Source organism: Phytophthora ramorum (genome assembly GCF_020800215.1).
Source record: "Phytophthora ramorum isolate Pr-102 chromosome Unknown Phyram_PR-102_s0005, whole genome shotgun sequence".
Taxonomy (NCBI): domain Eukaryota; phylum Oomycota; class Peronosporomycetes; order Peronosporales; family Peronosporaceae; genus Phytophthora; species Phytophthora ramorum.
In genome coordinates this window covers 3,384,523-3,523,457 of record NW_027150651.1, presented here as the reverse complement: position 1 = coordinate 3,523,457, position 138,935 = coordinate 3,384,523, and the positions used below count along the sequence as shown (strand labels likewise).

The following is a 138,935-nucleotide window of genomic DNA, read 5'->3' as shown; positions in this document are numbered from 1 at the left end:
CCAGGGAACGAGTCGTCGACGGAAGATGGATCGCCGCCGACGGCGCTGAAAGCGCCAGTATCATCTGATCGTGAGAGTGCTGGGAGGAGCTCTGACGATGTGATGGAGAAATGTTCAGCGATGGACCTAGAAGAAAAGCCTCACCCCCCTCCCCAGGTCCCTTCGGGGACCCCGCGGATCACGATGCGAATCGTGATCCGCCGGACGAAAGTTTGACGGTGAAAACCGAAGGACCTTCATCCAAAACCACTCCTCCAGCCTCGCACGCAACCTCGAAGAAGAAGTCGAAGACCTCACGCAAGAAGCTGAAGGCACCGGAGTCTGAAGCCGAAGACCAGGAGGATCGCAACACGTGGACGGACGAGCAACTGGAGTCTGCCTTCATTTACAAGGACCTGTACAAGTTCCTGCACGAAGATCCTGTAATGAAGATCGTGCGTCCGAAGCCGATTGGGGAACTTCAAGGCCCAGTGAATGCACCGAAGGAAGTTACCAGCCAACTTGAGGCGGTGACTCTTCTGATGCGTATGCTGAAAGATGCGGGAATTGTGCTTGGCTCTTTCGACGCGAACGAGTTGTTCGACGTGGAGTTGCCAGTCATCAGGGAATCAACGCTGAACCTGTTTGCGAAACTGACGCCCCTTGTCGGTAGCGTCGTCCCGGTTCAACGTACAAGACCAACCCCGACTCGCAGCCAAACCGGATCGTCGCAATATGCCTCAGCCACATCTGAAGCAGGATCGGACAGCTCGATCGAGCTGCAGCGGATGACGCTTGGACCGGCTGGAGCAACCATGCTACAATCGCGAAAAGAGCGATCAGAAGCCAAGCCGACGGAGGTCGCGTCGAGCGACCCAGTCCAAGTGCAGCGGGGCTGCCGTAGCTTGCGTCAGAGGAAGACGTAGACTCTCAGAGTCTTAGTTCGGTTGTAAACCTAGGTTCTATACCAGAACCAAGTACAGTCTGTAGATATGCGATCTACAGACTCCTAGAGTTATTAATACCTTAAATAAGGCTAATAGACACTAGACTTCAAAACGTGAACTGATTTTTATTGTTGTTATTCGCGGCAGGGCCGCCCGTGGGGTAAATGTATAGCACTCACTATCTACCATAGTGGAGCCTAGTAATATGCATGACGGGTGGCTGTGAGGCCACCAACCTAAGTCTCGTGTACACACACCAACTTGGGTGTGCACACCATTTGTGTGAAACACACTATTCGTGTACGATACACTAACGGGTACGTGTAACCCCGTTACACCCTCCCTCACCAGACTGTTGACACCACGTGTCGACACTCGTCACTTTCCCTCATCAGAGGTATCGCTGCTTGGTCTTCGGACCTCGCTCAAGAACTTTCCAAGTTCAACAAGCGCACCACGCCCGTGGCTCATCGATGGCTGGCAGCCAGAAAGATTCTTGGTCTGTTGACCGTACTCCACGCTCCGCGCCCTTATCTCCGGGGCACAGCCCACGACAAGCAGCAGCACTGAGTGCCAACCGCAGCCCACGCTCCGCGTCGTCGCCGCCCGGGCACAGCCCGCCTAACCCGTCCGCACGTAGTGCTTCCTAGGCCGCTGGCCACAACGCATCGGCGCCTGTGGCGAGAACCACACTCTCTGTGGCGGAGTATTACTCCAAGCAGCAGCTTAAACAAGCTCGCGTCGCTATGTCGGCCCCGAAAAGCTCGGCAGACGCGCCGAAGCCGCGTATTCGCCGCGCGAATGAAACCCTCTTTGAAGGCCTCGAAGAGGGAGAGGAGGTCGACTACGGCAGTGATACCTGCCTACGGGAAGAGGAGGAGGAGCCTCCACGGGGTCGCACGACCGATAAGCGTGACCTACGCACGCCCAATCCGTTCGTAGAACGTAGCGACGCTGTGTCAGCTCTGACCGCGTTGCGGACAACGTCGTCACTCCCGTCGCGAGACGAGGACGAGCCTATGGAGGCCAACGTTGTCTCCAACAACCTCGACGAAGTCCAAAGCCAGCAACTGGCCGCGATGGAAGAGGCGCCTCGCGCCCAGCGTCCGATAGCACGGCCTCTGCTCCACCCGAGCCGCCGTGACTACGGCTTTGAGCCACGCGACCCCAACGAAGTGGCTCGCCTAGCGGCGTCGCAACTGTTGAATGACTATGTCATCGGACCCGCGGCCCATTCCAACGAAGAGGTCGCTCAGCGAGAAGACCTCCGCCAGAGGTTGCTGACGCCTCAGCTTACCACTCAACGCGAGTACCGTGAGCGCCTGCAGCTCCAAGCCCGGGGGGCGTCCGTGCCGCAAATGCGGACGTATCCAGTGGTCCTTCTGGCTGGCGAACGCCAGGAGCAGGATGTCGCTCAATTCGAGCTCTGGGTGGAAGGGGCTCGTAAGCTCTCTTCCATTGTCGCGCTGCAAGCTAGCTTCAAGAAGGACGACGTCCTGTTAGAGCGTCGGCTCCGGTTCGCGTTCGCGAAGTTAAAGGCGAAACGCCAACTTCCTTCGGGCTTCCAGTCCCGCCCTTCGCGGGCTCCTCAACATGCTCCTCCGAGCTCTGCAGACCTTCCACAAGGTGGATCGTCGGCTGCAGCAGCCCAGGGTCAAAGGTTGAGCTCAGCTGTTGACCCCCTCGCTCCCCGACCTACTGCCGGGAAGCGGGTGGCGACCGACGCGCCGGTCGCGATCCCCCAGGGCGCCGTCGATCGTTTCGATCAAAAGCGTCCACGACGTCAGGGCAGTCTTGCCGGAGGGGTACCTCAAACTCCCATGAGTTCTGCGAGTGGGGGTACCCTCGCCACTTCACCAGATACTGGTATTGATTTTGGCGGCGACGCCGAGCCACAATCCGTTCCACATGGAAGTGGCGATTGCCCTGCTCATCGAGCAACGCCGGTGGCGGACGCTGAGTTGCACTGGGTGCATCGTTCGGAGCTTGATGACGCTTGGAATGCGATGGGATCGCTGCGCCGGGAGGTCGTGCGTCTCCGTGAGACTCTCCATCAGGCCGAGAACGCCTATGATCGCTCATGGCACGAGATTGATCAGCTCCGGGAGCGCGTCGACTGGTTCGAGGCCCCAGCTGCGCTGGCGAACCGGGTCTCCGACCTTGAGCGAGGTCTGGCGAGGCTGGAGGGTCAAGTTGACCTTCTGCTGCGACTTCAGCAGGGTTCTGTGGCTGTGCCACCTGTGCACGTCCCGGTGCCAGCGCCTCCGCGCTCACCCGCGCCGGGTCCCGGTACGGCTTGAGCAAGCCCACATAAAACACCGGATGGGTGCGCATCTTCTTCGGAAGGTTGAGCGTATACGCTAGGCCCTTCTTGGCCACGACTTTGAAAGGTCCGATGAAGCGTGGGCGCAGCTTCGTCTTGAAGACCGCAGAAACTGCATGTGTAGGTAGGTTTTTTGCGTTTAATAAAACCAAGTCTCCGACTGCGTAACTTTCAATGTTACCTCTGCCCCTGGCATCTGCGTTTTCCTTTTGTTGGTCTTGGCTCTCAGCCATAGCGTCACGTACGTGTCGAAGGACATTCAGACGCGTTGACAGAAACTCGTCAACCTGTTTACGAACAGTGAGAGGGCTGACATCAGCAAGCCGACCGGCTATCTCTCCCCCACCAAGCCCGGAACCACGGAGTGGTAGCGTCAACGGGACGCGAGGGTGGGTGAGGCCATTCACGTAGAACGGGGTAAAGCCTGTGGAGGCATGAACAGCATTATTCAATGCGAACTCCACGAGTGGAAGCATGGTGCTCCAACGCTTGGGCGTTTCGGCGCAAACGCTGCGGAGGACGTCCTCCACGACGCGATTAACGCGCTCGGTCTGACCATCGGTCTGTGGATGATCCGTTGTGGACATGTCCAATCGGGTGCCCAGCACCTTGAAGACGGACGACCAGAACTTACCCGTGAAACGGGGGTCTCTATCCGAGACGATCGACTCGGGCAGCCCGTGCTGGCGGAAAACCCGGTCGATAAACAGCTTGGCTGTACCTTTACCATCAATGGTGTCCGGCACCGCCGCTAGATGAGCCATCTTGCTCAAACGGTCGACAAAGACCACGATGCCCGTGTTGCCATCCGAGTCCTTCGGAAGGCCGAACACAAAGTCCATACTCATGGACTCCCAACACCCAGAGGGTACAGGCAAGCTTGCCAGCGGCGCGGCCGCATGCGGTGAGGGCTTCACCCGCTGACACGTCTCACACGTGCGCACATACGTGCTCGTCCACTTGTAAAGCTTGGGCCACCAATAGGAGAGGCTCACAGAGCCATAGGTCTTTTCACGACCAAGGTGGCCACTAAGCGCAGTATCGTGTGCCTCATAGAGGATACGATATTTCAGATCCTCCTCGTGAGGGACCACAATACGTGGAGTATCCTCCGAATCGGTGCTGTAATACAGCAGGCCATCATCGAGCGAATATCGATGCAGCCTCGCGCGTAAGCGCGCCGACAGCTTACAGTCCGAGTCTTCAAACTCCTTGCTCCCAAGAGCACGTAGCAGAGCGACACACATGTCGTCACGCGCATACGCAGCGCGGATCAAGTCCGTCACGGACGACGTCACAGTCGTGACATGAGATAACTCATAGTCGGGTCTGCGGGACAGCGCGTCCGCTAACCCGTTCTGCCTGCCAGGCTTGTACTTCACCTCGAAGTTGTACTCCGCAAAGAAGGAGAGCCAGCGGGCCATCCTCTGCGAGAGGTGAGGCGACTGAGTCGCAGTGCGTAGTGACGCATGATCAGTAAAGATGACAAATGGCTTAGAGCCTAGCAGGTGAACCCTGAATTTGACTAGAGCATACTTCATAGCAAGTAGCTCCTTGTCATGAACTGGATAGTTCTTCTCTGCAGCTTTAAGCTGGCGGGACTCAAACGCAATTACGCGTTCACGCCCTTCGGTGTCTGCTTGCAGCAGTGCACAACCGATGGCAAAGTCCGATGCGTCACAGACGACACTAAACGGACGATCGGGGTCTGGCAACGCCAGGATCGGCGCGTGTAGGAGACTCTCCTTAACCGCCTCGAAGGCAACTTGATGCTCGGTGTCCCAGGCCCACTCCACATCCTTCTTAAGGAGATTGGACAATGGCCGAGCCATATCAGCGTAGTTCTCGCTGTACTTATGCAAATAGTTGGCGAGGCCAAGCCACTTGCGTAAGTCTTTTTGGTTCTTGGGAACCGGCCAGTCAACAATGGCTTTGACCTTAGAGGGATCCGCTCGAAGGCCGCGCTTCCCGATGAAGCACCCTAAGAAGGGGATCTCTTCAGCACCGAAGATGCATTTGGATGCGTTAGCGTACAGCTTATTAGTGCGCATGCACTCGAGCACCGCTCGCAAATGGTCTATGTGGTTGTCCACATCTGACTTCCCGTGCTCGGCACGACTGTGGACGAAAATGTCGTCGAAGTATGTCTGTGCATACGCCCGATGGGGCCGGAAAAGCTGCGTCACTAGACGATTGAACGTCGCGGGCGCGTTCGACAGCCCCTGGGGCATCACCAACCACTCCCAGAGCATCCCGCTCGGGGTGCTGACCGCTGTCAGCGGAATGTCGCTCACACGCATGAGCAACTGGTAATAACCATCGACTAAGTCGAGCGCACTGTATGCTGTGCATCCAACCATGTTGTTCTGGAGAACATCCTTCCTAGGAATAGGCGTCTGCGCCGGGATGGTGGCGGCATTGAGCTTATTGAAAGCGTGGACAATGCGCCACTTGCCGTTTGACTTTCTGACACAGAATGTCGGCGTCGAGTGCGGAGACTTGCTCTCGCGCACCATGCCCGCCTCGTGTTTCGCACGGAAGAACGCGTCAATGACGTCACACTGCTCCCTTGGCAAGGGCCACTGCCTTGTTACGCTGTATTTGGTTCCAGGGACCAGGTCAATCTCATGACGCACGCCTCGATCTGGAGGTAGGCCAGAAGGCGGATCGTTGGAAACGACATCTTGGTATTCCTTAACCAAGGGATAGTGCGGATCTGAAGGATCCTTCAGGATCGCCGATCCACTACGCGCACTAAGCGCCTGCTTCGTGTCCTCCAGGACTGTTTCGTCCATAAGGGACGACGAGTTTAACTCATCTTCAGGTCGTATAATAGCGACCTCGGCTAATTCGCCCGCCTTTAAGGCCTCGCCGAACTCGGCAATTGACATTTCGTCCAGCTCTAGCAGAGCATCTGCGGCGGGAACAGCCTCAAGGCTGACGTCGCCAGCGACCTCGCCGGTCACTCCATTAACGAGTGTATATAGCTGTTCGCTATCCACCACTCCCGACACTTGCTGTGTCATAACAGACGCTTTGCGTCTCGCAGCTGCCACACGGCGTCGCTGCCGTCTCCGCGCGGAGACCATACGCCTCGGGGAGGCCTGCATATTCACACCAAAGGTGTCCTCAGGTGTTTCCACCTCTTGTTGCTTCATCGGAGCGTCGACGTCAAACTCGACATCCGGCGAGGAGCTGCATAGCTCGCAGTCCCCACCCAGTGGGTTATGTGCCACTCCACACGCATCGTTAGGGCTGGGCCCAGGATGCCTCGGCTCATGGCCGACCGCGCCATCGTTGGCACGCAGCGATTCTTCGCCATTGTGGCGCTAACCGCTCAGCGGATAACGTGCCGCTCCACGCGCATCATCAGGGCTTTGCCCACGATGCCTCGGCTTACTGCCGACCATGCCATCAGCGGCCTGCAGCGATGACTCGTTATCACTACGAGTCCCGCTCAGCGGATTACGTGCCGCTCCACGTACAGCCCCTTCGGGACTCTTGTCTACGACATCATGAGTGTCAATCAACTCCGACACGCCGATGTCCAGCACGTTGACCGTCTCGGTCCAGTGCTCGCGCCTATAGCGCTTTTGCTTCCTAGCAGAGGTGGGTTCATGACTCGCCAAAGCTTCACCAGGAGGCAACCACGTAGCGCCTAAGGTCTTAGACCTCCAATCAATCCATGGCTCATGGCGTTCCAGCCATGCCATGCCCAGGATGAGATCATATCTCGAATCCAGGTCAAGGACCAGACAGCGTTCAACGCTATCGAAGTCCAGAAACTTCACGCCAAGGTTCACAGGAACCTTGGGCACCGTAACACGGGTTCCCGTCGCGAGACGGACAGTGATAATATCACTCGTACGCGCTACCAGCGCCTCGGCATACTGCCGACTTCCTTCCATCGTGGAGTGTCGAGCATAATTGCCCGACGCTCCCGAATCGATCAATATCATCCATGGCTTATCAAAGCCCTTCACGGTCGCTTCAACGGCCAGCAAGCCCGGCTTGCATACACGTTCCGTGTTAAAGAGCACGGTGCTCTTCGGGGCTAAGCCCTGCTGACCTCCTTGCTGAGGCTCAACAGAACTTAGTTCTTCCCCAGTAGGCCGCCCCGCGCCTACTGAGCGTTGACGTTTCCCCGCCACGAACCAGGTTTCTGGTAAGAAGCAGGGCTTCGGCTCGCCGGACCCTGGCGCTGCCTACGCAGCGGGCAACCTGGTCGCAGGTGCTGGGTGCTCCCACACACAAAGCACCGGCGGATGCCGATGCGCTGCTCGGCAGCAAGAAGCTCAGCTTCTTCGTCTTCAGCATGGCTGAGATCCATCGGCTCGGGTCCACCCGAGGAGCCGGCGGCTCCGGATGAGTTCGTCTGCGACGTTCCCCACCCGGCTCGGGCCGACTTAAAGTTGAACTCGGCGTTCAACGCCACGCTCACTGCCTCTTCAAAAGAGGTGGGGTGAACTCGGAATACTTCCGTTCTGGCCACGCCAGTGCGGAGGCCTTCCATGAAAATGGTCACCGTGACCGCCTCCGGAAGAGGGTCCGCAGCCATACCGGCAATAAGAGTTCGTAACTCTTGGACGAAGTCCACCAGCTCCTTCTTTCCTTGGCGGGTAGCCAGGAAGCGTGATCGCACGCGATAGGCCTGGTTAGGCGGCGAGAACACTCGCGTCAGCTGAAGCTTCAGCTGCTCCCAGGATGGGAACGCGCTGTCCACCGACGTGCCACACGTTAGGGCCCACTCCCGGGCCCGGCCACCCAGCTTGGACACGGCCAGCGCCACGCGCTGTTGCTCCGTCTGGAGTATGGCGGACGCCATGGCCATCTCGACCTCTCTAATCCAGAGCAGGAGATTCTCTCCTTCCTTGCCCTCAAAGGTCTTCACGCTCACCATGAGCGGCTTAGCTCGTGGAGCTCCATCGGATGCCGGATTGGGCGTCGTAGACGCTGTCACAGCCGTCATCTTCTGTTGTAGATGTTCCAACAGAGCATTCTCATAACTCGAGAACGCCTCCAGACGCGCATTAATCGCGTCGGGGCCTTGCGAAGCAAGATGAGCCACACCTTCCGGGCCCAACAAGGACATCAGCTTTTTAAGCCCGTCCTGTTGGTTCGGGGGTAAGTGGGCAAATTGCTCCATCCTCACAGAGGGACAGTCGTAAGACTCAGGTGTAGGATTGACTACAAGTGCTACCAAGTGCAGCGGGGCTGCCGTAGCTTGCGTCAGAGGAAGACGTAGACTCTCAGAGTCTTAGTTCGGTTGTAAACCTAGGTTCTATACCAGAACCAAGTACAGTCTGTAGATATGCGATCTACAGACTCCTAGAGTTATTAATACCTTAAATAAGGCTAATAGACACTAGACTTCAAAACGTGAACTGATTTTTATTGTTGTTATTCGCGGCAGGGCCGCCCGTGGGGTAAATGTATAGCACTCACTATCTACCATAGTGGAGCCTAGTAATATGCATGACGGGTGGCTGTGAGGCCACCAACCTAAGTCTCGTGTGCACACACCAACTTGGGTGTGCACACCATTTGTGTGAAACACACTATTCGTGTACGATACACTAACGGGTACGTGTAACCCCGTTACACCAAGCGCCGCCCGAACGCATGCAATCTTTTTTTAATGCAGCGATGGAGCGTTTCCTGAAGGAACAGCAAGCGACCGTGACGCCGCCAGCTGCCGTTCGGAACAGTCCAACCGGAGCTCAAGACGTGAACATGGAGTCCGTGGGATCAAACCGCCTAAATCATTCGCATACAAGTGAGTACGATCCGGACGACTTGAACGTCGGAGTTGCTCCCCGTGCCGCAGTTGCTTCTGCTGGAGCCACCGGCGGCGGAACACTCTCTGCCACGCGAATCCGAGTGTCCGCGATCTCGGAACTGAAGGAATTCTCCGGGAAGGACAACGACGAAGATCGTGCCAGAAGCTGGTTCGGCAAACTGAAGTCTGCTTTTATTCGCGATCAAGCTCCAGATGGCGACAAGTGTCTGGTGTTTGGAGATTTGCCCACTGGTCCAGCGCGCAACTGGTACCGACAGCTAAGTCGAACGACGCGTGGCGACTGGAAGAGCCTGTCCAGGAACTTCCAGACTCAGTGCTGCGGGCGTGGTGTGTCGGTCGCGAGACAATACTACCATGCGCGGAAGAGAACGGATGAATTGCCGTTGGAATACCTGCACCGTTTGAACGTCGCTGGACTGCGAGCTCAGCTCTCAATTAAGGATGGATCGATCGAGGTTCGCCGTGAGCATGTCGACCACTTCATCGAAACGCTCGACGACCGCGATCTGGCCAGCCAACTGGCACTGCTCAGAATCCCGGATGCAGACACTCTCGAAGAAACACTGCGATCCCGACTACGCGCGAAGGCGAGGCAGGGAAAAACGGTGTATGGATCCATCAAACCCAAGCAGAAGACGCCAACTGGGATCACCCCATCCGCCAACGCTCACGCGGTTCGTACAGTCCGTACAATGGCCAACTCGAGTGAGTCCGAACCGGAAACCAGCGGATCGGAAGGAGATCTGCGCAAGGTGTACTTCGCGGCAACGCCTGACCAGCCGACTCGATCGCGATCGGATCAAGATCAACGTCGGCTTAGTCGAGACTCCAACGACCGTCGCCTCGATCGTCCCACCGGACTACCCGAAGGAGACATCCCGCGGAAACCATGTTCCCACTGTGGATCGTCGAAGCACACCGATCTTGGTTGCTGGAAGCGTCTGACGTGCGAGAAGTGCGGCAAGAAGGGTCACCCTACTGACCGCTGCCTCTTCGTCTGCAAGGCCTGCGGCGAGATCCACGGAGCTGGAGAGTGCCCGATGGAAGAGTTTTACAACTTGATCCGTCAATGGTATAACCCGAACAAGCACGGTGGAATGCTCCCGCAAGCGGCCGAAAAAATGTTAAACTAGATCGCTCGCCGGGTTTGAATCCGGTACGAGACGAGCGTTCTCAATTCTGCATCTATGCATATGTCGAAAAACAGTCGAAGTCAGAGGTGAGTAAGCTGATTCGGCCGACCGACAATACATGTGAGCTTCATGACAAACGTACCATGGCGATCTCCAGCCTCCATCAAGTCGACGAATACTCGCGGTCGGAGGTGACGATGGCTTTGGATCTCCTGCACCGAGAGTCACAAGGATATTGGAAGTACCATGTGCCGGACAAGAAGTTTCGGCAGGCGAAAGCCGTGGGGAAGATCAACAACGAAAGAGCCACATTGCTGTTTGACAGTGGCGCCGAGGTATCCATTCTGGATGCCGCCTTTGCTCGTAAGGTTGGGTGCTACATAGATAACAGTCAAGAGTTGGAATGTGAAGGAGTTGGTAAGAATCCCTACGTGGCGGATGGACGTACCAGAATCAAGATCACGCTCGCTGGATCACTGGTGTACTACTTCGACGCATGGGTCGGTCCACCCACCGGTGGCCAAGACCTGATCCTGGGGATGGACTTCATGGTGCCAGCTGGCATTCGCCTCGATCTGGCTGACGGTTAGATAAATCTTCCGGACGAGGTGCGGATTCAGATAGCCGGTCGACGTCAGCTCTACGGGGAGAAGGTGTCGCAAGTCAGGCTCGGCGAGCACTGTCAGTTGGAAGTCGGAGCGTCGGTCGAAGTCCGGAATGGTTTCATTCCGTCGAGCCACCGAAAGCTGTGGGTTACCCGAGGAGAACGATGGGTGCCGAGTTTGGTTGCTGGACTAGGGAAGACATGCTACCTGAAAATCACGAACATCAGCGATCGGAAGGTAGTGTTGCAAGATGATGCCCACATAGGCATGTGGCTCGAAGGAGGACGCGTACCTCGCGCTCCTGGTTTCGTACTGATCGGGTCACGCCGGAATGCTGAGTGGCAAACCTAGCGTCTCAAGCCACCACAGATCAGCAACCCGAGGACGAACCAGACACGAGGCCCGTTGGACCGATGGTGGACCGACCCCAGTACGTCACACCGACGAAGATCTGGAGTCGAGACGCCGGGGCGCCGAAGGTAGCTGTCGCTCAAATCACCGAGTCCCGCCATGTTGAGATGAAATCGAGGACAAATACCCCCGGGATCTGTAATGGGTCTGCTTAGACCCACTACTTAAGCTTACACGTGTGCGCACGTGTAGGAGGAAGCGTAGGAGTAATTTACTTAAGTTCAGTATACTTGTATCCACAAGTATACTTAAACCTAGATAAAAGAACCAAACGGAAGCTTTGGTGGTAAATGAGAACTGTATTGATTGTAAATGGGGTTTCCTCCTAAAACTGATATTTCTAATGAGAGGTTCTGCCATTGGATGGCTGGCAGAACCCCTATCTATTGAATGACTCTCATTGGTAGAAAGGTGTTACTTTCTACCAGTCATATGCCTTTTGCTATGAATGTGGACCACCCTGTGGTGGTCACCTGAATGTATGCCTTAGTGCATGTTGCACTAAGGTGGGAGGTGAACCGAATGTGTAGCCCCGCCACACCATCCCCCCGTTAGGATTTGACGTGCCGGTCTCGACACGTCAATCCGTATTTTCTTCGGGAGAACACGTGCTCATTCCCAATGAGCACGCCAACGACGTCTTCGTCTAAGACGCCGGCCGCTTCGGCAACAGCAAGTGCTGTCGTCGCCTCCAAGGCGACGACGGCCGCTGCCTCAGCCACGACCGCTACTGGCATCGCCTCGACGGCGATGCCGACAAGCGCGACAACAGAGAGTCGCCTCTCTGTTGCTGGATACCACTCGAGATGGCATGAGAAACATGCCATCCGAAACAAGACAGGCAAGATCATTGCTGTCGAAACCGGAGTGGTCATCTACTCTCCGGGTGGAGAGGGAGTTCCCCTCGACTACGGAAGCGAAGTCGAGGAGGGGGAACTCGAAGGAGACAAGGACATCTTGTCTCCGGGCCACACTGACCCCAATGTGGGTCTGCGTCGTCCACGCGAGGACGACCCGAACGCTTCGAGCTCGAAGCGTTCGCGCAGCGGCAGTGGAACACCGCTCGCTGCCGCTGGAGCCTTAACGACTCCGCGGGATGGAGACGACTCTGCTCCATCCGCTGTTTATGCGGCCTCGCACACTGAGCCAGTGTGCGAGCCGTGGATGCCGTCTCAATCTGAGATCGGCAGCCGATTCGGTGCGACCGTGCCACCGAATCTGTACGCGCTGTATTCGTGCAACGTCATCGTTGACGATGACGTCGCGAAGCGTTTGCACTTTGATCCGCTGACGAATCAAAGGCGCGACTACTACATCGGGCTCTTCCATGAGCTCCGATGGTTTGCGAGCAAGAAGACTTCTCGCAGAAGCAAAGTGCCCGAGTGGCAGGCACTTTGTCAAAGTTGGAGTGCCTTTGTTGAAAACTTCAACAAGAACCCCGCTGGCTATCGCGACCGGATTAGCCAGGCGCGGGAGCGCTACGAGAAATTCTCGAAGCGTGGTAAACTTGAACGACTGCACCATGGTGCAGTCGGGATTGGACTTCCTTGCGCAGTGCCTTACGACACTGCTTGTGAGTACTGCTACCCCGGAGCAGTACGCATCACTGAACGGGACGTCAACGGGTACACGTCCATGGGTGTACCTGACGACCTCAAGACCCCCTGCGCGCCAGTTTTCAGGCGCAGGCGTCTTCTAGTGCTGCGGATAATCGCAGCACTTATCCGAGTGCTGTAGGCGACTACAGCGCTCGCCCAAGTTTTACGCCCTTCGGCGGAGGTGGCGGCCTTCGTACGCCGTCACCATTTCCGGAATGTCCTCCATCAGGACATTCCGTGATTCCCACGTATCGTGTTGGGGAGGAAATCCTCTCCAACGAATACGAAAATGAACCGGACCTCGGGTCTGGTTCCGATGACCAACAATTCGCTGGACGATCCAGCGAGTTACCCCGCGTGCGTCTCGCAACGGGGGTGGGGGGGGGGGGGCGGGTAGACGCCCCGGGTTTGGTCAACCAAACCTTGAGTCTCGCTTGGAGGCTGTTGAGCGTCTCCAAGCGTCGCAGTTCGCTGCTCTGCGTCAGGAGCTGAGCTTGTTAAAGGCTCAGCTCGCGGAAGTTGCGCAGACGACCTCGAACGTGAAGGTCGAGGTCGGGACGAGGCTCTCTGTCGTCTCGAAGCGCGTCGCCGCGCTCGAGATCGCTTCGGCGAGTCATCAGACGTAGGTGACTCGTGCTGCACGTACGGCTTCAGTCGCCCAACGTAAAACGTTGGGTGCAAGCGCATGCTGGACGGTATGTCCAGTGTGTACGCGTTGCCATGCTTCGCCAACACGGTGAATGGCCCAATGAAGCGCGGAGCAAGCTTGCTTGCTCCGAAATCGGAAACTGCATGTTTAGCTAGGTTCTGCGTAGCTAACAGAACTAATGAACCAATTTTAAATTCATTTGTGTTTCCTCTGCCGGTGTTATCGGCATTCAGCTTCTGTCGATCGACAGAAGCTGCTATTGCATCTTGGACAAACCGAATTACGGCTTGTCGACGCTGGACAAAGTCCATTGCATCCGAGCTGAACCCCTGGTTCAGTTCGTGCTCCTTGTTCGCAGCAGGCCCGGCCTGTGCGTGATGTTCTTTGTTGCTTGAAGTGTCTACGCCCGTCGTAGACACTGTCTTGTCGTCGCTATGACTGCGCGCAGTACGTGCGCGAGTCGTCACAGCTGATACATTGCTTGTATCAGCGTGCTTATCCGGTTGTTTCGAATTAACCGGATACCCTCCCCCACTTAAGGAAGGAGCTACCGCACCGAGTACGCTCGGTACGCGTGGGTGCCTCATGGCATTCACGTAGAACGGTGTGTGTCCTGTCGAGACATGCACCGAGTTGTTGATGGCGAATTCCGCCATCGGCAAGCAGTCGCTCCATTGATGGAACGAGTGCGCGTAGCTCTTCATGGTGTCAACCAGCACGCGGTTGACACGCTCTGTTTGTCCATCGGTCTGCGGGTGATCCGCAGTCGACATGGACAACTGCGTCCCAAGAAGTGTAAACACTTCTTGCCAGAATCGCGCTGTAAAGCGCGGATCCCGATCCGACACGATGTCGAGTGGCATCCCATGGTGTCTAAACACCATGTCGACAAACAGACATGCCGTCTGTTTGGCTGTCACCTCGGCTGGTACTGCAGCAAGATGTACCATCTTGCTGAAGCGGTCAACAAAGACCACAATACCAGTCCTCCGCTTGTTGTCTTGCGGAAGACCAAAAACAAAGTCCATTGAAATGGACTGCCAGCACTCCGACGGAGTCGGTAGTGATTGAAGCGGAGCCTGCGAGTTGGGCGCAGGCTTCACGCGCTGGCATACCTCGCAAGCACGAACGTACTTGCGTACCCATTTGTACTGGTGACTCCAGTAGAAGTCACGCGTGAGAAGCAAGTATGTCTTCTCACGGCCAGGATGTCCCGATGTTGGGGCATCGTGATACTCATACGTGATCTTGAGCTTCAGCTCATGATCATCCGGCACGACAATGCGATCTGCGTTGTCGTCGACTGCGCTGTAAAGCAGCAGACCATTGTGTACACGATAACGGTGTACACGGGCACGAAGGTGTTTGGCCAGATTCTGATGAGACTTGTCAGAAGGTGTGGAGAAGTACTCCAACAATTGCTTCGCATCCGCATCATGTGCGTATGCGCTCTTCATGTCATCCAACAAGGACGACGAGGGTGTAGTCGTCCTGACGACGCCAACTGCGTTGGCGTCGGCCTCCTGCACCGCATAATCTGGTCGACGCGAAAGCGCGTCGGCCACGACATTCCACCTTCCAGGTTTGTACTCAACCTGGAAGTTGTATTCCGCAAAGAATGACAGCCACCGTGCCATTCTTTGTGATATGTGCGGCGACTTGATCGCCGTACGCAACGATGCGTGGTCGGTGTAGACCACGAATGGTCTACTCCCAAGTAGATACACTCGAAACTTTGCGAGTGCATACTTCATGGCAAGGAGTTCCTTGTCATGTACCGGGTAATTGCGCTCAGCTGGCTTCAGCTGACGCGATTGGTAGTAAACCACGCGATCACGACCTTCGTGATCGATTTGCATCAGTGCGCATCCGATCGCGAAATCGGATGCATCGCACACCACGTGGAATGGGTGATCTTGGTCGGCCACCGCCAAGATCGGCGCCTCAGTCAAGCCCTGCTTGACTGCTTCAAAGGCCTGCTGACAATCAGCAGTCCATTCCCATGCAGCCTCTTTCTTTAAGAGCTGCGACAGCGGGCGAATCTTGCCCGCGTAGTTGCTCACGTACTTGCACAAGTACGTGGCGAGTCCAAGGAACTGCCGCAGTTCCTTTACATTTGAAGGCGTAGGCCATTCATTGATCACTCTGACCTTTCCTGGGTCAGGGCGTACGCCGTTCTTCCCAACGAGACACCCAAGTACGGGTATCTCGGTCGCCCCGAAGATACACTTCTTCAGGTTCGCGTAGAGCTTGTGCTTTCGCATGAGCTCAAGCAGCTTGCGGAGATGCTCTGTATGCATCTCCACGTCCGATTTCCCATTCACAGCCCGGCTGTGAATGAACACGTCGTCGAAATAGCTCGGTGCGAAGTCGCGCACCGAGCGCAACAAGTGCGTGACGCACCTGTTGAACGTCGCTGGGGCGTTCTTTAGCCCCTGCGGCATCACGAGCCACTCCCAGAGCATGCCGCTCGGAGTGCTTACCGCCGTGAGAGGGATATCACTCTCACGCATGAGGATCTGATAGAACCCGTCTCTCAGATCCAGAGTACTGAAGATAGTACTCGAGGTCATCGAATCGATGATCACATCTTTTCGTGGTATCGGCGTCTGCGCCGGTACCGTCGCATCGTTCAGCTTGTTGTACGCATGAACGATGCGCCACCCGCCCTGTGGTTTCTTCACACAGAACGTAGGCGCGCTGTGCGGGGACTTCGATTCCCGCACTTGTCCTGCATTGCGACGACTTTCAAAGAAGTCGTCGATTGCCTTGACTTGCTCACGCGGCAGGGGCCACTGTCGCGTGACGCAGTACTTCGTTCCCGGCACGAGATCAATCTCGTGCTGAACACCCTTGTCCTGCGGTAACTCCGCAGGAATGTCGTCCGGGAGTACATCCTTGTACTCACGCAAGACCTTGTAAAAGGGGCTCGCCTTGAGCGAGTCCCAGCCTTGCTCGTCGAAGCGTTCCTTCTTCGACTTCGCGCTGAGGGCGTCAGCGCCCTCAGAGATGAGCTGATTCAGCTCTTCTGCTTCACACGTCATCCTCTCGACGTCCGAGAGGATGCAGATCTGCTCGATGCGTCCATCGTGCAGTTCGCGAGCGAAACGCTTCCAGCTTGTGACTGGGAGCGACATCAACTCCGACGCTAACGTCGGAGGATTATTCAGCCTCATCTTCTTGTATTGGAGACCAATACTCGTACGCGTCAAGACATTCAATGTCTCGACGGTCGTCTCCAACTCCTGTGTCTGCCCGGCAGACACTGCTTGTAGCGTCTCGGTCCCTGACCGAGACTTGCGCAGCTTTGCTCGCTTGCGCCGTTCACTTCTCGTGCGGAGCCCGGCTCCGCGAGTTTCTTCCTGTCCAGGCCCGGCCGTGGACAGTTGTTCTTTGAATTCGCCGGCGGGTTCTACCCGCGGGCGCACGCGTTCAAGCCCGGCTTGATCGCGCACCGCTTCGTCGTGCAGCCCGGCTGCACGTGAGCTTGCAAGCATCTCCGGTGCAGGACGTTTGCAACCGTCCGCACTGCTTGCAGCGTCGGCTCCCAGAGCCGACGCGCCTTCTTTACCTCTACGCCTAACGGCGGAGTGTCTTTTGACCAATTGTGTGTCGACATTACCTGTCGACACTACCGCGTCGCCCCGGACGCTTCGAGACCCTCTCGAATCGGATTGAACCAGGCCCTGCTGATTCGGTTCACATCTTCTCCCAACGACTCTCGCAGTCGTTGGTGTTCGCTTGGGGTGACCGGAGACAGCCGCGTTCCGCGCTGTCTCTAGTGGAGGGCCGCATGCACCACGCGGTGCATGTGCTGCGCCGACAGGGCCATCGCTCTCTGTCGCGCTGCTGCTGCTCCCGAAGCGCACGATCGTGCGCTTCATCCAGTCGATCACCGGATCATGCCGTGCAAGCCACGGCATGCCCAACACCATATCGAACTTATCGTCCAGTTCGAGGACGATAAGCTCGTCGACGAACTCCTTCTCTTGGTAAGAGAAGCGTACGCGTACGATACGCTTCTCGGTTCTAACAACGACGCCCGTTGCTAGCCTCACTTCCAATAGACTTCGAGGTGTTTCCACCTCCTCGAAGTCAAGCCTTGGAAGGCTCTGCAGTCGAACAAAGTTGTTCGACGCTCCACAGTCCACTAGAGCACGAAGAGACCTCTCTCTCTTCGAGCTTACCTTCAGGATGACAAGGTTCGGCTTGTCATCTTGCTTCTTGCAGTGAGATTGACTCTCACTGGGGGCAGCGATCTTCATTGCAGCGTGTCCGATGTCGACACGCTCGATCGCATCACCAGCAGGGCGCCCCGCGCCTGCTGGTCCCTTTAGTTTTTTGATTGCCCGTGACGATACCCATTATCGCCACGACGGCTCCTCGCCGCGTGCACAGGTGCTGTGCACTCGCGGGCATAGGGACCGATGTTTCCGCAGCGGAAACAACGCACATTCGTTGATCCACGACGCTGCTGGTTCCCAGCAGCGGTCGCACTCGAGAGGTCCATTGGTTCGGGACCTCCCGTCGGCCTTGCCACCGGTCGTGGCATCAGCCGTGGGGCGTTCACATGCAGTTTAGCCTGCCGCAGGCTAAACTCTTCTTGCATTGCAAGCGCAATGGCAGCCTCGAGAGTATTTGGATACTCTCGGAAGAGATAGGTCTTCACAGACCCATCTCTAAGGCCCTTCATGAACGTGACGACCTTTGTCGCCTCGTCAATCGGGTTGGTCACGATGTTCGAGACCAAGTACCGTGCTCTTTGGGCGTAAGCATGCACGTCATGCTTGCCCTGTTGCAGATCGAGGAACTCCGCCCTCGATCGGAACTCGTTTTGCGGGGGCTCAAACGCTAGTTTGAGCTCCTTCTTGAACTCTTCGTACGTGCTAAAGCACGTAGGATCTGTGAGTCGGCGTCCGTACGCCCAACTCCTCGCTCGTCCGCCAAGACATGACATGGCGAACGCAACCTTCGACAACGGGTCGACGATACGTTGAGCCGTAATGGCAGTGTCGACCTCGACAAGCCAACGGAGGAGAGGCTCGCCCTCTCTTCCAACGTAGCTGATTACGTGGAGTTTCAATGACTCCACGCGCGGTGTGGCCGATGGCGACACCGAGGTTTGAGGAGCGGTTTCACGCTGTTCCTTCACGATGAAACCCAGAGCAACACCGTGTTGCTCCGTCGGTGATAGCGTTCGCAACATCGTTGCTACCGCCGCTTCCCCAATGACTTTTGACAGTCGTTGGAGGGCCTCCCACTCTGGTTCCGACAGGTGGGGGCAGTCTGCACGCGCAACATGCGTTGCAGACGTGTTTGGGCTACCCACGGACATGTTACTGTCCGAGTGCAGGTTCTCAGCCCCGCGTTCGTATTCCATACGAACGTGTTAGTCGGTCGTTGGACGGACTACAAAGTGCTACCAAGTGTAATGGGTCTGCTTAGACCCACTACTTAAGCTTACACGTGTGCGCACGTGTAGGAGGAAGCGTAGGAGTAATTTACTTAAGCTCAGTATACTTGTATCCACAAGTATACTTAAACCTAGATAAAAGAACCAAACGGAAGCTTTGGTGGTAAATGAGAACTGTATTGATTGTAAATGGGGTTTCCTCCTAAAACTGATATTTCTAATGAGAGGTTCTGCCATTGGATGGCTGGCAGAACCCCTATCTATTGAATGACTCTCATTGGTAGAAAGGTGTTACTTTCTACCAGTCATATGCCTTTTGCTATGAATGTGGACCACCCTGTGGTGGTCACCTGAATGTATGCCTTAGTGCATGTTGCACTAAGGTGGGAGGTGAACCGAATGTGTAGCCCCGCTACAGGATCAATGAGGCGCACGAAGAGGGTAATCCGATTGCGACGGAGATGTCGTCAAACAGAATGGAAAAACGAAGCGACGGGATGCCTATCGGAAGAGCGCCCATGATCGAGCCGAAGACGCCGCCGATCATCGAGTCGGAGATACCAGATTACGACGAAGTCTGTTACCATGAAGGAGGCGACTTGTTCGCGGAAGGCGTGGAAAAGCATATGGCTGTCTTGCCTGAGGTAGCAACCACTACCGACGAAGTCATGATCGAAGACATTCAGGTGGGAGACCCTGATTTCAACACCCCTGAGGAGGTCGATCATCTACGACAAATCATCTGGCGCCGGCGTCACCTACTGATCGGAAAGGGAAACGCGTTACCCCCGGCGGCTGTAGGCGCGGTGTGCGACATCGACGTTGGGGGAGCAACTCCTGTCGCCCAACGCGTTCGCCGGGTTGCCCCACAGTTTCGCGAGAAGCTGTCGGACCTGATCAAGAGTTTGATGTCTGCGGAGATGATCGTTCCGTCAACCTCGCCGTGGGCATCCCCGATCGTGGTCGTCTTCAAGAAGAACGGTGTTGACATCCGACTCTGTATCGATTACAGGCTGGTGAACGGATTGACACGACTGATGGTATATCCCATGCCGATGATCAACGATCTCTTGGAAGATTTGGACAAGGTGCTCTGGTACTGCTCCCTCGATATGCCCAGTGGTTTCTGGGTGGTGTCTATGACAGAGCGAGCTCGGACGATCTCTGCCTTTGTCACGCCATTCGGACTTTTCGAGTGGACGCGCATGCCTTTTGGGCTGAAGAACGACCCACAGATTTATCAGAGACTGATCGACAATGCGCTGTATGGACATCTCCGAATCCGGGCCGGTCACGACCCGTCGAAGCCGATCGACGTGTTCGAGGCAGGGGAGCCAGAGCCGGAACTGAAGCCGTCCGTGCTGGGAAGACGGTCGTACATCGACGACATTCTCGTTACGGCGACCACTTGGGATACTTTATGTGAAAAGGTTGAGAGGTTGTTGGACGCTTGCGAACGGTGGAATCTGTCGATCAGCGATGTCAAGAGCTTCTGGGGCCAGCACAAGGTGGGCTACTTGGGCCATCAGGTGTCTGCTGATGATTTGGAAGCTCACCCGAAGGACCTTGACGTGCTCAGTAATCTCCCTTTCCCGCTGACGCTGCAATCGATGTAGTCTTTCTTCGGAAGTTTGAACTACTACAGTCGCTTCATTGAAGACTTCGCGATCTATGCCGCCGTCTTGTACGAGCTGCGCGAAGCGGACTTTCATGAGATCAGCCGCCTAGAGAGGGTCAACCCTGACCAACAAATGACTGGGGGCGACGAACCACAGATTCCGGACGCTGATCGCTGGACCCGAGCGAAGATTGCATTCACAATGTTTAAGGCCAAATTCGTGTCCACACCGATCTTAAAGCATTTAGATCCCGATCGCACTCCAGTGATCGTGGTCTACGCGAGTCAGTGGGCGATATCTGCGGCACTTGTGCAAGAGCATGATGGCGTGTACTGGCCAGTAACTTTCACCAGTCGTACTTTGAAGTCCAACGAGCTCAACTACGGAATCGTCGACAAGGAAGTCTTGGCGCTTTTACGGATGCTGGACGTGAATTACACCTTGCTGACGACGAGATCGATCTTGGTGTTGTCCAGGCACTCGACGTTGACTTGGCTAGTCAACTCAGCCGGTTTCCAGGGAAGACTCGGCAACTGGGCTGCGCTGCTCTCAGAGTGGACGTTAGAGATCCGGAAATGCACGAAAGGGGAAGATGAAATCCTGGGCGCGATTGCACCAAGCATCACACCTCGCGCTGAAGTAGACGAAGCGCTGATCGCGATTGCGCCGGTGAAACAGCCTCGACAAACGATCCTCATGCCACCCCCTACGGTTGAAGCGGACGAGAATTTGTTAGTCGCGAGCTTCGATGGATCAGCACGTGTTAAACGTAGCAGTGGGGCTTACAGCGCGATCATATGGAAGCTCCCCGAGTGGACGATTTTGTCAGCCGCGTCGGAGTACATACCCGATCTGACCGTGAACGAAGCTGAGTACCGCGGGTTGTTGCTGTGTTTTGATCTGCTGTCGACTTTGGACCGGGGGTGGATCGTGATCTGCGGTGATTCCAACCTGGTGATCCGCCAGATGCGTGGTGAGATCACGTGTAACGCGCCAGGCCTGTTGCTGTTGCGCCAAAAGGCAATGGAACGGCTCAGATCGTGGCCGAAACACGAGTTCCTGCACATGAAGCGAGACTGGAATCAGAGTGCAGACAAGTTAGCGACCGCCGCTCTCCAACGAGAAGCAGGAACTGTGCTTACCTCAGAGGATGATCGGCAGGACTTGGTCACGCTTAACCGTCTGGATGAGCTTCTCAAGCCGAAGGATGACGACGGTATTGTCCGTGTGTTCGTGGTGACTAGATCAACGCGGCGTCGGCGATCGCCTCCCGAGGCTCTGCAGGAAACGATCATTCAGTGCATGCGAAGTGAGCCAGTTGTCCAAGCCCAGAATGAGGAAAAATGGATCACCGACCTAAAGGCGTAGACGTCGGTAGCTTGACCGCGTAGGAAGCCAAGTCGTGTGCTTAGATCGTGGACGAGTACGAGCTGGATGAGAGCGACTTGTTGCTCTATTGTCCATCATCCATGAAGCAGGACGAGGGTCGGGATGAGATCGCAAAGTTGGTGGTCCCGTAGACTCTGCAGCAAGATTTCTTACATCACTATCATGCGAGTCTGGAAGGAGGGCATCAGGGGATCGGAAGAACGTATCGACGAATCCGATCGCATTTTCACTGGAGAGGTCTGTACCGAAGTGTCCAACGCTACGTGGGAGAGTGCACAGACTGTGAGACAGGGAAAGGGCGACCCTTCGTGAGAGGAGAGTCCCCTGGAAACTTGCAAGCGACGTACCCGTTCCAGATTGTCGCGATGGATCACATTCCGTCGTTGCCCAAGTCCTTCAAGGGCAACACGGAGCTACTGATCTGGGTAGTCCTGTTCTCGGGATATGTGATCGCGAAAGCAAGCGCGTCAAGGACGGCCCAGACGATCGCGGAGAATTATGAAGAGTGTGTATTCCGCCGTTTTGGAGCCAGTGAAGCCATTCGGCACGACAGAGAACCCGGTTTTATGTCTGATTTCTTTCGTGCATTCAGCGGGATCGTGGGACAAAAACAGAGGGCCACGATGGCGTACCGGCCACAAGCAAACGGAACAGCTGAGCGTATGGTGCAGACGTTGATTCGAGCGTTGAAGATGCACGTCGCAGACGTTAACCAACAAGACTGGGACGAGTACGCAGAACGCCTCACATTCGCGATCAACACGGCCCAAAATCGTGTGCGTGGAGACACGCCGTTCTATCTGATCCACAGATGGGACCCACGATCCACGCTGGAAGCGGCGCTACCCATCGGGAGCACTCGCCGACGTAATCGCGAGCCACGACGATGGCGATTCCACATGCAAAGTCAATATCGGCGCGCTAGGGAGCAGGTAAATGAGCGGCTCCTGGAAGCGATCCAGTCGCGGGCCAACGAACACAACCAGAACGTCCGATATCAGGAGATTGAGGCTGGTGCACAAGTCTGGCTGTATCTCGACCGGGTGAAGGAAGGCTACGCGAGAAAACTGGCGCGTATGCGGCACGGCCCGTTCCGGGTAGTCGAGATGGTAGGTAATCACGCAGCGAGACTGGAGACTGCCGGCACGGAGTACCGCTTATTCCCGATCGTCCACGTGTCCAAGCTCAAGCTGGTGCGAAGCTTTCCCGATCGCCCTACGTTGGCGCTCACCGTGGCTGAAGGCGATCGTTTCGATTTTGACGAAGCAATCCTGCCAGAAGATAGTTGGGAACGCAGCCTTGGCGAAGACGAATACGAGGTTGACAGGATTGTGGACGTGTGATCAGGGCGGCGTACGCGCTATGGGCGAGTTCATCGAGAGTTCCAAGTGTACTGGAAGGGCTACGAGGATCCATCATGGGTCGACGAGGCCGACCTCAACTGCGGAGCATTGTTGCGTGAGTATGAACGTGAGGGAACTAACCGCAACCGATTCGGAGTCATGCAGTCGCATGAGGCGGAGGAGGAGGGCTCGTAGCAGGTTGGCTGTTGCGGGCGGAAGATGTGAAGAACGATGTGTGGGGAGACCGCACATCGAGGAGGAGGAAGGGATATTTGTGGAGTGACGTATGGCCTGGGGCGAAGCAACCCTGTTTCAAGGTGGCACCCAGAGCTTCATAAGCAAGGAAGATCGATGAAGAAATAACGCAGAAACCGAGGTGAATGAGATCATGTGATCTCGTTAAAGGGTTTCGGGATAGCTAAGCGCGATTTCCTAATTCCCGGTCGCTGGACGACAAAATTTGGCGGCAAGACGCGGAAGGCGAGAACCAGGGTGGTCTGGAAGGTTGTCGCGGTACTGGTTACGCCACGGCTCCCCCAAGTCAATCGCGCGAAGAGCGTCGATCAAGGTCGAGGGTCGTGGGGTACATCCCAAGCCGGGATACCACACTCTTTTCTCGCCGAGCCGGGGAAAATGCAGGAAAAAGGGGTCAAGGAGCAGATCTAGATCGCAATGGCCGTCGATCATCCCGCGGAGAATGTGTCGGAAGAACGATTTCCAGCGGGCGCCAAGACGAGATCGCTGACGTCGCTCTTCCCAGAAGGCGGTCAAGAACGGATATGAGTTTCGAAGTGCAGAACTTATGGGGAATGCGTGGGCCGATTCCCACAGGGCCTGCCGATGTTCGTCCTCCAACTGTAAATACTTGGTCGAGATCGGCGTGAACCAACCCGTCATCTCGAACGACACTGGCGTCACGACGACGTTCAGATTCTCCCAAGGAGAAGTCGCGTACAGGGCCAGGATCTGGAGCTCAGTGATCAGCCCTTCGGACCACCGATTGGGAGGAGGAGTCTGGTCACTTGGAGGAAATAACCAATTCTTCGGTTTGGCGAAATGATGGAAAAGCAAGTTGACGTCCATCTCCAGCACGCTGACGCGACCGACGTATCTGGCCGGCCACGGATCGACGTCAACCGCAGTACGGCGAACACGATTTTGATAGCCGGGAATCCACTCGTCGCGAGGAATGGTGGTTGACGCAAGCTGTGCCAACTGCCCGGGGTTGAGAAGTTGATTGCGATGAGATCGTGGTTCGCTGATCACGCTGTCATCACTGTCAGTCTGGTTGACCACACCCGAAACCCCTTGAGCTGCGTCACGATCGGTTGCCGCCCCAGGGGTATGAGCAGTTTGATCACCATCGCCGTCCTGGCTGTTGTTGTCACTCGACCGGTCGCTGCGCTCACTGTTGTCACCGTGGCTGGATCGATGATCATCGTCACTGCTATCCCTGGGACTGTCACCACCACCGGCATCTCCAGAGCGACCATGGTTCCCGTTCGAAGCCTCAGAGGAGTCGGACGACCCGACATCAATTGGGCGATTGGGCGATCCACCAGTGGATGTGTCGGCAGAGCGGCGCCGGAGGGAAGATCGAGAACCAGTAAGCGCTGCCCTCAGTGAATCGTCATCACTTTCCGATGACGAACCGGACTGAGATCGACCATCCCCGTTTGAATGGGACGGACTGTCGCCGCTAACATGCCCCGAGCTGGACCCTGAAGGCGAACGCCCACGGGGCGAATTGGAGCCCAACGGACGCGATCGACGACAACGACGAGGAGGGGATGGACTGGCCGAAGATCGTGGACTACGGGGCCTTTTGGAACTGCCTTGAGCGCCGGGCGAGCTCGGCGCTAGTGCCGAAGTGGACCCGGGCTGCACCAGGGGGATCAATCCAGCCACACGATCACGGATGGTGTCGCGATCATGTATTGCTTGGTCGCGCTCAGCTTCGAACGTGTTGGAGGCAGTTCGAGCCGCAGCCAAGTCACACCTCAGGACGGAGTTGTCGTGTTGCGACGTCCGGAGGCGGGCTAGGTGTGTACGTCCTGCTCGAGGCGCAGCCGGTCACGGATAGCAGCAATCTCGCGCGAATTGTCAAGGCGCTCTCGCACCACACACTCGAAGTTTGCAGCCAGTCGCTGCGCGTCTTGACAGCGGCGGTAGAGGATGTCGTATTGGCGTTGGCAGAACAAGACGTAAGGGGACGCGTTGGCATACGCCGCATCGATTTCGCGCTCCAGGCGATCAGCCCGCTCCCGTTGAGCGACATACGCGCGTTGGAGGTTTGCGTGGTCTTCCTCCAGACTTGACTGAGCGTCGGCGCGATCTAATAGGTCCGCGAAGGTATCCAAGAGATTGCGGGCCGCCCCTCGATCGACGTGCGGCAGAGCGATTGAGAGAGTCGGCACCACCGGAGAGCGAGGCTCAGCCGCCACTGCACGATCCAGAGAAGCTGTATTGGGAGCGCCCGAAGTACTAAGACGCGTCGGAGTGCTGGAACCGGAGGTTCCCGGAGTGCTGGGGCGCGTCGGAGAAACCATGTCGGATCCGGGAAGCTGCAACGAGGGAGTGCGAGGCGGCGAATGGAGTTGTGTGTGCTGGACCCGACCGCTGTACGGCCGTACCCAGCACAGGGGGCGATTGAGGTGAAGCGACTTGCCAGTTGGAGAGATTGAGCGATTCGGAAGGGACTGATGGCATGAGATCGCGTTTGGAGGAATCGCGATGGAAAGATTGCGGATGTGTCCAGTTATGGCCAGTTGTGTACAGTGGTGTCCAGTTATGTCCGGTTGTGTTCAGAAGACATCCATCTCCGGATTGAAGTGGATACATGTCGACCTGATGAGTATGGCGTAATCATTTATGCCGACCTGATCAAGATCGATATTGAGCAATCATTTCGATACGCAATCTGATCCAGATCGACATGCGACAAACATTTCGATACGCGATCTGTACTCACGATTATTGTGGGTACAATGGACCAATCTTTTCGACACGGTACCGCGATCTTGGTACATCAGACCAAGTTCAAGCTACGGTGTGCAATCAAGGGATGCGCAAGCGGGATAGGGAGAGAGCAGGATAGGGAGAGATCTTTAGGACCTTTACTTTTGGTTAAGAGATTCCGATTTGCCTTGCAAGACACAAGTGGCGTCCATACTTTCCGGGGAAGGAATTACATTGGCCTACCCGACGAAGGACCTGTGGTGGAGCGGGATCGCGAAAACGATGACGCGATCCGAGACTGCCGACTATCGGAGGGGGTACTCCGTTGATCAGGCGTGATCAGAAAACCTTGTAGTCACCTTGTGTACCCGACGGCGGGGCGGATTACGCTCTTCCGGTGTTCACTGAAGATGTCAGTGGGTGACCAAGGCGGAGGTTGGAGCTGGACTGCTCCTTCCGGGGAATGGGTGGGTGACGGCCACGCGGGTATCCTTCACGCGGTCGTCGGTGGTTGATGATCGGGTCTTGGGACAAGTCGATCACGTGGGGGGTGTCCTTGGGTGTGTGCTGTTGTAGCCCTTTCCGTTGCTTGCCGCCTCGTCTGGCGGGGTCTTGAGTTGAGATGAGAGTAGACGATCGCACCCTGGCCAAGCTATCCAGGTCTGCGTCGTGTCCTTGGTCGACTGGGTGGGTCCTTCGTCGGGTAGGCCAATGTAATTCCTTCCCCGGAAAGTATGGACGCCACTTGTGTCTTGCAAGGCAAATCGGAATCTCTTAACCAAAAGTAAAGGTCCTAAAGATCTCTCCCTATCCTGCTCTCTCCCTATCCCGCTTGCGCATCCCTTGATTGCACACCGTAGCTTGAACTTGGTCTGATGTACCAAGATCGCGGTACCGTGTCGAAAAGATTGGTCCATTGTACCCACAATAATCGTGAGTACAGATCGCGTATCGAAATGTTTGTCGCATGTCGATCTGGATCAGATTGCGTATCGAAATGATTGCTCAATATCGATCTTGATCAGGTCGGCATAAATGATTACGCCATACTCATCAGGTCGACATGTATCCACTTCAATCCGGAGATGGATGTCTTCTGAACACAACCGGACATAACTGGACACATCCGCAATCTTTCCATCGCGATTCCTCCAAACGCGATCTCATGCCATCAGTCCTGCAGCGGGGCTGCCGTAGCTTGCGTCAGAGGAAGACGTAGACTCTCAGAGTCTTAGTTCGGTTGTAAACCTAGGTTCTATACCAGAACCAAGTACAGTCTGTAGATATGCGATCTACAGACTCCTAGAGTTATTAATACCTTAAATAAGGCCAATAGACACTAGACTTCAAAACGTGAACTGATTTTTATTGTTGTTATTCGCGGCAAGGCCGCCAGTGGGGTAAATGTATAACACTCACTTTCTACCATAGTGGAGCCTAGTAATATGCATGACGGGTGGCTGTGAGGCCACCAACCTAAGTCTCGTGTACACACACCAACTTGGTTGTGCACACCATTTGTGTGAAACACACTATTCGTGTACGATACACTAACGGGTACGTGTAACCCCGTTACACCCTCCCTCACCAGACTGTTGACACCACGTGTCGACACTTGTCACTTTCCCTCATCAGAGGTATCGATGCTTGATCTTCGGACCTCGCTCAAGAACTTTCCAAGTTCAACAAGCGCACCACGCCCGTGGCTCATCGATGGCTGGCAACCAGAAAGCTTCTTGGTCTGTTGAACATACTCCACGCTCCGCGTCTTTATCTCTGGGGCACAGCCCACGACAAGCAGCAGCACTGAGTGCCAACCGCAGCCCACGCTCCGCGTCGTCGCCACCCGGGCACAGCCCGCCTAACTCGTCCGCACGTAGTGCTTCCTCGGCCGCTGGCCACAACGCATCGGCGCCTGTGGCGAGAACCACACTCTCTGTGGCGGAGTATTACTCCAAGCAGCAGCTTAAACAAGCTCGCGTCGCTATGTCGGCCCCGAAAAGCTCGGCAGACGCGCCGAAGCCGCGTATTCGCCGCGCGAATGAAACCCTCTTTGAAGGCCTCGAAGAGGGAGAGGAGGTCGACTACGGCAGTGATACCTGCCTACGGGAAGAGGAGGAGGAGCCTCCACGGGGTCGCACGACCGATAAGCGTGACCTACGCACGCCCAATCCGTTCGTAGAACGTAGCGACGCTGTGTCAGCTCTGACCGCGTTGCGGACAACGTCGTCACTCCCGTCGCGAGACGAGGACGAGCCTATGGAGGCCAACGTTGTCTCCAACAACCTCGACGAAGTCCAAAGCCAGCAACTGGCCGCGATGGAAGAGGCGCCTCGCGCCCAGCGTCCGATAGCACGGCCTCTGCTCCACCCGAGCCGCCGTGACTACGGCTTTGAGCCACGCGACCCCAACGAAGTGGCTCGCCTAGCGGCGTCGCAACTGTTGAATGACTATGTCATCGGACCCGCGGCCCATTCCAACGAAGAGGCCGCTCAGCGAGAAGACCTCCGCCAGAGGTTGCTGACGCCTCAGCTTACCACTCAACGCGAGTACCGTGAACGCCTGCAGCTCCAAGCCCGGGGGGCGTCCGTGCCGCAAATGCGGACGTATCCAGTGGTCCTACTGGCTAGCGAACGCCAGGAGCAGGATGTCGCTCAATTCGAGCTCTGGGTGGAAGGGGCCCGTATGCTCTCTTCCATTGTCGCGCTGCCAGCTAGCTTCAAGAAGGACGACGTCCTGTTAGAGCGTCGGCTCCGGTTCGCGTTCGCGAAGTTAAAGGCGAAACGCCAACTTCCTTCGGGCTTCCAGTCCCGCCCTTCGCGGGCTCCTCAACATGCTCCTCCGAGCTCTGCAGACCTTCCACAAGGTGGATCGTCGGCTGCAGCAGCCCAGGGTCAAAGGTTGAGCTCAGCTGTTGACCCCCTCGCTTCCCGACCTACTGCCGGGAAGCGGGTGGCGACCGACGCGCCGGTCGCGAGCCCCCAGGGCGCCGTCGATCGTTTCGATCAAAAGCGTCCACGACGTCAGGGCAGTCTTGCTGGAGGGGTACCTCAAACTCCCATGAGTTCTGCGAGTGGGGGTACCCTCGCCACTTCACCAGATACTGGTATTGATTTTGGCGGCGACGCCGAGCCACAATCCGTTCCACATGGAAGTGGCGATTGCCCTGCTCATCGAGCACCGCTGGTGGCGGACGCTGAGTTGCACTGGGTGCATCGTTCGGAGCTTGAGGACGCTTGGAACGCGATGGGATCGCTGCGCCGGGAGGTCGTACGTCTCCGTGAGACTCTCCATCAGGCCGAGAACGCCTATGATCGCTCATGGTATGAGATTGATCAGCTCCGGGAGCGCGTCGACTGGTTCGAGGCCCCAGCTGCGCTGGCGAACCGGGTCTCCGACCTTGAGCGAGGTCTTGCGAGGCTGGAGGGTCAAGTCGACCTTCTGCTGCGACTTCAGCAGGGTTGTGTGGCTGCGCCACCTGTGCACGTCCCGGTGCCAGCGCCTCCGCGCTCAACCGCGCCGGGTCCCGGTACGGCTTGAGCAAGCCTACATAAAACACCGGATGGGTGCGCATCTTCTTCGGAAGGTTGAGCGTATACGCTAGGCCCTTCTTGGCCACGACTTTGAAAGGTCCGGTGAAGCGTGGGCGCAGCTTCGTCTTGAAGACCGCAGAAACTGCATGTGTAGGTAGGTTTTTTGCGTTTAATAAAACCAAGTCTCCGACTGCGTAACTTTCAATGTTACCTCTGCCCCTGGAATCTGCGTTTTCCTTTTGTTGGTCTTGGCTCTCAGCCATAGCGTCACGTACGTGTCGAAGGACACTCAGACGCGTTGAAAGAAACTCGTCAACCTGTTTACGAACAGTGAGAGGGCTGACATCAGCAAGCCGACCGGCTATCTCTCCCCCACCAAGCCCGAAACCACGGAGTGGTAGCGTCAACGGGACGCGAAGGTGGGTGAGGCCATTCACGTTGAAAGGGGTAAAGCCTGTGGAGGTATGAACAGCATTATTCAATGCGAACTCCACGAGTGGAAGCATGGTGCTCCAACGCTTGGGCGTTCAGCGCAAACGCTGCGAAGGACGCCCTCCACGACGCGATTAACGCGCATCGGTCTGACCATCGGTCTGTGGATGATCCGTTGTGGACATGTCCAATTGGGTGACCGGCATCTTGAAGACGGACGACCAGAACTTACCCGTGAAACGGGGGTCTCTATCCGAGACGATCGACTCGGGCAGCCCGTGCTGGCGGAAAACCCGGTCGATAAACAGCTTGGCTGTACCTTTACCATCAATGGTGTCCGGCACCGCCGCTAGATGAGCCATCTTGCTCAAACGGTCGACAAAGACCACGATGCCCGTGTTGCCATCCGAGTTCTTCGGAAGGCTGAACACAAAGTCCATACTCATGGACTCCCAACACCCAGAGGGTATAGGCAAGCTTGCCAGCGGCGCGGCCGCATGCGGTGAGGGCTTCACCCGCTGACACATCTCACACGTGCGCACATACGTGCTCGTTCACTTGTAAAGCTTGGGCCACCAATAGGAGAGGCTCACAGAGCCATAGGTCTTTTCACCACCAAGGTGGCCACTAAGCGCAGTATCGTGTGCCTCATAGAGGATACGATATTTCAGATCCTCATCGTGAGGGACCACAATACGTGGACTATCCTCCGGATCGGTGCTGTAATACAGCAGGCCATCATCGAGCGAATATCGATGCAGCCTCGCGCGTAAGCGCGCCGACAGCTTACAGTCCGAGTCTTCAAACTCCTTGCTCCCAAGAGCACGTAGCAGAGCGACACACATGTCGTCACGCGCATACGCAGCGCGGATCAAGTCCGTCACGGACGACGTCACAGTCGTGACATGAGATAACTCATAGTCGGGTCTGCGGGACAGCGCGTCCGCTAACCCGTTCTGCCTGCCAGGCTTGTACTTCACCTCGAAGTTGTACTCCGCAAAGAAGGAGAGCCAGCGGGCCATCCTCTGCGAGAGGTGAGGCGACTGAGTCGCAGTGCGTAGTGACGCATGATCAGTAAAGATGACAAATGGCTTAGAGCCTAGCAGGTGAACCCTGAATTTGACTAGAGCATACTTCATAGCAAGTAGCTCCTTGTCATGAACTGGATAGTTCTTCTCTGCAGCTTTAAGCTGGCGGGACTCAAACGCAATTACGCGTTCACGCCCTTCGGTGTCTGCTTGCAGCAGTGCACAACCGATGGCAAAGTCCGATGCGTCACAGACGACACTAAACGGACGATCGGGGTCTGGCAACGCCAGGATCGGCGCGTGTAGGAGACTCTCCTTAACCGCCTCGAAGGCAACTTGATGCTCGGTGTCCCAGGCCCACTCCACATCCTTCTTAAGGAGATTGGACAATGGCCGAGCCATATCAGCGTAGTTCTCGCTGTACTTATGCAAATAGTTGGCGAGGCCAAGCCACTTGCGTAAGTCTTTTTGGTTCTTGGGAACCGGCCAGTCAACAATGGCTTTGACCTTAGAGGGATCCGCTCGAAGGCCGCGCTTCCCGATGAAGCACCCTAAGAAGGGGATCTCTTCAGCACCGAAGATGCATTTGGATGCGTTAGCGTACAGCTTATTAGTGCGCATGCACTCGAGCACCGCTCGCAAATGATCTATGTGGTTGTCCACATCTGACTTCCCGTGCTCGGCACGACTGTGGACGAAAATGTCGTCGAAGTATGTCTGTGTATACGCCCGATGGGGCCGGAAAATCTGCGTCACTAGACGATTGAACGTCGCGGGCGCGTTCGACAGCCCCTGGGGCATCACCAACCACTCCCAGAGCATGCCGCTCGGGGTGCTGACCGCTGTTAGCGGAATGTCGCTCGCACGCATGAGCAACTGGTAATAACCATCGACTAAGTCGAGCGCACTGTATGCTGTGCATCCAACCATGTTGTTCTGGAGAACATCCTTCCTAGGAATAGGCGTCTGCGCCGGGATGGTGGCGGCATTGAGCTTATTGAAAGCGTGGACAATGCGCCACTTGCCGTTTGACTTTCTGACACAGAATGTCGGCGTCGAGTGCGGAGACTTGCTCTCGCGCACCATGCCCGCCTCGTGTTTCGCACGGAAGAACGCGTCAATGACGTCACACTGCTCCCTTGGCAAGGGCCACTGCCTTGTTACGCTGTATTTGGTTCCAGGGACCAGGTCAATCTCATGACGCACGCCTCGATCTGGAGGTAGGCCAGAAGGCGGATCGTTGGAAACGACATCTTGGTATTCCTTAACCAAGGGATAGTGCGGATCTGAAGGATCCTTCAGGATCGCCGATCCACTACGCGCACTAAGCGCCTGCTTCGTGTCCTCCAGGACTGTTTCGTCCATAAGGGACGACGAGTTTAACTCATCTTCAGGTCGTATAATAGCGACCTCGGCTAATTCGCCCGCCTTTAAGGTCTCGCCGAACTCGGTAATTGACATTTCGTCCAGCTCTAGCAGAGCATCTGCGGCGGGAACAGCCTCAAGGCTGACGTCGCCAGCGACGTCGCCGGTCACTCCATTAACGAGTGTATATAGCTGTTCGCTATCCACCACCCCCGACACTTGCTGTGTCATAACAGACGCTTTGCGTCTCGCAGCTGCCACACGGCGTCGCTGCCGTCTCCTCGCGGAGACCATACGCCTCGGGGAGGCCTGCATATTCACACCAAAGGTGTCATCAGCTGTTTCCACCTCTTGTTGCTTCATCGAAGCGTCGACGTCAAACTCGACATCCGGCGAGGAGCTGCATAGCTCGCAGTCCCCACCCAGTGGATTATGTGCCACTCCACACGCATCGTTAGGGCTGGGCCCAGGATGCCTCGGCTCATGGCCGACCGCGCCATCGTTGGCACGCAGCGATTCTTCGCCATTGTGGCGCTAACCGCTCAGCGGATAACGTGCCGCTCCACGCGCATCATCAGGGCTTTGCCCACGATGCCTCGGCTTACTGCCGACCATGCCATCAGCGGCCTGCAGCGATGACTCGTTATCACAACGAGTCCCGCTCAGCGGATTACGTGCCGCTCCACGTACAGCCCCTTCGGGACTCTTGTCTACGACATCATGAGTGTCAATCAACTCCGACACGCCGATGTCCAGCACGTTGACCGTCTCGGTCCAGTGCTCGCGCCAATAGCGCTTTTGCTTCCTAGCAGAGGTGGGTTCATGACTCGCCAAAGCTTCACCAGGAGGCAACCACGTAGCGCCTAAGGTCTTAGACCTCCAATCAATCCATGGCTCATGGCGTTCCAGCCATGCCATGCCCAGGATGAGATCATATCTCGAATCCAGGTCAAGGACCAGACAGCGTTCAACGCTATCGAAGTCCAGAAACTTCACGCCAAGGTTCACAGGAACCTTGGGCACCGTAACACGGGTTCCCGTCGCGAGACGGACAGTGATAATATCACTCGTACGCGCTACCAGCGCCTCGGCATACTGCCGACTTCCTTCCATCGTGGAGTGTCGAGCATAATTGCCCGACGCTCCCGAATCGATCAATATCATCCATGGCTTATCAAAGCCCTTCACGGTCGCTTCAACGGCCAGCAAGCCCGGCTTGCATACACGTTCCGTGTTAAAGAGCACGGTGCTCTTCGGGGCTAAGCCCTGCTGACCTCCTTGCTGAGGCTCAACAGAACTTAGTTCTTCCCCAGTAGGCCGCCCCGCGCCTACTGAGCGTTGACGTTTCCCCGCCACCAACCAAGTTTCTGGTAAGAAGCAGGGCTTCGGCTCGCCGGATCCTGGCGCTGCTTACGCAGCGGGCAACCTGGTCGCAGGTGCTGGGTGCTCCCACACACGAAGCACCGGCGGATGCCGATGCGCTGCTCGGCATCAAGAAGCTCAGCTTCATCGTCTTCAGCATGGCTGAAATCCATCGGCTCGGGTCCACCCGAGGAGCCGGCGGTTCCGGATGAGTTCGTCTGCGACGTTCCCCACCCGGCTCGGGCCGACATAAAGTTGAACTCGGCCACACCTTCCGGGCCCAACAAGGACATCAGCTTTTTAAGCCCGTCCTGTTGGTTCGGGGGTAAGTGGGCAAATTGCTCCATCCTCACAGAGGAACAGTCGTAAGACTCAGGTGTAGGATTGACTACAAGTGGTATCAAGTGCAGCGGGGCTGCCGTAGCTTGCGTCAGAGGAAGACGTAGACTCTCAGAGTCTTAGTTCGGTTGTAAACCTAGGTTCTATACCAGAACCAAGTACAGTCTGTAGATATGCGATCTACAGACTCCTAGAGTTATTAATACCTTAAATAAGGCCAATAGACACTAGACTTCAAAACGTGAACTGATTTTTATTGTTGTTATTCGCGGCAAGGCCGCCAGTGGGGTAAATGTATAACACTCACTTTCTACCATAGTGGAGCCTAGTAATATGCATGACGGGTGGCTGTGAGGCCACCAACCTAAGTCTCGTGTGCACACACCAACTTGGGTGTGCACACCATTTGTGTGAAACACACTATTCGTGTACGATACACTAACGGGTACGTGTAACCCCGTTACAAGTCCCCTCCAAATCGCTCAATCTCTCCAACTGGCAAGTCGCTTCGCCTCATTTGCCCCCTGTGCTGGGTACGACCGTACAGCGGTCGGGTCCAGCACACACAACTCCACTCGCCGCCTCGCACTCCCTCGCTGTATCCTCCCGGATCCGACATGGTGTCTCTGACGTGTCCCAGTATCTCGGGCACTCCCAGTTCCAGCACTCCGACACGTCCCAGTACTCCGACGCGTCCCAGTACTGCGGGCACTCCCAGTTCCAGCACCGTCGGGGCTTCTACGTCATCTGCCAGCGCTACTTCTCCGGATCGCGCACCAGCAGCTGAGACTCGTTCTCCGGTAGTGCCGACTCTCCCAATCGCTCTCCCGCACGGTGATCGCGGGGCGGCCCGCAATCTCCTGGACACCTTCGCGGACCTGTTAGCTCGCGCCGATGCTCAGTCCAGCCTGGAGGAAGATCATGCAAACCTCCAGCGCGCGTATGTTGCTCAAAGGGAGCGGGCTGATCGCCTGGAGCGCGAAATCGATGCGGCGTATGTCAACGCGTCCCCTTACGTCTTGTTCTGCCAACGCCAATACGACATCCTCTACCGCCGCTGTCAAGACGCGCAGCGACTGGCTGCAAACTTCGAATGTGTGGTGCGAGAGCGCCTTGACAATTCGCGCAAGATTGCTGCTATCCGTGACCGGCTGCGTCTCGAGCAGGACGTACACACGGAGGAAATCGCGCGTCTGCACACGGAAATAGACAGCTTATGTAGCGGGGCTACACATTCGGTACACCGCCTACCTTAGTGCAACACGCACTAAGGAATACATTCAGGTGACCACCACAGGGTGGTCCACATTCATAGCAAAAGGCATATGACTGGTAGAAAGTAACACCTTTCTACCAATTAGAGTCATTCAATAGATAGGGGTTCTGCCAGCCATCCAATGGCAGAACCTCTCATTAGAAATATCATTTTTAGGAGGAAACCGCATTTACAATCAATAGAGTTCTCATTTAGCACCAAAGCTATCGTTCGGTCCCTTTGTCTTAGTTTAAGTATACTTGCGGATACAAGTATACTGAACTTAAGTTAAATACTCCTACACTTTCTTATACACGTGCGCACACGTGTAAGCTAAAGTAGTGGGTCTAAGCAGACCCATTACATTTTCTACGGCTTTACAGTAAACCTTAACGTCGCGATCGGAAACAGTGGAGCGGGGTAAGCGATGCAGACGTTGGTAAAACTCACGAAATAGTACGACAGTTTCCTTGGTGGTCGCATTCGACGTCGTCGGTTGGAAATGAGCTCGTTTCGTAGGTCGGTCCACTACGACCAAAACTGCGTCAAAACCACTGTGCGTCTCGGGTAATTTCGTCATGAAATCGGCACTGATGTCTGTCCAACGTTGTTCTGGGATCCCGAGCGGATAAAAGTGTCATGTTGGTTTTCCTCGGATTCACTTGTTGCGTTGACAGAGTTCGCAATTTTCTACGTAGGATCGCACTGACTTGGCCATACGTAGCCAATAATATTTAGACGCCACAAGTGGTTGCGTTTTGGCCTGGCCAGGATGTCCGTGGGCTGGAGTCCCGTGTTGCTTGCGCAGAATAGCATTGCGTAGCTCGGTGTTCGATGGGACGCACATGCGCGCGGGAGCACCAGGGCGAATCGGGAAGAAAAGTAGACCATTGGACAGCTCGAAACGCTGATGCTTGCGCATACTAGTCGATACATCAGCTAGAGCGCGCCAAATCGAACCAAAATGTTAGTCCGATTCATACAGACGTTTGCATTCCACCCTAATATATCCGGTAATGCTGAATGTGTAAATAGTGTTTTTTCGTCAGCAAGTTCTCGACTGGTAAGCGACTTTAAGAGTGATGAAATGCTCTGCTGGTGCTGTAATTCCCGTTCGGGTTACGGGAAATCGTGTCAGCGACAATATTCGTTGCACCAGGGACCCACTTGAATTGCGGTTGAGAACGAGCTAGCTCATTGAGCCATCGCGCGAGTCTCTACGATCACGTATGATGTTTTAATATACCTTCAATTGTGCGATGATCGGTATTTATGAAGAATTGACGGTCGATAAGATATACCTTCCAGGTTCGCATCGCATGAAGTGCAGCTAGCAGCCCTTTTCCGCGAGTAGGGTAGATGATCTCGGCTCGGGGCAATTTCTGCCCGTTGAATGCGATTATACACTCGCGTCCGGAATCATCGTACTTAGAGAAGTATCCTCCGATCGCAAAATCGGAGGCATCCATACTCACGTGGAATGGTTTCGTAAAGTCCGGATGCGCGAGAATTGGCGGAGATGCGAGTTTTTGTTTGAGCCCTTTAAATATTTGCTGCTCGGCTTCACCAAAGGTGATTTGATCTCGGCGGTTGTTTCCCTTGGTCAACTCTGTTAGCGGTGCGATCAAATAGCCAAAGCCGTCGCAAAAGTTCATCACATACGCGCAAGTTCCTGAGAACGACTGCAGTTCTTGCATCGTGCGAGGTGTTGTCCAAGCTTTGTTCACCTGTACCTTACTCGGGTCCATGCGAACACCGTTCTTGCCGACAAAATCGCCGAGACAGGGAATCCCTGTGGAGCAAAATGTGCACTTCTCGATCTTTATGTAGAGTTGCTGCTCAGCACACCGAACGAGCACCTAGCTTTTCTAGTAGAATATCGTATTTGAGGGGAATCGGGTTTGCTGGCCCACGAAGTTTTGTGTTCAGCCCACGAAAGTCAGGAACAATTCTCCATGCTGCGCTGCGCTTCTTGACGCAAAACGTTGGGGCGCAGTACGGAGAATTAGACGTGCGAATCATTTTTGCAGCGAGCATTTCTGTCGACCAGGCCCAAATAGCTTCCCGTTGCTCGGCTGAGACTGGGGATTGCTTCCGACGAATAGGCAAGTCATTGACTAACTCAATGTTTTTCGTCCATATCGGCTTAACGTGTTGAGGGTACGGCTGGCAAGTGGGAGCGGAAGACTTTATCGCGAAATTTGCTCACGAGTGGGTAAACGGTGGAGGTCTTCAACTTTTCCAAGCTTGGTCAGCTTTTAGTGGGTTCGTCGGTGGGGGTTACAAAAGAAACAATACTCGTTATCGCATTCGCGGAACAGACGCTGCCAATAAATATCCGGGTTTGCGTCGACTAGCCACGGCATTCCAAGGAGGACATCCTTTCTTTCGGGGATGTCCAATACAAATGCCTTGAAACACTATGGAAGGAATCCATCCAAATTAAACCTGAGATTGACAACTTGTCTTGGAACAGCAGTAATAGAGCCGCTTCCCCAACGAATTACCAGGGGGTTCGAGTACTCGCGTGTAGATAATTGCAGAGTCTCGACGATACGTGGTGATACCGCGTTAATGGAAGCGCCACTATCAATAAAAGCAGAAACAGGGCGGCCAAGAATTTGACCTCTCTGCTCTAGGTAGCCATATACGCTGTTGTTGGCCGGCATGGTGATTGCATTGTCAGTCCCGTAATTGAAGCTGACCGGAGAACCAGAGAGTCGACCAGTGGCTTGACGGCGTGCAGTCGCATGGCGAGCGGCTGCCGCATCAGTCTCGGTGGGGCACCATCCCACTGAGCTACCTGTTTTAGTTGGTCACCGCTGCGCTGCTGCCGATCTGGGCATGCAGGAGCGATGTGACCCACAACACCAGGTGGGCACAAAGCCTGGCGTTTTCGGTTGGCCGGTCCCCGACGCGGGCTTACTCTTCCGGCCGAGCCGAACCTTGCGCGTTATGCGGTCGAGTTGGTTTTGAAGTTGGCTCTTTCTGATTTCGATTCTGATTCGGGTGAGGCTTGAAAGGCTTGCGTGCATCCTCGAAGCGCTGCGCGTGCTCGATCGTTTCTTGCAGCGTTGCCGGCACGCTTTGTAAGATGTGGCTCGAGGAAGTTCTGCTGGTAAAACCAGCGCTTAATAATCTCCGTCAATTCGTGCGAGGATTGAAACAGCAGTAGCAGGAATTGTGAAGTATACTCTTGCTGAGTACCGTGAACTTGGAGGTCGTGCAACTTAGAGAGCAACTTAAACTTGAAATCGCTATCCCTGCATCGGATGCGAATCTGCTGTTTGAAGAGGAACCAAGTTCGAGGACGTTCACCAAGGATATGCTTGAACTCTGGGTACCATGAAATGGCGTCAGGTCCCAAAACCGGGACGACAATGTCAACGAATCATGAATCACAGCTATCACCTTCGGGTGTGCAGCCACTGAGATGCCCTTCACTGGCACACAACCAGAGCTTTAGATCCTAATTGGCTCGTCCATGGAACTTAAGAGGATCTGCCTTGTGCTTCTGGCGGGTTATACGATATTGTTGCTCGAACATATCATGTTGGAAGCTTGTCTGTTGCTCCATGAAAGCCTGTAATTGGTGCTGCTGTAACAGCATGGCCTGCTGCGACGCCATCATCTGCAGCAACTGACTAACAGCACTGTCGTCTAAGCCAGCCCCGGCCTGAGGCATGGCCATACCAGGCACTTGAGGTGCTGGCAACGTAATGGGAGGGTGTGGATGGTGCAGGCTGCCCAGGGTTCAACGTTTGATACATGTCTTCTGCGTCTATCCGCGGCTGCTGTCGGGGCATGAGAGCGGCTTGGACGTCCATTCAGCTTTCACTAGTTGTCTCCAAACATGCTTGAACACTAGAATGTCTCCCAGATTAGTCGCGGAGTCTATTGTCACACACAGGTCGCCAGCAGACCTTGTGATGCGGCGCCGCATCCTCGTCTTCGAAGCTCGTTTTGGCGGCAAATCGCACCATAGAGAATGTTATAGTCACATACAAAAGTGCAAATACATTCACACATGCGACCCATGCATACCACTGACATGATGCTGAATACAATAACACGCATCCAAGTAATAGCAAGGCGTGGAGTGCTCGTGATTCACTCAGGCAGCATTCGTGCAGCATCGTGCACGCAGGCATGACTTGAGACAAGGCAATGATGCTCAAATCTTGCGAAAACCGAGCGTTCTACGTGCATCTACTACGACCTGAAGGCATTCGCGCTACTAGACCAATTGATACTGGAGCGAATCTGGCGGCGCGAGCATCATCAACATGCCAACGTCGATCTGCCGTCAGCCAAAAACAAGAGGATCACCCGTAACTTGTTTTTTATTCCCGCGTAATTTACCGATGCAGCACGATGTGGGTTTAGTTTTGTCCAATAAGTGAAGCCTGCACCACCTTCAACTCAAAACATTCAATACCCGTATTGGCCAATCAAAATGAAGTCTAAAAGGGCGACAAATGCCACCTTTTACCGAGTTAGCAAGCATCAGAAACTGCATCTTGTGTGGTTTGTCACTAAGTCCCGTCTATCCTCGTACTCAAAAGGGCTAATTTTGCGCTCTTTTAGTTTGGTTTGACTTGAATTTGTATTGTATAGTTAAACCCTGCAGCTCTCAAAAAGGTTAAGCACACATCCCTGCAGTCAGGCTACATGTATGCGTCAGCGAACTATGCACAATTCTTCGTGTGTACCACATAATAATGTTAACTGAGGCCATTTTATATGAGCCAGAGCTGCGTTGGGTCACCAACCGTGGCTCATGTAAGCAGGTATGACTGTAGTAAAACAATTCAGCTCAACCATTATGCGATAGAAAGAGACTTGAAGTACCCTTTTAGGCCGTTTAACTTGGCGTTTGTATGGTGTCCCCTCAAGACAAAATAGTAAAAACACACAGACACCCACTCTACACACAAATCATCTGTGTGCCACACAGATAAGATCCGTGGACGTGGTCGATCCACGTGGAAGGACGCGGGCCATTCACCCCGAGTCCACAGGTCCCTCACTTCTCGATCGGCGTCTTCAATACCTACCAGCACTCAGCGCGGCGTGCCACGGCGGGCACAGTGCCGGCTCGTCGGCGCGTATGGAAGTGTGTGGGCAAAGGGGTTGTTGCGTGGTTTGTGCAAGGGGTGTTGAAGGGCTCGCCCTGTATCGCCATAGCTGATGGCTGCGTGCCAATCGCTATACACCCACTGCATTTCTAGCGACGAGTTGTAGTGTGTTGTATTAAGTAAGCTTAAGAATATATGTAATTGCTACCATCGCAAAATTGTTGTTGTTAGTCCTCGACAGCTTCAGCTTCAATGTAGGCGCGCTCGATTTTGCGTCGTTTACGCTGTCTGTACTTCTTGATCTCACCTGATGGCAGGTTTGCGGTGCAGTCCCACGTTGGCTCCCATGACGTCAGGAACAGTACGCGCCCATTTACCCGCCGGTGATCGAGAATGGTTCGCATCTGGTATGTCCGCCTACCCCGTTGATCAACATCTGTTGGCAGGACCCATTCCTCCTCACCAGCATCACCACCTTTGGCAAATGCCTCAATGAGACGGGCCTTGGTGATGCGTGCATTAGATGCCGCACCGAGTAGTCGCTCGATAGTGTCGCTGGCTGTTGAGGTGGAATTGCGTGGAATTGCGTGGAATAAGCACCCATGTCCTCAGGTAACGAGCTGCCTCCTCATCTAGGCGACCCCACCCACGCTTCTTTCAATGCTGTTTGCACCATTAAAAAAAAGCGATAAACACGCTGGGTGGGGCCTCGTTAGTAGCTTCTGGGTCCTGTCGGGCTTCCATCTTCGTACGTTGATTAAAAGTGAACTCTAGAAATGGAGGGCAGAGCAAATTCTGTTGGTTTCATGTATCTATTTATGATATAGCAGTCTCAATCATGATAAAAATGAACAAACTGCGATGCAGTACATATTACTGTATTTAGAGGCGGTTGCACTAATTATTTTCAATTAGTGCTCAGTGCATATCCATTAATGAGTGGCCTGTCTGCTGGAACTCGTACAGTGGTCGTTCTTGATTGTCGGCGATTCTTTGCCACGGAGCGGTTGACCAGGGTCTAGCCCGGTGTAGTTCCTGACCTGAAGCCCAAACAGCACATGAATGCATAGCGCTTTTGAAGTTGTAGTTACATTCGCATGTCCGCAAACTCACATCAACGCTCCAGCCACCCTCTGGCTGTCCTTGAAGTTCCATTCGCGCGTAGTTGGCTCCCATCTGTGACGACACTGGAGGCTGCGGCCCAACTCAGGCAAATACACACGAATGCAACCACGCGATGCGACACGGACAATGTAGCGGAGCTACACATTCGGTTCACCTCCTACCTTAGTGCAACACGCACTAAGGAATACATTCAGGTGACCACCACAGGGTGGTCCACATTCATAGCAAAAGGCATATGACTGGTAGAAAGTAACACCTTTCTACCAATTAGAGTCATTCAATAGATAGGGGTTCTGCCAGCCATCCAATGGCAGAACCTCTCATTAGAAATATCATTTTTAGGAGGAAACCGCATTTACAATCAATACAGTTCTCATTTAGCACCAAAGCTATCGTTCGGTCCCTTTGTCTTAGTTTAAGTATACTTGCGGATACAAGTATACTGAACTTAAGTAAATCACTCCTACGCTTCCTCATACACGTGTAAGCTTAAGTAGTGGGTCTAAGCAGACCCATTACACCTGGTAGCACTTTGTAGTCCGTCCAACGACTAACACGTTCGTATGGAATACGAACGCGGGGCTGAGAACCTGCCCTCGGACAGTAACATGTCCGTGGGTAGCCCAAACACGTCTGCAACGCATGTTGCGCGTGCAGACTGCCCCCACCTGTCGGAACCAGAGTGGGAGGCCCTCCAACGACTGTCAACAGTCATTGGGGAAGCGGCGGTAGCAACGATGTTGCGAACGCTATCACCGACGGAGCAACACGGTGTTGCTCTGGGTTTCATCGTGAAGGAACAGCGTGAAACCGCTGCTCGAACTTCGGTGTCGCCATCGGCCACACCGCGCGTGGAGTCATTGAAACTCCACGTAAGCAGCTACGTTGGAAGAGAGGGCGAACCTCTCCTCCGTTGGCTTGTCGAGGTCGACACTGCCATTGCGGCTCGACGTATCGTCGACCCGTTGTCGAAGGTTGCGTTCGCCATGTCATGTCTTGGCGGACGAGCGAGGAGTTGGGCGTACGCACGCCGACTCACAGACCCTACGTGCTTTAGCACGTACGAAGAGTTCAAGGAGGAGCTCAAACAAGTGTTTGAGCCCCCGCAGAACGAGTTCCGATCGAGGGCGGAGTTCCTCGATCTGCAACAGGGCAAGCATGACGTGCATGCTTACGCCCAAAGAGCACGGTACTTGGTCTCGAACATCGTGACCAACCCGATTGACGAGGCGACAAAGGTCGTCACGTTCATGAAGGGCCTTAGAGATGGGCCTGTGAAGACCTATCTCTTCCGAGAGTATCCAAATACTCTCGAGGCTGCAATTGCGCTTGCAATGCAAGAAGTGTTTAGCCTGCGGCAGGCTAAACTGCATGTGAACGTCCCACGGCTGATGCCACGACCGGTGGCAAGGCCGTCGGGAGGTCCCGAACCAATGGACCTCTCGAGTGCGACAGCTGCTGGTTCCCAGCAGCGTGGTGGATCAACGAATGTGCGTTGTTTCCGATGCGGAAACATCGGTCCCTATGCCCGCGAGTGCACAGCACCTGTGCACGCGGCGAGGAGCCGTCGTGGCGATACTGGGTATCGTCACGGGCAATCAAAAAACTAAAGGGACCAGCAGGCGCGGGGCGCCCTGCTGGTGATGCGATCGAGCGTGTCGACATCGGACACGCTGCAATGAAGATCGCTGCCCCCAGTGAGAGTCAATCTCACTACAAGAAGCAAGATGACAAGCCGAACCTTGTCATCCTGAAGGTAAGCTCGAAGAGAGAGAAGTCTCTTCGTGCTCTAGTGGACTGTGGTGCGTCGAACAACTTTGTTCGACTGCAGAGCCTTCCAAGGCTTGACTTCGACGAGGTAGAAACACCTCGAAGTCTATTGGAAGTGAGACTAGCAACGGGTGTCGTTGTTAGAACCGAGAAGCGTATCGTACGCGTACGCTTCTCTTACGAAGAGATGGAGTTCGTCGACGAGCTTATCGTCCTGGAACTGGACGATAAGTTCGATATGGTGTTGGGCATGCCGTGGCTTGCACGGCATGATCCGGTGATCGACTGGATGAAGCGCACGATCGTGCGCTTCGGGAGCAGCAGCAGCGCGACAGAGAGCGATGGCCCTGTCGGCGCAGCACATGCACCGCGTGGTGCATGCGGCCCTCCACCAGAGACAGCGCGGAATGCGGCTGTCTCCGATCACCCCAAGCGAACGCCAACGACTGCGAGAGTCGTTGGGAGAAGATGTGAACCGAATCAGCAGGGCCTGGTTCAATCCGATTCGAGAGGGTCTCGAAGCGTCCGGAGCGACGCGGTAGTGTCGACAGGTAATGTCGACACACAATTGATCGAAAGACACTCCGCCGTTAGGCGTAGAGGTAAAGAAGACGCGTCGGCTCTGGGAGCCGACGCTGCAAGCAGTGCGGACGGTTGCAAACGTCCTGCACCGGAGATGCTTGCGAGCTCACGTGCAGCCGGGCTGCACGACGAAGCGGTGCGCGATCAAGCCGGGCTTGAACGCGTGCGCCCGCGGGTAGAACCCGCCGGCGAATTCAAAGAACAACTGTCCACGGCCGGGCCTGGACAGGAAGAAACTCGCGGAGCCGGGCTCCGCACGAGAAGTGAACGGCGCAAGCGAGCAAAGCTGCGCAAGTCTCGGTCAGGGACCGAGACGCTACAAGCAGTGTCTGCCGGGCAGACACAGGAGTTGGAGACGACCGTCGAGACATTGAATGTCTTGACGCGTACGAGTATTGGTCTCCAATACAAGAAGATGAGGCTGAATAATCCTCCGACGTTAGCGTCGGAGTTGATGTCGCTCCCAGTCACAAGCTGGAAGCGTTTCGCTCGCGAACTGCACGATGGACGCATCGAGCAGATCTGCATCCTCTCGGACGTCGAGAGGATGACGTGTGAAGCAGAAGAGCTGAATCAGCTCATCTCTGAGGGCGCTGACGCCCTCAGCGCGAAGTCGAAGAAGGAACGCTTCGACGAGCAAGGCTGGGACTCGCTCAAGGCGAGCCCCTTTTACAAGGTCTTGCGTGAGTACAAGGATGTACTCCCGGACGACATTCCTGCGGAATTACCGCAGGATAAGGGTGTTCAGCACGAGATTGATCTCGTGCCGGGAACGAAGTACTGCGTCACGCAACAGTGGCCACTGCCGCGTGAGCAAGTCAAGGCAATCGACGACTTCTTTGAAAGTCGTCGCAATGCAGGACAAGTGCGGGAATCGAAGTCCCCGCACAGCGCGCCTACGTTCTGTGTGAAGCAACCACAGGGCGGGTGGCGCATCGTTCATGCGTACAACAAGCTGAACGATGCGACGGTACCGGCGCAGACGCCGATACCACGAAAAGATGTGATCATCGATTCGATGACCTCGAGTACTATCTTCAGTACTCTGGATCTGAGAGACGGGTTCTATCAGATCCTCATGCGTGAGAGTGATATCCCTTTCACGGCGGTGAGCACTCCGAGCGGCATGCTCTGGGAGTGGCTCGTGATGCCGCAGGGGCTAAAGAACGCCCCAGCGACGTTCAACAGGTGCGTCACGCACTTGTTGCGCTCGGTGCGCGACTTCGCACCGAGCTATTTCGACGACGTGTTCATTCACAGCCGGGCTGTGAATGGGAAATCGGACGTGGAGATGCATACAGAGCATCTCCGCAAGCTGCTTGAGCTCATGCGAAAGCACAAGCTCTACGCGAACCTGAAGAAGTGTATCTTCGGGGCGACCGAGATACCCGTACTTGGGTGTCTCGTTGGGAAGAACGGCGTACGCCCTGACCCAGGAAAGGTCAGAGTGATCAATGAATGGCCTACGCCTTCAAATGTAAAGGAACTGCGGCAGTTCCTTGGACTCGCCACGTACTTGTGCAAGTACGTGAGCAACTACGCGGGCAAGATTCGCCCGCTGTCGCAGCTCTTAAAGAAAGAGGCTGCATGGGAATGGACTGCTGATTGTCAGCAGGCCTTTGAAGCAGTCAAGCAGGGCTTGACTGAGGCGCCGATCTTGGCGGTGGCCGACCAAGATCACCCATTCCACGTGGTGTGCGATGCATCCGATTTCGCGATCGGATGCGCACTGATGCAAATCGATCACGAAGGTCGTGATCGCGTGGTTTACTACCAATCGCGTCAGCTGAAGCCAGCTGAGCGCAATTACCCGGTACATGACAAGGAACTCCTTGCCATGAAGTATGCACTCGCAAAGTTTCGAGTGTATCTACTTGGGAGTAGACCATTCGTGGTGTACACCGACCACGCATCGTTGCGTACGGCGATCAAGTCGCCGCACATATCACAAAGAATGGCACGGTGGCTGTCATTCTTTGCTGAATACAACTTCCAGGTTGAGTACAAACCTGGAAGGTTGAATGTCGTGGCCGACGCGCTTTCGCGTCGACCAGATTATGCGGTGCAAGAGGCCGACCACACCCTCGTCGTCCTTGCTGGATGACGTGAAGGCCACATACGCACATGATGCGGATGCGAAGCAGTTGTTGGAGTACTTCTCCACACCTTCTGACAAGTCTCGTCAGAAGCTGGCCAAACACCTTCGTGCCCGTGTACACCGTTATCGTGTACACAATGGTCTGCTGCTTTACAGCGCAGTCGACGACAACGCAGATCGCATTGTCGTGCCGGATGATCATGAGCTGAAGCTCAAGATCACGTACGAGTACCACGATGCCCCGACATCGGGACATCCTGGCCGTGAGAAGACATACTTGCTTCTCACGCGTGACTTCTACTGGAGTCACCAGTACAAATGGGTACGCAAGTACGTTCGTGCTTGAGAGGTATGCCAGCGCGTGAAGCCTGCGAGGCTCCGCTTCAATCACTACCGACTCCGTCGGAGTGCTGGCAGTCCATTTCAATGGACTTTGTTTTTGGTCTTCCGCAAGACAACAAGCGGAGGACTGGTATAGTGGTCTTTATTGACCGCTTCAGCAAGATGGTGCATCTTGCTGCAGTACCAGCCGAGGTGACAGCCAAACAGACGGCATGTCTGTTTGTCGACATGGTGTTTAGACACCATGGGATGCCACTCGACATCGTGTCGGATCGGGATCCGCGCTTTACAGCGCGATTCTGGCAAGAAGTGTTTAAACTTCTTGGGACGCAGTTGTCCATGTCGACTGCGGATCACCCGCAGACCGACGGACAACCAGAGCGTGTCAACCGCGTGTTGGTTGAGACCATGAAGAGCTACGCGCACTCGTTCCATCAATGGAGCGACTGCTTGCCGATGGCGGAGTTCGCCATCAACAACTCGGTGCATGTCTCGACAGGACACACACCGTTCTACGTGAATGCCATGAGGCACCCACGCGTACCGAGCGTACTCGGTGCGGTAGCTCCTTCCTTAAGTTGGGGAGGGTATCCGGTTAATTCGAAACAACCGGATAAGCACGCTGATACAAGCAATGTATCAGCTGTGACGACTCGCGTACGTACTGCGCGCAGTCATGGCGACAACAAGACAGTGTCTACGACGGGCGTAGACACTTCAAGCAACAACGAACATCACGCGCAGGCCGGGCCTGCTGCGAACAAGGAGCACGAACTGAACCAGGGGTTCAGCTCGGATGCAATGGACTTTGTCCAGCGTCGACAAGCCGTAATTCGGTTTGTCCAAGATGCAATAGCAGCTTCTGTCGATCGACAGAAGATGAATGCCGATAACACCGGCAGGGGAAACACAAATGAATTCAAAGTTGGTTCATTAGTTCTGTTAGCTACGCAGAACCTAGCTAAACATGCAGTTTCCGATTTCGGAGCAAGCAAGCTTGCTCCGCGCATCATTGGGCCATTCACCGTGTTGACGAAGCATGGCAACGCGTACACACTGGACATACCGTCCAGCATGCGCTTGCACCCAACGTTTTACGTTGGGCGACTGAAGCCGTACGTGCAGCACGAGTCACCTACGTCTGGTGACTCGCCAAAGAGCCCTCGAGCGCGGCGACGCGCTTCAAGGCGCCAGAGAGCCTCGTCCCGACCTCGACCTTTACGTTCGAGGTCGTCTGCGCAACCTCCGCGAGCTGAGCCTTTAACAAGCTCAGCTCCTGACGCAGAGCAGCGAACTGCGACGCTTGGAGACGCTCAACAGCCTCCAAGCGAGACTCAAGGTTTGGTTGACCAAACCCGGGGCGTCTACCCGCCCCCCCCCCCCCCCCACACACACACACACACACACACACACACACCCGTTGCGAGACGCACGCGGGGCAACTCGCTGGATCGTCCAGCGAATTGTTGGTCATCGGAACCAGACCCGAGGTCCGGTTCATTTTCGTATTCGTTGGAGAGGATTTCCTCCCCAACACGATACGTGGGAATCACGGAATGTCCTGATGGAGGACATTCCGGAAATGGTGACGGCGTACGAAGGCCGCCACCTCCGCCGAAGGGCGTAAAACTTGGGCGAGCGCTGTAGTCGCCTACAGCACTCGGATAAGTGCTGCGATTATCCGCAGCACTAGAAGACGCCTGCGCCTGAAAACTGGCGCGCAGGGGGTCTTGAGGTCGTCAGGTACACACATGGACGTGTACCCGTTGACGTCCCGTTCAGTGATGCGTACTGCTCCGGGGTAGCAGTACTCACAAGCAGTGTCGTAAGGCACTGCGCAAGGAAGTCCAATCCCGACTGCACCATGGTGCAGTCGTTCAAGTTTACCACGCTTCGAGAATTTCTCGTAGCGCTCCCGCGCCTGGCTAATCCGGTCGCGATAGCCAGCGGGGTTCTTGTTGAAGTTTTCAACAAAGGCACTCCAACTTTGACAAAGTGCCTGCCACTCGGGCACTTTGCTTCTGCGAGAAGTCTTCTTGCTCGCAAACCATCGGAGCTCATGGAAGAGCCCGATGTAGTAGTCGCGCCTTTGATTCGTCAGCGGATCAAAGTGCAAACGCTTCGCGACGTCATCGTCAACGATGGCGTTGCACGAATACAGCGCGTACAGATTCGGTGGCACGGTCGCACCGAATCGGCTGCTGATCTCAGACTGAGACGGCATCCACGGCTCGCGCACTGGCTCAGTGCGCGAGGCCGCAACAACAGCGGATGGAGCGGAGTCATCTCCATCCCGCGGAGTCGTCAAGGCTCCAGCGGCAGCGAGCGGTGTTCCACTGCCGCTGCGCGAACGCTTCGAGCTCGAAGCGTTCGAGTCGTCCTCGCGTGGACGACGCAGACCCACATTGGGATCAGTGTGGCCCGGAGACAAGATGTCCTTGTCTCCTTCGAGTTCCCCCTCCTCGACTTCGCTTCCGTAGTCGAGGGGAACTCCCTCTCCACCCGGAGAGTAGATACCCACTCCGGTTTCGACAGCAATGATCTTGCCTGTCTTGTTTCGGATGGCATGTTTCTCATGCCATCTCGAGTGGTATCCAGCAACAGAGAGGCGACTCTCTGTTGCCGCGCTAGTCGGCATCGCCTCGACGGCGATGCCAGTAGCGGTCGTGGCTGAGGCAGCGGCCGGCGTCTTAGACGAAGACGTCGTTGGCGTGCTCATTGGGAATGAGCACGTGTTCTCCCGAAGAAAATACGGATTGACGTGTCGAGACCGGCACGTCAAATCCTAACGGGGGGATGGTGTAGCGGGGCTACACATTCGGTTCACCTCCTACCTTAGTGCAACACGCACTAAGGAATACATTCAGGTGACCACTCCAGGGTGGTCCACATTCATAGCAAAAGGCATATGACTGGTAGAAAGTAACACCTTTCTACCAATTAGAGTCATTCAATAGATAGGGGTTCTGCCAGCCATCCAATGGCAGAACCTCTCATTAGAAAATATCATTTTTAGGAGGAACCCCTTTTTCAATCAATACAGTTCTCATTTGGCACCAAAGCTATCGTTCGGTTCCTTTATCTAGGTTTAAGTATACTTGTGGATACAAGTATACTGAACTTAAGTAAATCACTCCTACGCTTCCTCATACACGTGTAAGCTTAAGTAGTGGGTCTAAGCAGACCCATTACAGACAATGTTGGGGGTCGGCGAAACGAGCAAGAGCTCGATGCTTGACCGGCTGGGTGTCATGTCGACAAGCAGGTTTCGCTGACGAAAGTCGTTAACACGACACTTCAGCTGTTGCAATGCTTCGGGGGGGAGGGGGGGGGGGGTCCTTGAACGTTTTTGGGGTTACCGACTGGTGTAAGCAACAGTCCGCAAGCAGCTGGAAGAGCGTTCCAATCTTGTGTTTCGTAAGAAGTGTGTAGTCACGCTTGATCAGACGGTTGAATTGCTCCACTGGATTATTTGTCATCGCGTGTGTGGAAACATTGCCAGCCATCAAAAGCGCTCGTAACCCACACACTGTTAATGTAGCTTCGAAATCCCTTCAAACGTTCGTCACTTCCCCACTCGGCCAAAACAATTGCCATTTGTTCGTCATAAATGGCTTTGCTTCGTGCGAAATGAAGGTCGTTAATATCAGCGATCACCATTTCGCACAACCTCTGTGGGACGCCCTTGAGCCTTTCGTGCACTTTAACCATGACATGATAGAAGCACATGAGGTACGCAAATTCCGAATCCACACCAAAGACCTGATCGACAGCATTTGCTGAGCTGCTTCTGCGTCCGCCATGACGTACTTGAGCAACATTTGCTGACCCGTAACTGCAGTGAAAACCGTGCGGAGAGCAGCTAGCGCTTTCACGTACCATACTTTCATTATCTGCAAAGTGATGAACAGCGCAACCAGGTGGAATGAGCGGCCCTTGTACATACGATGACTGGATACGCTACTTGGTTCAGCTTGAAGGTGGCGTCCATGTGAAGCACGAACGATGCCGAATCCCGCGCTGCATTCTGAAGCAGCCGTTTGGTCGTCAGTCCCACCAAAAGCGGATGTTCGTCAAAACCATTTCCGAGATCGGGTTTCCGTGAACGTTTAATTGGAATCCGAACGAAAACGGCTGCGTGTCAGCAATGGAATGACCTTACGCTAGCTCATGCACCTGGTCCACGATGTCGTCAAAGTCATCGTTTCGATGCAGCGTTTTCTTGGTGAAGGCATTCGAGAACCATTGTACTTGCCGCAAACTTGGCAATTTGGAATCTGACAGCCCGAAATGCCTGGACATCCCCATTCGAATGCGAGCCGGCTTTAAACCTTGTGTTGCCATCTCCCGACCGTAATCCTTCAGTCTTGGAGTGAGTTTGGGCTTGCGTGGGTCTTTCACGAGCGTGTCATGAACGCCAGCCTCCATGGTCGTAACACGATTAAGCTCTTGGCATGTCAGCACTTCCTCCAGCCACTGACACGCGTCATACAGGGAAGCAGCCGTGCACGTCGGAGAGGGGCACTTCAGCAACTGGCAACGCATCTAATGCCGTCTTGCCATCGCGCACACCAGGGCACCAGATGGCTTTTCACGATATGGAAGATCTTCATGTCCTCCATTAACAGCTGGGAATCGGCGCGAGGCATGTCGTTGCAGATAGTTGTCCAGTTATACGTTGGGGACATCTTGAGTCGAGGTAGGGAGAGGGGAGGCAAGAAAGCGATGAGGGGGGGTCTTCGCGTAGATTGAGAAGTGATGTGAGTTTAGATGGCATTCTCTCTGTTAATTGGTTAATTGGTTAAAATTACGCTTCATTTTCGGATACGATTCGCTGGAATTGACGAGTGTGCATTCACCCGTATTTGGTGTATTCTTACGTAACGAGGTGTGCCACAGATTAATTTGGTGTGGCTAAACCCATATTAGTATTAGTGTGTGCATTGCAGGGTTTATGTGATAACAGTGCCAGACCATTTTATTGGGTGTTTGTACGGTTCTGTCTCCCTTCAAACAGTAAATGTATGGCGTTAACGAAAGCGTGCTGTTATACGGTCCGAGCACATCGCGTCAAATCTTCACGTACAGGGATCGGCAGCCGCCACAAATGAAGAGGCTTACTGTATACTAGTATTACACAAGCACACATGCTTTATTGCCCCAAGAAACTCATAACGTGCGACCACGCTCGTCGGTTCGTGGGAGTCACTGTCCCAGATTACGTTGATTCCTGAGTGCCGTAAGCGGACGGTGGGGCCCATCGCCTAGGGCCACCACGTGGCCACCATTGTACTGTACTGAGTACAGTGCTCGGAAGTGGATACGCTGTGTGTGAAGAGCGGTTAGCCGCAACATACCCGCGCGGTATTTACGGAGGCGAGCCAAGCGCGATTTTTCCAGTAAGTCGAGCAGGGCCTCGCCTTCAGTTTACTAACGTTTTTCTCGTCGGGGCGTTGCGGATGCGTTTGCAGAACACAGCGAAGTGTATCTTCGGATGTGCTTGGTTTTACGATGTAATCATATTAGGCGTTTGTATGGGAACCTCGCCTGAGACTGTATGACTACTGTACTTCGACGTATTCGAAATACATGTATAATCTTGCGCACGTTCCTCAAATCGTGCACAAGCAAGTGGATTCGATGCCAAGACGTGAAAACTGTCATTATCCGATTTCCCTCGCGGGGCTCACTGCTCACGTCAATCAAGCAAGATGCGTCTCTCCAACTTCGTAATCGTGGCTGCCGCTGTAGCTGGTCTTGTTGCCAGCGGGAATGCGCTCTCTCCGGCCGACTACAGCAAGGTTTCGGAAATGGCGTCGCCCGATACGATCAAGGCTGTGCAGCATTACAGAGATAACTCCAAGAGGTCCCTGCGGGTTGTCGAAAGTGCCGATGAAAACGCAGACGACGACAACGAAGAAGAAAGGATTAACTGGACCTCTGTAGCTAAACACTTTCCGGGAACAGCGGCCAAGAAGGCGGCAGACGCCAAGAAGGAGAAAAGTATAACGGCAAAACTAGCCCCGGCATTCGCGGACTACAACCGTGCCGAATTGCAACCTCTTGACGTTTACCGTGCGATGAGAAAGGAGGGCTTTTCCAAAACAAAGGCGATGGAGCATGGTACCCAGTACCAAGCATACCTGACGAATCTGGGACTTTATTAATCTTCGCCGCGCAGCACACACTCCATCAAAAGAAAGTCGAAAATCGTAACAAGCTCAATAAAACAAAACTGCTTTATTAACGTTTTGAAATGATTGTCGCGCATTCTAATGTTGCTCGAATGTTTCCCCTCAGAAGGTTTCACTCAATGTGGTCTACATACGCCATTACTCCATACAAATACCTAGTCACTTTGTATCCGCAGCCACAGGATCACCTACGGTATGGCCTCGGACGGTGCGCAGCTGCAGGCGACGGTGCTGGCGGCGCTGTGCTCGCTCTACCAGCCGCATGTGGCGGACCCGGAACAGACGCGCGTGGCCGACGCCTACCTGCGAGGCTTTCAGCTCACGCCCGCGGCCTTCGACGTGTGCGCGGCGCTGCTGGACCAATCGCTAGCGACTCGTGGCGCGCGACAGAATTCCGTATCGCTAAATTCGGACCGCGTCCCAGCTGTGTTCTTTTCGGCACAGACGCTGGCCAATAAGCTGCGGCGGCAGCCGTCCGCTTCAACTTCGGACGCCGGGATCTGGACGCAGCGACTCGTAACCTGGTTATCCTGCGGCGTTAGAGTACCGAAAATAGTGGTGACCCAGTTACTGTTGGCGCTTGTATCAGCGTTGCCGCGTCTCCAGGCGCAGGATCTCAAGGTTCAAGAGACTCATGACGCAGTTGCAAGTGGCAGCCAAGTGTACGCGCTGGTCCGGGAGAGTTACACCCAGTGCAACGGCCAGAGCGTCGTGGGCTACGCTCTGCTGCAATTGGCTCAGAAAGGGGTACCCTCGAGGGTACTGGCCGAGTTACTGCTGCTACTGGTCGAGGAAGTGGACACTTTGACAGACAAAAGTGCGAGACAGAGAATGCAGGACGAGGTGGATGCCTGGGCGCCCGCGGTGCTGGACAAATTGCTGCCTCAGCTGATGCACGAGGCCAGCACTGGAGCAGCTGACGCTGATGCAGTGGAGACGCAGGAGACGGTGCTACGCGCTCTCACGAGCTGGTTGAGCTACGTCCGAGTGGATGCAGAGGTGGTGGTGAGGAGCCCGCTGCTGCACTCGTTGCTGGGCTTTCTGGCTCGTGACGAGCTGTTTGACGCCTCGGTGGACTTGGCTGTGGAGCTTGTGAGGTCATACGCGCATAATCACTTGGTAGTGCAGTGGCTCGCCCCGAGGTTACTGTCGCTCAGAGGAGCGTTTGCTTCTGCGGCGGAAGCAGAAGACGTGGACGCGTGTTTGGGACTTTGTCGGGTTTTTACAGAGATGGGGGAGGCGTATCTGGAGTTGTTGATGCAGCAGCATGGAGCAGGGAACGACCATGCGGCGTTGGTGGACTTGCTGCTGGACTGCATGAGCTACCCGGACGCGGAAGTGGCAGATGTGACGATCCCATTCTGGTTCCAATTGCTGAAGGAGTTGCAGCGACGGGTGACACCGGCGTTGTTGGCGCAGTATAAGCCGCGACTCGAGCGACTGGCAGGGTTGTGTATGCAGAAGCTGCAGTTCCGAGAGGATTTTCCGAGTCTGCCTGCAGACAAGCAGCAAGACTTTAAGGGGTTCCGCAGCGAGCTTGGCGATATCCTTCGTGACTGCTGCCAGCTGCTGGGTGTTGAGGCTGTTTTGCAGCACTGTGTGAATGGCTTGAACCAGATTTTCCAAGCACCAACGGAGTCACGAAGTTGGGAGGCCGTGGAGGCCCATTTGTATTGCTTCCGGTCCATTGCGCGGGAAGTTGAAAAATCGACAGCCAATATGGAGGCTCTGGATGCACCAATTTCGCTTATCTTTCAACACCTTCCGCGGTTCGCTGACCACCCTGCAATCTGCTACACATCGTGCCTCATTGTGTCGCGCTACGCTGAATGGTTACGCGCGCATCCCACATCGCTTCAAGCCCAGGTGGGATTTCTGAACACCTGCGTGACAACTAGTGCGGGGGACGCAAGATACAAAGAGTGGGAAGTGGCGCGAGCCGCTGCTGCAGCGATTCGGGCACTGGCTATGGACTGCTGGTCGATGCTCGGAGGGGATATTGTTGCCTTTTACTTACACATCGAGGAGCGTGAGCTCATGGTAGTTGATGACCAAGTGCTGATTCTTGAAGGCATCTGCGCTGGCGTGGCCAAATCAGGCGACATGCCTCGCATTTTGGCCGTGCTGGATCAGGTTATGAAGGGCATTGGTCAGCGACTGACTGCGCTGTTCACTTTGGCTGCCGCTAAAAGCCATGTGCAGGTTGCGCTCAACGAGCTTCTGCGACTCATGTGCATTTATGAGTACTTGGACATCAAGAAGCTGCAAGGAGAGAAGCACCCGCTTGTAATGCTCACGGAGCAATTGTGGCCGCTGTTTAACCAGATGCTAGCGTTGTATCGCGGTCACGATGAGCTCGTGGAACGTGTGTGTCGTTGCTATAAGCGCATTCTTCGCACGTGTGGTGCAGAGATTGTTCCTCTGTTACCGCAGCTTGTAGACAACTTGCTGGCGTTCTATCAAGCGGAGCCCAAGTCGTCGTATCTCTATACCGCCAGCATGGTGCTTAAGTTCTTTGCTCATGACCAGAGCAAGTCGGCGGAGCTGGACCCCTTGTTCGCTCGTTTGCTTTTCACGCTGGTGGAGACGACAATTCCTATCTTCGCGAGTGTCGACGACATGCAGACCCGTCCTGATGTGGTGGAGGAGTTCTTTTTTCTCATGGAACGCGCCGTGCGGTGTGTGCCGCAAGTACTTGCCGCTCCTGTAGCACCAGGGCAAGCTCGGCCGCTTATGACGAGTGTTTTCTCGTGCGCAGTGTCAGCTCTGGCGATGTCACACAATGATGCCAATAAAGCTGTGTTGTGCTTTATGGAGCAAGTGTACGTGCAATCCTTGACGGAGGGTTCGCACGTTAAACTTGTATCGCTGTGTGCATCCAACAACGCTACGCACGAGGAGAGCAACAAAATGTTGGTAAGTTATCTGCTACGGGGTGTCGTTCTTGGTGCAATGTCACCATCACGCGTGGACGCGGACTACGGATCAGCGGCAGGGGTACTCGTTCAGCTGGTCAAGGTAAATGGCTCGCAGCTTCAACAGTGGATTGCTGAATGGTTCGAGCAGGCCACAGCGGGAACATTTGCAACGGCACCTGTCAATTTCCTTACTCCAGGCGAGGCCCAGGAGTTCCAGAGTGAGCTGTTCAGCGCTGTCAATGAGCGTGCATTCCGCCGTACCGTACGTCATTTTGGTAAGCTTTGCGCCTCTCGCAACACATCCCTTAAGGATTGCGAGCGCCAGTAGAAATGATGGAAGGATGCAATGCCCACGGCAATTGCAACAAGAAACACACGTGAGTCGACACGCAACCCAAGGATCTACGATGCTGAGTAACCCTCGTCCACTCCCCGGGCCAGGTGGGTACTTATGGGGCATGAAAGGTAGTAGTGGTTTTGTAGGCGGCGATCCCTATGCACATCTTGTGAGTATTGATGATCTTTTTCATTCAAGAACAGGCTATAATCAACCTTCCTGCTGTCATCCCAGTCCTAGTGTTGTTAGAGCGCGCCGCTTGGCTCGTCAGATTCAGCGCTGGGCGTGTTTCTTGAAGACAACTGCAGATCAATGGCGTAAGCGGAGTTGGTGGATAAGTGGCTGGCTTCTCTGTTTTTGCTGGTGCCGTCTTCGTCTTCATCTGCCAATGCTGCGTCTTCCACGGTGCTGTACATGTACTCCCACAACGCGCCCGCCTCGTATGCGCCGGGCTCCCCTTCAGCAGACCATATCATTGGGTCGTATTGGTCACCCTCTTCCCCATTGTATGCTACGCTGCCTTCGTCTACAAACTGCTCCCCATCCAGAGCTGTAGCGTAGGCGTTGACATCATATGCGCTGGACCAGTCACCAGGTAACGGAGGGGCGTCTACATTTGTGTGAGCTGTCATCGTGTCATCAGGCAAAGTCCACAATGCTTGTGTCGTGTCCACTTCCACCTGCTGCCCCTGCTCCGTTGCGAGTTGTTCGTATTCCTCGGGCCCTGGTTCCAGTATCGTGTTGACGCCGGCTCGCTCGTCGGCTGTGTTCATAGCCATAGATCCACTAACATCGTCTGAGAGTTCGGGTCTTGCTAACGGTGTTTCGTGATCAGCGTTAACTTTAGGTTGAGAGTGAAGAAGACTTTCATCGCTGGTTGCCTCATTCTGCAGCTCGTCTGGCGCAGTTTGAAGATCAGCATCATCGCCATCAATGCTGGTTGTGGATAAGTACGAATTCTTTGTTGGTGTCCTGCGCGAGTCTGGTGTTGCTCTGTTTTTCGGATCTGCAGAAGCCACTCGTCGAGCATTGTGGGAAGATGGCGTGGTGGCATGAACTGTCGCAACGGATGCGTGTCTGCTTGAGTGACGCGACTTTGTGAGGTGTTCAAGCTGCTGCAACGATGCGACTTCGGGGGGTAGGCTGTTTGAGCTTGAGCTAAGCATGTCGTCGACATCCTCGTTTTCATCTTCCAGCTTTCGTCTCGCCGCGAGGCTATCCAGGTGGTCGCTCAGAGTCGCAAGTTGGGTCTGCAAAATCTCCGGCGGGCACGTATCGTAAAGCTGTTGACCAGCAACGTGGTGCAACAATCCCGCAAAGACACGGCTAAAAAGTCCAAGCAACTCCAGCATCAGGCGATCTTCCGTTTGCTGTGCGGCCTCTCGCTCGCTCGTGACTGCGATATCAGCGGCGGACCCGTTTCCAGTCCCTTCCGACGCTGTGAGTGCAAAGGGTGAAGCCGATAACCGAGCCTTGGCCACTCGCGCAACCTGCAGCACACCGAATGGGAGCGCCTCGTTCCCCCATGGAGAGAGAATCGGAACGAGGTACAATCCACGAGCACCACCAGCAATGTCCACCGTATCATTGAAGGACGCATCCGAAGAGGGCTCCGTGAGTACCATTGGCGTTGCGTCACTACGCAAAAGCAGTGCACACAGAGAAGCCTGGGCGCTAACGTAACGACGTACAGCACTCGAAGTGGTGCCATCAGTCGACATTTGCTCACCCACGTGCCACAGCTTCTGCACAGCAGCATCCAACACGAAGATGCGGATCTGCTTGATGTCTAAGCACTCGCCTAGCTCCTTCTGCGCGGCGGCTACTAGCTGCACCACCGACGGGATGCGCGATGCTCCTGGGAACTCCGATTGCATTATCTCTGAGCCCGGGGTGTGCAAATGCGATGCAGTCGACGCTTTGGCAACAATTTCGTCTGGCATTTGCAGAATCTGATGCGTCTTGTGGTTGACTTTTTGTAGCGTCTTGGTCACGGCTGACTGCCGAACTATGATGCCTGCTTGAATGGCAAGAAGGCTGCCTAGAACCTGGTCGTTGGCAGAGAACGGCTTCTGGTGGGTAGTATTCCAAGCACGAAGTACCGCAAAGACCCCAAGGCTGTTTGTTTTCGTGTGATTGCTGCCTGCACCATTGACCAAGTGCGCTTCGAGATAAAGTTGCAGCTCGTGCACGATTGGAAGAGCTAAAACTTCTCGCGAAATCGTACCCGTGACGGAATCGGTAGAGCTGTAGAAGCGCGGATCGTCGTTGGCGCAATGGACGTTGCACAGCGTGTTGTGTCTTGCGGCGTACCCCGCGATTCCCTTGTCGAGCGGCAATTCCCAGCGCTCCATGCCACGCTCCGAGCACAGGGCGACCAATTTTCGGGTAGCATGGTCTACAGTGAAGAGTGCTGCATGCTCGCAATGCAACAACTCACACGTGCGCTTCAGTAACCTGCATAGCCAAAGGTCAAAGGTACATCTCTGGTTAGTGGAGACACGAGGGTCGCGAAAGTCTGTTACGAGACCTACGTCTGCAACACGGTCGGGAGGTGGGTGGAGCAGACAATGTGGACACAACTGTTAAGCCATTTTTTCAGCACCACGGACAGATTGATGGCGTTGGTGATGCTGAACTGCGAGTCCACCTTTTCGAGGACTTTGAGGATGTTTGGGTCGATGTATTGGTACGCTTCGGCTGTCACGAGATGGCTGGAACTTCCCAGGGCAGAAGTTTGCACAGTTTGTACCCTTGCTGACGACCCGACCCTCCTTGGTGTGGACGATGTGATAGACACAGTTGACGAAGCACTGTTTGGGCGCCCGCCGTAGTTGCTGTCGCTGTCGGGCCGTTTCTTTTGCTTTCCCAACCGAGAAATTTGGTCAATGTCGCTGGCAGAGTCATCGAGTTCATCTTCTCGGTTTTTAGCGTCGCGCATGTGCTGTAATGCCTCGATCTCGGCTTTCAGACGCTTGATCTTCTTGTCCTGGTTCGACGTAAGCGTCTTGTCCTCGGCATGACGCGCTTCCAGAACCTGCAGAACCCAACTATCCCAAATCACGAACCTGCAAGAATACGAGCTGAAAGGCTACAACGTACCCGAAGTTTGCGCAGGAAGTCTTGGTTCTCTCGAGCAAGCGCCTGTAGAGCACTCTGCTGAGCTGAGTTATCCGATGCGTTCGGCTGATCGATCAACTTCTGGAGATTGGCGTACACAGAAGCATAGCGGGCAGCAAGCTTGTCGTATTCATGCCGCTGTCGAAGCACGGTTTTGTCTAGCTCGTCAGTACGAGCTTGTTGCTGCGTCTTTTCAGCTTGAAGGCGTTGGTTCTCGCGACTGAGCTGTGCGATCTGCTTCTCGGTCGCGTGTCGATACTTGGTGCTGGACGAGATTTCTCGCTCCAACAAGACAAGTCGCTGCTTCAAGGACGCAATCGTCTGTGCGTCATAACGCATTTTCTCCTGCAGCAGAGGGTCCTTCGAGCTCAGAGACAGTGTTCCCAGTTCCCCACTCGCTTCAAGCGTGTCAATGTTTTCTAACAAGGGGTCTGGCATTGCAACGTCCGAGCGAGTTTTGACCGGCAAAGGTGTTAGTCGACTGCGCTGCAGCGTTGCAAGGTGAGGACTGGCGCCACTGGTGCTCTGAAAGGTTCGCTTCTTGGAGGAGCTGTACACGCTTGCACTCAGAGGACTGTACATTGGCAGATCCGGAGCGGAACCGCAGCGATTTAGTATTGACAGTTCCATCGCGCGCTCCTTCTTGGCTGTAGCCTGAGCATTAAGTGTCTCTGCATCGCTCTGCGGCCGTACTAAATCCTCGTCTTCCTCGTCCACAATAGGAGATGGTGACTTCCTCAGGGTAGCGCTAGATGGAGTCTTTGAGCTCGATTTCTTTTTCCTTGAGCTGGAAGATGATGAACCTCCGTGACGAGCACGATTTGAAGGGGTTCCGCCTTCGTCCCCCTTTCGTCGTAGCTTTGGGGGGCTTCTGGTACCTCCGTTTGGTAAGATGATACTGCTGGTGGATTCATGGATGATGAAGAACGACGAAGGCGCTGAGAATTGAGACCGGTTGTTGACAATGCGAGCATCTTGGTCGCTCTCGTCTGCCGTGGCTTCGCCTCGCTCAGGGCTGTCGCTTCGACTAGCAGGCATTCTTCACCACTTGCTATCTCGGTCCATGCAAAGCGCGCGGTAGTAACCGATGCATCCTTTCCTTAGATGTATTTCAATGCTATGACCCCAATAGTGCACTGTCAATTGGCAGATTGGCAGTCCTTGATCAAGTTCCCTTCTCCTCCCATTCAATTTCTTTGGGATCTCGACACTCATAAAACGATGTACACGGCGGTGGAAATCATTTTACGGCAGTGCACAGGCGCCCCAGCCATTGCGTGGAACATCTCCGAGTTTATGGGACTACCGCCGAATCTCCCGCATGCACATTGCCTCCACTTCATTCCTGGACTGGATGGAGGCTTGCAGCCCCCACTTCCTCATGATGAGACCACGCCATGGTCTCTCAGCAATCATCTCCGTTCCGACCCCCATTACTATCGCTGGCAGCTTTCAAAATGAATGGAGGCAGAGGCAGCTAGAGGTGATCTATCGCTTGTGAAGTGGATATACTTGATCAGCAGTGGAAAACGGTCACCTGAGTGTTTTGCCGTCTCTCTTACTTTTAATTCCAACGAGGCAAGACTCACATAAAATCAGAAAATGCCTGGCCGGACTGTGCGCTTTCAGCTACTAACTCGATGTTTGCTGCACAACTCCGACGAAGCCGACACATTCTACTGGGACTATGAAGCTACCATCAAGGCAGCCGAGATTGGCCATATTGGCGTTCTTCGATGGCTCCTTGGTCGTAAGCTCCACACGAGTACGTATTATTGACTATGCACTGCGAGTTGCTGACCTCGATCTTCTGACTGTCTTCTGACGGAAGCACGCGCGCTCTGGATTACGATCGGCTGATGCCGGGCTATGAATTGATCGACTGGATGCTAGATTCGGTGTATTTCCATCTCGATAAACACTTTGCGACATCGGCGGTACGAGACTTATCGAAAACGGACCATTCAGTGACCATGCAACAAGTCTGGCTGCTGCATTCACCTCTTTCGAAGGATGATGAGCTTTGGACAGAATATTCGTGTGAGGCTTTGAAAACTGGATGTGAGCGCGGTGATCTGCCGATGACTCGATGGCTGCTCGAGCACCCGATTGGGTGTGATATACTTCAACGCAAGCCAAACGTTACTAGTACGCTACTTGACGTACTGGTCGTGGCTGTGAAACGAGATCACGTTGGAATACTGAGGTGTATCTGCTGTGAGATGTGCGATTGATGAGAAGTGCTTAATCTCAGCGAAATGGCTGCTCAGCCGCCTCTCGTGTCGGTGGGCAGCTGATCCACATGTAGTTAGAGAAGCAGCGCGGAATGGAAACGTCGAGTCACTTCAATTGTTGAAGGATTTCAAGTCGCTAAACATGAGACTGGGAAAACAAAAACTCGATGCGGAGCTGTGGTGGTGGCCTGGAATGCAAGATCGGCTCACTACAAGGGTGCGTCGCTGCTCTCAAATGGATTGACCAGCATTATTTGTTGAGAAAAGCGTGAATATTGGTGGCCATAGATTACGCAGCGGCTAATGGACACTTCGAGGTAGTTAAATGGCTTCACGAAAGTGTGCGTTATCTCCGACTTGCTCAGACGTTCACCAAGTCTCGACCGAAATCGTTGGAAGTGACGATGGTTCAGAGTTGAAGCTAACAGAGCGAGCCAGACTTGAAAGCGTGGTTGCGTGGAGACCGCTAATAGTTGGCTCAATCGATGTCTACTGAACTATCTCTATTACTTTTACTACCCGATGTCACAAGGCAGAAATCCGATACGTCGGGTATTGTGCTCATGTGATGAACTTTCGTCTGTTTCACAGCGTGTAGGGAAGTATAAACCACTAACGAGGGGAGCTGGCCCTGCTGCCCAGTCCAGACATGGGAAGGTCTGTCCGTGCAGCTCTCTCAAGTCTAACCATTGCTGTCTACCATTGCTGGCCGCACGCATTGTCTTGCAGTCTGTACGCACTTCAACATTGTTCTAGCATCCGCAGCCAATTCGAAGGTGCTCTCGAAAGTGTTGTTGTTGGGTACGCCCCGAGGCTTCCCTGGTAGCGCCTCACTGCTCCAGCAAGCTCTCACTTTTCATTTCGCTCCGTCAAGCGCACTCGTCCAGTCTCCAAGCTCCAGCGCGCAAGCGCCGTCCTCCGCGGAGTCGAGGAGGTGGAAGAAGATCGCTAAAGGAGTCCTAACAGCCCGTTGCTCGCTGCTGAGGAGCTACCCGCCACATCTAAAAATGCTATTCTTGGCGGACCTCCCAGCGCGGACGTAAGGCTTGAAGAGAATGCTGCGTCGACTCGAGAGCTGCTCAGCGGATGTCACGGTCGCATGATCTGCATGACGAGACTGAGCACCGTCCAAGTTTGTTCAAGACACGACGTAGCAGAGAAGTTACCTAGTGCCGCCGTGTGCGTGGGGAGGGCTGCATCGTGATAGCCGGCTCAGGCATTAGCCCTTTCGGACTCTGTAGGCTACGTACCTATATACCTATAGGACGCCCTTCGGGGAATAACGGGTTAATACCACTTCGTTTTACTTTTCTATTCGGCACTGGACTGGTCGTAGCTGCGAATGAACCTGGCAGCCACGTGTTTCTCTTTGTACGTTCCCAGGACGTAGTTCACGTCGTAGAACACATCTTTCTCCCCGTTTTGATTTGGCACCATCTCCACACCACGCACGCGAGCAACGCCACCAGGTTTGTTGATACCTCGCCACTCACGACCTAACACTTCTACCACATCATTCTTGAGGAAAACGTGGTTTGTGTCTCGGCCTTGCTGCCATGCTTCCACCGCCTTGCCTTCGTGATCGCTGTCACCACTCAGTTCGTCGATCTCGAGACGTCTCACACATCGAGGCTCCAGATTTTCGATAACAATTGCGCTGCGGGGGCTACCACCTCGGTTTCCGCGAGCGCTTTTGGCACTGCTGGCAATAGTGGAAACGTCTGCGTTGCTGTCCTTCCTTCTGCGTTTTTTGTTTGTCTTTGACGACGATATCGCAGCACGAGGTGCTGTGGAAGCCTCGCCAGGTGTTGTTTCCTGGCGACGACTATTTTTCTTGCGTGACCGTCGTTGTTTACTGGATTTTCGATTACGCCGGGCCGGTGAGGACGCCGGAGTTGCACTTGGAGTATCGCTCACGTTTGCCGCTACATCATCTTGTTTGTGCAAGTGACCCGGAAGCTCCACAAACTGCCCCATACCAGAAGTTTTGAGGTGGCGAGGGCACCACGCCTGGTAATACGGATCCTTCGTAAGGAGCCCGTTTACAAACGCACACGCAACATGAAAAGCTTGCACACATTTTCTGTTGGCACATTGAACCTTGCTCATCCCCTTACGGCCACCACAAATGGAACATTTCAACTGCCGACGTTCTGGATCGACCAACTGGATACCATGCACAACGCCGTCTTTAAAGAATGTTTCAGGCGTGAACATGGCGCACTGAGGGTGCACGACAGTGCCGTTGTCTGTTCCAGTAAAATCGCCACCACTCAGCTCACATAGAGCACACACTTCACTGCCCTCTTGCTTGAGCTTGTTCACGAACATGCCCCCAAAGGAAATGTCTTCGTCTTCACTATCTTCCTCGCCGTCCCTGTCTCCATTCTTTCTTTTCCCAGCCGTTGATCGAGTCACTTGTATATCCCCATCTTCATTGCTTTCGCCATCGCTGTCGTCAAACTGCCGCTTCGCAGCCTGAAGCTCCTGATACATGCGCTCGTAGTTACGCCACTGAATATCCTGAAGCTCTTGCTGGCGGTACCCCTTTCCAGCATACTCCTCCTCCACTTTCTTGGTAAGAGAAGTTAATGCCTGCTCGTTCGCTTCCATCACAGTGCGGAACTGGCTTTGCAATGTTGCCAGTTCTGTCTTGATTTCATCCGCTTCGCCCTCACTGTCCGTGTCATCTTCGTCGACTTCATCCCCAACACGGTCTTCAAGGCTTGTCAACTCGGAAGAAAAACAAGCATTCGTCAAGGCATCAATTTCTGGCAGCTTTACATCGAAATGGCGATGCAACAATAGCTCCTTTGCAGGTGCAACATTTGGGTCATTGTGATACCCGGCCTCATCTGAGTTGCCTTTTCGTTCACAGAAAACGGTGGCATTTGCGGTGGAGAACTGCAACTGGAATTTTCTCCGTTTGGGTGGACTCGAGATCTGAGCATCCGGGAGGGCAGCCAACTTTTCCTCGTCTGTACCACGATGCACTACATAAGAAAGTCGGATATTGAAGGCCCCTTCGTCCGCGGCTTCCTTCACATCAGGCTCTGGTTCTGACTTCTGTCTTCTGCCTGTTGGTTCGCCGGTTTTGTCTGGTTCTTCGGTGTCAAGATCTACCACGCTAATCCATTTTCGTTCCACGTTATTTTCTTTGCCACCCATCACATAAACAACGTTATACGTGAACCGCTTCGCGCCGTCCGGCAACGTTTTCTCGTTCACTTTCTTGATTCGACCAACGCCGCCTAGCTTGTTCATCCCAGGCCAAGTACGCTTCGCCACCGTGACTGTTGTTCCAACATCAAGGGGTATTTTCTCCTCAACCTCAGCATCGGACCCTTTTGATTCGCTTGAGACACCCATTAAAATATCTGAAGACAGAAACGTATGCTTCTGCTTGCGCGAATTTCGAAATTCGACTAGGTAGACCGGAATGCGCTCGCGTCGTGGCATCACCAGCAGTTCCCGGACTAACTCGTATTCAGGGTGATTGCTGCTTAAACGCACACCGCACATATCCTCTACCTTCGACTGCAACAGTGAAAACGTTCGCTTGTTAATTTTCCGGATAAAAAATGCTGAGTCGAGGGACTTCCAAAAGAGATTCATCGCCAACTTTCCGTCGGAGCGAAGAAATACCCACGGCCAGTCGATTCCCAACGACACAACTCCGCTATCACCTTCACATGTGTTTTGGCTTGATCGAGCAGTAGACGAATTGTAGGCATCCAGTGAGACTGACCCAGATGGTGAAGTAGCTGGTATAGTGTGCTGTTTTCCTGGCACAGGAGTGTTTGTTGCTTTTGCAGTAGCACTTTGTGCCAGGATATGCACACCTTCTTTCAAGTCGGCCGTGAAAACCGTACTCTTCCGCTTCGTCCGGAACCAACACCGGATAGGTAGCTGGAGTGCAGGAACCACTTTTTCCTTAAAACTCTTGATATCGGTGTTTCGTAAAACCTGATCATTGAACGCAAATATCTCGTCACCATTATGAATCACAGCACGATTAATAGCCTCGACAACAGCGGAATTGGTAGTGCTTCGGGCAAATAGAAAAATTCCTGGACCATTCGTGGATGAAGTGACCCCAAGACCTAATGGTCGACTTGTGATCAAAACCATCACGTACTCGAACTCGTGCTCGCCTGGTTCTTCAGGCTTGTACATCGGAGGATAAACAACAGGTGCAAACGTATTTGCCTGAAGTATAACGCGACTGTTCGTGATGTCGTTCTTGTAATTACTGGTTTCAAGTTGCTGTGGGGCAGTACTTGGAGTAACCTGTACGGGGTTAATCGAAACAGTGCCAGGAGCCAACTTCGTGGGAGAATCAGTTTTAACTGTGGTATCGTCAGCTGACGTAAACGACAGTTCGATTTGACGATTCCGTCTCGGCTTGTTGGTCTGGCCAGTTCTGTTCTTCCCAGTTCTGTTCCTCCGCATTGGAGGTCCCCCAAGTAGTCGAGGCGGTGACTGCTTCGTAGGAGTTGGTTGAGCTTGTGACTTCACTCGGTGCTGGTCGCCATCTGAAACCGAGTCTTCGCTACCGTCATGATCACTGTCACTGTCTAATTCGTTCTCGTCTTCGCTTGCTTCGTCACTCTCGCTGTCATCTTCGTCGGACCAAGACTTCTTTTTATGTGACCTCTTAGTCGTCAAATTTTCAGCTGTAGATTTCGACGATCCATGAACAGCAACCTCACTCTCACTTTCCCCTCCCATGGTCAAAATTTTAGCTTGATGCTTCAGACATCCACTGCCAAATTGACTCTGAGCAGTAAATCACCATTGTACATACATTAGACCACGAGATAAGATCGAAACAGCCACGCTAGGTTCAAACAGTACCCTGTCTTCCATGTACCGAAGTTTAATCCCGTTTCGCAGCGCGCACAGTGCATGATACGCCACCGTACATTTACCCACAGCACACTGTGCGCATGCTCCTTTCTCACTACACACAGCACCACCAGACCAGCATAAAGATTCGTCAGCATTGACCCCTTCAGCGCAATAATAAGCCGCACACCACACCACGCACTTTGTCTTTTTGCAGAAACAACACCGCAGTTTCCGCCTTGGGCGCAGTTTATCCACGCCACACACAACCTGTACATCATCCAGCGGGCCCTGGAACCTCCCCGCGTGCTTATCCTGCACGTACAGCTCCGGCAGGAACATGGAGCACGCCACATGCACCCATTTCCCATCGACTGTGGGCGACATCGCCCCCGCCTTAGCACAGCACGCTTCGCACTCGAGTTCATGAGTCGGGATCAGGTTCTTCTCAATATCCTGCGCATCCAGGTACTGTCTACACGGGTGGCAGTACCAGTCTCCGTCCGGCACTGTCGCCAGCCTATAGCACGTCTGGTGCACCGCCACGCCGCACACGTCGCAGATCACAATAGGGTCGTTCTCCAGCGAGTCGGGCGCGCAGCACACACCGCAGAGCACCTCCTCCTCCTGCTTCGGGCTACTAATAGCCTGGGGTGAAGGACATGGCGTAATCCTACTCCCACCCTCTTGTGACCAGCACTCCTGGTCCTCGTCGGTAAGCTGGTCGTCCTCTTCCTCGTCCTGTGGGGCCTCGTCGCCGCTCCCCACATCCAGCAGCAGCTCCATCTCCTGCTCGAACCGCCGCAGTGGCTCCAGCAGGTAGCGCTCGCAGTGGCGCTGCAGCTGCTCCTCGATCTCGCGGATGCTCTCGCTCAGCAGCGCGATCTGGTCTCGCTCGCCGCACGTGGCCAGCAACAACTCGCGCAGGTCACGCAGACGCTCCGACACGGCGGTGTCGTGCACCTGGAAGCCGAACAGACTGTGCGCGAGTAGAGACTCGGCCGCCGCAAGCCGACGCTGCTCCATCCTTCCTCTTGTCTTTCCCTTTGGCGCGCGTAAAGCGGAATGGTGAGAAAATGGCGCCAACTCGACCCCGATTATGCAACACTCATTGTGAAATGAAGTGGCGACCCTTATTGAGCAACGTGATCTGGTCGCTTGGCATTCTTACTCTTGCCTGGCCAAAGATAGCTGGGAAATGCTGAGGCTCAAAGGAAAAAGCTCTGAAGAATCAACGTGGCAAACTCAACCTGCGAATACACTGCAGAATGTCCGGACATTCGTATTTCGCGGCTTCGTTTAAAACACAAACGGTGCGAGCTACTTCCGCCTGCGACCATCCGCAACAAAGCGCGCACGTGCTACAGCAGGGAGAAACACGGTAGTGTTTTCGTATCCTACGCAAGTACTTTATCCTGTTGGAGCCTTTGAGGCGGTTGAAGGTTCCAGCGGTTCGGATTCACAAGCCTGCGGTGGCTGTGATGACACCCAGCAATCGTTACCCGTTTTGGTTTTAACCAACTGGCACGCAAATCGGATTCATCGAAGTGCTGCATTCCATGTAGAATAGTTTTGGTTGCAAGCAATGCGAAAACCATTCCACAATTTTGCTACCACATGCAAGACTTCGAGAGCGATCAGCGATCACAAAAGACGTTTGTAGAGCCTGAACTCAAGAAGTGAAGTACTTGATTCCCAGATCCAGTCCAGCAAAGCTATGGATCAAAAGCTGCAAGACCCACTGATAGTTCTACACGGAGATCGCTGGCCACTTGGTTGAAACAGCAATAGACAATCAAAGAAAAGTATGTGGCGAACACATGTTACTCGTTCTTAAGCCAGCTTGGATCCGAGCAAAAACTACAGCTTCTCTATATTTCACCTCCAAGAAAATCAACTATCGTAGCAGGTATTCACGTCTTCAAAATGTTCTCCTATCCAGTCTAGCACGGGCCGCTGCTCAGCGGCTGGCCAGTACTTTAAAATAATCCTTACTGCTGTCTGCATGATCTCTCTGGTCATCAACTGCGGATAGTGCGCATGTTGAAAAAGCAGCATCTCAAGCCTGTTTGCATAGGAAAAACTTATTGCTGTTAGGTCCGGCGGGACCAAGTCACGGAAGTGTGAAGAACGCACTCAGTCTTTCATGATACGGATCAAAATGACACCTTTCTTTAGAATTCAAAGCACACCCTGCTTATGATCCTGTCTAACGAAGACAGCACTGCAATTTACTGGTGACTGATGGCTATTCCACTCGAGGTTTTCTCTTTCTTTATAGGCTCACACGTGTCACGCCCTATTGGGCACTCTACATGCTATCGAAGTACCGGAAGATTACCGTGTCAGCACGCTTCTGACGGTTGCCGTGAAGAATGACCACTTGCATGCTCACTGGAACACATAGTTAACCAAATAACTAATCATGAGACGACTACGCATAGTGATGGAGGCAACTGTATCCATAGGTGAAAAACCGCTCATACTGCAGTTGCTCGGACATGGACGCTCCACGTGATAATGAGAACAACAAAGCACAAACAATCGAATTGTTTCGCGTATTGTTCAAGTCGCACTCACTGCCCACGGGGAGCTGCATTTTGGACTGTGCAGCAGGTTGCCCGCATCCCGAAGTAATTGAATGGATGCTGAATTGCGGGTACTTGCGACGAGATGAGTACGCTGCCTCCTGCGCGATACCAAGTTTGATTTCGAGTGGCCGCCTTGACCTCGTCGGGCAGACTGTGCAGCTCCATTTACCACTGCAAAGGGATCGCGACATCTGGATAAATGTTTGGCGTTTGTCAGTGGTCAATTTCGCCATCTACCCTCCCGTAAGAATTAGTTAATCAATTCAAACCATGAGTCTTGTACATCGAGTCAGTGATGCATGCGTTTTCTCTGTTGTTGTGTAGTTAACATGCATTTCGTATAAACACCTCCTGTGGTCGTTAAAATTGCCGCACCTTGTCGGCAAGGAGTTTGGACAATTCACTACGTTGCCTGATCAATCATCCGTTGCGGAGAAATACAATGCATCCCATCGCGTAGTTGGAGTGTCCCTCAGTCCTCCGATTGTTGTCAGCAGCTGCACAAAACAGTCATCATTTCATCATCGCCTGCTTTGCATCGGCTTTTCCTACAAGTGGTAGTCAATGCCCGTGTACTCCTCCGTGTCTTGGCCAACGGACTGTGAATTTTCCGTGCTACGCTGTCGTAAGTTCGAGGACGAGCGGCTGTTCGCGTAATGCGAGTCCATGGGATTAATCGCCACAAGTTCGGAGGATGCCAATGACCGGATCGATTGGATGTTGAACTGTTGGTCCACTTGCTGAGTATCAACGTCCATGTGAGAGTTCTGCTGTGTAAACAGATCCAGGTCAGCGTTGTTACCACCGACGAGGTCCTCAACACCCAGGATATCAGCCATTTTGAGTTGGAAGCGCGCTTGATACAGTTTTGGCGGGATGGCAGATAGACCATCACCGTCCACGCCCCTGAAAGCGATCTTGAAAAACCGCTCCATGCGTTTTTGGAAAGTCCACGTCTGCAAAATGTCGATCACACCAAGATGGTAGTAAGCTGGACCCACGACCGTGTTGGCCATGCGCATGCCTGAACGCGGTAGACGCCGTCCAGACGACGACGTGTTGCTCTCAGTTCGTCCGTGACGGTTACTTTTTTTCACGTACTCACGGGGCTTTGACGCCTTCCGCTGCATCACTGGCTCGCCTAGAGCTGTTCGGCTGGTATAGCTCGAGCTAATGTTCGAAGACACGCTCGCGTGGTGTCGATTCTTCGACGACGGCTGTACTGGAGGTGGTCCTTTAGATCTCGCCAAATTTTGCACACCTCCACTGCGTGGATCCATCATCGAGTTTTCCGTAAAAGGGTTATATACAGACGACCGCTGCTGGTTGTTTCCTGGCTTCGTTGCTTGTGTGGTACCCTGGATTGGCGTGTTAGTCGCCTCGGCGTCGTCATCGGTGCTACTTTCTCCCTCATCGACCACGTACTCCACTTCATTGATGCCCATTAAAAGCGAATAGTCCATGATACCAAACGAACATAGGAGCTGCGAGTCTGCACAAAGTTGCTGATACAGCTCCAACGCCACATCGCGATCAAGGTTGAGTTTCTGAGTGAGATCAGAGTCCTTTAGCACAACGTTTGGCTCGTGGCCGCCAAGTCGAACCGTGCAATTAGCATTCTCTGGAGCCGAGTTCTGGTACATGTACTTCCGGTTGCAGTGGCGGCACGTAACCTTCTTGCCACGCTTGGGCAGATCTCCATGGCGGTTGACCCACGATCCCTTGATGTCGTAACGTGAGTGAATGACTTGATCCGTGTCAAACAGGTTTGCCATGACAACAAACGAGAACTGCTTGCCGTACAACTCGAGGCAGTGGCAACCGTAGAAGCGCAACAATAGAGAACGGGGGTTAGCACAGAGGTAGTTCGCGTAGTCTTGCGCGATGCTGCGCAGGAACGAGCACTCTTCCTTGCTCGTACTCTTGACGATAAGAGAGCCATCAGCAGAGTAGAACATGAAGGCTCCACTGGCGCCTTCACTCAGACGCTCCTTGGCTGTAGCCGAAAGAGCCTGTAGATACGCCTCATTGTTCACACCAAAACGTTCACGAATCTTCTTGAATGCGTGGGGCTCGTAGTCATGGAAAGTCTTCGTCCGAGGCGAATTCTTGGCTACACGCATGTTCTCATCAAAAGCACCTGCGCCGCTTGTGCCTTCTCGTTCCGCATCATTCGATTGTTGCTGACGGTACGCCGCGTAAGCTGCGGACGGGTGTGCAGCATTACCGCTATCGCTGATGGGAACCGCTGTGAAAGCTGCCGCCGTCGTGACGTTCGCGGCCTTTGTCTGTGGCAACAAAGCCAAGTGTTGGATGCGCTGTGAAGCCGGGAGGCGTTCTGCAGCCTGCACCGCCTGAATAATACCCGACGTCGTGTAGAAGAGCACTTCCCGGCGCAAGGCAGCATTCACCTGTGGGTTCAGGTCCACGTCGATCTCGCCCGTGTTCTCTCCCAGACAACGCGTAAAGTGTGCGACGTGGAAATCATTCAGCGCGAACCAAATGACGAGATCGAGGTATCCTTTTCCTGCAATGAGGAAATTCAACAGCTCGCTCGACTTATCGGGGTCGGCGCGGTCCCGCGACAAAAACTTGATATACACAATGACGACAATGATCCAGTAAAAGGTGACCGCGAACACGTTGAACCTGGCACGATTGATGCTCTGTACGCGCACCGCGTACGTCTCGGGCATGCCCTCGCTGAGCCGCTTCCACGCCCAGACCCAAACGGCAATGCCGAAGATGATGAAGAGCCCCATCCAGACGTAAAAGAAGAGCCAGCTGATGATGTTGGCGTTCACGGCTTTGTAGTCGCTCGAGAAGTTGTCAGTGACTTCGTACCCTTGCGGACACTCGGCCATATCGTCGCCCGGCAGGTTCTTGAGCGCGTTGGTCCAGCACACGCCCAGGTCTGAGTAGCCGGCCCAGTCATCCGTGTTCATCAGCAAAAGGCCGAGAACGAGCGGGATGAGCCACGAGCCCAAGTGAAACATGCGCGTGTTGCGCTTAAAGTCCGTGAAGGGGTTCGTGAGGCTCATGAGCAGGTTGGCCGTCATACAGAAGAACCAACACTCGGAGGCCAGCAGCGTGAACTCGAACAGGCCCGCGAAGATTTCGCAGGTCGAGCCGGCACCGCTGTCGACGCTGCAGCCGCACTGCTTGTTCGTGCTGCTGCAGAGCGGCACGCAGTCGAAGAATAGGCAGCGCACGAACTGCTGCGCCAGCAGCTGCAGCACGAACACGGCGTCGGCAATGGCGCGCCAGAACACGAGCGGGTTCGGATGCTGCCGGTAGCTGGGCACGCTCGCGTACGACAAGATGACGAAGAAGACGGAGAAAACGGACAACACGCCGCCCCAGATGAGCCCTGGGCTCAGGTTGTCGTAGCTGCTCCCCATGGCCAGCACGAGCGCCAGCACGAAGGCGAAGAACATGACGAGCTGGAACCAGCGCGTGGTCGACTGCAGACACGTGTGCAGCGCGGCGGGCGGCGGCGGCTCCCGCTCCTGCAGCATGTTGACGTCCGCGTCCGAGGCGGTGGAGGACGAGACGCCCAGCGACTGCGACGAGGACGTGGGGCGGCTGTAGGGCGCGTGCATGGGCGACTGGAGCAGAGGCACGGGGGGAGACGCTCTGCTGGACGTCGTCCTGCCCTAACTTAATGCGGAAAGGTTGGGGCTTATTGCGCGGAGGTTGTGAGGAAGAGAGCTGAAGGAGAGGAGATAGCGGGACAGGTACGGTACGACAGGTCTGACTACTAGGGGTAGGGAACGCAAATTTTGACCTATGGCTGCGTTGCAAAGGACACGAACATGCGGGTCGCGCAATGCGGGAGAAGGTTGATGGCGATATTATACCGGCACTTTCTTAAGCTTGGTTGTGTGTCTTGGAGTTGAGCGTGGAGTTGAGCGTGGAGTGAGCACCTCTGTGCCAGCGTCAAGGCGGGTCGTTTACGGCCCCACGACAAGAGTGGCTCATAAACGTTGATTTTGACTAGGTACGATTTCATTCATTCTATAACCGGTAGTATTACATATCAGCACCTTCTTCAAGCTAGCACAATAAAGAGAATTTACTACTTGTATAAATGGATATCACTGCATCAATAGATGAAACATACGAAAATCCATTAGCGTGACGTGGGGTAGGGGTAGAAGCTGGACGAATACGCGCGATAAATTTACGTACCAATCCACCACGCGATCCAAAAACTGTAGCCATCTTCAAGCGACACCAGCAATGCCACGCGCTACCCTGCTGGTACTGTTGCTCACTGCTGCAGCACCAATTGCCTGCCTCAACGCGTCCACTGCAACCTGCTCAGCCCCAGTCCACGGACAGCTGGACCCGGCTCCGTTGTCAACTGAAGTGCAGAACGTGCTCCGAAAACTCCTGCCCCGACCAACTGTACGTGCTTCATCCAGCATGAGTGGTAAATGGAGGAGGAGCTACTACCAATTGCGAGCTCATGCAGTACGATGCTCGATGTGTTAATAGAGTGAGCGAGTCGCGGTGCGTGGAGAACTGCGAGCTCCGTTCCACATTCCGTGCCAGCTCCAAGGGTTTCCGCATCTCAACGAGTTCGTAAATGAGATTCAGCAGCACCAACTGCCGAACTTTGAGGTTCTACCTAATCCATTTTTGCTGTGCAATGAAAGGTTATGGTCTTGATGTTTTGCTGCTGCTGCAGGTGAAGGAGTTCGCCCAGCCGCCCCACTTGATCTTCTTTGATGAGAACCAGGAAGTGGTGAGTACCGTTGTGGTGTCGCCGTTGTGGGACAGATTCGATCTGCGGGACCTCATCCGAGAGAGCATGGGCAGCTAGCGTCATCGAGGTTACACACTGCCATGATTGATGAACAATTTCTATGGTGGCTAGAAAAAGAATTGTCACGGTAATGTCATGCCGCGACTTGTTCAGTGCTTAGAGGGGGGTCATTCCGTGGTAACACATTTCCTTTGATTTGGGTCACATTGAATACCGAACTCAGAAGCATCGAGTAGTTGATAGAAACAGACTACCCCTCGCACAAAATTGCCAGTACATGTAGTAAAAGGATACGCTGTCCTACTGATTTGTGATAGTGTTCCTGACTTACATGAATGACATTGCTCTTAGAATGGTGGACTGTCAACAATTTCGACTGTTATAAGACTTGAAAGCTTGGTCAAGGATGCTAATGGCTGCAGCTGCGAAGCATGATCACTTGGAAATACTGCGGTTTTTGAATGGTTTTGAATCCTCGCCACAATTTGAAGAGATCCGAAGAAAACTCAAGCCAAATGGAAACGTAAGGGAGTTTTGGGCTCGAGCTCCCTGGGCGATGAACTGGACTGCAGGCGGTGGTCATCTGGAGGTGCTTCAATGGCTCCACCTACATCGGTCTGAGGAGTGTAAGCAAGGTGCAATGGATACAGCCGCTGAAAATGGTCATTTGGAGGTGATCAAGTAGCTCCACGCAAGCCGGTCGGTGAACTGCTCGCGTGTCGCGATCGAGAAAGCTATGGGAAGTGGGCAACTACACGTTGCTAGCTGGTTACAAGCGCATTTTCCCGAGTTCAGTCCGTTAGAAGCCTCCTTACTACAGAGTAATTTGAACATCTTCGAAGTGCTGCTTTTTCTGCAATTCCACTACCCCAACGTCTTCAGGCTGACGTTCGTTACACGTGCCATGTACTTCCGGAGGAATGACCGTCAAGTGGCTGGAAAGGAACTTCCCATTGTAGTCATTGACTTAGCCTTCCTCCTAACTAGAATGCTTCATTGGTATTCACTGCTGAAAGGTTTTAGCTGGCGCATACTGCTACAGAAAGATGTATGGGTAACTCGATATAGGCAACACGTTCATTGGCATTGGTTGATAGAAGTACTTCTTAACTTTCGTAGATGGCAAAATGTGATTAGCCTTATTCAACCGCACCCACCGCCTCCTCCATCGCCCCCTCCGCCACCCCCACCATCGCCTCCACCCCCATCACAGCCTCCTCCAGTGTCCCCACCACCATCGTAACCTCCGATGTAATAGTCGAGGAAATAGCCAACGGTGCGTGTCCGTGTCTGGTACATGAGGGGCGTAGGCCCCCGTTCTACGCGCCTTGTGCGTGAGTCTGTTATAGTTCTCTTCGTCGGCTTGCAGCAGTTTCCCATAGTCGTTGCACTTGGCCTTGAGAACGCAAACTGAGAAGTGAACCACGACATCGAACAGAAATCATCAATCATGTGGAAGCTACTACATGTAAAAATGTAGCTACTTGAGTGTCCATCTGTATTACTTCGTATCCAGCTGAAAGTCTCGATCAACCTAAAACCACCTTTTGTATCCATCCCGGATCTCGTACGTGCAAGTCTCTTCATTCGTCAAGTAGTTTTTGCGTTCGTACTTGACATAGAGCTCCCCCTCGGGTAGATGCTCGTAGTAGATCCCCCCAAAGCCGATCTCGACGCTCTTTCCGTCCGGTTGGTCTGCCTCTTTCCGCACCTGCCGGTTGAAGCAGTCCTCTTGGGGCAAAACGCCCAGCAACTTGACAGTGTGACATCCGCTGACAACGCATCCAGGCTGCGTGATTGTCTGCAGCTTCACGATAGCAGAGAGTCTGGGGGGTCTCTCGGCCACTTGGAGGACCAACTTCCGGTCTGTCGTCACGGTAACAGGCACCACAGTGTAGCCATATTTCACGTGGTTCACACAGCCGGTGGAGCCATTCTCGCAGCGGTCGGCGGCGTGCGGGTCCAGAACCCACTCGAACGAGTCCTTAGAGGAGAAGAGGCGCAGTCCGGTGGCGCTGCAGGCTGCGGCTAAAGAGGCCAGGACGAGCAGGACGCGCACCATTGTTGGCTCTTTTGGGGAATCAGATGCATGTACTACTTATCACAAAACTATTTATACACATGGAGTTAAAGATCTTAATACTATAAGCCATAAAACTAATTACCACTGGAAGCGCGATGGTAACTGGAGTTGATCTTGCTTCGAGACGCCAAGCAGGTAGCCGACATCATGCCCGGCGAACAGAGCTCGCCTCACAATCTCAATTCGTTCCGAGTCGACAACCACTATTTCCGGAGAAAAAAATCTTGAAAGTAGTCGACCCTTTCTCCCGCTCTCTACGAGATCAGCCCCCATTTTTCTAATCCTCGCGTGCAAGCTATGACCACGTCTGTTGATCTTGCGCTGCGCCAATGCCCAGCTCTGGAAACCCTCGAGCGAAGTATCAATACAATGTCACGGGATTCCTGGGACCACCACCAAGCCTGCTACTCAGCGAGGCTGCGAGTTCGGAACGGTTGCACTGCTGGAGCCTGGCGCTATATTAAGCGGTCAATTGCATACAAGGCCAGAAGCGGCGAGACTATTGTGCGGAATACCCGGCTGGCTGAGTCTATTTGAGGGGGAGTATAACTATCGATGGATATTTTGGATGTTGTTGTGGATATTCCGTTTTCAACCGAAAATTAGACTTTGTTTTACAAAAGCTAAAAATCGCATTTTGTCATCTGCCATGAAGAACCTGCTGCAGCTGTCGGGTGCGTCTTCTTGTGCTCCCTGCTGCCTCTGCCTCTGCATTTCCCTGACTTTTCACTCGATTGCAGTGGTGCTGCTGGCAGTAACGCTAACTCCGCTCATATGGTACACGACGCTCATGCCGCTGTGGCTGGCCCAGTCCGGCGAGCGCAACGACACAATCTACTACTCGCAGGGAATGGGTCTCTGGCTCAACTTCACGGAACACGTGGGCGACCCAAAATTTGATCCCGGCAATTCATTATGGGTCCCGCCCCAGGAAAGTGGTGTCCATACTTACAGTGCGCAATGGTACGCCAGGTAGCTTGTACACATTTGATACCAAAACTTATTTGTGTACTTTTGTGCTAGTGCTACGCAGAACTCGTTTTGTGCTGATGCAGTGGGGGAACTGCACAAACAGTATTGCCAGGTCATGGACGTGTACTGCGGCACGGCCATGACTTTTTTGCAGCTGACGATGTCGGTGACGGCTGGATTTGCAGTCGTGGTGGTGGTTTGGGCCATTCATTTGATCACCACGGCACACTGCACTGTTGCAGACCAATACTTGATGCACTTGTGCGTATTCAATGGAGTGGGTTGTCTGGTGTCGGCAGCGGTCTGGTACTTCTTCGTGTTCCGGATCATCGTCGACTCGACGTTCTACAAGGACCAGTTCAACCGCTGCTCGGAGAACGACTCCGGTCGGACGTGCTGGCAAATAGGAATGTGTGTCTACTTCCTCATTGCCGGCGGGGTGCTTTATCCGGTGCTGGCTGTGATGGTCATTTCGCACGTGACCAACAAGTTTCGACGCTTTCAGCAGTTGCTGCGGCGGATGTACGAGACTGCGGCGGTGGTGGACGTCCCGCCACCTGTGGTGGATATGAAGTCGCAGGTTCTATCCGGCAGACGAAATGAGGCAGCGGGGGCAGCTGAGGTGGCGCTGGATGTGGAGGAATATCTCGAGACGACGAAGTTAGCCCCGCTGAAGAAACACCCGTCCGCTGTGCTATCCCTAGATGTCTCCAAGGAAGACAGTGAGACTGGGGGGCAGAAGGAGAGCGAACCAGACTCTAACCGCCATGCTAAAGTGTGATAGCTACCAGTACATGTACATGTTTTGAGGGATTCCTTTATACCCGGTGAAGAGCGCTAGGTAAAATCGCTATAGAACATTTTATTTGACTGTTTTTGTGGATCTCGCCGGACTCAAAAGTCATCCCAGTTGCCCACAGGCTTGTGCTCTTTCCAGGACTCAAATTCGGTAAGTTCGTCTTTGGTGACTTTGGGGAAATATCTTGTGTCGATTTCACTCGTGACATCGGGTATCCAAGGCGTCGGCATCGTTCTTTGTGTGAACGAGTCCCAGTCAAATCCGGCGAGCCACTTCTCCTTTCGAACATCCAGCAACGAACCCGCTATCATTGATGCACGCTTCTCTGGCTGACGCTGGAGCAACGCTAAAACTATGGATTTCCAGTCACGATCACAGTCTGGAGGGAACGAAATGTGGCCTTGCAGGATGTTTCGGCACACTGCAAGGTGATCTTCGTCAGGTGACGAGAACGGTGAGTCGCCCACCACCATCTCGTAGATAAGAATCCCAAGACCCCAGCAATCTACAGCCACGTTGTGTCCGATGCCGATGATAATTTCCGGAGCCAGGTACTCTGGGGTGCCGCACAATGTGTACGTTTTGCCAGTCAACTTCTTCGCAAACCCAAAGTCCACGAGCTTGGCGTAGCCGCTAGAATCCAGCAAAATGTTCTCAGGCTTCAAGTCGCGATAGACGAAGTTGTGTTCGTGTAAATACTCGAGTCCCTTGACGCAGCAGGCAGCGTAAAAGCGGGTATCAGGTTGAGAGAGCAAGATTGAGAGTCCTGAGGGGGTGACGATGCGTCGGAAGAGTTCTCCACCGACCAGGAGCTCCGTCACAAAGTAAATCTTATTCTCGTCTTGCAGGGTGGCGTAGCACTTGAGAAGAAACTGTGAATCAATCTGAAGCAGCAACTTTTTCTCGCTGTAAATGTGGTGTGTCTGTCGGAGCTTCTCCAACCGCGACTTCCACATTTCCTTCACGGCTACGAATCGCCCCGTAGGGACATGTTCGGCCATATGCACCACGCCAAAGGACCCCATGCCGATTGCACAAATGTACTTCAGACTGGATAAAGTGATTTCGTGTGCAAAAAGTTTGTCGCTGCTGACGAGTTCTTTTTGTCTTGCCAGATCGTGCAGGTCATCCTTGACGGACTCGAAGATATTGTCAAAGTCGCGGCTGGTAAGTGCAAAGCACTCCACCTTAGTGCAGGCAACAATCGATGCAGGCTGACGACGTCGGTCCAAAATGGCCAACTCGCCAAAGGTGTCACCGGGTAGAATACGAGCAACTTCGAGTGGAGGAGATGACAGAAGTTCCACGCCACCGTTCAATTGAGGAGCTTTGTGCATTGGGGACGGAGGACTGGACGCACACGAAGCTGTCGACGACGATCGGGACTTGGGCTGCTGGAGCATTTTTGCTTCGCCCTCCTTCAGGATGTAGAAGGTGTCTCCGTCATCACCCTCGTTGAGGATCGTTTCACACGGCTCGAAGTGAACGATGCGCGCCGAATCCAACAACTTCTTCTTGAGCGCGTACGGGACTTTCTTCATCACGGTGATACTCTCCAGCGTACGCAACATTCGATTGTAGTCCAGCACCTGCTGTAGCGGGCCCAACAATGACGTGAACGTTGTCTGGTCGAGTGCAATCACTCGAACGTCAGTTTGGGCGACGACGGTAGCAGATCGCGGCTCGGACGACAACAACGCGCGTTCCCCAAAGTAGTCGCCCTCTTTCAGCTGGACCTTCCCAATTGAAGCACTTCCACTGCCGATGTCGGTGCACACAACAGTACCAGCTTGAATCATGTACATCACGCGTCCAGGCTCTCCCTTATGCACGATCGTATCACCTGGACGGTACCGCAACGAGTAGACGGAAGCCGCCACCACCTCCAGTTGTTCAGCAGTCAAGCTGCTCAGCAACTTCACCTTTTTGAGCGCGTCCAGCGAGCTTTGATACGTTTCGAGTGATCGCTGCGCTGCAATATACCGGAAGTACTTTCCTGGCAGTGCAAACAATGAACCGGAGACTTTGGGGTCCGAGATGACGGTGGCTGTCCGCTTCGCTCGGTAAATTAATCCAAGCTCCCCAAAGGTGGAGCCTACAACGAGTCGGTTGATGGTATGTCCGTTGTCTGCCACTACGTCGAATCGGCCTGAGCGAACGACGTAGAACTTGTCGCCAATCTCGCCCTCATTGATCACGGTCTCTCCAGCTTTGACCTCTTGCACGAACATGCACGTCGCCAGAGACCGGAGCTGCTCAGGCTGCATACACGAGAAGATCACGTTCCCTCTCAGCGCAGCCACAACAATGTCCTGCTCTTCCGGACGAAGCTGGGGTCCATCGGAAGTGCCACCTTGCTGGATCAACAGCGCCACTTCTTCACTATCAACCACATCGAAACCAGCCGAGTCGCGGATGTTCGGTCGACGGAAGCGCACCATCTCGGACAAGACGCCTTCGTGCACTTGAGCCACACTCGGCGTCTTTGCAAAATGCACAGACCGAGAGGATGATGCCTCACTCGCATCGAGTTGGTTCTCACCGGCGAGATGTCGTTGCACGGAACTCACACAGCCCATAGTCAGCGAAGGAGAGACTTGTCGAGCCGAAAATCGACCCTAGCTTGTTGGATGAAGCTGGAAATTCGGTAATGAACATCTCAGTTCACGTGCTGAGCTCGTCCATCTCACCAAAGCCGTCGATACCAAGACTACCATTGACGTGGATCCGTTTCGCCATGAGATGCTCCTATTTCGAGTGTGGTGGCGGCATCGCATTGAGGTGTCTCGTCGCGTTAGCCAGGGTCCGATCCAAACAAAGCTGCGTAAATTCGACCGATTTCCCCCATCAAAGCGAGGAGTGAGGCTCCATGCATCGATTAGGCGTCCGGCACGCGGAGGTGGCCGTGATCAGTGACGAGCTGATCAAGAAGGTGGCTTGCGCAGACCTGGACCCGGCTAACAATAATGCTATCAATGAGGCCGATCAGAGCGTGGACTTCATCAAGCTCCAGACACTGTCGCTGTCGTTCCAGAACATTTTCAAGATGGAAAACCTCGAGACGTTGCGTCACCTCGTGAAGCTGCAGCTCGACAACAACGTGCTGCAGGAGATCGACGGAATCGGCCACCTCGTCCATCTCGAGTGGCTCGATCTGTCGTTCAACAACATTTCCTCTATCAACGGTCTTGAGAACCTCGTGGAGCTCACGGACTTGAGTCTGTACAACAACTGCATCTCCAAACTCGAAAATCTTGACACACTCAAGGAGCTGCAGGTAAGCACAAGGAGTCGATCTACCAGATACATTTTGTGTCCCCACTGACATTTTGTGGGCAGGTTTTATCGATAGGCAACAATTCACTACCATCAACAGAAGGGTTGCTGTACTTGAAGTGTCTTGAGAAGCTGCGCGTGCTCAACTTGAGCGGAAATCCTGTATGCTCCGACCCAGAGTATCGGCCGTGAGTTATCACTAAGTCGATAGTATTGTCCAGAAAGCGTTAACAATTTCGTGTTTGTTTCGGTCGTGTAGTTTTCTGCTAGCCCATTTGGAAAAGCTTCAGTATCTGGACTACGCGCTTGTTGATGATAATGAAACAGTTCAGGCTCGCGAGCAGTACCAGGACGAGTTGGAAGAACTGAAGGAAGTGAAGGCAATCGAAGATGCCGCGCTAGCAAGAGAAGCCGAGCAACAGAAGTACTTGAGCATGCTGAAGGATGCAAACGTGATCATCCTCGAGGTCAACCGTTCACAATTTCGCCAGCACTGGGATCTTTCTGCATCTGACCGTTGTACTCGATTGTTTGCCGATAGACTTTGCTGACCGACATGTTCAAGGAGGACACCGAGATGAGCAAGATTGAGGTGTTACCTGGGCTGCGCAACATTATCGACGACTACACTGAGAAAGCCAAGGCAGCTGCAGAAGATGTGAAGCTCGTTTTGTTGGAGAAACACTCAGGATTGACGAAAGAGGTGGACGGGTTCAAGGCGACGTACGAGAAACTTCAAGCTGACGCCCAAGAAGCAAGCATTCGGGCGGTAGAAAATCATCGACGTACAGCCAAGCAGCTTCTAAAGCAGGCTACGGCTGCCCACAGCGCTTCAACATCGGACGCAGACGGATCGGGTTCTGTAGTAGGTCTTCAACTTCTTCATGATGCGGAGGTTTCCAGCGATAAACTACACAACGAGCTCATGAACCTCGAGTCAGACGTAGTGGAGACGGCGCAAGAGTTGATCTCTGCCATGGAGAGTTCAATCGAGGCTGTCGGATCGGAGGCGCGCGATATCTCTACGGAGCATTTCCGAACAATTGAAGTGCTCGAAAACAACTTCTTCGAGAACGTCAGCCAGCTAGCGGTCGCGCTACTCGAGAGAATGGCATCGGATGACGGTGAAGATGACGACTACTTGACCGATGAGTGCCGCGCAATCTTAAACGACCGCGACGCGCTCAACAATGCCATCAACGGGTCACACGACATCCACATCGGCAAACTGCTTGCTCAGGAAGATGCCATGCGCGAACAAAGTCTCGCGAAGGTGGCTGAGATCGTCAAGGGTGCCAAAGAGCAGGAGTGGTCTCGCAATCGCGCTCGTATCGCCGAGGTGCTACATCTCAAGGAGAAGCACTTGGCCGAAATCAACCGAGTACGCGACGAGATTAACCGCGTAGACGAAGAGTTCTACTGAAACTAGCACTAGCACAGCGCTTACGACGGTTAGCTGAGCAAATAACACGATCTGCTGTAACTTCCCATAGCAAGGAAATACATTCGATCGCGAAACATGGCTCTACTGATGTCGGCTAACGTACCGACGTGTGAGATGAAGAGCTTCAATTACCCCTGAAAGAGGCACACAATACACAATAAATCGCTGGAAATCACCACATTGTAGGGAATTTGGGACTCCAAACAACCAGAGCGACACACGAGCTCGTGGTCGCTCTGACCAACTGTCTCTACGCCATCTAAGCTGCCTTCACGTCAGTATGCGCAGACACCACGCAGCCCGGCACCTTGAGGAACGAGTCGAAATCGTACTTGACGTCCTTTGGGCAGCAGCTCCAGAATTTGCTGGCATCGTGGAAGACGGGCGCGCCGGCATGGTGCCTACACGACGCCTCAGTGTTCTCGGCCACTACGTACTCCTGTTGGCAACCGTAGTTGACACAGTTTGCCTTGCCGTCCGTCCGCTTGGGGGCCGGGGCCTGCTGGCTCTCCTTGGCCGATGAGACGGCAGTCACAGCGTCCGGGTTCTTCTGGTTGTAGTCGTCGATTGACTTGAGGGGAGCCGCCGGCGGGGCAGCAGCTGCCACAGAGCCGGCTGCGCTCTCGGCCGCAGCCACCGTAGGTGACGCCGCAAACTGCGAGTTGGGGCCAACAGCCGAGTGGCGGCCCACGATGCACGGCTCGATCTTTTCGAAGTCGTCCCAGTCGTACACCATCTTGGACGAGCAGCACTGCCAGCCCTTCTTCATGTCGTGGAACAGTGGTGGCAGACTGTGGTGACGGCACGCCTGATCACTGTTTTCCTCCTCCAGGAACTTCTTCTGGCAGCCGTGGTTCTTGCACTGCAGGAGGTTCTTGTCCGACTCAACGGCCGCAGCGATCTCTGCTTTGCAGCAAATTAAACAGCAATTAGCAGCGTTTCCAGTAACAAAATGCTACAAAACTGCTAAACCTACTCTGAACCCGGACGGGCTTGAGCGTGGATGCGCCGGCCTTCAGGAACAGGTCGTCGTACTTGTTCACCGCCGTGTGCAGCAACTCGTCGCCGAACAGCTGCGCGTCGCCCTTCTTCTCCAGGTGCATCTGTGCACCGTCGAGTGCGTTCTCGGGCTTCTTGTTGTTGTAGTGCTCCACGAAGAACTGCCACAACCAGGTTAGAGAATTGCTACTATTGGTAAGATATTCCACCGTCACCGCACCTCCTTGAGGTAGTCCACCGTGTGACCCGCCCACTTGGATGGCAGCGTCATCTTGAGCGTCAGCGTCTGCGCCTCGCTTCCCTCCTCGTAGTGCATGTACACCTTCTTGGGCACGGCGCCCTCGATCTTGGCCGGCGTCGTCATCGCCGCTAATCCACTCGCTTTCAATCGCAAATGCGCAGGCGCATGCCGTAACGTAGGTTATGTACGTGATTACACCAATACCGTACGTAAACCACACCACAATGCGTGTATGCAACACCAACTTCAATTTCAAAACACATGCGCGCCTTTTTCCCGACCATCACTCCTTCCGCATCATTCCTTGCCTTCCGCAATGCGGAGCGACCAGCGCAGCGACATGAGCCTCATGGTGCCGCTTCCTCTCGTCCTGCAGACGTTTCCTCTCTCTTACTTCTCTCTCTACATGTGGCCAGTGCTTTGCAGGCAGGACGAACGCGGTGCTGGAGCTGGGCAAGCGCCTGCTGCAGCGCGACGACGCGTGGAAGGACAAGTGCGCGGCCCTGACGGAGCTACGTCAGCTGCTGGACGCTTTCTCGCGGCTGCAGAGCGAGACCAGTGACGCACAGGACGTGGCTGTCGACCTGCCGAGCCTCTTGTCGCCCGAGAACATGCAGGCGCTGACGCAGCCTTTTCGCGCGACGCTGACGGATCTGCGCTCCACAGTCGTCAAGGAGGCGAGCGCGACGCTGGCGCTGCTGGCACAAACACTAGGGCCTGTGAGGTGCAAAATCTTGGTAAGGGACCTGTTCCCGACGCTGCTGGAGGCCAGAGGAGGCTCCAATAAGGTCAACACTGGAGCTGTGAACAGCTGCATTGAGGCTATTGTAGAGGCGGTGCCTAGTCGCTTCGTGTTGGCGCCCGTGCTGCGAGTGCTGGACACCACCAAGTAAGAGCGTGGATGTGAGAGTTGTGTGGCCTTTTTTGGAGCTGACTGGACGTGGTGGATGGTAGAAATCGCGACTTGAGAGAGAGCTGTATTCATTATACGTTTATGGCGCTGGAAGGTTGGAACAGCGCAGTACTGGAACGATTCAGAATACGTCTACAGCCGACAATTGCGGTGAGGATCTGTGTTGATGAAGGAAGCGGGATGCAGATGGATAATTAATGCTGCTACTATTTCTGTTGCAGGCCTCGCTCAGTGATGCATCACCAAAAGGACGAGAAAAGGCGCGTGAATGCTATTGGTGAGACGTCTTTCGTTGGTTTGCAGCGCTATCATTTACTAATATTCTGCATTGATGTTTACCAGGAAATATGTCTTACTATGGCCCGATGAGCTTGAGAGGTGAGTGTTCTTCGTTTTTCCGTGGTTGGAGCCTTTGTCTGACATGCTATTGTTGCTATCTAGGATGAATGCATTGCTAGCTGACGGAGTAAAAAAACATTTGAAGCGGTCACGCAACGAAGCCGATCTGGAAGCATCGCTTCAGGTAACTTATTCGCGAAAGTTTGATGTTATGAGCTCATTGCTGAGTATTTCTCGTCTTGGACCACCATTAGCCTGCCAAGCGAAGACATTTAGCAACGATTACAAACACAGTTTCGTCGAAAATCGCGGCAAAAAAACTGTTTGCTGGAGCATATACAGCATCCAGCAACCGATCTATGAAGAATCCAGTTCAACGATTAAACTCGAGAGGCGGGAAATCACGTACTCCCGGTGACAGGAGGATAACTCCCTCATCGACGCGAACACAGACACCCACAACACCCGCAGCTTCACAACCTAGCCGGATTCCATTGACACCAACATCTGCACTAAGAAAGCCACGAGAAGGAAAAGTGCCTTCTCAAATTCCTACCCCTCCACATTTGACGAGGACCGAATCCATGGCGAAAATTGGATCGACAGACGGCAGAAACCCCACGCCATCATATCTTACAACCAAGTTTGCTCAGCTTCAGGATGAAAAGACTTCTCTTGCTGAAAAGCTGAAGACACAGACACACGAACTTCAGCGATTACAAGAACAGATTCAGATGATGAATGAGGAACGACGACTGTGTGAATCACACAACCGCGAGGCGATGGCAGCTACCATGTCAGCACACGCCGTAGATACCGCCACTCAGCAGCAAATTCAATACGAACTTGCCGAGCAAGTAGCCAGCCAAGAGGCTCAGCTGGAGGACCTACGAACGCAACTCACTACGCCACCAACAACCCAGGAGCATTCCGAAAAGAATAAGCATCTAACTCAACTGACGAACGAGGTGTCTTCACTGTCAGGACAACTCGAAGCCACAACAGTGAAGCTGCAGTGTTATAGTGCTAAGGGTGGCGATACACTCAGAAGCACCGAGCTGGAAGAGCTACAGGCGCAGCGGAGTGCTGCGGTGGCCGCGCTGGAGGAAGAGAAGCGCGTGCTGGTGAGCGAGGTGTCGGCGCTGAAGAGCGGACAGTCGGAGGCGATGGCGCACTGCAGCGAGAAGGACGAGCGTATGGCTCAACTGGAGGAGCGTTTGTCGGTGCAGACCACCGAGCTGGAAGAGCTACAGGCGCAGCGGAGTGCTGCGGTGGCCGCGCTGGAGGAAGAGAAGCGCGTGCTGGTGAGCGAGGTGTCGGCGCTGAAGAGCGGACAGTCGGAGGCGATGGCGCACTGCAGCGAGAAGGACGAGCGTATGGCTCAACTGGAGGAGCGTTTGTCGGTGCAGACCACCGAGCTGGAAGAGCTACAGGCGCAGCGGAGTGCTGCGGTGGCCGCGCTGGAGGAAGAGAAGCGCGTGCTGGTGAGCGAGGTGTCGGCGCTGAAGAGCGGACAGTCGGAGGCGATGGCGCACTGCAGCGAGAAGGACGAGCGTATGGCTCAACTGGAGGAGCGTTTGTCGGTGCAGACCACCGAGCTGGAAGAGCTACAGGCGCAGCGGAGTGCTGCGGTGGCCGCGCTGGAGGAAGAGAAGCGCGTGCTGGTGAGCGAGGTGTCGGCGCTGAAGAGCGGACAGTCGGAGGCGATGGCGCACTGCAGCGAGAAGGACGAGCGTATGGCTCAACTGGAGGAGCGTTTGTCGGTGCAGACCACCGAGCTGGAAGAGCTACAGGCGCAGCGGAGTGCTGCGGTGGCCGCGCTGGAGGAAGAGAAGCGCGTGCTGGTGAGCGAGGTGTCGGCGCTGAAGAGCGGACAGTCGGAGGCGATGGCGCACTGCAGCGAGAAGGACGAGCGTATGGCTCAACTGGAGGAGCGTTTGTCGGTGCAGACCACCGAGCTGGAAGAGCTACAGGCGCAGCGGAGTGCTGCGGTGGCCGCGCTGGAGGAAGAGAAGCGCGTGCTGGTGAGCGAGGTGTCGGCGCTGAAGAGCGGACAGTCGGAGGCGATGGCTACCGACATGGCCGGAAAAGCTGAATGCGGTGATGAGGCTGTTAGTGTTCGTGCTACGACTGAACGAAAAGGTAAGCATTGTTTTGGGGTCTATTTTCTGTATCGTGGGTTGACCTGTTATGATATGATAGAGTGTCGTATTCAAGGTGAGAAGACCGAGAAACCCAAGCCTATAATCCCTCTTCGAGCCTTCTCGTTGGCATTTACGCGCGACCGATCTGAAATCGAGGAAGAAGAGCGACGAATCAACGGTACGTTCCAGCTATCCTGTCAAACACTTCAAAATGTATTCACATCCTGATGTACTTCGTAACAGAAACCAATTTGCTGAAAAGAAGACTGCGCCGTCAGAACCGTCAGCGCTAATTGTGAGTTTCTGTATGAATGCTGTCGACGAGCTCTAGATGCTTGTTGATGTGGCACCAATATTTATTCCCTGCGACTTGTAGTATAACTGACTGCGCGAGTCAAGAGTAGAGCTCGACGATGATCCATTCCAAAGGAGAGAAAAGTCAAGTCAAATGATAACATTCCTGCACCATATCTCTCGCCTTCCCAGGTGAGCTCGATCATCCGCCTCGTGCGCGAGATCACGTCCAGCTTTCTATAGTCTTTTCTGAAAAGTGGATAAATACTTTGAACGAACGGCAGGCAACGTGGTAGCGGTTTTGCTGTCGCTCTCGCTAAGACTGCAGCCGACTTTGACCCCACTGGTGATTCCAGCCCGTCGTCGAATATTTCTTTGAGTTACGTTTGCGCCTTCGGTTCTGCGGGGACAGAGGTCTCCATTAGTGTTTCAGCAATTTCTTATAGTGGAGCCGCATTATTATCAATGACAACTTCCCAAGTCCTCGGAGATTGCAGCAGGTTGCGGAGATGTGGAGGTGTCTCTCGTATCCGCCCAAGTGGTCCATACTGGTGCAGACCATGACTCATTTAAAGCAGTCTGGTAGCCATCTACAAACCAATACGGAGAAACAGACGTCCAGTGGGGGCTGCGAGACGTTGCTCGAAATGACCAGGCCAAGATCTTGATATGGCTGCGTAAGTGCAAATGCTACGCAATTCCATAAAGATGTGATTGAGTGTGCGTTGGACCTTGGCCCCAAACACCCTCTCCGGTTCGTCGTAGACGCTCGAATTGCTGGTACCGCCTTCAAGAACAACAAGCCAGCTTGTGGGTTTTCCCTCAAACTATATCCTGAGTCAGCAACGGCAAACTATCCTTGATGAGACACTCATGTGGTTTGCATATCTGCCTTCGAGCGAGTGGATCCAACGTCAGAAAAGTGCTGTGGCTGTCATTGCGCTCAGCCAAAATCATGGATCTAACCTTGCAACCTCTGCCCTTATGAATCATAGGTTGATACTATTCTGCTGGCTGTGACTTACTTCTACGTGTTTCCGCCAATGGACGAAGCTTTTGTCGGAATCTGCGCTGGCGCCTCGAGTGCAGGCACATTTCTGTTCCGTGCCCATTCCCCCGTGCCACATCCTGCGTCGCTAAATTTTTTTTTGTAAGGAAAACATACATTTCCAAACCATGAATGCGCTGATGTCGACCATGACGCTGATGCTTGTGCTTCATGATAATATGTAAGACGGTTAAGCAATAGCGACCTTCGACTCCTGCTGACAAATGTACCCACATATACATATGGTACGTGCCCATATGGAGTTTTGCAGGCGTTTCTATAATAGTGGGTACAGAACCCTTAAACTATCGGCTCAGTCTCCAAATTACGTCTTCACACTCAAGTTCGATCATGGGGAATAATGCCTCGAGACGCTCCAAGCGTTCTGACCAGAAAATTCTCGAGAAGATCGAGAAGATGAACAAAGGACCCTACGCTTCCCCTTGTCCACCTACGAAGTCCAATGTCAACACGAAACAGTCGCTCAAACACGAAAAACGCGGACGAACGGCTGCTAATGCAGCACTAACTGGAACAAACCCGAAGAAGACAAAGGAGGCAACGCATCAACCACAAAAGACCAGCAAACGCAAAAAAAATAAACTCACATCTGCAGAGCCCAGGAAAGGAAGGAAGGAGGGCTACCGGCTTTACGTGCCTATAGACGACGCGTTGTGCGGACTGTACGACGCTGCTGAACACGAAGGCCACAACGATGGGGCGCCACTTGTGCCACTTGATACCGGCGTTGCGGACCCCAAAGGTGTTTTCCGCGATGGCAAGTCATCATACGAACCGATAGAGGAAGGACTGAGCGGACTCTACGACGCTTTTGATCCGAACGGTGGGTGTTTCGATGGAAAATCATACTTGTCGATAGATGACACATTTGCCGGTCTGTACGACGCTGCCGGGTGTGAAGACCCCCAGGACGGTTTATATGATGGTAAATCGTACGTGCCGATTGATGACACACTAAGCGCGCTGTGCAATGTTGTTGACGATGAAGCTCCCCACAACAGCTCGATGCCGCAACCACAGCAGAACGCGAATGCAGCAACCTCGCCTACCAAGGAGCCCGCGAATCCAAGTAGACACTCAAACCCAACGAACATCTATCTACAGACATTTCCGACGAACACAAGAGGTAGCAGCCATACTCCCACCATACAAGCGGGCACCATTTACGGCGGGACATACGACAATCAGAACTATTATGACGACGGTTGTGGTGATAGTGGATGCGGCTAGAGTTCTTTCTGCAGTGGTTCCAAATCCAAATGCTTCAGCAGGCCCACACTACCGGGTCTCGTAGCTCCATTCGCTACACAGTAGTGTGAATTCCCATAAGAAGCGTACTTCCATTCGTTTATGGCACCTTCTCGTTCGGGCATCAGAAACTGATTCAGGTGGCCAACGGTTTTGAAATCGTTGGTCGAATCTGAATCAATCAGAGAGATGAATCGGCAACTCGAACCCGTTCTGCGAGATTCAGGTATCCGATCAAACGCAGTAGAGGATTGCATGTTGACGGTTTGCGTGTAGCCATTTCAAAACCTCGAAGTGATCATTAATAGCTGCAATGTTCATCGCTTCTGCGGTGCTATTTGCCTTTACTGTTCTGTAAAGCCACTGTACCAACGCCAGGTTTCCTTTGCTCGCAGCTCTCTCCACTAGCAAATAGCAGTGCCTCTCCAAACAAATTAATGGATCCATGGTCGTACAGGCACTGCATCACTTCAATGTGACCACGTTCCGCAGTGCAACTAAGAGGTGACACTATTCCACCAATCTCGGCGTCACGTATGTGCGCGACGACAGGCCGTGAAGGTTGCTCCATGGTTCACCGCAGAATGTCAAGTTGTGCAATTCTACATGTCATTTTAATGCTGCACAGATCCAATTCTCTCGCCAGCTTAGATTTCCAGTACAGAGTCTATCCGGCCCCACAATCCTCTTAACGAGATCCAACCGCCCAGCTTCCACCACTTTTGAGATCGCAATACTAGCAGGAAATGGCGCACACAGGTAACCAGATTCTAGTCTCTGCTCTATAATCTCAGGCCGGGGACAGTAATTCATAGTCGAGGACGCTTGTACCTCGAGGCAGCAGCCTTTTCGCCAATCCCACCTCGCCATGTTGCAGAATGATATCGAGAACACGTTCAGCATCTCCTCACTCATATGATGAGGCGTATTCTCGAACAAAAACTGCGCCACCTCAAAATGCTCGTTTTGTGCAGCTTCGACCAGACTTTGGTGATCCCAGCGAACCACGTTTCCTTGACCACTTGGACAAGCGACACTTTGAGAGTTGTCGTCTCTTTTCCTCTTTCTGTAACTTTGCCCTGTTGCATTTTGTTGCTCACCATCATATTTCAGAAGAAGACGTAAGATTTCCAAGTGCCCACGCCCAGCGGCGTTTTCTAACCACGTAGACGAGAACTCCCCAACCTGAAAAATGTGTGAGCAGCCAGATCACCTCTTTGAACGGCAATTTTCAGCGACTGAATGAACTGCCCGTGATAGTCATTTTTATCTGATCGTAAGAAGTTGGTGAGGGGCCATCTACTGGGCCTGCAAGAGGCGGAAGTGCAACTGGTGCTCCAGATCCAGTCCAAGAGTCGGAGGAAGCCAAACTCGCAGGCGCCACTCAGTGAGAGGCACGAAGAAGGCCCCAGGAAGAGCGAGATCGAGGGTCCCAACTGCTGCAGAGCTGCTACGTCCCGCTGACACTGAAGATGGAACGCAGCCGTAATTTGATCTTGTTACCAATCTAGTGCTGTACTTCAGAAGTAGAAGCCATTCTTAAACGGTATGAAGTGTACGACCTCGTTCAATGCGGCTACCAACTTGTGAATTGCATCAAGCCACCGATATCCACCATCGACGGACAGTCGATACAGTTTTTTAAACACCATTTGCATTTAATTCTCGATATCAGTGGTGCACTCTGCCGCGCAAAGCAACAACTTGGACACACTTTCCAACTGCAAAGTAGAGATCATGGTTTGTCGTGTTGCGTTCTATGAGATGTCATCGATGAGTAACCTATGAAGAAATTCGTGTACGCGCACTATGTTTTATTGACTGGCACTGGATCAATTATTGGTGAGATGATTGTCCTCCAGCCATCGCTTGACCAACTGCAACTCTGTTTTCATGTAGCTGGAGCTGAAGCAAGAGCAAGTCTTTGTTACGTTTTGAACGAACTGGCGCGTAAAGTTGTGCTTGTGGTTGGCATGAAGGTAAAGAAGCCCATCGAACAGCTTCCGAGGGTCCTTTGCCATCTTCACCTTTGCTGGGCTGTACTTCGGAAAGTATTCTTGTAAATAGCAAGCAAGTTGTAAGTGTCCGCTCTGCAGTGCCGCCCTCATTGCCTCCACTGTACAGACTTCCGAGCGGTTGATACACATCCATTCCACTACTTTGAAATGACCACGTCCAGCTGCGTAGTCGAGAGCTTCCGTCGAACAATCAATGCTTGAATTGGCATGAAGCAATTTCACTACCTCAACGTGTCCGAAAAACACAGCATACTCCATGGCGTCCGCTGTGCATGCTCCGGTAGTGTGGGTAAAAAGCCATTTCACCACCTCAACGTGACCGTTGCGTGCCGCCCCGTCAATGGCTTTGTTCGTGCATCCTTCCGTCCGATTCGCATCCAGCCATCGTACAACTTCCAAATGCCCATTGGCTGCTGCAAAGTCCATTGCTCCCGTTGTACATCCCTCACGTCGATGGCAGTGCAACCATTTCACCACTTCCAGTTGCCCATTGGCTGCTGCTTCATCCATGGGATCCGTTGAACGCCACAATTGCCGATCTATCGTCAGCTTCCCCTGGACCATCTTCAAGCGATCGTCTGCAGCGGATACACACAGCATTCTATCGGAATCATATCTGAGCTCATCAATTTGTTTGGACGCGCTATCATTCGACGTGTATACCATCCTGGCAGGATCATACCCAGGTACAATCAATGGATCCAAGTTGTGCATATACTGCAGCAGCTCCAAACGCCCATGTCGTGCAGCTTCATTCATCACACAGTAGTGCGGCACAACTTCAGAGCTCGGAAAGTTCTCAATAAGCCATCTAACCGCAGCTATGTGGTCATTGCGAACGGCAACAAGCAGAGCACCGGCGTACGTACTGACAAAGCCATTGCTATAAAGGCACTGCATCACCTCAACGTGTCCGCTGTACGCGGCAGTTTCCAAGAGACGGGATAGTCCGATATACTCGTACAGCTCCTCAGGCCCCATCGGATGTTCTATCAACCATTGAAGAATACGAGCGTCGCCACATGCGCAGGCACTTCCCATTGCATCACGCCAACCGCGGGGCCAATCTGACTCGACAGGAGGTGGATCAAGTTGAGCTGCAATCTGCTTGATGAGGTCCAGCCTCCCCACAGGAACGAGAGAATTAATTGCACAGACTGCAGAGAAACTATCCCTTTTCAGATAACCACAATCCAGCTCCCACTCGATAATCTCCGGCCGGTTACAGTACCGAGCATAGTCCAAAGCAATCCTCCCTGGGGGCAACAGCCGTCGAACTAGTTCCATGTCGCCTGTACCAAGAGCGCTTTCAATGACCGACTCTAAATCACCTTTGTAATTTTCAGTCGGTGTATGTTCGAGTAACCACAAGATCATCTCGCGATTTCCGCTGTAACAGGCCAGCGTGATAGCTCTCCCACTCCAGTGGATCACATGACCAGCCTTGAATAAAGAAGATCCCTCGACATCGATTTTTCTCTGTTTGATGTCTATATTATCAACTTGAATTTCATGTTCTTGTAGCTTCTTGAGAATACCCAGCTTTCCATGATCAGCTGCGTCTTCCACAACAGCTTCACAGACCTCACAGCACGAAAAATGGGTCAACAGCCACTCAACAATCTCCAAATTCCCACTACGAACAGCAACTCGGATGGCCAGACTGAATTGCCATTGGTAATAAAGAGGCTCCGATCGGAGGAAATTGTTGAGAGACCACGAAGAAGTTCTGTTCTCGGTGGCCGTGCAGCTGGAGGCCCAGATCCAGTCCAGCAATTGGGGGGAATTGAGTTTGCAGGCGTCGCTGAGCGAGAGACTCGGAGGAGGGCCCAGAAAGCTGGAGATGACGGGGCCGAGGTCTTGAAGAGCTGCGGTGTTTGGCTGTCTGCGGAAGACGACTGTCACACGGAGCAGAGAGGTTTGACCCATTCGATTTTTATTTTTATTTGTTTAGCACTATGCCAAAACAAATTAATAAAGTATTATTCATATCAGGATACTACTATTGATACTACTATTACGACTACAAAATGTGTATGACTGGTGAATAGATAGTTTAAACCTCTGCTACAGCAACTAATTCACGCTGGATGCATTTGCGCAAGCTGCTACCACCGTTACCAGATTTTCCGACGCGGCCAGTGCGTGGACTACAGCGCCGACGTGTCTTCGTCGAAAAAAAGCCGGGTGCCGTTCAGGAATGCTATTCACCAAAACTATATCTTGAATTACTCGTACACGGTTGTCCAACGATGAGATCGAGATTTTTGTTGACATTCTAGAGCAGCCTACGACGTTTTACAGTGTGAATACGCTGCGTTCGGAGCATTATGCCTCAAAGACGATCTTGTTGACTTCGTCAATCTGAACTTTATTATTACAAGACATACTGTCGATGCCGCTTTGGTCGAAAAACGAGATTCTGAAGTGTCGAGAACTGATGTATCTTGATATGCCACTGACGCGTCAGCATTTACCGCACTAGTGTCTGTCGTACAAGATCGTTTCCGTCGATGGGGTGGTATTGCCAACAAGAACAAGCACAAACTGCTAGAGTTCATTGCTGTGTCTACTAGAGTTGGCAAATGCAGATGATGATGTTGAGAAACCACACCAGTTAGTTGAGTCGGTTATTCGGACCTCATTTAATTAATGTGTTTAACAACAACAGCGACTCCAACTTATGGACAAAAAATGATATGAATTGGCTTGACTTAGTTAAAGGAATAGCAGCACGTTTTTCTTCGACCGAAAGCTAGGAGGGTGCTGCCTTTCGGAGCCAAAATCACGGTGTTGAGGACAAAACTCAAGCTCAAGTTCAAACTTCGCGCTGTAATTGGCTGCTTGACAGCCCCGTCTCGTGATTGCAGTGGTATTATATCTGCACTCCGTAACCACTTTGGTGTTGGTCAGTGAATTATCAGGCAGAATGTTTTAGCTACCCGTTTCCCATTATGAGATAGGAGAAGGGCAGCAGTCGTGAGCTTTGAACTATATTCAAGCGGTCGGCAGAAATGCTGATAAAAACTGAGTTGAAGGCTATTTTCGCATTGTTCGGCACCACAATTTCACCCTCTTTATTTCTCGATGTGGGCTAATCGAGTCACTTCACCCCCAGCCAAAGACATCGTGACTGCTACTGGTAGCTCCAAACCGGAGGATGCAGTTAACAAGGCAGGAATCAAGCCGAAGAAGAACCAGATTTTGCCTGCAAAGCTCGCGGAAACTGGGGTCAAGTCGCTTTCACCCTCCAAGATGCAGTCATGGGTCGATTTCCTCGATACTTTTGGGGCATTTGGCCCCGTACTCGTAACTGTAGTCCTCATCTCGATCGCGTGGACGACTTGGCTCGTTATACTGTCCAAAGAGCCAAACGCAACAGCAAACTACCTGATGGATACAAGCGCGTTCAACAACGGACAGTTTTGGTTGATCGTAGATCCCGACTACAGTCTACAAGTTCTTAGCGTGATCGGACTTGTGCTGGTGGATGCCTGTTATCTGCTCATTCTGATCAAGTTGATTTCACGCAGACATCGAAATCCTAACAAGGATAAAAACGAGTGGCCCGAACAGTTTGCTGCTTTATATGTGATCTACCAGCGCATTAACGCTGTCTGGAGAGATATCGCTGGCATTCGTGGGAGGTATCGCAAGTTTTGGGTAAAGTAACTATCTTGCATTGCAACGAAAACTGTACTACTGTACTAATATCGACGTTTTGTACAACAAACAGAACTTAGGCCAAAAGATAGGGGATCTTACGATGCAAAGTATATTTCTACGCCAGCTACTCCAAGATGGATCATCCACGCTGCTCGTAATGGGTTACGCAATATTCCTCTGCGCGAACGCATGCTCCGTTGCCGCGGGAATTGTGGTGGGCAATCAGTCTGCATTGAACGAGATCCTCGTCGATTCTCTGTGCGTCACGATCTTCTGGAAAGGGAGTGTTTGTGATACTTCTAACTCCATGCTCACCTACTTGTTGCGTTCTTCTAGCTTTGACATGTTTGCTGCTGTGTTGTACCCGATCCTGGTGCTATTTTACAGTGCGAACAGCTTTGACTTCGACCGCGAACTTTTCAGCATAAACGTAGAAGTACTTCCAGCTGGGAGCTTTGAGTGCAACGCGCGGCTTTTCGCGGATCCAGCCGAGCGCGCACTATTCATCACAAGCCTAAACTCGCTGAGAATCCTGACGTTCGCGGATTTAGTGCTTCGATTGAGCATGAACTTTTCGTTTTGTCTGCGCTTTATCACTGTGATTAATTTAATGGTGGAGACCGCACAAACGCAAAAGATAAGACAGTCTCCATGGGAAGCGCTTGCTCAACAGTTCCACCAGCAGCGTCGTGTGCCAAAACCTGTTGCAGCGGCTTTTGTCGCGTTTGGAGCCGCCATTGTGGTTTACACTCAAAGGTCAATATCAATCTCCCAGACAGCCTGCAGCCCCTATCCAGAGTGCGTGGCATTCGCTTACCAGTGGGGGTCCGGTGAGCTTTGTCCGTGTCGAACATTCGTGGATGTTTATCGTACACCTCAAACGCTTAAAGAATGGGCAGAGCCCATCGATGTTTCCGAGACGGTGAATGCTTTATCGCGAGCAGGAATGCTGCAGAATCTACAGCTTATCAATCGCGGTCTCACACGGTGGCCTGAGGGACTTCGAACCTGCAAAAATTTACAATACCTGTAAGTAGCACAACATCTATCATGCTAACGCAAGCTCAATACTCTGACCATCTTTATTTTCCGTGATGCAGCTCACTAATTTACACGGAAACCGAAGAACTCCCGGAGTGGGCAAAGGATTGGACCAATCTACAATTCCTGTAGGTGAATGCGCGGGGGTGAGTTTTATTTTTTTTATTTTCTCACCCGATTGAATGCACTCGTGTAATACCAGGCTCATTGAAGGTAAGCAACTCCGTCCAAGTTTGACCTATTTGCCGGTAGAACTCTTCAGCGATATGCCGTATCTGCAAATGATACACATCGGCGCTCATGCAAAGCTGTTGAGCATTCCACGACTGCTAGGCGTGCCAAACCTGCAGAGTTTGACCTTAGCGGCTCTCTACTCTGTAACCGAGATTCCATCATTCGAGAGAGTGCCTAAACTGCAGCACTTGGCGCTGCCGTATATGGAGGCGCTTCAAACCCTTCCAGATATGACCCCACTGCAGAATCTCATCGACTTTTCAATTTTCAGCATCACTCCTGTTTGCTGCAACGGATTCATGGGGAAATGCGATCCAGCCGACTGGTTTTGCGTAGGTAACCCCATGATCGATGTCCCTCCTTCGGTGTGTCTTGGTGAAGGTTCACCGCGGCCTAGTGTGGCAAGTCAAGAAGTTTTCAAGAAGTTTGCTCCAAGTCTTTGTCTGCGTTCAGGCTTTGATATCGCACGAACCGTGGATTTTCTTACGCCAAGCATGATTGAGGTTTGTGACGGAGTTTCATACCGACGCTGTGAATATCCTCCACAGAGCGGACGGTTTGGTATCTGTATGAACAATCGCTTGCAAGTGTTGATGTGCATGGTAAACGACGACTACATTCGATTACGTCAGGTGCAAATTCAGAGGAAAGTGGGCCCGCCGTGCGACGCCATCGAAGAAGCTTGGCTTGGGTGTGGTTAAGGTATAGTCAACAAACCTCGTGGAAGGCTTGGCCAAGGATGACTGCACTAGTAAAAACTTACACTTCCGGTGATTTCCTGGAAGTTGCCTTTATCCACAATGCAGCAACATTCTTACAAATACCAAGTGTAACGAGAGTGATGGTCGTTTAGTTGTCGTTCCTCGCCTCTTCACTTTGCATTCTGCACTCCAAGGCCATGAGCAAGAAGCAAGACACGCTCTGGACAGCCTTCTCCCGGCAGCAGCAGGCGCCGGTCAAGCGCCAGAAGCTGCAGACGCAAGAGGATAGAGAGCTCTCTGTGCCTCGACGAAAACCCTTCGACTCGTGCGGCGCTGAGGCCTCGGAGGACGCAGACGCTGGTACTTTAACGGACGCGGACTTGTTCTCGTCTCAGAAGGACACACTAGGAGCTGAAGGCCAAAGCGGCTGCGATGGTGACGCTCTGCTGCTTGCAGAGGATATTGGAGAGAGGGATAAGAAGACCGTGGAGACGGAAACGTTGGTGCAAGTGGAGAAGGAGAAGAGCAAGTTGAAGTTGAATGCGAGAAAAGAAGTAAGCGGATATATTATTTGGATGGGCGGTATACTAATTATTGTTGTGTAGATCAAGGACAGTGTGCATGGGCTCATGACGTTCGAGCCCATCTGCATGAGGATCATCGATACACTGCAGGTCCAGTTTGCAAGACGATACGATGTTTGTATGGCATGCTGAACTGCTTGTTGTTGTGGTAGTTTCAACGGCTTCGTAACTTGCACCAGCTGGGAGCTGCCAACTTCGTGTACATTGGTGCGACGCACTCGCGCTTCGAGCACTGCCTTGGAGTGGCGTATTTTGCAGAGAAGATGATTGAGACCATTCGCTCGCATCAGCCGTGGCTGCCGATTACGAAGGAAGACGTGCTCTGTATCAAGATTGCGGGGCTGTGTCATGATCTCGGGCACGGCCCATTCAGCCACGTGTTCGATGGTCTGTTTCTTGATCAACTCCGGGAGAAAAAGTTAATTCCTGGGTCATTCAAGTGGTCACACGAGCAGGGATCAGTGGACATGTTCGATTATCTGCTCGCAGAAAACAAAATTCGACTGGAGGACTACGGGCTAGCGCAACATGACGTCGTGTTCATCAAAGAGCTCATCTGGGGTGGACCTTTGCGCGAGTCAAAAGGTGTCCTCCGCGGACGGCCGTCTCGTGATCAACGATTTCTGTACGACATCGTCAATAACGCACACAGTGGACTAGACGTGGACAAGCTGGACTACTTCATGCGAGACTCCCTTCACACGGGAGCTAAAATGTCCTGTGATACGGACCTGCTTATCCGTAATGCTCGAGTGCTGGTGGATCGCGAGGATCCTGAAGAACACATGGTGGTTTGCTTCCCTGAGAAGCTAGCGGGACAGATCATGCAGGCTTTTCGCACACGTTACGAGCTCCATCAGTCCGTGTACCAGCACAGAGGTGTTCGCGCAATCGATTATATGTTGTGCGACCTTCTGATCGCAGCAAACGATCACATTACCATCAAAGGAAAGCGGTTCTCTGATATTATGGGATCGATGGAGGCCTATCAACATTTCGATGACCGCGTGCTGTTGAAAATTCAGGAAAGCGATGGGCCAGAACTCCAAGAGGCTAGAGCAATTCTGAATCGCATCTACTCGAAGCCATACTACAATTATGTTGGCAAGACGGCGTTGACGGACCATTCGAAGCAAAAGACGGAGGACATGCTATTGAACGAAGTGTTACGATGCTCTACGCGTCGATCACTGGTCAACGAGAAGGAGGAAGTGGTGCTGGAGTTCATGCGCGCTCACTACGGAAAGGGAAAGGAGGACCCCGTTCAGCATGCCAGGTTTTACTCGAAAAATGCGACAGCAAATGCCCGGTGCTTCCGTTTACCCGAGTGTGCGTACGAGATGTTCAGTCCACGGAAGTTTGAAGAATACTCTATCCGAGTTTTCGTCAAGGAACCTTGCCTGGTAAGTAAACTTGCAGCATCACGTTCATTTGCACTGCTATCCTGACGTGCTTGTGGATGTAGGTCGTTCCGGTCCGAGCAGCATTTGAGAGGTGGTGCCGCAAGTACAACAACTCGCAAGTGTTCCCGCTCGAGTTCCACGCTTGATGGCAAGTTTTCTGGGCTGCCAACCAAGTTCTTAAGCGTATTTTAGTAAGAATTTGGCAAATTAACACGAACTCAAAACGATGGACATCGCATTCCTCTTCAAGCCAACAGCGGCAATTTGGTTTGCATCTACGCGTCTACTATGGAAAAAGGCACGAGGGTGCTTATGGCTTGGAGAGTGCTGTCGCCGCGATTGCCGTTGCCACCTTACCTTCAAGCAGTGACAGATCGTCCGGTTGGGGGAGAGCAATCTAAATGTTGCATAGCACAGAAATGTCAGTGATAGTGCACAGATACTGTACAACCCATACAACCATGAAACACGATACTTACATCGGACGGAACCTCGTAGATGAACGACTTGCCGTCGGCGTCACCCGTAATCACGCTTTTTCCGTCTGCACTCCATCGAACCTTGTTCAGTGACTTCTCACTGATCTTCTCTGAGACCGCAGGCACCTCAACATCTTTCAGGATATTCCAGATGCTCACCGCGCCGCTGCTGTCAGCCACCGCAAAAAGAGCAGGGTGTACTGACGACCATCGCACATCGCTAATGTATTCGCTCGAGGGCTCGAACGACAGCACAGGGGAGTTAGGGTGCTCGATGCTCCACAGTTTCACTGTTGAGTCCAGTGAGCACGTGAGCAGGAGGCCGTCACGGTGCGCCGGTAGCAATGGGTTAAAGTGCATCGCTGTTACAGGACCGAAATGCGATCCCTCCTTTGATACCGCGTCGACGATAACCTCGCGGACGAGATCTCCAGTGCTACTGCCAAGAAGACTGGTCCTGTTTTTCTTGTCAGTGTCCATACCGCTGGTGTCGTCAGCGGCTCCAGTCTTGTTTTTCTGTTGATCAATCTTTGTCGAGTACAACTTGCCAGCCTCCGTACCGATAAAAAGCTCCTTAATCTCCTTGCCAAGGACTGCAAAGGACGTCACAGATGCTTCCATTTTCTTTTCGGAGGCGTTTACAGACGTGTAATTGGAGACGATAGAGAGCGAGATTCGCAGATCCAGCATGTCCAGTGGCTTTTGCAAATGGTCAATATCCCATATGCACACGCGTCCGTCGGTGCTTGCAGAGATCAAACTGCACAATTCAAAGCCGTAAGTCAGTGTACGTACGAAATCTCGACGCAAAACACAAGAAATGCACTTACGTGTAGGACGTCTTCGTTCCTGCAACGGCCATGGCATAGATCGGGTGCGTGTGACTGAAAGCTGACAGAGCCGTCTTTTGAACGGGTGCGCTCTTTGCACGGGTGTCCCAAATCACAATCTGACCTGAGTACGTGCCACCGATGATAATATGACGATCGAATGGGTTGAAGCAAGCGCTAGTAATCTGCGAGTGACAGGTAAAACGGTACTCTGGTCGACCAGGCAGCGCTGTCGACCACAAAAGCACAACGCCCTCCGTGATGGAGGCCACCTCGGTAAGTGCCGCGGTCGCTGAATTGCCCATCGTATCCCACTGAGACGACATGCCATCGTCTTTGTCCTCATCCTCCAAGAAATCACGCGCAGTATAAGCTACAAGAGTTAGCTCCGGGTAAAACGGTGACACGTCCACATCCGTAACAGCGCGATGCTTGGACCACTTATCGTCAACAAACACAAACTGCTGCTTCAGCGACTCGGTGGCTTCCTCGACCGCACTGTCCTGCTCCACATCGGCACCGTAGTCGATCATAATATCATACTTGCTCGACGTGTTCAGAGCACGCTCAATGACCCGCGACGCCTTGTTCAGGAAGGCCTCCATGGCGTCTGACTGCATCACCTCGGTCCTCTCTTCAACCGACAGCGTCGTCAAGGAAGACCCATCTGTTCCGGTGGTGGACATCTCAGTGTCCACCGTCAAGTTCCGACTGCGAGGAGACGACGCAGCTCCGTCCACACTACCTGGGCGTTTGTGAGAATGGTCCCCCATATCGTCCACCTCCATGTCCGTCGCACCGTCCCCCTTGAGGATGATCTCGTGCTCCAACGTAATATCCGTCTCTGTGTGCTTGGTGTACGTCTCCACAAGCGTGGGCTGGATGTGCATCTCGGCCACGCTGGCCACGGTGGACAAGGAGGACAACTTCTCGGCTAGAGACAGTGTGGTGGACACTGCATGGTCCTCCTTGGCCTTTTCTGCGTCCTCTTTTGATTTATCCTCCTTCTCCCCGGATTTTTTCAGGATATTCTGGATGAAGTCATCAAACTTGTTCTCCTGCTGGCCGATGGCCTCGTTCACGCTATCACCCGCAGCCGACGATTCTTCCGCCGCTCTGAAGTAACCCAATTATTGTGCAGTTGCCCATACAAACATCAAGACGAAAAGCGTGAGTTCCAAATAAGACCAAGCACGATATTTTGTTATTGGCGCCTCCCGAGCGCTCTAAGCGCTCATACAAACGCTGGAATCGCCCCAAAATACACGCGCAGACGCACCTGACTGCTGCTTTGCGCTTGCGGATCTCCTCGAGCTTCTTGCGCTTGGCCTCCAGCTCCGCCGCGTGCTTGGCGCGCACCGAATCCATCCTGAAGCTTCCTCCCCTTCCGCGTGCAGATCCGATTTGAGGCCGAAAGCATGGCCATACAAAATCCAAGTCAATATAAATAGGTGTGGTGGACACTGTTGTACCATAAAACGGGTTCAAATTATATTGCTATCCGGTTTGTCGGAAGATCGCAACGCTTTCGGATATCTCGATGGCGTCTGGGTCGGGGGTGCCGCCAGTGGCGCTTGCGACGGGTCTGCTCCTCTGTTGCATGGCTTCATCGGCGCTAACTGTTTTCTTGTGTCAATTCTACCTTCACTCACCTTCCGATCGCTCGAAGTCGCCTCCGTCGAGTCAGATATCCGCCTTAAACGAAGCGTCCAAGAAGTCCTCCGATTCTACAGAAGTGCCGATTACTCCGCTCCCAGAGGGCGGTTCCTCGTGCAACAAGCAGATCCTAGATCTGCAGACACTCCTCGACACGAAGGTACCTTCAGATCTGCAGATAGACGCGTACTTTTCCCCCGAGAGGCTGCAGGACTTCGACCACTTCCGACTCTTCGACGGATGCAGCAATGTCCTGGCTGTGCTGGACGCAATCCACCCTTATCTATGCAAGTTCTTCGCCGACAATGCGTGGATGTCCACGTCCACGGCGGAGAACACGCAGATCACGACGTTGCAGAGCTCCACGAGGCTCGACAGCGACGGCCGCGGCGTCGGGGATGAAGAATCCGATTCGGAGGACAGCGACGACAACGTCCGAGGCCGGTCGTCGTCGTATCCACGCGTCAAGTCACGCTGGCGACTGCCGGAGTGGGTGGACCCCAATGAGACGGCGGAGATTGTCATCTACCCAGGGGTCAGGACGCAGACTTTCGCCCCGCAGAAGGTCATTAATCTGGACGACGGGCGGCCTGCGAGACGCCCGTCAACCGAGAGCATGGGGTCGACGAGACGACTTTCGTACGGATGGTCCAGGTCGGCTGTGTCACAAGAGGAGGAGGAGGAGGTGCCCAAGAGGAGACTCATTGTGCTGCCCAATGCTCATGTGTTGGGGGGCACGTTCGACCTCTCGGAAGGATCGATTCACATTGGCAAACACGTTCGGATCGAACCCAATGTGTTTATCAAAGGACCCGCGATTATTGGAGCGAAAAGTACGTTGAGGAGCGGAACGTACATTCGAGGAGGTGTTATTGTGGGACGCAATGTAGTGCTGAGAGGGGAAGTGAAGAACTCGGTGATTCTGGACGACGCGGAGCTGTGCCACCCTGGTTATTGTGGAGACAGCATTTGTGGGTTTAAGAGCCACTTTGGCAACCAAGTTTCAACGGCGAATTTGAGCCTGTTCTCGGGGTCCAATCTGACGATTGATGTGGGCGGAGTAACGTACGACACAGGCAGGAAGAAGGCGGGTGTCATTCTTGGAGACGGAAGCCAGCTGGGCTGCTCGGCTGTCACGGACCCGTGCACATTGATTCAGCGAAACACAGTCGTCTACCCTCTTACGCGACTGCGTAAGGGCATCTACGGATCGTCACTCCTGATCAAGAACAAACCCATGGAGAAGGGCGTGTTGGAGGTCGTCCCATTGCGATCGTCGGAGCAGGATCGACGTAACGTGAAATGAATTGAAATTCAATATCTGAAGTGTGGATATCTGTCGTTCGAGGTGCTTGAGAGACAGTCTCAGTTTTGATTAACTAAGAAATTGTACAGAGAGGCAACTTGCTGTGATTTCATCAGTGTTTGCATTTGATATTTTTCCGTGGACTTCGTCACTGCCTACGACATCCACCACTAGTAATTCTGATCTTCACACGACGTTGATTTGGCCCCCGCCATCCAGTTGTTGATTTACAGTGTCGGCGGTATCATTGCTGTAAGAGTATCGTAGTATTTGCAAATATCTTGCCGTGCGGCTAATAGCGTCTTTGTTGCAGGGTCTTGATTCACAAATGTTTCCTGCTTGGATATTTGGAACCAAGATAGGGGGCGTGCCTTTTTCAAACACAACCATTGCAAGGAGTCAAGCAAAACGGGAGGAGTTGGTTGACCAAATTCATCGTAATGGAAATGTGCACGAATGGCCTTCAAAATGGTGAGCAGGGCTACACCATGATGGCTCTACGATGCCTTAAGAGTATCTTTGCACGTCGATGGTCTGGTGCAGAGTGTACGTCTGACCAGCCGGCAGTGCCTGCTTCTTGCTCACACAACCGGGCGCGATGGTCGCCATCTTGAGGTACTCTTCGTCACCGAAGTCGTCCATGGTCTTGGCACCTTCAGCCCACGGGTTCCACAGGACGATATCCGTCTGGGTTGCAGCGCCGCTGATGGAGCCTGATCTCTCAATGAACACGGTTTGGTCAAAGTTGACACCCCTGACGGGAGCATTGATCTTGCTCGGGGCGTTGAAGTACACGCTGTTGGTCTGCGACTCGAAACCAACCATGAGGCGGTCCTCGGTCTTGTTCGCTTGGGCGATGATGTCGTAGTACTCGACACCCTGAAGCTCCGCAACGTACAGACCGTTTTCGCGCACATCGTTGACGTAGATGTAGTCGTGCAGCAGCGCGTTGAACTCGATCTCCTTCGAGAACGTGTTACGCACTTGTAGAGTAGTCTCCAGCTGGGCAGAGCCCAGCTTCACCTCGTACTCGAGCTCGAAATCGACGGGCCACATTTTTCGAGTCGCGTCGCTCGATGCCAGAGTGAACTTCGCCACACTCATGGACTGTTCGTTAGCGGCCTGCTCAATGCTGGCCAGGGTCCAGTTGCTGATGCGAGCAAAGCCGCCTTCGGGCAAACCAGCCTCACTGGCAACGTTGGGGAACATGACGGGGATACCACCTCGAATGGGGTTGACACCGTCGAGATGCGACTGGTTCGACATGAACAGAACGTCTAGGTCCGGGTCGAACACAGTACGGAACGCCATCACGTGCGCGCCGAAGAGGGAAACCTCAGCAGTGGAACCGAACGGGTGGGTGAGTTTGACAGTCTCCAGCTCCGCGTTAGCAACTCCAAGCGACGCTAGCAAAGTGGACACCAAGGTCACCGTCTTGAACATGAAGGAGTACACCATTGTGGAAGTGGAGCTTGTTCTTGACGAGGCAGTTTTCCGAATGAGAAAATGGTATCGAGTTCGTTGGTACGATACTGCTTGGCGGCCCTAGAGGATGCCCAAAACCTTCGTCTCCTTGTTTACGCAGTCCAGCATATCCATTGGATATTCATTAACGCGATCGATGAATACGTCTTGCCCTCCACAGCATTGGGATGTGAGGCCCGACGAATGGACGTTTGCCGGTTGTACTGTGCTAGACTACGGGTATGCTTACCTACACTACGTTGCCCTACCAGCAGTTTTATAAAAAAAATATGTAGCTGAACCAAACACGAACTTCGAAAACGTAGTAACTTTGTCCATGTCGCGGAAGCAAGGCATCCTGTTTTCAGTTATAATTGATCGAGACATGCATTGCTCCTTCCATCAAGCCAAGGGAAACTGAACGCTCAGACCACAAACCGCATGATCAATGGATGGATCGTCAGTACGATGAGGGCTTTAATTTGTTCGTCTCGGATGTTATTAGCCCAAAACTGTAATCTTCAACAAATGTACAGCGCTTACTTTCACGGGTTCGTAAAGCGCACCAACGCCAAACAACCGTGTTACATGTACAAGCAAACGCGAGCCCCTTATCAGGGCCTACCAACCGAAATGGAATACGCATGAAAACCGGAACTACGACCCCATATCTGTGTTGCGCCGCGGGTATTGTAATTTTTGTCGGAGATGCCCTAGTTGAAGTGGATCGAAGGATCGTCCGTCGTAGTGTACTGCGGATCGTGTTTTGCTCTTGATGATGCCAGCACCGTATCGATAGGAATCCTACAGATACCTGTACATGTAATACGTGTACAGGTATTAGGATGCCGCTGCGACTGTTTACGCTCGACTCGGACAGGCATCCGCTTTAGTTGCCAGATTGGGAGCTCTACGGTGTCAGTGACTTGCATCCTTCCAGTCTGGGATTCCTGTTGATATTGGCACTCAGAACTTCGGTGGATAACTCTTTTCATCGACACTTCCGCTTACGAAGCGAGGTCGACGTACAACTTCAATCGCAGCCAAGGTGACTCATCAGAGATCACACCATGCAACCTCAATGAGGTAACCTCGTGCTCTTCACTGCTTCCTCATCTTCACCAACGCATCCTTCTCCTTCCGGACGTTGGAGAGGACCGAAACTTTTCCTAGTGATGTGTCGAGCGGTGCAATGCGGCACTGCCAGTGCCCCGAGCCGGAGATTTGCAGTTAGCACCCATGTGGCGGTGGTGCCATGCCATCAACCGCCATACGGAAGCGCACGAGCGTTGGCAACACCAACCACCAAGGGAGTCTGCTGCTCCATTTCGACGTCCGTTGTCAACAACCGAGTCAATCCTTGTACGATGTACGCGTCGGGCCCCGACTATGATCAACTTGATCCATGAAATCGAGCCGCTTTTGACGCAGTGACATGCGCAAGCGTTGAGCAGAGCGGACGTAGACGCCGGCTCGTGCTCTCGCGAGCTGTCCACGAGAGTATTCTGTGTTTGGGGGTCGAGGGAGCGCAAACCACTCGATCGATCAACCAGCAGAGCGAGGTGACGTCCCATTTCAAGATGGCTGCAATCGCCCCGTCCTCGGAGCCGCGTCGGTCGGCCTTCTTCACGCTCGAGGATGCCAAGATCAGCTTCAGTATCATCTGCTGCATCTGCGGCATCGGCACGCTCGCCATGCCGTCCAATTTCGCCCGAGCGGGGCCTGTGTACGGCACCATCGCCATGCTCTTCATGGCGTTCGCCAACATCTACGCCACGGTGGCCTTGTCCCGAGTCATCCTCGTGGCACCGTCGTCCGTCAAGACTTTCAGCGACGTCGGGGAGTGGGTGCTCGGCAAGACCGGTCGGTACCTCGTCAACGTCTCCCAGCTACTCGTGTGTCTGCTGCTGCCCTGTGCCTTCCTGGTGCTGGGCAGTACGCTGCTCGACGTGCTGTTCCCCGACTCGTTCAGCCAGATTTTCTGGATCGTTTTCGTGGCCATCACGGCCGTCCCCGCGTGTTTGATCCCGACCCTCAAGGCTGCTGCGACCGTGGCCTTCATCGGGTGCATGGGCACCATCATCGCCGACGTGGTTGGCGTGAGTGTCCTGGTATGGGAGATGCGTGGCCACCCCACTGCGCCGTCACCCGATGTATCACTGCACCAAGTGTTGACTGCGTTCGGAAACCTCTCGCTTGCGTACGGTGTCGCGGTTTTGATCCCAGACCTCCAGCGCCAACACTCGCAGCCCAAGCGTATGCCCCGCGTCATCGCGGTTAGTCTTGGCATCGGCTCCGCGTTTTTCCTGGCTGTGGCGATCGCCGGCTACGTGGCCGGTGGCTGCCAGCTCTCGGCCAACCTGCTTTTTTCCATCGTGAACACGTCGGACCCGTCGTCACCCTCGGCGCTGGGCTTCACCCCCGACCACGGCGCAGTCGTCATGGCGTACATGTTCATGCACCTGCACGTGGTGATCGTGCTGTCGACAGTGCTGCAGCCGCCGTTCTACATGGCCGAGCGTCTCATTCTGGGCATGCACAAGGACCCTGTTGAAAAGGTGTCACTCCAGCAGGACGACAACAATGAAGGCTGGGAAGAGCTCCGAGACAAGCTGTCTACCAACGGTCCTGTGGCTAGCATCAGTGGACGTGTAGGGAGGGATCTGGAGAGCAACGACGACTCGGACAACGAGACGCTGTCGAACTCCGCCAAGCGCGAGCAGGAGGAGAAGGAGCACGACGAGGCGCAGCTCTCGGACTACACTGGTACCACCAACGTCTTCAGATATGTCACGCTCCGCCTCGTGATCATGGCAATACTGGTGGCTGCGTCTATCGGCTTCCGCTCGCACTTCTTGGACCTGGTGGACTTCACAGGCGCGTCGGCTATCACCGTGTGTTGCTTGGTGCTGCCGCTCGTGTTCTACCTTAAGGTTTTCTGGCGCGACCTACCGGTGTACGAGCGCGTGGTGGCGCTCGTGGTCATCGTCGTATGCACAGTTGTGGGGTGCTACGTCATGATCTACGCCGGCAAGAACCTCTTCAACCCGGACTCGGACAGCGCCACGTTCCCGTACTGCTCGGAGGAGTACCAGTCGGAGCCGTACTACGTGCGGAACGCGACGACTTCGGCGTGAACGGTGACCAGACATCGAGCTAGGAGAGCGTTAGGGCAGGACCACGACAGATACACCCGTTGGTAATCCATATAGTGCCCCCGGTATGCGTTTGTTCCAGTCGAAGCGGAGTGACGCTGATATCGTGGCTAACTTGACGTTCCGGTGCCAGGCCGAACGTGAGACGTGGCGGTCTCCGTATCTTCTGAACCAGCCCGGCGTTGTTGCACCGCCTGCTTGCACGATGGGACGCGTAGTGCAACGCTGAGTCCGCGAGCTTCACCTCGACGTCGGCAATGGAGCCGCTGGTCTCTCTTCGAGTTGTCGGCATGGGGTTACACCAGCACCGTGCAAGTTCAACCGAAAGCGGACGTGGCGTGTGCATCTTGAATCGGGTGATCTACAGATTGGTGGTGCGGGGACTTGCTATGTCGGCGAAAAGCTCGACGAGTGCAACAACGACGTGCAGCCACCGGATGTCCCGTGCGCCGCTCGCGTTGGTGCTCTCGTCCACGAGTAAATTCGACAGCAGCGAGCACCGCTCGATCAGCCACTTTCGAACCTCCGTTTGGACGCCAAGGCTTGTCAAGTTCCAGCCATCTCAGTCCACCATGGCGCCGCAGTCGCGTCAGAAGGCCTTCCTGACGATGGAAGATGCCAATACCATTTTCAATATTGTGTGCTGCTTCTTCGGCATCGGCACGCTCTCCATGCCGTCCAACTTCGCCCGTGCCGGACCCGTGTACGCCACCATCGCCATGCTGCTGATGGCGTTCGCCAACATTTACGCCACCGTGGCGCTCTCCAAGGTGATGCTGGTAGCTCCCGCGTCGGTCAAGACGTTCACCGACGTCGGCGACTGGGTGCTCGGCAAGACCGGACGCTACCTCGTGATCGTGTCCCAGATGCTCGTGTGCTTACTGCTACCGTGCGCCTTCCTGGTGCTCGGTAGCACGCTGCTTGACGTGCTGTTCCCGGACTCGTTCAGTCAGATCTTCTGGATCATCTTCATGGCCATCACCGTGGTGCCGTCCTGCTTGATCCCGACGTTGAAGGCCGCCGCCTCCGTGGCGTTCGTCGGCTGCCTCGGCACGCTCATCGCCGACATTGTCGGTGTCAGCATTCTCGAGTGGGAGATGCGTGGCCACTCGTCCGTGCCGACCCCGGACGTCACGCTGCACCAGGTGCTTACCACGTTTGGTAACCTATCGCTCGCGTACGGCGCATCGGTCGTTGTGCCGGACCTTCAGCGGCAGCACTCGGAGCCCACGCGCATGCCCCGCATCATCCTCGTGAGCCTGGGAGCGGGCTCTGCTTTCTTCCTGGCCGTGGCCATTGCAGGTTACGCTGCCGGTGGCTGCCAACTCTCGGGCAACCTGCTCTTCTCCGTCGTCAACACTTCCGACCCGTCGGCTCCGTCCGCGTTGGGCTTCATCCCGAACCGGGGCGCCGTCATCATGGCCTACCTGTTCATGCAAGTCCACATCGTCATCGCCTTCTCGACGGTGATTCAGCCCCCGTTCTACATGGCCGAGCGCTTCATTCTGGGCATGCACAAGACCCCGACCCAGGACGTCGACGTACAGGAGAAGCTGTCGACTGCATCTGGCTCGCCTGTGGTCACCGCTGACCCGGTGGCCACGCCGGACTTGGAGGGTAACTACAACGCCACCAACACACCGGGCCGCGTCCTGACCGCGGAGCAGCAACGTAAGGATAAGGAGACCCAAGAGCTCTCGGAGTACGAGGGAACAGGCACAGTCATGCGTTACGTGACTCTGCGTCTGTGCATCATTGCAGTGCTCGTGGCGGTGTCGATCGGCCTCCGCGACCACTTTCTTGACCTCGTGGACTTCACGGGTGCCTCGGCCATTACGGTGTGCTGCCTCGCACTGCCCATTGTGTTCTACCTCAAGGTCTTCTGGAACGAGCTGCCCCTGTACGAGCGTGTGGTGGCCATCCTCGTCATTTGCATCTGCAGTGTCGTGGGCTGCTACGTCATGATCTACGCCGGCAAGAACCTGTTTAACCCAGACACCGAGACCGCCACGTTCCCGTACTGCTCCGTGGAGAACCAAATGGAGCCGTACTACGTGCGGAACTCGACCACATCCAACTAAGTGTAGGAATCCCATATCAACTCGATAGTGCATCGTAGGTGTTAACCAGCCCAACAAGACTTCTATCACGGTTTGACCTCATGCAACCGCACTCAACACGTCGTGCCTACTGATAGCTTCCAAGCGAGCAACCAAACATCATGTTGAGATGACCCTGTGTGCCTTTTTCCGGTGCATGGTCTACCGCAACAAGTCCGTATCTCGCGAGCGGATGGTCTGCAGCGTCCTGCCTCGTACGCACCGCGTGCAAACGCCACGCGCAGTGCGGGATCGTGTGATCTCCGTGGACTGTCTGGTTCACTTGTCCGGGGGTTGCACCTCGTTGCGTCTCACCAACCACGGGTGGAGAGACCTTGGTGCTCCCGTGCAGTTCACTCTTCGTTCGCTCGGTTTCCTCCTCCAGCAACGATGCCTTCTCCGTTCTACACGCTCGAAGATGCCAAGATCAGCTTCAACATCTTCTGCTGCTTTTGCGGCATCGGGTCGCTGTCCATGCCGTCCAACTACGCCCGGGCCGGCCCGATCTACGCCACGATCGCGCTGCTGCTCATGGCGTTCGTGAATATCTACGCGACCATCGCGCTGTCCAACGTCATCTACGCGGCCCCGCCGTCGGTTAAGACTTTCACGGATGTCGGCGCCTGGGTCTTTGGTGCCCCTGGCCGCTACGCCGTCATGATCTCGCAGCTCCTCGTGTGTCTGCTGCTGCCCTGTGCCTTCCTGGTGCTGGGCAGTACGCTACTCGACGTGCTGTTCCCGGACTCGTTCAGTCAGATTTTCTGGATGGTCTTCATGGCTGTCACGGTTGTGCCCGTGTGCATGATCCCGACTCTGAAGGAGGCGTCGTCGGTGGCTCTGGTCGGTTGTCTAGGCACGATCATCGCCGACGTCATCGGCGTGAGCATTCTCGAGTGGGAGATGCGTGGCCACCCGTCGATTCCGGCGCCCGACGTCTCGCTCCATCAAGTGCTCACGGCTTTCGGAAACCTCGCTCTGGCCTACGGTGCTGCCGTCGTGATCCCCGACCTGCAACGACAGCACTCGCAACCGGAGCGGATGCCCCGCATCATCATGGTCAGTATGGGCGTTGGCACCGTCTTCTTCCTGGCCATTGCGATCGCCGGATACGCTGCGGGCGGCTGCCAGCTCTCGGGCAACTTGCTGTTCTCGACGGTGAACACGTCCGACCCGTCCTCAACCTCAGCGTTGGGGTTCGTCCCCAACAGAGGCGCGGTCATCATGGCCTACTTGTTCATGCACGTGCACATTGTCATCGCCTTCTCGACCATCACCATGCCCGCGTTCTTCATGGCTGAGCGGTTCCTTCTGGGCATGCACAAGGAACAACCTGTCATCGACCAGGAGCTCGGCCTCGATCTCAACGAGAAGCTCTCACCCGCAGACCCGGAGTGCAGCTACACTTCCAACCTGCAGGACGCGCCCAAGTACGAAGACGAGTTCGCCGAGTACCGTGGCACGCTCAACATGCTCCGCTACATGGTGCTCCGCCTGTGCATCCTCGCGGTGCTCGTGGTGGCGTCCGTTTTCCTGCGCGACCACTTCCTCGACCTCGTGGACTTCACGGGCGCCACGGCCGTTACGGCGGGAAGCCTCGTGCTGCCGCTCATGTTCTACCTCAAGGTTTTCTGGACCAAGCTGCCCATGTACGAGCGCGTGGGCTCCATGCTCATCATCGTCGTCTGCACCGTCCTAGGCGTGTACGTCATGATCTACGCCGGTAAGAACCTCTTCAACCCGGACTCGGACAGCGCCACGTTCCCGTACTGCTCGGACGAGTTCCAGTCCGAGCCGTACTACGTGAGGAACGCCACCAATTAAGTAGGTAGAAGTCGTATGAACCACCAACTTGAAGCTGTTCGTCTACATACTTCAACACGTTGCCTCTGTCTTGTCCAACATCGTGACGAACAGCGAGACTGTCAAACCAATCGCGGTAGTCGCAGGTCGAGGGCGCGGACCATGTTTGGACGCGAGCTCCCTGGCGTCTCAACTTGCCTTGGCTTGTACATGGGACGAGGTGGGAAATTCATGGCCGACGCGAAAGAAAATCTCTGCGTGTGTCATCAGCCACCCCAACATTGCAGGCGACTATTGTACGTATTGGAGCCGAGGTGAGGTGCCCGTGCGCAGATGACCGCTAGAGCTTTATCTCGAGGCTTCCAGGGGACTTGGAAATGCACTTTACCATAAGCAGGACAGAGGAAAATGGCTGGACGGGACACCTCGCGTGTCCGACGCGGACTTCGGTCCGTTTGGATTCGCTCGATTTGCTCATACCCACCAGCATGTACATGCAGCTCGAACAAACTTCGGAACAGCAGACGATTAGGGACCCCGAAGACGTGTCCTGAGGTTGGTACCAGAGACTATCGTGTTGTTCAAGTAGTTTCTATCCTATTCGCTATCGCAGCTTAAATGAGAAGACATCCATTAGGACCGTCATGTGAAATCCTCGCAAGCAGTTCAACACACACGCTCCCTCCACAGCTCGTTTCTGAGCCATCATGATATAGCCGTCGCTTACTAGTACTGTTTAGATGGTACGTCGTGCATTAAATTTTGCGCAACGAACACGGGGCACCCTCCACTAAAATGATTTCTCTTCATCACGTGTTTGCCCCTGCAACCTAACTCGTCACGCACACCCGAGCCACTTTTCCTCGACCTTGTCACAGCGACAACCCGCTGCGATTTCCGCCTCCCGCATGTCGATAGTCGCTTGGGAATACGTGCACTGCACCCGCCCCATATCTTCGTTAAAGCATATCCCGACACCTTGAGACTCCGATGAGCACTCGCGGTAGAGCACGCCTTTGCAGATATCCTCTCTTTTGAGCATAGCGGCCATAACGGCATTTGGACAAGCAGCTTGGGCAGCATCGCAGAAGTTGGAGGCGTTGGTGGCGAACTGGCTGAGCACCAAAAGCGTTGCGTTAGACGGGAGGAGCGCGCTGTCGTCAGGCATGACAAGACACGTTGGCGGCAAGGAATCGTGCGAGCTCCCATCCTCACTGTTCTCTACGCTGTCATTGTTGCTGCCATCTTGGATGATATTTGCGCTTCCGTCTTGACTGTTTTCATTGCTGGCAGTTGTGCTGGCGTTTTTGCTTTGAGGTGGTCCGCAGCAACTAGGAAAAGTCGTGTTGCAAGTCCCTTCGCTTAGAAATCCACTGCAACAGGCTGGGATGTCCTGTACGAACACCATATCGAGAATACTCTCGTACTGAGCAATTTCTGGGAGCGACCGGAGTAGTGGAAGGCTTTCAAGCGCCACCACTTGTAAGTCTGGTAGATCGCCTACCGAAGAGAATTCCTTGATAGAGTCGAGAAATCCATAGTAGACGCTTTGGAGAGCTGTGGACCCTGCCAAAGACGGAAGACTCGGCAGATTTGGGTGATACGAGAGGTGAATGGTGTGGAGATTTGCCATCGCGGAAAACAGATCGCTCGGTAGTTCGACAAGATTCACGTCAGTGGAGTCGCCTTCAATGTGTCTGTGAGGAGCACGAAACAACTGAGTTTTTATGACAATAGTACATCATGTTGGTGGGAGTCTGACGTACAGATATTCCAGCTTCGAGAATGACTTAGAAGCCCATGACGGAAACACTCCAACACCGGTGTGAATCAAGACCCTACCGTACGCAATGTTAATTCCAGAGGTAAGACAAGCTCTACATAAATGATTGATGACGTACAAATTCCGAAGACTTTGGCACGATTGAAGCTCCTCCGGAAGTGATCCATTAATCTTGCGGTTCACAAGTTGCACTGTCTGTAGTTTGCCTCCGCCAGCCAACTCCGTCAATGTCTGCGTGACATCTGTCAGACTATCGGAGTCTGCCGGAGCGAGGTCGCGATCAACGTACGCAATGCAAGCACACGTATCTTGTGATGTACCAGGAGCCCACAGATACGCGAATTGAACACACTCGGGATACGACAAGCATGCAGTTTGCGATTTCTGTACAGCAATGGCAGTGTACACAATGCACCCGACACCATAGACGAAGAACAAGATGCCGACCAGCGCCCGCAGTCTAGACTGTACAAAATGCCGACGTGCTCTGGAATCATCGAGATTAATATGTGGCTGAGTAGATCCATTTGCAGACCCGAGAGGTGCCACTGCTTTCGCTGATTTTGCTATTGAGTGCGCAAGTGCTTGACTTGGTGATGAAGGAACTTTGTCTTCTCGTTGTAGAAGGAGGTGCGTGATCTTGGTCCAGCGGAAACACGCAAGCAAGCTGAAACTCAGTTTGAGAAATACATCCCATCCGCTACGAATCAACAAGCTCTCGAAGTCCGTGGTGAACATGTTCAGCTCCTTTGCACTCACGTAGTTGCGGGCTTTACGCTCAAATACTCGAGGAGGAAAGAACTGCTGCCGGATTTTCACTGCCATCAGATCGTCTTGAAAGATGAAGAGCGAGTAAAGTAGAATGAGCGCTGGGAAGAATACAGCAAATGCTGCGTCAACTCTGAATACGATGAACACAGCAGGCTAGTAAGTGTAAGCAACGCGAGCTTAATCGGTTTGGCCAACTTACATGGAGTCCTTCACGATGTGATGAAGCGTGGCTTCGTTCCACCGGAACTGAATATGGTAAAAGGCAACGAATGCGTTCAAAGCCATCAGCGAGGCGTAGCAATAGAGCAGCGACGAGTCAAGTCCTTGACTCATGTGCTCCCGAAGGGAAAGTATCTGTAAAATGACTTCTGGTATCTCCATCAAAACGTTCTGACATGCATGGACGAGGGCATGAGAAACAAAACAGTTTATCAGTTAGTAGATGATCCATCGCGATAATACGCTTTGGATTCCTTACCCACACTTTGCGGTACTTGCCGTCAGTCGAGACGACACTGCGGTAAGTCGTGGCAATCGTCCTAACAACTTGCCGTACAAGAAGGGGAATTGGACGCTGCACTGCTTTTTGCTGCCCCCCGGGAATATTCTCCACGGGTGGCACCTTTCGGAGGGTAGGCTTTTGTGCTTTAGGCTTCAGTTCCTCAGATCGAACGCGACGTGAAGGAGGTCGGATCAGCAGAAGGTACAAGAGATACCAGTACACACCAAAGACAATAAGCAACAATGACGTGCTTGTCGCTTGGATGGAGGAAGCAGCCTTACGGGATTGCCAGAAGTGGCCATGGTCCAGACTCTCAGTCTGTAAAATAAAGTTGGCACTTTTGCTCGGCTCCAGGTTCAGGATAATCAGAAGTAAACTCCAGGCGCTCGAGAGTAAAAAGATGAAAGTCATGAGGATGACATTCACCCAGCCGATAGTGGAAAAACGATGCCGTCGCCACCTCCACCATGAGTCACGAGCTAAATTAGCGGATTCGGGCCTTCTCTCACTCTCTAGTTTCACCACTGCAGCCTTCTGTGCTGTGGGGCCTTGCGCTACTTTCCATCTCTGTGAAAAGACCGATACCATCCGATTCAAAGCAGTGAAGATAGCTGCTACTTGGGACCTGTAGAGGAACAGTCAAATTCTCTAAAAACAAACTGCCAAAGCATTATTAGCAGCATATTACCGCTCACACAGGGGTAAATGCGTCGTACGTTTTGAATTGAACGCAGGTGAAGTGTTAAACAGTTCTCGCTCTGTTGTTTTGCCTCCACCAAATGCACCTAAGAACTCACCAAATGAAGCAAATCGACGAGTACACAGCAACGCTTTCCGCACAAGAACTGCACCATCGCAACCAACCTCATCGTATTGACTTGAGTCAGTGATCACCTCCATAGTTGCCACCTTCACTACGGTTTCCACTTCCGGAGTGCAGCAACGGGGTGGAAGGCGTGGTCACAGTTTTCGTGGGGCCACTGATGGCTTTAGGCGATGCTGCAGGACCTTGCGTCGGGCCTGTCTCCTGAGGGTTTTCTTGGCTGCCCGCTGGTCGATCAGCCTTTTCATCTTGAACTTCGTAGCTCACGCCGGAGTTTGGCGCTCGCTCGTCTTCATCGCCCGGGGTCGTGCAGGTATCCAATCGATTGTTACTCTTGTAGCAGCTTGAGACGTTTCCCATGGCAGACGCTTCTTCGACTGTGGCAGTAAAACTTGAATGACTTGAGCCGAAGAAAATTGGAGAGTGATTAACATAGGAAAGCGTAGGCGTGTGGATGACAAATGTTGACCCGAAAGTGATTGCTCGTGACGCAGAAAATATCAGTCAGATTCCATCTTGCAATAGTTGATAGCTTCCCTAGTTGACCTTTTCAAGCTTTGTGGCAGCCAGACCGGCGACTAAATTCTGCAGAGCTTCCAATTGTTGCTTCATCTGGTCAATCTCAAGTGCCTGGCGATCCATTTGACTCTTCATTTCGTCCACCACGCTGGCCGGGTACACCTCGGGAGAAGAATCACCACCTTTTACGTTGAGGTTTCCTCTCTCCAGCGATTCTTGCTTCCAAATCGAGTGACCTCGCCACATACGCTGACAATGAAAACAATATTAGCACCAACAGAGACGAAATCGCCCACACCGAAATCTTACCTGGAACCGTACAATATTCTTCTCGACGTTGGCTTCATCAGTTGAATCGGTGCAGACCTGATTGCTCCAGAGGTGGCTGATGGCATCATCTTGTACCGCACAAACCTGTTGGAGCTGTTTCACATCGTGCGAACAGCGAATCATTCCTCGGAGAATTCCGTGCCATCTTCTGTTAGACAGGGAATTCGTAGTGCTTTTACTCTCACCAGAGAGTCTCCAGTTACCCTGCAGGATGGCTTGTCGATCATGAACATGTTTTCTCCAAGCATGCTGAATCTTCCGTGCAGCAGCATGTGTTCTCCTGAAAAGGCCTACACGGCGTCGAGTGATAACCCCCCGAGCGAATCTTTGGATGGTTTGTGCGCTCACAGCTTCCATCCGAACTTGACTTGCACCCCGGTAGTTTATATTCTGCATCAAGCTCGAAGAACAGTGCCGAAAGCTGTATTGCTCCTGGCGACGGATTCTGGAACGCTGTACTCGTTGTCGGAGCTGAGACCTTCTTTGCAGTCGTCGGAAACACTTCTGTACTTTCCTCGCGGAAGCATCGCGCACCATCTTCTCCCGCTTGATCCACACCTACAAAAATGACCACCGTGAGGTAGTTGAATAATGAACAACATAGCACTTTCGAGTTGTTACCTTCATATACTTGCGCATTGTGGTCACTTGGTCGGTGAGTTTCTTCACGAGAGCTTCGTATTCGGTGCCACTTGGAGGTGGAGAATTTTTGAGCGGCTCACTTACAAAAGTTGAAGACTCCAGTGGTTTCATTACACTTAGGCTGGAGTTGTCAAGAGCGTCAGGGACAGCCAAGTCCGCTGCTGTGAGAGCAGGCTTACGAATATCGTCTTCTAGTGGAGTGTTCACCACAGATTCTTCCCCCCAACGCACTGATTTCTCACGTTTGATTTCACTGTTGAATGGTGCGAAGCCACTACTTTGACCGAGTTGTGCTTTGCGATCTTCTTGAATCCGTTTCCAAATGTCCAACTTGTTATCGTGCGAAAGAGAGTTGTCAAATCCACTTTGATCGTCCTCAGTAGCAGTAGGTGAAGATTGTCGCCGAAGTGGTCGCCCAACAGGAGGAGGTGGAGGTGGAAAGACTCCTCCAGCTCCAAGATCCCCTTGAGCTGGCATAGAACCTGTAACGAGAAATTCGTCTAGAGCTACTTCGTGGCCTTCGAGTATGGCGCGTTTGAGAGAATTCAGCGTTTGAGGAAGTACAGTAAAATCTTCATGCCTTCTCCCGGACACGGTGAGGCCTCCATCGTTACTAAGAGGCAGAGCAGGGAAGATCGTAGCAAGAAGACGCTCTAATTGCCCGCCACTGCGCGCAACCTCAAGTACAATCGGGTTTCCATCGAAAGCGAGAAATTCCAACGCTAAAAGTTGCAGTCCAAGGCAGGCAACCCCGCAAAGCTTTCAATGTCTGAAAGTTAGCAAGACTATTAGCATGATAAATTAATGGGGTGCCGTACCTTGTCAATTTGGTTCCTGGCGATCGAGAGACGCCGAAGCCGAGAAGGGAAAAGAGTGGGTGAAAGCGAAGACGAGAAGGCTCCCAGCATGTTGTCTGACAAGTCCAGCGTCTAGCATCCCGCCATTCACAACAAAAGCTGTGAGTACGAACACTTTCACTGTCGATCACCTTGTGCATGTAGCTGATACCTCCAACAAACTCAACCCTGCTAGCGGAGGCCACTTGGTAATGCGGTTGTACGATGCATCCACCACTCGCAACTCTGGTAGTAATTGAAGTGAGTCGATGGTTGTCAGACTGTTCTCCGCGACCTTGAGCACTTGCAAAGCAGGCAATAGAGCCAACAAATCTACTGTGGCGATGCAATTTCTGGACAAGTCCAAGCTCTGCAAACGTCGAAGCGATTGAATGCCATTCACACTTTCGAGTTGGTTGCCCGACAGATCCAACTACACGACAGCAGCAACCTCATCAGTACTTAAAAGCAACGCTTCATACTTTTGTAGTACAATACCTGGACAACATGTTCGAAGACCCCGATCTGGTCTATACTGCGCAGACGATTGAGTGACAGGTCCAAAGCATACTCCGAGCCATCCCCCCTTTCAATTTGGTGGCGGATCTCGAGTGGAATCTGTTCCAACTGCACGATCCGCTGCTCCGACAGGTCGAAGCTGTCCATGGCCGTTAGTCCCCGGGTCGGCGTCTCAACGACTTTTCAGTCGAGTATGAACTAAGAATATTATTTTCTTGGTTGACGTCGAAAAATGGAAAAGAATGGTGCTGCTTTTTGATAGTTGCTGGCAGCAACTTGCTGCTTATATCTCACAATGGTGATACTTAGCATTATTCGTGTTCACGCAGTTTGTGTAGTGTCAGGATCAAGACCACGCAGACGTGCGGCAGCGAAAATCCGTTGAATGTCTTGGTGGTGGCTGTAGGTTCACTGCGTGGGAACATGGTTGGACCTCCTCCACTCCCGTGGACTGCCACGACATGACTCGCGGCATGGCGAGCTAAAACAACACTGACCGAGACTTCAGCTAATAGAAACAAGTCACTTCAATATTCGAAAATCCTCGTAATAGTGTCATGCCCCTCGTGTCAGTGACTGCGCGCGCAAAAAGCATTCCGCGTTTGAATTCCATACTGAAGTGAAAATGGCGCCGTCCGCGGGCCAGGACGCGACGGCGGCCGTGGAGGTGCGGAGCTTCGGGGAGCTACAGACGCAGCTGCGCGCCATGTCGTACAGTGAGGTAGAACCCTACCTTGTTCTACCTATTGTGTATGTGCGCTCTACTGACGCTGTTGTTTGGTTCAGCCGGTGGGGGTGGAGAGCGTGTTGCTAGTGAGGCGGCTGCTTGACGATCTACTGGCGGCTTCTACCGCCCGAGAGAAGACGGAGAGAGCGCTGGAGAAGGCGCAGAGAGACGCTCTCGAGTTCTCGCAGATTCTACTGCCGCTGCGCAAGGAGAACGCGACGCTGACGAGGGAGAACAATAATGTAAGGAGGTAGAACGAGGGTAGAATGGAGGTAGAGTAGGCACACTCACCTACTTTTGTATTGTAGCTGCATTTGGAGATTATCCACCAGGAAGAAGCTATCACTGAGAGGGAGAAGGCCTGCGAGCTGCAGCTGGAAGGACTACGGGACGACGTGAAGAAGCTGCATTTTCTCAATACCCAGAAGACCCAGCAATGTGCTAAGAAAGTAGGTAGAGCGAAAAGGTAGAATCACTCTACCTTGCGGGTAGGCTCGGTCCTAATTCTTCTATGCCTGATAGGATCAAGAGGTTGCCAAGCTCCAGGCGCAGCTGGAACGAGTGCTGGCTACGGGTGGAGGAGGCGCGTTGGATGCCTCCCAGGGATTTGGCTCGGGGTCTATTGAAATGAGGGGATCCGATGTGTCCCAGTCACTGCGGAGACTATCGATGGACAGTCAACAGACTAGGAAGGTGCAGCAGTCCGAGCAGCAGGCACAAGTGGCGAAGGACCTGCAGGAGCAACTGGCAGAAATGACGACGGAGAACGCCAAGCTGCGTGCTCAGTGTGAGCAGTTTAATGAAAAGCTGAGCAAGCGTGAACAGGAGATCAGCAGACTCTCGAAGCTCTCGGTGCAGGTGGTGAACGATCAGAACACGTCGTCACGGAAGCTCCAGGACTTGGAAGAAAGATACCAAACGAAGTCAAAGCAAGAGGCGACCGAGCTTCAAGTGGAGCAGCTTAGTACCCAGGTTGATATTCTGAACGACCAGGTGGCCAAGTATGAAAATCGGTTGAAGGAAGCGACGGAGCAGATCCGCCGTAACAGCGGTATCGCGGAGAATTTTCAGTACGTTTGTGGCTTGGTGTTCACAAAATCATCGCCTGGACTAATAATTGCCTTTTTCATTTTTCTAGGCAAGCTGAGCTGGACCGAGACCATTTCAGCAAGGAGCTGAGTGTGTTGCAGGCGAAATATCATGTGCTTGAGGAAGAGCACTTGCGGTGTAGTGAGACACATCAAGAGCCAGGCAGTCCCCAGGCGCCTCGACGACCGACACCAGCCATCGATTCACCAGAAGCTGGGGATGGCGGCCAGGTTGCTGATGCGACGTCGCTGAAGGAGCAAGTGCAAACACTGACGACGCACAAGGATCGCCTTGAAGATGCTCTCCGCGCAATGCACTACGACAAAATTTCGTACACGAACGCCCTCTCGAACGCCAATTCCCACAATCGCGTTCTTACCAGCAACTTGGCTCGTGCGGAAGCACAGACGAAGGAGTTCAACGTGGAAAAGTCGAAGTTGGTGCAGTCGCTGGCGGATGCTCGCGCTTCCCTTGACGCACACACTCGCGAACTTGATGTGCTGCGTGAATCTCTTAAGCAGAGTGAAGACAACCACGCTCTGGACAAAGAGAAAAATGCCTCACTGCACCGCGAGTTACGCTCGATGGACAAATTGCTTTCCCAGCGTGACGATGAATGCCGCTCACTGAATCATGCTCTTCTTATCCAAAAGGGAGAGGTTGAGCGTTTAGCTGGCCAGTTGGATAGGCTGCAAGCGGCGGCTAGTGATGCAGAGAGCGTAGATGGAGTTAAGGATGGGAGGAAGGCGGTGTTTGCCCAGGAGATGAAATGGTTGGAAGAGGAAAGACACGATCTCCGACGAGAGAAGGAGACGTTGATGCTTCAGGCGATGAATCTAGAAGAAGATTTACAGAATGCGAAGGCTTCGCTGCAAGAAGCAGAGCGTGAAAATGAAAAACTAATCGAGAAGGCTAATATTGCGTCCAAGATGCAATCTAACCTTGAAGACATGCTGGAGACTAAGAAGCGCGAGTGCGCTGACGTCCAAAGACAGCTTGTCGAAACCAGGGAGAAGGTTCGAGAACTCTCGGATAAGCAGAACCAAGCGCAGTTACTCCTGAGTCGTGCCGAAGAAACCGAGAACGAGAAGTTGGTTGTGCAAAATGAGGCGCTGGCGCTTAAACGCCATGTGGAGGAGCTTCGCGATCAAAACGCTAGCTTGAAGAACCGTGTGGAGAATGACGACCTTCACACCAAACGACTATCGGATCAAATTCAAAAACTGCAAGCAGAGGCTGCTGTAGCAAGCAAGAAATGCTCTACGCTCGAAAAGGAGAAGACTGAACTGCAGAACAACTACGATAGTGCCGTGGTGGAGCTTCGTAACGCACGTCAGACATGGAACCATTATCAAAGCGAGTTTGAAAAGTTGTCGAACGAGGTTCAGGCGCAACAACACTCTCTCTCATCTGGACAGAGCGCACTTCAGTCCAGCCAAAGCTCCGCGAGCGATTTAAGAAACCAGGTCCGGCAGCTACAAAGCGAGTTGAAGCTCAAGCAAAACAGCTCGCACCAGCTGGAAACACGCTTAGAACAGGAGAAGACGAGCCATAAGAGCGCACAGACTCAGCTCGTTCTGCTTCAGGATGAACTCTTACAAACAAAGGAGGTAAACCGTGCTCGAGAAATCGCTTTGAAGCAGCTTCGAGCAGAAATTCAGTCGAAAGACCGCGCGCTGACTGAAAAGACGGAGGCTGTTGAAAACTTCAAGCTACTCATCGAGCAAATGGAGTCGTCGCGTGATCAAATGGTCTTCCAGATAAAACAGCGCCAACAACAGATCCAGCGCCACCAGCAAGAGATGGATGACTTGAATACGAAGGTCAGCTCACAGGAAAGCGATATTTCTGCAAAGAATAATGAGATTTCTTCATTGAAGAAGCTGACGCGTACACTGGACAACGAAAAAGATGCTGTGAATGACCAACTTGATGGACTGACTGAGAAATATCACGATCTCGAAAAACAGACCACTGAACTTCGTAAAGCAGTGCAGGCGAAGAAATCCGATGCTACTGGGATGCAGGAGCAGATGGGGAGCTTGGTGAACAAGCTGAACGAAGCTGAAGACAAGCTGAGTAAGATGCAAGCGCACTGCTCGCAACTGGAAAGCGAGGTGGATCGATTGGAGCATTTAAAGGGCATGCACACTGCCGAATTATCAGCTCTAGCTCAAGACCTGGAGAACATGACCATTGAAAACCAAGCGATAAGTGAAGAGTGCACTCGCCTGCAGCGTACTGAACTCTCCCACTCCCAGTCGACCAAGAACATGAAGCAAACGACACGAGAGATTGAGCGTGAGAGAGATACTTTGCAGATCGAGTTGGAGGACTTGCGTCATACTTATCGATCGCTCATCCAGGAGCACGAGGGGATGCAGAAAGCTAGGGCCGAGATTTCAGAACTGCAGGAAGAATTAGCTGTTGTGAACGAATCGTTGAGGAAGCAAGTGGCTACGCTTGACAACCAGCTCCAAGCATTGCGAGAGAAGAATGCGACCTTGGCGACTGAAGCAGCGACGTATCGAGACCAAGTCAGTTTTCTTACGGAGAAACTGCAGGCAAGCGAGGAGAAGCAAGACGACCTTCAGACACGGATGCAACAACTTGTGCACGAACTGGATGCTCAGAAGCAGGTTTCCACGGAGATTTCTGCCCAGCGATATGGAGCGCACGCTGAGAATGCCGCCGTCTCACAGCGGATCGTACATTTGGAGGCAAAGCTGAGCAACTGTAAGTACGAAATGAAGTCTCTGCAAGACAAGCTGCATGCCGAGCAGTCGCAGAGACGCAGTCTGGAAGAGGTAGCATCAACTCTCCGCCAGAAGATCGCTACTAACGAAAACATGATCTCCCATCTGGAAGAGCAACGGAATGCGATGGCGCAAGAAATTCAAGCGTCTCATCAACGTCAAGTGCCGGCTTCCACTGCTGTAATGGATATGTCCGAGCTCAAACACACGCCTCCGTCCACTGGTCAAGCCTCGCGCACATCCGAACCTGAACCGTCCACTGCTCATAGAAAACTCGTACCTCCGCCCCACTCTCCGTCCTATTCGCCTTCATCGAATGCAGTTGGAAGTACTCCGGAATCTGGTGGGAAGTCTTCGAATAGCTCTTCTTCGTTCCTCCCTCTCCATGCTCTGGAAGAAGCTCAAATAAAGTGTCAAGAGCTTGAAGACCGTCTGACTCAGCAAGACGATACAATCAAGGTACGATTGCTAAGGTGTTTATTAGAGATTCGTCATTCACATGCTAACACTTCACTGCGATGATGCGGGTATTCCTGTTTACAGCAACTGGAGCGGTCTCGCAGTAAATTCAAGCGTTTTGCGGCAAAATACGAGCGTGAAATCGAGCAGGTAACTTACGTTTTGGGGGTGTTTGAGCTCGCAGCTTCGTGTCTGATTAACATTTGCTTATACCTTTGCTGCAGCGCGATCGGAAAATCGAGGAGCTACAAACCAGCTCCCACGCTTCATCTTTCGTGTCCCCCGATGTGCGATCTTTCCGATCGGGACAATCGCACTCTTCTTCGTCATCGTCGTCGTCTAGCCGATCAAGAAGGCGCCCCGCTGCCAGCAGCACATCGGACATCCCAGCTCCATCTCAATAGAAACGGAAATGTTATCTTGGCCCTTCAGGGATGCTTTGTAAATGCGGCATTGGACGTGGCGGAGTGTACTTTACTGTGAAGAGCCACATTTTGGGGGAAAATGGCCTTTTGCGCTAACGATCGCGCTACCCTCCTGGTTGATCGTGGATCCGCAGTACATATTAAAAGTTCTGGGAGTGGTTGGTGGTTGTCTGACAACATACCTATGCTATTCAAGCTGGTGTCCTTTTCACTGCGACAGTTGGATATGAATGTTTGTTGTGCACGTCAAAGCTGTCTTCGGCAGAAATCGCAAGGCTGAGTAAGCTTGATTTTATGCAGCTCACCCAGAAGTTCTTGGGCTTACAATAACATTGTGTGTATTCAAAGTGACTTGATTCAAAAGGTTGCGGATCTTACCATGCAAGAATCAACTGCTCGAATTGAAGTGAGGCAGCTTCCTCCAAGCCTAACGTACGTGCCCAACGGTTTACTGTCCAAGTCTTCATCAATCTGCCAATTTTTTTTGCAGAGGATGCTCCTAGGCGTGCATCGAAAACTTTTCGCGTTCACCTTTGCTTGGTGTGGTGAAACTTCAGTTGTATCCATTGACCATTAATTCGAGAAAGTGTCGATGTTGAAGCGGCCAGCGGTGGATCTCATGGAATCGCTTCTCTTCGTCCAAGTCTAGCCTCTCAATTTATTTCCAACAGTTGGCGGCAGGAGTGTGCTTTCGAACTGGGTTTGACCTGACCCGGCGTGTGTGATATCGGAACTTCGAGCATCCCCCAAATAGCAGGCAGTTCCGAGTCTGCGTCAACACCACTTGGACGCATCGATGTGTCGGAAAGGACGATTACATCAAAATGCAAATTCAAAGGGACTTGGGGCGATCTCATGGAAGAAGCATGGCTCGGGTGCGGTACCTATACAATTTCCAAGCAGCCGGAAAATGGATGATCGAGGAGAAGCTAAGCGCCGCACCGAACTAAGACAACGATGCCAAACCGCGAATAGCCAAAGCCATCCTGATTCACATATTTTTGGCTGGCGAGCTCGGAAAACTTGTATGGAAACAACACCCCTCCCAGTCTTCATTTTCTCGAGCGTCACTCGATCAACAAGAATGCTACCAATGATGCCACCATGCGCTGAAAACAATTCGACGCAAGGGCCTTGTGCAGCGGACACGCCTTGTAGACGCAATTCTCACATCCGATGCTCGCTTGGCTCAACAGAGTGGATGAAAGCTCTTCGAGGCCCCAGCCCCAGTGACGTTGTCCCGCTTGAACGCTTTTCCGACCCAATGTCTGCATCACTAGACCGATCCAGAATGGTAGCAACCACACCCACAGCTCATCGACTGTCGTTTTGGCAGGCGTTCGGGTTCCTTGGACTCCCCATGCTGGTATTCCTTGTCTTTTCCATTGCTTGGACGGGGTGGTTAATTATCATGACCCTCGCACCCAATGAGACCGCAAACTACCTTATGAACACTGGCGAGTACGACGGTGGACAGTTCTGGTTGCTCGTGGAGCAAGACAAAGGCATGAAGTTCGTCAGAATTCTTGGGCTCATGTTGGCCGAGGTTGGCTACTTTCATATTTTGGCGAAAATGCTGGTGTGGCGTACGGTCCCAGCACCATTTGCTGGGAAAGCAGGAAAGTTGCGAAAGGCCAGTATCGAAAAGAAAGGAGTGCCCCAGCCGCGACCAAAGCTCACCCCCAGAGAGTTTTTGCAGGAGCTGACAGGGATCAACGGATCATTTCGCAAATACTGGGTAAGTACATGCCTTTTCATCACACTTACAACAATCTAACGGGTTACTCCACAGAATGTAGTGCACAAATTAGCAGACCTGACTACGCAAGCAGTTTTACTGAACAATTATCTTGAGAAAGGCTTTCCAGTTCCATTGGTTTATGGATGGACCATGTTCATCAGTATGAACTGCTTGTCGTGCGTGCATAGCATCTTGATGAACAAGCATTCTGCTTTAGCCGAGATTCTGCTCGACTCGATGTACGTAAATTGTCTACGGGAATGGGAAGATGATTTTGCAGGGTTAACCTTGCGTTTGGTCGGACAGGTTTGACCTCGTCGCCACAATTGTATACCCCATGGTTGTGCTCATTTACTGCTATCACAACTTCGTGTTCGATCACGCCGTATTCCGGACTTACATGCAGGTATTGCCTCCTGGGAGTTTCGAGATCATCGCTCGTTTATTTGCCGACCCAGCGCAAGTGGAACTCTTTCGAGTGAACTTCAATTCTCTTCGAGACGAAACGCCGTTGCTTCTACTTATTCATCTGTTGATGAACTTATCTTTTTGGCATCGCTTCAGGGGAGTCATCGAAGTGATGTTGAAATCCAATCGCCGCCTAGTTTACCCCAGGCGACACACTAACTTCCACGCTCGACTTCAAAAAAGGGTACCGAAACCATGCGCCGTGTTCTTTATACTTGCCAGTGCACTGGTGGTGCCGTATGCTCACTATGCAATCGAAGCATCACGGACAACATGTAGCCCATACGCGGAGTGTATGGTATACGCTTATCGTTCTCCATGGATTTCTGCAAGCCGTGACGTTTGTCCCTGTCGGACTCTAGTTGACATCGACAAGGCTCCCAAAACATTTGACGAGTGGATTAATCCCATCGATGTCACAGAGAAAGTGAAAACGCTCTCTGCCTCTGGTGATCTCAAAGTACTTCGGCTGATGAACCGACAGTTGTTAGAGCTGCCAATCGAGCTGCAGAATTGCCAACTCGAACACTTGTAAGTCAACAATAAAATGCATAAATCTGCGATCATCTAACCTCAACATCTCTGTTTTGCCCCCAGGTCTCTTATTTACACGTCGATCACCTCTTTTCCAGATTGGACAAAGCACTGGGACTCACTCGAATTCCTGTACGAACGGTGATAGAGGGAGGATCTGTCACAACAAAACCAGTCTAACAATGACTTCTCTTTTGCAGACACGTGGAGGGAAAGCAAGGAAGCGAAAATCTGGCGTATCTACCGAGCGATTTGTTCAGCAATATGCCGGATCTAGTGTTTCTCCACTTCGCATTACACAAAACCCTGAAAAAGCTACCGGCACTACTCGGAACACCGAAGCTGAAGACATTAGAAGTTGCTCATCTATTTGGTCTGACGAAGCTTCCTGACCTGGACAAGACCTTGGATTTGAGAGGCATCGTGATCGCATATCTTCCTCTACTCGAGACACTACCAGAGCTGCTGCACCTAAAATACTTGACCAGCTTGACTGTTTTTCGCCCAAGCTTCCTGTGCTGCAACGGATATCTTGGACCGTGTGATTTGACCCATCCGTTCTGCGAGGCGGACCGAATACATGGCTTTCCTGCTGCTGCGTGTTTGACCGATGATAAGGTTCGAGCAAGCTCGGCGATGGTGAAGTTTCTCCAAGGTTTTGGTCCGGCAGTTTGCTTCAAGACGCCAGACGACCTCCTTGAATTTGCAGACATCCCAACGAAAACTTCAGTGGATATGTGCGATGGCGTTCCCTATCGACGTTGTGAGATTATTGACCCTGAACGCAGGGAGACGTTCGTAGGCATGTGCTACAACCTCCGCATGCAAGTGCTTTCGTGCAATCCGGACCCGAACTATATCACCCTTCGCAAACTTCAAATTAGTTTGAATGTTGGCACGCCTTGCGACGTCAAGGAAGAAGCGTGGCTTGGGTGTGGTGGTAACATGAATTGAGCTCTCGTACTACTTGAAAAGGATAGGACACAAGCTTCCCCCAAGATGTGGAATCCGCAAATCGATCTACAGTATACAAAACTGGCAACTCGCTCTCTACGTTTTGCTCTAAATAAACTGAGTCAATCTACTTGCAACGCGAGATAACAGCAACCCCTTTGAGCAGCTATCTATGACGTTGCGCGCTTCAGAGTAAGTTGCGAAGTGAGTTCATTTAGCAGTTAGACGAAGCTCTCTAGCGCTACTCGCCTTGCAAGGGGGGGCGTGCTGTGTGGCAACGCCCTCCAGCTCTCCAGCACCAACCACTGGTGCTTGATTATGCAGTGCCGCGGTTGACGCGGCATGTATTATGCAGGTGTAGTGTTTACGGGTTCTCGGGTGCTGCTGTCGGTTGGTGCTGCCAGTGTCGGTTGGGTTGCTGCATCGTCGGTGCCGGCGTCGTCCTTGGTCCGCTTGTCGCCGTCGTCTGATCCAATCTCCACACTGCCCCCCAAGACGACAAGACACCTTCAGAGCACCTTCGTGTCACATTCGTCTGTGATTGATTCTGAACTTATGTATCCATGTCCCGTCGTATGCGCCCAACTTCAACGGCAACGTGTTCAACATGTACCCTTTCGAAAGGATCAGCAGTAACTCAGCAACCAGGAAAAATTGGACCCCCAAACTTCTACAGTAATTCAGCCACGCTGTTCTCCGTCGCATACTTCGAGACCAGCGTTGGAACATCACGCTTGATCGAATGGGCAGGTTCCCAAGAGTTCTCGATGTCCTGCAGGCCGCGCCAAGCCACCAGGAGCTCCAGCTCACCAGACGTAGCATTGAAACGGTGTGAAACTACATCCCGAACTTCGAGTATAATGCCTTGCAAAGACACATGCTCACGGATCTCGGCCGTCTCGTCGAGGTCAGCATCGTGGTAGAACTTCAAGCGCGAGCCATGCACATCATACTCAGCCCCAGTGAGTAAATGGCGGATGAGGAACGAGTGCGGGAGGGCCTTGGTGACCTGGAAAGGTCCGACCCAGCGCACAAGCAGTTTGTTCCCCTGCAGTCGCTTGTCCACTCGCGACCAGAGGACGTAGTCCCCTTCAGAAAAATTGCACACAGTGCCGTTAGAGCGTGCCATCGCGGCCACACGCTGCTGCTCGCGGCGGTCACGGACAACACGGTGCAGTCCGTGCAGGCTACGTCGGAGCTCTTCAACCGCCTCGCGTAGCGCAGCCTTCTCCATGGGTAGATTTCGCAGCACTCGCTCCGTAGGTGTAGCCACAATGTCGAGAGCGGAAACAGCAGGTAGCCCAGTGAAAAGCTCCACGGGGGCACAGTTGCCCAGTGAGTACACCGGAGTGTGGTTCAGGTTTGCCTGTATAATGGGCAGGAGATACACCCAGTTGCGGGTATCCAGGCGACTCTCCAACAGCATGACACGCAGCACCTGAAGGCACCGTTGAACGGGTCAACCGTGACATCCGTTAATCCAAGGTGTGTACACTGGCGCGAACTGGTGGCTCGCACCGAGCCTCTCCGCAAGCAGCCCCACAACTTCGCTCTTAAAGTGCGAACCATTGTCGGACATCCATGTTGGAGGGGCCCCGAACCTCTTGTTCCAGCCAAGGATGGCTGCCACAGCAGTTTGGCTGTCTGCTACGTCTGCCGGCACAAGCTCACAGAAGTGGGTGAGCTCGTCCTTGAGGACCAACACGTACTTGGTGTCGCCATAGCTCTCTCCAAGGTAGAGGTAGTCCAGGTGCAGACATTCGTTGCGCTTTGCTACTGGTCGGTCCACCGTCCAGTTCCTTTGAATCACCAGGCCACCCTTGACATGTTTGCACAAGAGACACTGGTTGACAAACCGAATCACCGCTTGGCGAACGTTCGCTAAGACGAACCTGCGATCCAAAAGCTCCACCATCACATTCACACCTCGGTGCCCTTGGGGGCCACAATGCGCCACCACAAACAGACGCTTCAACACCGCCTTTGCTTGTGCAGGCAGCCACAGCTTGTCATCCACTTCAATCCCGTCACTAGTCATCACGGCGCTGTCGGGTGCATCTCCCTCATACTGATGCTGCGCTCGAACAATCTCAGAGCGCGTCGGCCACGTGAACTCGTCGTCCTGTAGTGGACGCAGCTCAGACAGTGCCTGAGCCGACCGTGTAGTCACTCGCTTAACGGCCAGAGACTTGACTGTATCAGGAGGCGCAGGCTGCCCCCAGCGTGATATGATATCCGCCCAAAGGTTGTTCTCGCCGGCGATATGATGGATGACATAGCGACAGCCCACTAGCTTCAGCGCCCAGCGTTGCAGTTTCCCCTTCACGTGCTGCTTCACCTCTCTGTCAGGTGTGAAGATCTGAATAAGGTTTGAATGGTCGCAGTACACGTGGAACCCTTTCTCACGCGTGAGCATGTAGTCCAGGTCCCCACATGCCTTCACGATCGGATACCCTTCCTTCTCGACGATCGACCAGTTCCTCTGCGCATTCTTGAACAGTCCGCCTCGGCAGATCAGCAGTTCATGCTGCTGCTCTTCAACCGGGACTCCATCCTGCCAATTCAAGACCTGGGTCAACACCAGTGCATACCCAGTCAGCGAGGCGTCCGAGAACAAGCACACCGTCGCCCTTTTATCCGGGAACGCCAGCTTGCATGATCGCTCGATCATCTCGAGTGTTTTCCGAAATGTTTCCGCCTCTTCCTTACTCCATTCCACCACAGCTCCACTTAACTGAGCTTTACGACGCCCACGAGACTGCATCACGCGCTCGAGTTTTTCCTGCAGCGGCGCAGTTGTGCGTGCATAATCGACCATCGAGTCTCTCAGCCAATTCAGTGCGCACAGGAAATGCTGGAGCGCAGCACCGGTCGGTGGCAATGGCATCTGCCGCAGTGCGGCTAATCGTTCAGGGTCGTGCTCGACACCAGCTCCATCGATCACCTTGCCACACCATTTAACACGCTTCGCAAAAAGTTTGCACTTGCGAGCGTTCAACTTCAACTTTCGCTGCCGTAGAATGGCGAAGAACTTGCCAAGACTCTCCAGAAAAGCTCCAGCAGTGCATGCGTACAGCAACACGTCGTCAATCCAGACAAGCACGTTCCGAAATAATAGGTCCCTCAGTACTTCGTGCATTTGGGCTTGAAAGTGCACTGCAGAGTCGCAAGCTCCCTGTGGCACGCGGGATGGCGTGAAAACGCCGTCTTCCGTCACGAAACTGAACAGCTCCCGGCTGTTCGGATGGAGAGGCATCTGCCAGAACCCTTTGTGGAAGTCAAATGCACCAAATCCGTACGACCCACGCACGGACTCCGTCACCACGGCGAGATTCGGCGCAGCACCAGCCAGTGGCACCGTGAGCCGATTGACGGGCCTGTAGTCGATAGTGATTCGAAATTCATCCGTGCCACGTTTAGCTACTGGCAGCGCGGGACAGGCCCAACGACTCTGGGTGTTCCGCTCAACGAGTCCTGCATCCTCCAGTTCTCGCACATACTCCCGAAGAAATTGGCGCTGAGCCTCAGGATAGCGCCGGACGCCGCTACGATACGGCTGCACACCGCTCTCCAACCGCACTTCGAGTGGTTGGACATCTGCAGCTTCATCACGGCCAAGGCGGACCCTGAAGACGTCGGAGTATTCCAGCACCATTTGCCGTAGTTCATCCGCCATAGCCGGTTCAAAGCCGGCTTGAATGGCCTCATCGACCATGTTGTGCAACAATGTATCGACCTCATTGTCCTCACTATTTCCAAGCACATCCATGTGTTCGCACGGGATGTCATCAGCTTCAAACTCGGCGGCCTCAATGTGCTGTTGAGCCAACTGCTCGAAAACCCCATCAAGGTCCACGCCGATCGATTGCAGTGTCGACTTGCCGAGCAACAGCTCCTCCTCGGGTGCTTCAAGCACAAGGCACTCAATGCCGCTCAAGCGCAATGGCCCCGCCGCCGTTACGATTTGCACATCGAGATGTATTTTCTCGTGACAAAGCATCGCATTGCCGCCAGCAGCGACAACCTCCAGCGGTGGATTAATAATCACCGTTGACAGCTCTGGCAGCAACTCCCTGAGTTCGGCCATCACTGGGCGGCCAATAATGTTGACGTCAGAGCCCGTGTCTGGGCAGTAAGGAACGTCCAGCACACCGTTGATTACAGCACTGCGGAAAGCTGGTTCCCCATCGGTTGTGATCCTCTTGACACGCTCCTGCGCACGACTCCGTTTCTCACGCAGCATCTTCTCCACGTTGGCCTTCTGCTCCGCTGTTGCCGTCGGGCAATCTCGGGCCCAGTGAGGCCCCTTACACACCAAGCACCCGTCGCGAGGAGGTTTCCGGGGGCCCGCGGCACCCCGACCACCGCCCTGGATGCTCGATGGCTTGGGAAGTTGCTTTGCAGGTCGACCGTGCGCTTTGGCTGCCGCACCGCCGTCCTCCTTCGGTCGCAGACTGGAGCTTTGCTTCATCTCATTCTGCATCAAATAGTACTGCTGCTGACGTGTCGCTCGCTCAATCATCAGGTCATGAAGTGCGAGGTCATCGACCTTCGCTTCGCGATGGGTCAACTCGACCAACCGAGTCAAGTCGACTTTCAAAATCTCGGGGGTCACGTGTGTCAGTAGCATCTTGCATCTCATCTTCAGTCTCTGCCGACCCGCCTCACCAACAGCTGGTCCACGGCCCAACATACCAGTTAGACCGTTGTCTTCGACCAGTCTGTCGAAGCCCATGAAATAGTTTGCGATCCGGGCTTCGACATCGACCTCTTCCAAGTCCATCTTCAGCTCAGCAAAGAGCCGGGACACATCGGGGACTCGGTCGTTCACCATTCCTCCAACCTTACGCTTCATCTCTGCTAGAAGCATAGCGTCGGTCACACTCTCCACTTCCTTCTTGAGAATGTAGTGAGCCACATGCTCCAGTACCCGGGGTTTCAAAGACGTCCGGATACTCCTGGCCACGGTTTCTTGGACTTCGCCCGTGGTCGAGCACCGCTCAGCGATCTTGGCCTCATACTGCCTGCGCTCTCGAATGAACGTAGTGATAGCAGCCTGGCTCCACACGGCAAGCTCCGGTGCAGCCACCACCTCAAAGATCGGCTGAGGCACGGTCATCCTGACGTCGCCCTCTGCGTCGTATTCGTAGTCCACCATGCCTGGCATTGCGATGCTTGTACTTGTGTTCGTTAAAGAATTCTTTATGACGTTGCGCGCTTCAGAGTAAGTTGCGAAGTGAGTTCATTTAGCAGTTAGACGAAGCTCTCTAGCGCTACTCGCCTTGCAAGGGGGGGGCGTGCTGTGTGGCAACGCCCTCCAGCTCTCCAGCACCAACCACTGGTGCTTGATTATGCAGTGCCGCGGTTGACGCGGCATGTATTATGCAGGTGTAGTGTTTACGGGTTCTCGGGTGCTGCTGTCGGTTGGTGCTGCCAGTGTCGGTTGGGTTGCTGCATCGTCGGTGCCGGCGTCGTCCTTGGTCCGCTTGTCGCCGTCGTCTGATCCAATCTCCACACTATCTTGGGGGGCTTCATTCTTCAATTACTATTCAACCCCTGAAGTAAGGTTGCGTGCATTTGGCGCATTTCTCTCGGAAAAGCCAATTCTTAAGAAGGTGAAGGCTGAAAGATGGTCAAGTTGCTGCCGCAGTTCTCGGATATACCCCCGACCGGGGAGGAGAATCCCAAGACTGCCCGACTGAACTGCACACTGAAAGGCGTTCTACCGACGGGGCCATCGACATCTACTCTTCCAAGTTCTGGAGCAGCTCAAGATATTAGTGACGCACTTTCCAATGGCGAGGATCAAGCCTACCCTCTCTCTTTTTGGCAAGCGTTTGGTCTGCTTGGAGTCCCAATTCTTCTGCTGCTAGGGAGCTGCATTATTTGGACAGCTTGGATGATTCTATTGACGCTAGCACCAAACAAAATGGCTAACCGACTAATGCACACTGAGGCTTATGACAACGGACTCTTCTGGTTGATCGTGGAAGACAGCACAGCCATCCAAGCTACGAGTATAATAGGGCTTGTGATCGTTGAGCTCTACTACATATACATCCTGGCAAAGGTTCTTGTGTGGCGAACCTCCGAGGTTCCGTTCGTTCGGGTTTTCACCAGATATATGAAGAACGTCACGTTTTGGAGGAAATCTGTTCGTGTTAACGCATTGGATGCTACAAAAAACCCTGTACACGTACAAGCGTTTTGGAATGAGTTAACTGGGATCCATGGCAAATATCGGAAGTTCTGGGTACGTGCTCAACATTCCAACGAATACTGCCAACATATCTCTAATCGTTCGTATTGTTACAATAGAACTTGCTTATGAAAGCGGTGGATTTAGTAGTTGAAACGATTGCGCTTCATGGCTATCTGAACGGTGGGTTTCCCCCACTTCTGGTATATGGTTGGGCAGGTTTTATCGCCATGAATTCGCTGTGGTGTGCCCTTAACATCCTGGTATTAAAGCATTCAGCACTCAATGAGATTCTTCTCGATTCCCTGTACGTCTGACATTACTCCTTGATATACTGCAGTTTGAGAAGCACTTATCCCTACTCAATGTAAAACAGATTTGATCTCGTAGCAGCCGTGGTTTATCCTGTCTTGGTTCTCGCGTACTGCTATAATCATTTTGAGTTCGACCACGGCATTATCGATTTGTTCAAACACGTCATTCATCCAAACAGCTTTGATGATATGGGTCGCTTGTTTGCCAACCAGGCTCAGTTTGAACTCTTCCGTGTGAGCTTCGACTCGCTGAGAATTGAAACGGTGCGAGAATTGTTTGTGCGGATGAGTATGAATCTCTCATTCTGTTCGCGTTTTCACGTTGTTATCGTGGAGCTGGTACGTATCAGTCGCCGAGCACTTTACCCACGAAGACCGACTTCATTTCGATTTGGTACACCCAAGCAAGTTCAAAACCCAATGACAATTTTCTTCCTAGTATTTAGTGCTCTGGTTGTTGCATACACGCACGTTGCAATACATGCTTCATGGACTGTGTGCAGTCCACACCCGGAGTGTGTTGTGTACATGCATCGCTTTTCGTGGAGCACCAGTAGCGATGGAATTTGTCCGTGCCTAGCGCTGATTGATGAAGACTCGTATATTGTGGCATGGGAGCAATGGGAGAATCTCGTGGATGTCACGGACAAAATAAAAGTGCTGGCGAATGCAGGTAAGTTGCAGACCCTTCGACTAATTAATCGGCAGTTAGTCACTTTACCTGTGGAATTGAGGCAGTGCTCGAACATGAAGCACCTGTACGTACGAGTAAAAAGTGTATTTAATGCTGATAGACTGACGATGCTTCGTCTTAATTGATGTCTGCACTCGTAGGACGCTGGTACACACACATACCAAAGAACTCCCCGACTGGGCAAGGACATGGAACAAACTCGAGTATTTGTACGTGATAAACACTTCTTTGCTTAGGATAGTTGCTTACATGAGTTTATATAGGCATATCGAGGGAAAACCCGCAGGATCTAGTCTTCATAGTCTCCCCAGTGAACTCTTCGAAGACATGCCGTCTCTTACACTACTCAACTTGGCCCGACATCCACTGCTTGGCAGCGTTCCTGCCTTGAATGGGGTTCCAAGCTTACGCAGTCTCACATTAGGATCACTGCCGTTGATTCAAGAACTACCTGTCTCCTTCGACAAGATTTCTGCTGTCTCACAACTAGTGCTCTTCAACCTCCCACGGTTGACAAGGATTCCGGATATGGCACCTCTTGCTAGCCTGGCTGATTTTTCCCTAATCATGCCGAGTCACCTTTGCTGCAATGGGTTCCTGGACACCTGCAATAAAGCGGACCCTTTCTGCGCCGCGGACTCGGAGTTAAATCTCCCAGACGCTGAATGTGTCGACTCTCTTGATATCAATTCAAAGGCAACGGAAGCTACGCTTGCTGTTTTTCAAAGGTTTGCTGCCACAACGTGCCATCAGGCAGCCTATCTTACAGGAATCGCCGATTCGCCGACGAAAGAGCGCACCGAAATGTGCAACCACACATTTTTCACGCGATGCGAGTTTCCTCCGGGAAGTGGATTGATTGGAATGTGCATGCCGTACCGGATGCGAGTGCTATCGTGTACGCTTAACGAAGCGTTTATCGAGTTTCGTCGTTTGGAGATTACTGAGCTAGGGATGGAGTGTAACCCGGTTGTAGAAAATTGGCTGGGGTGTACAGCATAGAGTAATTTATTGCATGTACTAAAGTATTTAATGCTCACGTAGCTGACTTGGGTTCTTTGCTGCAGCCTAACCATGCCTCGACATCAGGATCGCACGGAACACCGACGCCATCTTGAATTTGCCGACGGCGAACTTTAATCTTGTCTGGGTCCGGATTGCATGCTAAAACCTGCATGCGGTGGTTATAGCACATGCCTACAACCCATGTACCTGGTTCAGCCCCGCGTATCTGGCACTGCTTATACGGCACGCCTTCGCACAGTTGAATAGTCTCAGTAGTTGGTACTTGCGAGAGTGTATTGCGCGGCTGGCAGACAGCGTAGGAAAACTCGTTGAATACTTCGAGTGTTGTTGGCGTCGCCTTTAAAGATTCATCTTCGAGACAAGTGGTGTTCTTGCAATATTTGTTGGTGAGATCACAAGTTCCGAGAAATCCATTGCAACACAAGTAGGCTCCTTGGAATATTGCAAAGCCCGATAAAGGTACGACTGGTTTGAGATCTGGAAGCCAAGGTAACATTGTGCACGTCGTCAATTCAAAACGCTGGAGCCTCGCGTGCTGCTTCAAAGATGGAATCTCCACCAGGTTGTATAACCGAGAAAAGATCATGCTTTTCAGGTTTGGGGCTCCATCAATAGACGGAAGGCGTCGCATTCGAGGATGAACTCCAAGCTGCAGATATCTTAGTGCGGACATATCAGTAAACAGATCCATTTCCAAGTCACCTAGGTTGTCACTGCCAACTTTCCCTTCAATTTGCCTACAAAAATAAAGCACTAAACGTGTTAGTGATGCAAAGGTGTAGTCTTTTACTTTCCAGTGCTTCTGGTCGTACAAGTACTGCAGATCGTGAAATTCCTTGGCCCATTTTGGCAACTCTTCGGTTGCGCAGTTGATAAGGGAACTATCCACACAGCAGAAACTTGAGAATATATGCGTAAGATACGAATCGTAAATCTGCATCAACGTACATTAAGTTGAGATGTTGGCAGCCACGGAGTTCGTCTGGTAGTACTGTTAGCTGTCGATTTACGAGCTGAAGTGTTTCCAGTGTGCCCGCCGCTGCAAGTGCCTTCACCTTATCCGTAGCGTCGACGAGGTGAATCCATTCGTAGTACGTCTTTGGTGCTGGATTACTATCCACAAGAGCTCGACACGGACAGAACTCAGCGTCTCGCCACCTGTATGCGAACACGACGCACTCTGGATGAGACGAGCATACCTCTTGAGAAGTAGATATAGTTTGGTGAGTGACAAAGAGGACGCCAACGCTGTAGGCTACAAACAGGAGTGCGAACGACCTTGGCACGGCTCGTTGCTGTCTGTTTCCCTTGCCTGGTGACTTCGAGAATGAAAAATAAATTGGCTGCTCGACCGGCACTTCCTGTAATTGTGAGGCTCGATGTCGAGCTTTCACCTCAGTGAACGCCTCAACGATGCGCTTGCAGCGATAGCTAAACGCGAGATTCATCCCAATGCGTAGGAAAAGATCTGTATAGTCAAGAATGCGAAGCGAGTCGAACGAGGTACGAACCAGCGCAATTTCCGCTGGATTCGCGTACATTCGTGCACGCCTCTCGAAACTGCCGATCGGAAGTAATTCCATGCTGATCAATAACACAGCTCGATCGTAGTGAAAATTGCCCGAGCAGTAATGCAAGACTGTGAGAGGGTAGAGCACAGTAGCTCCAAAGTCGAACAGCGTGTCGACAAGAATCTCAGCTAGCGCTGTGGTTCTGCGAAAGAAAATTCCGCCTGCACAAGACAACGAGTTTAAAGCTGCGAGCGCAGCAAACCCGTATGCTATTTGAACCGGGGTTCCTGTCTCCAGTAGATCACGGAGTAGCAGCGAAAGCATCACCAAATCGTGGATCTTGAGGCATAAATTCTACAAACTCGAACACAGTAAAAGTTAGGGTTTTTGCAAAGTGTATCCCTACTCTGCTCGAAGTCAATCAACAAGAACGCACCCAGAATTTGCGGTTCTTTCCCTGTATACCCGTGAATACTCTCCACTGTGTGTAGATCTCCCAGCTCGCGGCGATCATTTTGGCTGCACTTCGTTTCCGGAAAGAACCAGTCACCCTTGTGTTTGCTGCTGCTTTCCATGACTCTAGAAAATTATCGAACTTGTTTTGCAGCGCATTCTTCTGCGAGCGCCAGACGATCATCTTCAGGAGGACATACATATAAAAAGCAAGAACGACCACGAGACCCGCAACACTAAAGAACTGCAGCGTATTCCATTCGTCTGGAATCAACCAAAACTGCCCTTCATCGAACTCGCTGGTTTGCATGAGATAGTTTGCTGTAGCATTAGGAGCGACGCTTAGAATGATGAGCCAAAGAGTCCAAATAATACACCCGATCATCATTAGCATCATAGGAAGTCCGAGAAAGCCAAACGTTTCTCGAAAGGAACGAGCCTCGATCGTAAAAGAACTCCCCAACCGATGAGACTTGGGTGAAATTGCAAAACTGGCACCGCTGACTCTACCACGAGACGGACCTGCAGTATCCAGAGGCACAACTTCTGTTGTTCTGTGCTTATGTAGCGTTGTTCCCAGAAGAACGTCAACTGTCTGCAAAAAGCGTGGGCTTCTGGGCTTGGGGTTAAGATTGATGTTGTTAACAGTAACTTCAGCCACCATCAGACTTTGTATGTGCTGCAATTGAGAAGTACAACTTCCACATCCTCCTCGAAAGAGTTACCAGGACCAGAACACTTGCGTAGCTAACTAACTTTAGGTTGCCCAACTTGGGCAGCTAACGGTTCATCAGTATTCCACTCATTTGACGAGCGTTTTAGGATGTTGGGTCGAGTGGCTAAAGTTACAATAGTCACTTGTTTTCCTAGTAGGTTCTCGAAAAATAATGTTTCACTTTCTTGTTTACCTGTGTTCCATCACACTGTAATAGCCGTGCCAGTACCACAACCTAGCCACGCTTCCTCCACGCGATTACACGGAGCTCCGACTCCTTCTTGAATTTGTCGAATCCGAACTCGAATGTTTACAGGGTCAGGATTACACGCTAGCACCTGCATTCGATGGTTATAGCACATTCCGACGACGGTTGTTTGAGGCTCCAGACCAGGAAGT

General features: G+C 53.3%; 25 protein-coding genes across 27 annotated transcripts; 13 read left to right on the top strand and 12 right to left on the bottom strand.

Annotated features, from left to right (window-relative positions):
* Positions 1-25,248: 25,248 nt before the first annotated feature.
* Positions 25,249-25,758, bottom strand: KRP23_6823 (uncharacterized protein; the record flags this gene model as incomplete). The annotated part of the gene is made up of 1 exon (XM_067892062.1): positions 25,249-25,758. The coding sequence occupies one exon, from the start codon at positions 25,756-25,758 to the stop codon at positions 25,249-25,251; it is 510 nt and encodes a 169-aa protein (XP_067746359.1).
* Positions 25,759-52,187: 26,429 nt separating this feature from the next.
* Positions 52,188-52,643, top strand: KRP23_6822 (uncharacterized protein; the record flags this gene model as incomplete). The annotated part of the gene is made up of 1 exon (XM_067892060.1): positions 52,188-52,643. The coding sequence occupies one exon, from the start codon at positions 52,188-52,190 to the stop codon at positions 52,641-52,643; it is 456 nt and encodes a 151-aa protein (XP_067746358.1).
* Positions 52,644-52,865: 222 nt separating this feature from the next.
* Positions 52,866-55,916, top strand: KRP23_6821 (Transportin-3; the record flags this gene model as incomplete). Its single annotated transcript, XM_067892059.1, has 1 exon — positions 52,866-55,916. The coding sequence occupies one exon, from the start codon at positions 52,866-52,868 to the stop codon at positions 55,914-55,916; it is 3,051 nt and encodes a 1,016-aa protein (XP_067746357.1).
* A 254-nt stretch (positions 55,917-56,170) lies between these two features.
* KRP23_6820 (cAMP and cAMP-inhibited cGMP 3',5'-cyclic phosphodiesterase 10A) lies at positions 56,171-60,083 on the bottom strand (the record flags this gene model as incomplete). Its single annotated transcript, XM_067892058.1, has 3 exons — positions 56,171-58,382; positions 58,460-58,962; positions 59,028-60,083. The coding sequence occupies 3 exons, from the start codon at positions 60,081-60,083 to the stop codon at positions 56,171-56,173; spliced, it is 3,771 nt and encodes a 1,256-aa protein (XP_067746356.1).
* Positions 60,084-62,590: 2,507 nt separating this feature from the next.
* On the bottom strand, positions 62,591-67,153 carry KRP23_6819 (Protein Jade-1; the record flags this gene model as incomplete). Its single annotated transcript, XM_067892057.1, has 4 exons — positions 62,591-64,816; positions 65,798-66,058; positions 66,137-66,242; positions 66,330-67,153. 4 exons carry the CDS (start codon positions 67,151-67,153, stop codon positions 62,591-62,593), a joined length of 3,417 nt encoding a protein of 1,138 aa, XP_067746355.1.
* Positions 67,154-69,266: 2,113 nt separating this feature from the next.
* KRP23_6818 (Phosphatidylinositol 4-phosphate 5-kinase type-1 alpha) lies at positions 69,267-72,320 on the bottom strand (the record flags this gene model as incomplete). Its single annotated transcript, XM_067892056.1, has 1 exon — positions 69,267-72,320. One exon carries the CDS (start codon positions 72,318-72,320, stop codon positions 69,267-69,269), a length of 3,054 nt encoding a protein of 1,017 aa, XP_067746354.1.
* A 640-nt stretch (positions 72,321-72,960) lies between these two features.
* Positions 72,961-73,546, top strand: KRP23_6817 (uncharacterized protein; the record flags this gene model as incomplete). Of its 2 annotated transcripts, XM_067892055.1 has the most annotated exons (4): positions 72,961-72,981; positions 73,046-73,128; positions 73,219-73,301; positions 73,380-73,546. In XM_067892055.1, the coding sequence occupies 4 exons, from the start codon at positions 72,961-72,963 to the stop codon at positions 73,544-73,546; spliced, it is 354 nt and encodes a 117-aa protein (XP_067746353.1). The 2 variants fall into 2 exon arrangements, with proteins under 2 accessions (XP_067746353.1, XP_067746352.1); XM_067892054.1 differs by having other exon boundaries at positions 72,961-73,128; positions 73,219-73,344; positions 73,412-73,546.
* Positions 73,547-75,023: 1,477 nt separating this feature from the next.
* Positions 75,024-75,551, bottom strand: KRP23_6816 (uncharacterized protein; the record flags this gene model as incomplete). The annotated part of the gene is made up of 1 exon (XM_067892053.1): positions 75,024-75,551. One exon carries the CDS (start codon positions 75,549-75,551, stop codon positions 75,024-75,026), a length of 528 nt encoding a protein of 175 aa, XP_067746351.1.
* Positions 75,552-76,221: 670 nt separating this feature from the next.
* KRP23_6815 (uncharacterized protein) lies at positions 76,222-77,325 on the top strand (the record flags this gene model as incomplete). The annotated part of the gene is made up of 3 exons (XM_067892052.1): positions 76,222-76,246; positions 76,313-76,535; positions 76,596-77,325. The coding sequence occupies 3 exons, from the start codon at positions 76,222-76,224 to the stop codon at positions 77,323-77,325; spliced, it is 978 nt and encodes a 325-aa protein (XP_067746350.1).
* A 113-nt stretch (positions 77,326-77,438) lies between these two features.
* KRP23_6814 (cGMP-dependent protein kinase 1) lies at positions 77,439-79,922 on the bottom strand (the record flags this gene model as incomplete). The annotated part of the gene is made up of 1 exon (XM_067892051.1): positions 77,439-79,922. The coding sequence occupies one exon, from the start codon at positions 79,920-79,922 to the stop codon at positions 77,439-77,441; it is 2,484 nt and encodes an 827-aa protein (XP_067746349.1).
* A 290-nt stretch (positions 79,923-80,212) lies between these two features.
* On the top strand, positions 80,213-82,042 carry KRP23_6813 (Dynein regulatory complex subunit 3; the record flags this gene model as incomplete). Its single annotated transcript, XM_067892050.1, has 4 exons — positions 80,213-80,620; positions 80,683-80,807; positions 80,879-81,086; positions 81,161-82,042. 4 exons carry the CDS (start codon positions 80,213-80,215, stop codon positions 82,040-82,042), a joined length of 1,623 nt encoding a protein of 540 aa, XP_067746348.1.
* A 280-nt stretch (positions 82,043-82,322) lies between these two features.
* Positions 82,323-83,426, bottom strand: KRP23_6812 (Cysteine and histidine-rich domain-containing protein 1; the record flags this gene model as incomplete). The annotated part of the gene is made up of 3 exons (XM_067892047.1): positions 82,323-82,966; positions 83,040-83,223; positions 83,283-83,426. The coding sequence occupies 3 exons, from the start codon at positions 83,424-83,426 to the stop codon at positions 82,323-82,325; spliced, it is 972 nt and encodes a 323-aa protein (XP_067746347.1).
* A 138-nt stretch (positions 83,427-83,564) lies between these two features.
* KRP23_6811 (CLIP-associating protein 1) lies at positions 83,565-86,992 on the top strand (the record flags this gene model as incomplete). 2 transcript variants are annotated; one of them, XM_067892046.1, is made up of 9 exons in its annotated part: positions 83,565-83,655; positions 83,730-84,192; positions 84,258-84,366; positions 84,438-84,493; positions 84,559-84,594; positions 84,658-84,739; positions 84,810-86,697; positions 86,758-86,877; positions 86,943-86,992. In XM_067892046.1, the coding sequence occupies 9 exons, from the start codon at positions 83,565-83,567 to the stop codon at positions 86,990-86,992; spliced, it is 2,895 nt and encodes a 964-aa protein (XP_067746346.1). The 2 variants fall into 2 exon arrangements, with proteins under 2 accessions (XP_067746346.1, XP_067746345.1); XM_067892045.1 differs by having other exon boundaries at positions 83,620-83,655; positions 83,720-84,192.
* Positions 86,993-88,392: 1,400 nt separating this feature from the next.
* Positions 88,393-89,292, top strand: KRP23_6810 (uncharacterized protein; the record flags this gene model as incomplete). Its single annotated transcript, XM_067892044.1, has 1 exon — positions 88,393-89,292. The coding sequence occupies one exon, from the start codon at positions 88,393-88,395 to the stop codon at positions 89,290-89,292; it is 900 nt and encodes a 299-aa protein (XP_067746344.1).
* A 5,859-nt stretch (positions 89,293-95,151) lies between these two features.
* KRP23_6809 (uncharacterized protein) lies at positions 95,152-96,970 on the top strand (the record flags this gene model as incomplete). Its single annotated transcript, XM_067892043.1, has 4 exons — positions 95,152-95,252; positions 95,331-96,023; positions 96,095-96,163; positions 96,238-96,970. The coding sequence occupies 4 exons, from the start codon at positions 95,152-95,154 to the stop codon at positions 96,968-96,970; spliced, it is 1,596 nt and encodes a 531-aa protein (XP_067746343.1).
* A 197-nt stretch (positions 96,971-97,167) lies between these two features.
* Positions 97,168-99,103, top strand: KRP23_6808 (Deoxynucleoside triphosphate triphosphohydrolase SAMHD1; the record flags this gene model as incomplete). Its single annotated transcript, XM_067892042.1, has 4 exons — positions 97,168-97,524; positions 97,576-97,644; positions 97,707-98,957; positions 99,020-99,103. The coding sequence occupies 4 exons, from the start codon at positions 97,168-97,170 to the stop codon at positions 99,101-99,103; spliced, it is 1,761 nt and encodes a 586-aa protein (XP_067746342.1).
* Positions 99,104-99,267: 164 nt separating this feature from the next.
* KRP23_6807 (Dynein, cytoplasmic 1, intermediate chain 2a) lies at positions 99,268-101,634 on the bottom strand (the record flags this gene model as incomplete). Its single annotated transcript, XM_067892041.1, has 4 exons — positions 99,268-99,354; positions 99,437-100,196; positions 100,267-101,382; positions 101,546-101,634. 4 exons carry the CDS (start codon positions 101,632-101,634, stop codon positions 99,268-99,270), a joined length of 2,052 nt encoding a protein of 683 aa, XP_067746341.1.
* Positions 101,635-101,806: 172 nt separating this feature from the next.
* KRP23_6806 (Bifunctional sugar-1-phosphate nucleotidylyltransferase/acetyltransferase) lies at positions 101,807-103,228 on the top strand (the record flags this gene model as incomplete). Its single annotated transcript, XM_067892040.1, has 1 exon — positions 101,807-103,228. The coding sequence occupies one exon, from the start codon at positions 101,807-101,809 to the stop codon at positions 103,226-103,228; it is 1,422 nt and encodes a 473-aa protein (XP_067746340.1).
* Positions 103,229-103,735: 507 nt separating this feature from the next.
* KRP23_6805 (putative glucose-6-phosphate 1-epimerase) lies at positions 103,736-104,686 on the bottom strand (the record flags this gene model as incomplete). Its single annotated transcript, XM_067892039.1, has 1 exon — positions 103,736-104,686. The coding sequence occupies one exon, from the start codon at positions 104,684-104,686 to the stop codon at positions 103,736-103,738; it is 951 nt and encodes a 316-aa protein (XP_067746339.1).
* A 2,540-nt stretch (positions 104,687-107,226) lies between these two features.
* On the top strand, positions 107,227-107,829 carry KRP23_6804 (uncharacterized protein; the record flags this gene model as incomplete). Its single annotated transcript, XM_067892038.1, has 2 exons — positions 107,227-107,458; positions 107,693-107,829. 2 exons carry the CDS (start codon positions 107,227-107,229, stop codon positions 107,827-107,829), a joined length of 369 nt encoding a protein of 122 aa, XP_067746338.1.
* A 4,755-nt stretch (positions 107,830-112,584) lies between these two features.
* On the bottom strand, positions 112,585-114,633 carry KRP23_6803 (uncharacterized protein; the record flags this gene model as incomplete). The annotated part of the gene is made up of 4 exons (XM_067892037.1): positions 112,585-113,443; positions 113,513-113,584; positions 113,648-114,430; positions 114,500-114,633. 4 exons carry the CDS (start codon positions 114,631-114,633, stop codon positions 112,585-112,587), a joined length of 1,848 nt encoding a protein of 615 aa, XP_067746337.1.
* A 1,052-nt stretch (positions 114,634-115,685) lies between these two features.
* Positions 115,686-115,985, bottom strand: KRP23_6802 (uncharacterized protein; the record flags this gene model as incomplete). Its single annotated transcript, XM_067892035.1, has 1 exon — positions 115,686-115,985. The coding sequence occupies one exon, from the start codon at positions 115,983-115,985 to the stop codon at positions 115,686-115,688; it is 300 nt and encodes a 99-aa protein (XP_067746336.1).
* Positions 115,986-116,162: 177 nt separating this feature from the next.
* KRP23_6801 (Leucine-rich repeat-containing protein 49) lies at positions 116,163-118,618 on the bottom strand (the record flags this gene model as incomplete). The annotated part of the gene is made up of 7 exons (XM_067892034.1): positions 116,163-116,393; positions 116,454-116,567; positions 117,009-117,032; positions 117,096-117,875; positions 117,935-118,045; positions 118,125-118,385; positions 118,451-118,618. The coding sequence occupies 7 exons, from the start codon at positions 118,616-118,618 to the stop codon at positions 116,163-116,165; spliced, it is 1,689 nt and encodes a 562-aa protein (XP_067746335.1).
* Positions 118,619-119,096: 478 nt separating this feature from the next.
* On the top strand, positions 119,097-123,906 carry KRP23_6800 (Centrosomal protein of 135 kDa; the record flags this gene model as incomplete). Its single annotated transcript, XM_067892033.1, has 7 exons — positions 119,097-119,192; positions 119,258-119,440; positions 119,507-119,647; positions 119,721-120,268; positions 120,337-123,502; positions 123,587-123,652; positions 123,727-123,906. 7 exons carry the CDS (start codon positions 119,097-119,099, stop codon positions 123,904-123,906), a joined length of 4,380 nt encoding a protein of 1,459 aa, XP_067746334.1.
* Positions 123,907-126,608: 2,702 nt separating this feature from the next.
* On the top strand, positions 126,609-127,985 carry KRP23_6799 (uncharacterized protein; the record flags this gene model as incomplete). The annotated part of the gene is made up of 4 exons (XM_067892032.1): positions 126,609-126,667; positions 126,734-126,802; positions 126,871-127,027; positions 127,980-127,985. The coding sequence occupies 4 exons, from the start codon at positions 126,609-126,611 to the stop codon at positions 127,983-127,985; spliced, it is 291 nt and encodes a 96-aa protein (XP_067746333.1).
* Positions 127,986-138,935: the final 10,950 nt, after the last annotated feature.